The following is a 121,896-nucleotide window of genomic DNA, read 5'->3' on the forward strand; positions in this document are numbered from 1 at the left end:
TTCGCTATTCTCTGTCACTCACTACTGTCTCCACTCACTACTCTCCCCCACTCACTACTCTCTGTCACTCGCTACTGTCTCCCACTCACTACTCTCCCCCACTCACTACTCTCTCCCACTTGCTACTCTCTGTCACTCACTACTGTCTCCCACTCACTACTGTCTCCCATTCGCTATTCTCTGTCACTCACTACTGTCTCCACTCACTACTCTCCCCCACTCACTACTCTCTCCCACTCGCTACTCTCTGTCACTCACTATTGTCTCCCACTCACTACTGTCTCCCACTCGCTACTCTCTGTCACTCAGTACTGTATCCCACTCACTACTCTCTCCCACTCACTACTGTCTCCCACTCACTACTCTGTATCCAATGCCTCCTAACCCCAAGCTATAACCCTTGTATATTCTTTTGATGAGCCTTTGAGACTGACTCTGAAATCTACTTCCACAACCCTCTCGCACAGCGCAGATATGATAACATATAGATCAGATAAGCTACTATACTTTATCTGCATGTTGAAAGGGGTGTTCTGGTGATAACTCCAGTTCCAATTTTGCTCCACCTCAGATATATGTGGCAATGCATGTGAATCAATTCCTTGAAAATGTTGCCCTCAAGACCATCCACTCTATTGTATCCACAAAACTTTGGAAAATGAGGTTTCAAATATTCATTTGATCCCTCCAAGCTGCTTGAGTAAAGGAATGACATTGGAAGGTAAATGTCAGTTGATTCACAGAACATTGGCCTGTAATAGTGGATACAGGAAACAATGCCTGTTACGCTGTGCTTCATGTCTCACTGGACATGTTATTGAAACACAGAAAAGGCATGGCATTAAGTCAGTTGATCCAGTGTGTGCCAACAGAAAAACAGCTTTCCATTCTCCTCCCACTTTCCATCTGTATTAGTAATCCTGTAGGTGAGAGCACATAGAGTTATAGAGATGTACAGCATAGAAACAGATCCTTCAGTTCTACTCATCCATGCTGACCAGACATTCCAACCCAATCCAGTCCCACCTGCCAACACCTAGCCCATATCCCTTCAAACCCTTCCCAGTCATATACTCATTCAGATGTCTTTTAAATGTTGCAATTGTACCAGCCTCCACCACTTCCTCTGGCAGCTCATTCCATACACGTACTACCCTCTGCGTGAAAAAGTTGCCCTTCTTTTATATCTTACCCCTGTCACCCTAAATCTATGCCCTCTAGTTCTGGACTCCCCAACCACAGGGAAAAGACTATGTCCATTTATCCTGTCCATGCCGCTCATGATTTTATAAACCTCTATAAAGTCACCCCTCAGCCTCCGACGCTCCAGGGAAAACAGCCCCAGCCTGTTCAGTCTCTCCCTGTAGCTCAGATCCTCCAACCCTGGCAACATCCTTGTAAATCTTTTCTGAACCCTTTCAAGTTTCACAACATCTTTCAGATAGGAAAGAGACCAGAATTGCAAGCAATATTCCAACAGTGGCCTAACCAATGTCCTGTACAGCCGCAGCATGACCTCCCAACTCCTGTATTCAATACACTGACCATAAAAGAAAGCATACCAAACGCCATCTTCATCAAGTGTATTTCAAGTGGAAATGTGATGTGGATTTCATCCCCTACCATCCTTTTAGGCAGCAATTTCCCGAATGCCAGCTTCTGCAAGGTGTAAAAAAATCGTTGATACATCTTTAATCTTTTAATTGATTGCTTTACACCAGGGTTGGAGGGGGGGGGTGTGCATTACTCGAGGACATAAGCTTACGTGGAGAGGGGAAAGATATAAAAGAGAACTGGGAGGTAACCACTTCACACAGAGGGTGGTGTGTGTAAGGAATGAGCTGCCAGAGGAATAGACAATAGACAATAGACAATAGGTGCAGGAGTAGGCCATTCAGCCCTTCGAGTCTGCACCGCCATTCAATGTGATCATGGCTGATCATTCCTATCCAGGAAGTGGTGAAGGCTGGTAGAATTACAACATTTAAAAGGCATCTGAATGGGTATATGAATTGGAGAGGTTTAAAGGGATATGGGCCAAGTGCTGGTAAATGGGTCTAGATTAATGTAGAACATCTCGTTGACATGGACGAGTTGGACTGAAGTGTCTGTTTCCATGCTGAAAATCTCTATAACTCTATGTCCCGTGGTTACTAATCTGTCTGCTAAGGGAATTGGTCCTTCCTTCACGTTCCTCATAAGATTCTTCAATCATAATGTTTGATAATATCACTGGGTAATGGCTCTCCAACATTAATGGACCTTGATAGCAGCAAACACCTTGGTATTGTTCCCAAATTTTACAGCCAGATTATCATCACTACCACAAGCAAATTTCTCATCAACATCCTCCGTTCTAACTGAAAAAATGCCAACCTAGCCAGTCTCTTCTCAAAAGTAATATTCTCCAGTCCTGGCAACATCCTTGTAACTATCAAATCTAATTTTACTCAGCTGATCACTTTCTTCCGTCAATGTAGTGATCAGAACTGTATTGTTGTCTTATCCATGGCACATAACTGAACAGTGTTATAGGATAGCCTCCGTATTCTTAAATTCCATGCATCTATAATGTAGTGGTTAAATTACAAAAACTTCTTGGTATGAGGGCATTACTGGCTGGGCTGGTATTTATCACCCATCCTGAGTTGCCCTTGTGCAAGTGGTTGTGAGCTGCCTTCTTGAACCACGGCAACCCATGGTATAGGTAGATCAAGGTCATTCAGGGGGAGTTCCAGGATTTTGATCCAGTGAAGAAATGGCAATATATTTCCAAGTCAGGACAATGTCAGCTTGGAAGGATACTTGCATACCCCAGTGTTCCTGGAGTATCTTCTACTTGTGAGTCTCAGTCTCTATAACCTACTACCATCTCAAATATTTTCTCCTTAAATTTGTTTCCAACTTATCAAAACTAATGATAAGGACATATAACAGGAATTTTTTTCATGTGACATCATAGTGGTAAAATTGCAGCTTCATTCCTTCTCAATCCACACAGATTGTAATAGTTGTTCACAAAAAGAATCAATTGGTTGGCATAAGGAATACATTTCTTCAAGGTACTGAATTTGTTTCTTGTCTGAGCTTGATAATTTTGTTGTTATAGGAGAAACTGAGGACTGCAAATGCTGGAGATCAGAGCTGAACATGGGTTGCTGGAAAAGCGCAGCAGGTCAGGCAGCATCCAAGGAGCAGGAGAGTCGACGTTTCGGGCATGAGCCCTTCTTCAGGAATGAGGAAAGTGTGCCAAGCAGGCTGAGATAAAAGGTAGGGAGGAGGGACTTGGGAGAACACTTCTGGGACACCCGGACCAACCAACCCAAGCACCCCGTGGCTCAACACTTCAACTCCCCCTCCCACTCCACCAAGGACATGCAGGTCCTTGGACTCCTCCATTGCCAGACCATAGCAACATGACGGCTGGAGGAAGAGCTGCTCATCTTCTGCCTAGGAACCCTCCAACCACAAGGGATGAACTCAGACTTCTCCAATTTCATTTCCCCTCCCCCTACCTTGTCTCAGTCCCAACCCTCGAACTCCGGCCTATCACCCTCACCTTAATCTCCTTCCACATATTTCCAACACCCCTCCCCCAAGTCCCTCCTCCCTACCTTTCATCTTAGCCTGCTGGAGACGCTTTCCTCATTCCTGAAGAAGGGCTCATGCCCGAAACGTCGACTCTCCTGCTCCTTGGATGCTGCCTGACCTGCTGCGCTTTTCCAGCAACACATTTTCAATTTCGTTGTTATGTTAACCCTGATGTCTTCTTAAGCAGTCCATCGAGATTGAAGACCACTGTGTTCAGGGATGGCTTGAGTTTAAGCCAAGTATGGGGTGAAAGTGAGGACGGCAGATGCTGGAGATTAGAGTTGAGAGTGTGGTGCTGGAAAAGCAGCATCCGAGAAGCAGGAAAATTGACATTTCAGGCAAAAGCTGATCTGCCCAAAACATTGATTGCCCTGCTCCTCAGATGCTGACCTGCTGTACTTTTCTAGCACCACACTCTTGACTTTAATCCAAGTACATTGTATGATGTGCAGGCCTTATCCGACAATGGGAGGTGGCACTTGCAGAGTTGGGTAGACGAGTTGTTTGGAGGTTTATGCATTCTCTCCAATGCCTCAAAACTATCTCATGCTTTTGGTGTCCTCCTGAACAGACCTTCTCCATCTTGGTTGTTCACAAGGTAGGAACTCCCAAGAACCAGTGGAGCTTTTCCATTGCAAGGGTGCTTTGGGATATCCCTAAAGTAATTCCATTGGCCTCTTGGGAATCTCTTGTCACAATTGAATTCCAGTTTCTACGGGGGTCTGGTTCCAGACATGTGAATATCCCATCCAGAAAAGCTGTTGTTGAGTGACTTACATTTCGACACCACGCATTGCAAAGGTAGGGATTAACGAATATGTGGAAGAGCTTCTTTCTTAATGGAAGAGGCTGATAATATGTTACTTTCAGGCCCTGTTTCTTCATTTCAGGAATAAAATCCTGTGGCACCTGACTCTTTAGTTTTGATGTGGAACATCTCTATCACTCCAATACTCTCCCAGATCAGTGAGAGAATTGTTCACCCTCTCCAACGTCAATGCCAATTTTGATGACTGATGTTGTTCATAAAACAGTGCAACACACATCTATTGAGGGAAATATGGAAATTCCAATATTCCCAGCTTTACAAGCTTGTCACAATGATCTTTCAAACAGTAAGTGTGAATCTCATGAGATTGTACAATATTACAGAAAACAGATTGCTATCTGCACATGCAAGAAAATTCCACAATAGCGATGCAGTACTTTCATCAATCTTCCTTGGTACTTCCCCAAAAAAGTTGAATTTAGTAAGGCATGACCACCCCTTAACAAAACCATGCTGACCACCATGATTAATCTTCAAGAAACATCTTCAAGAAACAGTCAGAATTCATATGATTCAAAGGTCCAAAGGTTTATTTGAAATCACAAGTTTTCAAAGGACTGCTCCTTTGTCAGGTGAAGTCCACTTGGTTAAACTTGAAAGGTCTCAGAAACGATTTATAAGGATATTGCCAGGATTGGAGGGTTTGAGTTACAGAGATAGCCTGACTAGGCTAGGGTGTCCAAAACTACTGGGTATACGTTTAAGGTAAGTGTTAAAAGATTTAAAAGGGACCTAAGGGGCAACTTTTCTTGCAGAGGGTGGTGTGTGTATGGAATGAGTTGCCAGAGGAGGTAGTGGAGTGGGCATGTACAATTACAACGTTTAAAAGGCATCTGGATGGCTACATGAATAGGAAAGGCTTAGAGGGAAATGGGCTAAATGCTGGCAATTGGGACTAGATCAGCTTAAGCTTAGGATATCTGGCTGCTGCAGATGAGTTGGACCAAAGGGTCTGTTTTCTGTAAAAATCTACGACTCGAAGTATTTGTAAGGAAACATAGAGATAGAGTTTAATAAATATATAGATAAACTTCTAAGGTAAACTCTAGTTTCTTTATCTTAGAAAAGATAATTGTAAGATAAACTAGAATGTCATGTCCCAGAAATCTGCTTGAAGGTTACACATCAGACTGCTCTGTAGCCTTTCAAACATTTAGAATCGCTTAGTCATTTTTTAACTAAAGTAACATTCAAGTCTGGCCTGAATTAGATGGAGATCAGTGAACCCAAATTAAAACAGACGTTATAGTTTGGGGACAGGATGCTGCTTTTGGGTTGACTTGCCAGTGGTGTGGGGAGGGCGGAGATGAAGACGACATGAAGATGTGTAAAGACGACATGTGGCTTTTACATGACCTCTGCAGATGGTTCAAGCCTGCAGAGCAGCTTGGGGATCATTACTGCTCAGGTTGGGGATCTTAATGTACAGTCTCATTTAAAGTTTGTGTTTGTGCAAAGGCAATGGCTGATCTCGTGGTTTTCTAACTGCACAGGGGTCTGCAAAGTGTCAGTATTTGCAGGAGTGCCCACGTCTTCTCTACTATTTCCATGGGGTTGCGCTGCGCTCCCTCTAGTAGGGACCCTGGAGCCAGGGCTGCAGAACAGACAGAGACCTTGCCTTGCGTGTGACGTCTCCACGCCCACGAGAGGGGTTGCGTCTGACGTATGACGCAGGGCGCAGTGGGAACGGCAATGGCGGCGGATCGCACGAAGGCGGTCGGAGCTGTTCGAACGTCCCGCTCTGCACGGGATGGCTTGGACAAAAGCATCACGCTGCCGCCCGACGAGATCTTCCGCAACCTGGAGAATGCCAAGAGCTTTGCCATCGACATAGGTGGGCAGAGAACTAAGTAAGGCGGCGGTGTTGTGAGTGAGGGGCGGATGAGAAGGGGCAGGGAACTGTTTGGCCTGAGACGATTGGGAGATTAGGGGTGCGACCAATAAGGGGGAAAGATGCGCATGTGCGGCTGTTGCAGCGCCCCCTGGGAGTTGTAGTTCTCAGCGCCAATGCCACTTATTGGTCCACATTTAAAATTACTGATAGTAAAAACTACGACACCCATCAGGCATTGCTGTGACCGCTCTACCGGGACAGAGAGAGCACCAATCTGTACAGGTGTTTTGCACAGCCACTGAAGTCAGATCTGTCACCAGGTTGGCTGCATGCTATATGACCTCTATCTCAAACCTCAGGCTTAATGACCTCTTCCTTGTAGAGCCTGCAGAAACCTAAATATTATCTCCATAATAATAAACGCAAAGAACTGTGTTGGTTGAAAATCTGAAACAAAAACAAAAACAGAGTGCTGGGGAAACACAGCGGGTCTTTAGCAGCATCTATAGAGACAAAACAGTTTATGTTTTGAGTCCAGTGACTCTTCATTTTTTTTTGGCCTGCTTCAGTTCTGAAGAAGTTGGACTCAAGAAATTAACTTTGTTTCTTTCCACAGCTGCTGCTAAACCTCAAATCTCCACAATCTGCAGTACTTTGACTTATTTCAGCAGTAGATTGTTATTGTGGATGTAGGTTTGCTTGCTGAACTGGAAAGTTCGTTTTCAGACTATTTGTCACCATATTAAATGACATCTTCAGTAAGCCTCCAAATGAAGCACTAGTGGTGTAGCCTGCTTTCTGTTTGTATGTTTGCGTTTCCTACGGTTGGTGATGTCATTCCTGTAGTGACATCATTTCCTGTTTTTTCTCTCAGGGTGGTAAATGGGATCCAGGTCAATGTGTTTGTTGATAGAGTTCCAGTTGGAGTGCCATGCTTCTAGGAATCCTTGTGTGTGTCTCTGTCTGGCATGTCCTAGGAGGGGTATGTTGTCCCTGTCAAAGTGGTGTCCTTCCTCATCCATATGTAAGAATACTAATGAGAATGGGTCATGTCATCTTGTGGCTAGTTCATGTATTCTGATGGCTAGTTTTCTGCATGTTTGTCCAATATAATGTTTGTTACAGTTCTTGTAAGGTATTTTGTAAATGATATTAGTTTTGCTTGTTGTCTGTATAGGGTCTTTCAAGTTCATTAGCTGCTGTTTTAGTGTGTTGGTGGGTTTGTGGGCTACCATGATGCCAAGGGGTCTGCCAAGGAAACTCAAACATTTGAATAGAAAGCAGGTTACACCACCAGTGCTTCATTTGGAGGCTCACTGAAGATGTTACCTAGTATGGTGATGAAACATCTGAACATGAACTTTCCAGCTCGGCGAGCAAACCTACATCCAGCACCTCAACCTGAACTACAAATCTTCTCAAAACTTGCTAGTAGATTGTTATTTCGCAGGGATCATGTAATTTTAACCTTTGCAGCCAGATGATGGGTGTGTAACAACAACAATTTGTAATTGATAGAACATGGAACATTACAGCGCAGTACAGGCTCTTCGGCCCTCGATGTTGCGCCGCCCTGTCATACTAATCTGAAGCCCATCCCACCTACACTATTCCATGTACATCCATATGCCTGTCCAATGACGACTTAAATGCACTTAAACTTCGCAAATCTACTACCGTTGCAAGCAAAGCATTCCATACCCTTACTACTCTATAGAATGCTTATCTGTTCATCTCCCACACTTGAGCTCATTGACTTTTGTTTTTGGCTTCTGGTCCAGCAGCGGCTTAATTTTCAAATATTGATATTTGTGTCCAAATCCTTTCCTTATTTTGCTCCCCCTCATTTCTGTCATCTACTCCAGATCCACAACCCTCTGAGATCTTTGTGCTCCTCCAAATTGTATCTTTCAAGTTTCACAAATTTTCTTTGTTTCACCATTTGTACAGTCCAATATATCATGGGAACAAGTCCTTTGTCTCATCAACCCTGTGCCAATTCCCAGTCCTTATTTTGACTTGCTCCTCATTATCCAAGTGCAGTTTCTATCCCTCTGTTCACCACCTATTCATGTGTCTATCAAGATATGCCTTAAATATTGCTAATGTGCTTGCTTCCACCACCTCCACTGGCAGTGCTTTCCAATCACCTCTGTGTGAAAAATCTTCCTCGCATTCTCCCTAAACTTTCCCCCACTCCCTTGAACCTGTGCTGTTTTGTAATTAACCTTTCCACCCTATCTTTGTCATAATTTTGTAGACCTCTAACAGGTCACCACTCAGCCTCTACCTTTCCAGTGAAAACAATCTGAGTTTATCCAAACTCTCCTCATAACTGAAACCCTCCATAGCAGGCAACATTCTGGTAAACCTTTTCTGCACCCTCTTGAAAGCATCCATATCTGTTTGGTAGTGTACTGACCAGAACTGCACATAATGTTCCAAACGTCCTAACTAAAGTTTCATTCAGTTGTAGCATAACTTGCGAACTTTTACATTCTGTGCCTCGGTTGATAAAGGCAGGTGTGCTGTGTATATCTTCTTGACCACCTGTGCTGTCACTTTCAGGGATTTGTGGACCTGACTGCCTGGGTCTCTCTCTATGTCAATGCTCCTAAGGGTTCTGCCATTTATTGTACAATTCGCACCTGAATTTGGTATTCCAAAGCGCATCACCTCATATTTGTAATCTCTCTCTCTTTCTTTAAGACACTCCCTAAACCTAGTTCTGTACAAATATTTCCCTATTTGGCATATTTCCATTTGTTACTCACTATCTAGTTGCCTGTGTGAAGTCCTCTAGAATATTTTACTATGTTAAAGGTACTATATTCATGCAAATTGTTGGACACCCCAAGTTGCTTAAGACCTCAATGCATTTATGTTGGGCTTAATTCATTGAGGGGCAATTTGCACATAGCCATTGTTATTTCTAGATTTCACTTATTGAACAAACAAGTTGAACGCCAATCATTAAAGGAGTTTTTTTCCCCTGCCAATCGCTTTTCTGATTTTAAAAAAAACTGACTTTCTCCAAATATGATTCCCCTGTTGCCACTTACTATTTTGCAAAATTATATGCTAGGTATTGATCAGGGTATTATGTGGCTGGTATTTCCAGCTAACATTCAAGAGGAAAAAATACTTTAGCAGTTTTTTTTCCTCTGTCTTCTCTCTAATTTCAGGATGTCTGATGATGAGCTACTGCTAGTCAGGCTAAAATTACATTACTCAGCACTGGTGAGGAACCAGATAGTGTGTTGTTAAGTTGCTAATGACTTACTTTCACCTGTACTATCAGAGAAGTTGTTTTTCTTTTGTACAAAAAGGGAGTAGCCAGTAAACCTCTTGGGGAAAATTAATTGGATTTCAGTCTGGTTTACTCATTAATTGCCCTTAAGAAATTCAATATTTCCCACTCTCCTGCACAGTACTTCATACTTATTTGAGTAATAGAAATGACAAAGAATATCATGTGTCATCCCACTCAAAATAGTTGAATAGTCTCCCTTATGAAATTATCAAGTCATGTGTGAATTGCCTGTGAGGAGAAAGTGAGGACTGCAGATGCTGGAGATCAGAGCTGAAAATGTGTTGCTGGAAAAGCGCAGCAGGTCAGGCAGCATCCAAGAAACAGGAGAATCGGCGTTTCGGGCATAAAAGGGCTTATGCCCGAAACGTCGAATCTCCTGTTCCTTGGATGCTGCCTGACCTGCTGTGCTTTTCCAGCAACACATTTTCAGCTGTGAATTGCCTGTGCCTACTTAAGAAAATTGACTTTCAAACCATTAAAGGACTTGTCTGCTATGAAAAGGTGAAATATTAACTGAACAGCAATCCATGATATATGCTTCCATTATTAATTTAATGGTAGGACGTACAGATTGCAGTTCACAGTTTTCAGGAATGGAACAAATTGATTCAATAGTACACAGATTTTCCCTTTTTTTAAATATAAGTAGAGAGACATTTGATCTGAGTTCAGCATTTAGAAACTTTTGGTGTCATGAGAAATTTGTGCAAAAACATGATGTTTCAAATCCTTACATTCATTCTGGTTGGCATGAGTGGATGTAAACAGGTAGTAGCCTACCTATAGATGAAAGGAAATGGAGAGCTTTTTATCACATCAGGTACAAAATATTTCATAACTGATTGACCTGCTGTATATTTCTGTCTTTCTGTTTTGATTTGATCTTTAGCAATTTTTGTTTTTTGTTTTGCTTGGTTTCTGTGGTTGAACCATCCTTCTCCGTGACATGCTGGTTGTGGGTTGAAGAGCACACTCCAGCAATTGAGAGCTCATAATTGAGACTAATGTTTCACTGCATTGTTAAGACTGTATTACATTGTCGGTAATGAGGTCCTTTGGTTGAGGTGTCAAACCAAGCTCTCAACTTGTTTTTGTATTGTGAATCATAGCTTAACGTTCTCAAAGTTTTTGAAGATGAGCAGGAGACAATGTCCTAACCTCAACCAAAATCAGATTTATTAATTGTTCAATGTACTGCTATTTGTGATTAATTGTTCAGTGCACTGCTATTTGTGTGAGATCTGAATGTATGCAGAATCATCATGAAATTGGTCCAGATGACTATCATTAAACATCCCAAATTAAGTGTGAAGTGTCTTGAGACATTTGCAAACTATATTAAGGTACTGTACGAATTCAGGTTTGTTTTTTATTTTCTTATGAGAATACGTGCATGGTAGTACATTTATCAATCAAAGAATGAAAAATGTAGCAGTGGGAGGATCAAGTTTGAGCAAGTATTTGTTGTTTCTGTAACCTGTGGCTGATTCTGAGAAGGTGGTGAAGAAGCTGATGAATGGAATGAACTGAATAGCCCTTTCAAAGAACAGAGTGCGCTCCTGCACTGTAATAGGCAAGTAGATGTTTTAACCTTTTAATGTGTATCAAGATGCCAAAATAAGGAAAACTCATAAAAGGGACCCATATTGGTTCAATGTGTAAATTGTCAACATCATATGGTTATGACGAATCTAGATCAAGCATGTCCCAGCTTTGAACCTTAGGCTGAATTATTTAATTTCAATTTCAGCAAAGGTTGAGAGAAGTATTTAGTTTCTATGAGTGGCAAGAAAAATAATATTTTCAGTGCTATGCAGAGGTATCTCCTGGAATGTGTGTAAGCTGTATAGGAATTTTGGCTTAGCTGTGACTGTCAGTGTGTTGCTGGTCAAAGCACAGCAGGTTAGGCAGCATCTCAGGAATAGAGAATTCAACGTTTCGAGCATAAGCCCTTCATCAGGAATAAGAGAGAGAGAGCCAAGCAGGCTCTCTCTCTCTTATTCCTGATGAAGGGCTTATGCTCGAAACGTTGAATTCTCTATTCCTGAGATGCTGCCTAACCTGCTGTGCTTTGACCAGCAACACATTTGCAGCTGTGATCTCCAGCATCTGCAGACCTCATTTTTTACTCGAAGATTTTAACCTGTGACTGTCAGTCCAAACTTTGACTAAAGGGAGTTGTCTTTCAGCTCATACGTGACTGACAGCCACAAGAATGCACTCCTATTTCAGTTTACTCTTGAGCTGCCAATTGTAAGAAAGCTTTACCAATGGAGCTTGGAGGTAGAAATAAAGTACTTGATCATATTAAACCAGGGCAGGAGGTCTGGGCTCCAGAATTATTACAAGGTGAATTGGAGTTGACCTAAATCAAAAGGGGTTTTTACTGAGAGTAAACTGGATTCAAGACCCATCTGTTCTTGTTAAAAATATGAAAAGGTGCATCACAGTGGCAGTGTACGTCAAAACCCATTTACGTTCCTCCTGCCAGGGAGATATGATAACATGTTTGAACAAATTGTTTAAAATAATTTTATTAGAGTCTTGTGGGACTATGATAGTGTTCTCAGGCCAGAAGTTCTGGTTTTAAATCTTGGTCGTCATGGAGTTGTGTCATAACATGTCCAAACATGCTGATTAAAAATATGAAGTAAATAGAACCTTTCTGTTGGTGAGAGATATGGTAAACTAGATAAGACCAACTTAAGAAAATTGGTAAAATAATCAGTTTTTCTGCAAACAGCAGGTTTTGATCTGCATATTTTGCCTGAAAAAAATGATGGAAGCAGATTCAACACTGACTTTTAAAGGGGAATTTAAAACTCAAAAAGGAAACAAAATTGCTTGGCTTTCTGGTTACAGCATAACAGTGAGGTTATTGAGATTCTCCTTAAATTCTCTGCCCAGAGGCAGTCTCAACCCACAACATTGTGATCTCCACCATGAGTATGGCAAGGAGGTCTGTCTCAAATCCACCCCAGGGAATTAATCTGCCTGCTGTTGGCACCAATCTCATCCACATGGTCATTCAGTCAACTGAGCCAACCGCTTGCCCAAGAAATTCAGGTTGCTGTGACATCTCAGCCTTCTACATGCAATTAATAACCTGGAGGAAAGAATAGTATTGAGAGAACCTCAAATTTTCTTTCATCGTTGCATGGCTAACCAGGAATCTCACCTGCTTTAACCACTGGCCATTGGTAGACGTATGAAGAATTTGTAGATTGATACCCAGTACAATGGCCGTATTCTGAATGCACTGTCCATAACTGTTAATCCTGGAGAGGCACCTGACCTGGAGCTTCTCACTCAGAGGCAGGAACTATTAATCAGATAGCATTTTAGAAAATGCTGAACTCATGATGCTTTGGTTTGAATGGTTCCTCTTGGGCTATAACATTCTGTGCTTCTTCACAGTAGTAACTGAGGGACTCAAATGAAAAATGAGCCCAAGTTATGCACTTGAATAAGTTCTGTAAAATACTGATATATTCCAGTAAATGTCAATGTCATATAAAAGTCGCCCCCCCCCCCCCCCCCCCCCCCCATTCTTGGCCCTAATTTTCCATATATCTTGTGTAAAAGTTGACCCTGGTTCTTAACAGATTAACATTTATGAGTCAACATATTATCCTGTACATAAATGTTAAGATGAGGAAATTAATTTTTTTGTGCTCTTATGTGTTTTGATGTATAATTCACCCCAATTTGGCACAAAAGTTTAAGATACATTAGAGTCAGGTGACAACCTCCCTTTGTGTGCAGCTCTGCTGAGCTCAGTTCCCCTGTAGCACTCATGGAATGCACACGTATAGCTAGTTGAGGTTTTGAAATTTCTTCTTTTTGTGTAAAAATGCCCTCCAGAAAAAAGAAAAAATATACAACAATGTTTAAACTGAAAGCCATAGGGTCCTCCAGCACGGAGACAGGCCCTTTGGCCCACACTGGTCCATGCCGACCAAATTGACTGTCCACACTGACATCATTTCCCTGCACTTGGCCCATATCCTTCTAAATCTTTCCTTTCCACGTACTTGTCCAAATGCCTTTTAAATATTGTTAATGTACCTGCCTCAACCACTTCTGCTGGCAACTCATTCCATTTGCATACGGTCCTCTATGTAAAAGAAGTTGCCCCTCAGGTTCCCTTTTATTCTTTTCCATCTAAACTTAAACCGATGCCCTCTAATTTTGATTCCTCAACCCTGGGCAAAAGACTTCAGTGTATTCACCCTATCCATTCCTCTCATGATCTTATATGCCTCTATAAGGTTCCTCCTCAGTCTCTATGCTCTAAAGAAGAATGTTCTAGCTCATCCAACCTCTCCCTATAACTAAGACCATTAGGTCCAGACAGCATCCTTATAAATTTCTTCTGCACTCTTTCCAGTTTAACAACATCATTCCTGTAACATGGTGACCAAAACTGAACACAATCGTCCAACTTTGGCCTCAGCAATGTCCTGTCTAACTACAGCATAACTTCCCAACTTCTATACTCAGTGCCCTGAGTGATGAAGGCTAGTGTGCCAAGTCGTCTTCACTGCCCTGTGTGCCTGTGACTCCACTTTCAGAGAGCCATGCATCTGAACTCCAAGATCTATCTGTTCCACTACACTCCTTAAGGCCCTACCATTCTGCATGAAACTCCTACTTTGATTTGACTTTCCAAAATGCAAGACCTCGCACTTGTCTATATTAAAGTTAATTTGCCATTTCTCGGCCCACTTCCCTAGCTGATCAAGGTCCTGCTGCAATTTCTGATAACCATCTTGACCTCACTGTTCACGATACTGCCTAGTTTAGTGTCACCAGCAAACCTACTCATCTTGCCTTGTACATTCTCAACCAAATCATTGATATAGATAGCAAGGAATAATAGACCCAGCACCTACTCCACTGGGGCACTCCACTAGTCACAACCTTTAGTCTGACAAGCATCCTACCCTCTGCTTCCTACCATCAAGCCAATTTTGTATTCAATTTGCCAGCTCCCCCTGGATTTCATGTGATCTAACCTTCCAAAACAGCTGTCCATGTGGAATCTTATCAAAGGCCTTACTGAAAACCATATAGACTATGTCGATCGCCCTGCCCTTGTCAACCTTCCTGGTTACTTTATCAAAGAACTATAACAAATTTGTGAGGCACTCACAAAGACTACTCCTAACCAAACCCTACCTTTCCAAATGCATGTATATCTTATCCTTCAGAATCATCTTAAGTAACTTAAGATGTTAAGTTTATATCTATAGTTTCCAGGCTTTTCTTTGTTATTGAAGTTGCAGAGAAGACAAGTAACTGTGGAGCAGCAAAGGAATTTTGTGTTTTGGAGAAATTTGTGAGACTGGAGAAAGATATTGAACTAACTTTAGGCAGTGCCGAAACAAAAGTGTGCCAACAGAAATAAACCTAGCAAGTGGCCACAATTGGAGAAAAAAGTTGCTGAGTGGGAACTGAAAAATTGTCAAAATGGAAAATGTGTTAGTCATGAAGCCATCCAAATCCATGCATGAAACTAATTGAAGAAGGATGGAATTTCGGATTTAAGGCAAGTGCTTACTGGTGCACAAGGTTCATGAGAAGGCATGACTTACTACTTTGGTAGAGAACTAAGGTTACACAAAAGCTGCCTATTGAGCTAGAAGATAAGATATTACAATTTCAGCAGTTTATAATTGGAAGTCAGCAGAAGGAATGCTGAAAATGATATGGTATTTTGGACTGTAACATGAATTTCAGCCCACAAAAGTAGTATCCATGTAATAGTCAATCCCATAAATTTAACCTTAAGAAATAATCTAAAAATTTTGACTTTTACATGAGAATACATGTTAGATGAGTCAGCAGGTCCTAGGTTTGAGAAATGGCCTTTTTTGAGTTTGATCTCTGAGTCTGGGCAGGAATGGAGCAACAGGAGTTGAAATGCAGTTGGGATCAATATGTCTGGATTAGGAAGGGGAAATGCATCCTCTGGTCATATTCAGTGATTCGCCTTGAAAGGTACACACAATGAATGAGGGCTGAGTTCGCATGTGAGAATTGCAAAAATCCCATCTATTTGACATGTGAAGAATGGATGCATGGACAAAACTTCAAATTCCAGCTACACTTGGCACCACTTGGTATGGGGTAAGAATTTCCTTTTATTAAAAGAGTGCTATTGCAGCTTGAGTGGCATTGACAGGTCAAGATGTTTGCCTGACTGACTTTGTCACTTAAAATGTCAGAAGTATGTTGGGCACCACCTATCCCTAAAAAAAGTTAATACCTGCTTCTGTACTCTTCTGATTCTCACGGGAATTTTTTTTATCAGTTTGGTGCTTGTTACAACTCTGGGTAAACCCTCCTGCTTAATTTAAGCCAGCAACACAGAAAGGATTTATCCCGTGCAGTAATCTGAAAATTCAAGAGGCCAAGAACAATATAAAGTAAGCAATAACAAATATAATTCTGAAAGTATAACAGAGAATAATTAAGTTACAATAATTAAGTAACAACTCTAACCTATCTTTTACCTTTCCTCTTCTACAATAAAACCCCCCAGATTTACAAAACAAACTTCAAATCTGTTTTTGTCTCCAGGCAACCAGCTACACTAACGGCTGGACCAAAAGGTTTCATTATATCTTTTTTCAGAACACTTGGTGCTGTCAGGTAGTTCTGTTGCTTTTAACTCTGAAAGGTACGCCTACATCTTCATAACAGTGCTAGAGGTGGCAGCTTTTACAGAACCATTTGTGATATGTTATTCTCAATGAAATGGAAAAAATGAGTATTATTTACTTGAAATACTAGTTAAAAATAGAATAATCATGGACATTACTGGCAAAGTGTTTAAAGGATTCTCTGTGAGCTGCGTCCTTTTATTCTGAGCTCATTGGGGCTTTGTGTGAAGGGCCAGATTATTGTATACTTGGTTTACCTGAATGTATCTGTGTACATGCCAATTTAAGTTATAGCGTCATGGACTCATACAGCATAGAAACAGATCCTTCAGTCCAAATTGTCTACTCTGATCAAACTAGTCCAAACCAAACTAGTCCCACTTGCCTGCATTTGGGTCATATCTCTCCAAACCTTTTCTTATTCATGAACTTATTCAAATGTCTTTTAAATGTTGTAATTGTACCTGCATCCACCACTTCCTCTGGCAGTCCATTCCATGTATGAGCCACACTGAGCAAAAAGATTGCTCCTTGTGTCCTTTTTAAATGTTTCTCCTGTCACCTTAACAATATGCCGCCTAATTTTGAATTTCCCTGCCTGAGGGAAAAGACCATTGCTATTTACCTGATCAATGCCCTTCATGATTTTATAAACATCTATAAGGTCACCCCTCAACCTCTCATGCTCCAGTAAAAACAGTCCCAGCCTGTCTTTATTACTTAAACCCTCCATTCCCAGGAACAACCTTGTATTTATTTAATCAACACTTGCCTCTGATGGCTTTCTTCTAGACCAGTTCTCTGCTAACTCCTGATATTCTCCTAACAATTTGTCACTCTGGCAGAAATATTAGAATGCAAGAAATTCAAAGTTAATCATGAGAAACAACAGAATGATAAAATGTATACCATTTGAGCATGGTCTACTTTATAGTTTGTATTTCTTGAGCAGGAACCAGATTGGTCACCTGTCTTTGATAGGAGCTTCTGGTAATCTGGCTACACTTCCATTGTCTGGATGCTTTTCCCACGAATGGGATTGTAGGTAAAACAAAAGTTTTGGGATGTTTTCATCTGTCCCTCCAACACTAAATGAGAGTGCAGAAGTACTAATAAGAATGGCGTCAGCAGCTGCAGCTCCCTGCTTCCACGAGAGGTCTGATAATAAAATAAAAATGATGGGTTGGTATGTAGCTTAATGTTCCTGTTCAGGAGAGATAAGAGTGCCGAACAGTGAAAGTATGAATTTAGCTCTTTCAACCTTGCTAGTCAAGAGCATTTTGAGCCAATAATCCCAGCTAAATTACCAGTGGTTACAAACCTGTCAAAGCATGGGGGTTTGGAGCAGTTTGAGCTGGTAAATTCAGAGCTACAGGATGTTGAGTCATATTGGCACAAATCTGGTTTTCTTGCATGTTGGCACAAAGTTATTGCTTTTAGAGTTGTTTCTCTTTTGCAGTGCCTGAGCTGCCATGTTAAATAATGTAAACAGCCAGAATAATGTCTTTTATTAACAGGTGGATCCTTGACAAAGCTGGCCTACTATTCAACAGTGCAGCACAAAGTTGCTAAAGTGCGATCCTTCGATCATTATGGAAAAGTAAGTATAATGTAACAAAGCAACTTCTGTTTATAAAGTGTCTTTAACAAAACATCCCAACGTTTTTCAATATTTCATAATTCAAAATGGCATTGAACCATACAGTCTATACAATCGGGCAGATGGCAGAAAACATGATCAATAAGGTAGGTATTAAAGGAAGAAAGATTCATATCCTCACTGGTGGAGCAATTTACATCAGGGATGCTTATAAGTCAGATTTAGAGGAGTGCAGAGAAGATTGGGACCTGGAACCATTATAGGACTGCAAGCCCAAAGATGATGCACGAATGGTACTTTGCGTGAGCAACAAATGATCAGCAAAGTTTTGGATAACATAAGTTTACAGAAGGTCGAATGTGAGACTGGCTAGGAATGCATTGAAATTGTCAAGACTAGAGGTAACAAAGACCTATGCAAGAGTTGCATTAGCAGATGAGCTGACAAAGTCACAATGAGGAATGATTTGGAAGTGGAAAGAGGTTGTGTAGATGATGGATGATGAATGGAAAGTTCAGTTCAGACACATAGGATGTCAAGTTTGCGAGCGACCTGATTCAGCTTGAGACAATAAGCAGGTGTGGGTTGGAGTCAGTAACTAGCGAATAGAGTTTGTGGCAAGATCCAAAAACAATGTCTTGGGTCTTCCAAATTTATGGTGAGAAGAAAATCCGGCACTTCTGGGACAGGATGTTGTAAAACACTGAGGCTGTGGAGGGATCGAGGGATGGTGGCAGGGTGGAATTGGGTTTCATCAGCATACATGTGAAACTTGATGAAAATGGTTCACAAGTCAAAGAGAACAATTGTCTTTGCAAGTCCAACTGTAAAGAGCTATTTTTAAAAACAATTGTTCCCATGTGAATGATGACCAGGACAGTTGATTTAGATTATTCATTGGTAAAAAGAATTAACTTTTTAGTCATTACTTTTCAATCCTATTTTAAATTTTTAAATCTAGGCAACTCTAATGATGTGTCATTGGGTTAGGTTTTTATTTATTGAGTTGTATTATATATCTCCTAGAAATCATGGTTTTCCACAGCATTTGTTTCAGATCATGCTCCTGTATTAATGTTTTTCAAAGGTCCCTGATGATGAACCATTGTATGAGATCTCAGTTCAGGAAGAGATCACTGCCCGACTTCATTTTGTTAAATTTGAAAACGCTTATATAGAAACATGTCTGGACTTCATCAAAGCACACCTGGTGAACACAGAGACCAAAGTGATTAAAGCTACAGGAGGTGGTGCTCACAAATTCAAGAATCTCATTGAGAAAAAGCTGGGACTAAAGTAAGTGAAAGCTTAAAACAAGACTCCAAACAAATCTTTCTTGTCTTCTGGGCATAGTGGAAAACTCGACTATGGCACCACAGCATTAGAGATGCTGTCTTTTAGAAGACTTGTTAAACCAAAGCTCAGTTTCTAGTCTCAGGCAAAATTTTAAAAATTCCCAAAGTGCTATCTTGAAGAAGAGAAAAGGAGTTCTCCATGCTGTCTTTACCAATGTTCATTGTTCAGCTGATTTCTGTAAAAGTAGAAAAATGTGGCGGTGGAAAAGCATAGCAGGTCAGGCAGCATCCGAGGAGCAGAAGAATTGACGATTTGGACATGAGCCCTTCATCAGGATTGTGGAGATGGAAAGGGACTGAAAGATAAATAGAGCTTCAACATTCCTAATGAAGGGCTTATGCCCGAAATGTCAACTGTTTGGCTGCTCTGATGCTGCCTGACCTGCTGTGCTTTTCTAGCGCCACATTTTTTGACTCTGACTCTCCAGCATCTGCAGTCCTCACTTTCTCTCAATCTCTGTAACACATAATTTCTGTTCTTCTCATTTCTAGCTGTGGAATCCTCTGTGCAAATTAGCTGCCACATTTCATGCATTCTATCATTGATCACACTTCCAAACAACGTTATTCACTGTAAAACTCTTTTGCAATGTGCTGAAGTCATGAAACGTGCTATATAAATATAAATTCTTTTATTTTCTCCCTGTTTACTATTTGTGATTATACCTGCTACAATTCTATTTTTTTAAATTCTTGAAATAGAACTCAAATGTTTGTTCAGTATTTTCTATTTCAACAGGCCATATGTTTTACTTCTGAGTCTGTCAATTGTGAATTAAGTGGTTTTGGTGCACTGCAAGAGAAGTCTTCTCTGGTTATCCTTTGAGTTATTCACTGTATTGTTATTTGCATTTCTGAAGTAAATGTCCAGACATACCACTAGCCTTCCTTTGTGAGGCAACAGCATTAAAACCTTTCATATTTTGCTAAATCATATGTTAGTAAGTGACCTCTGGATATTGGCTTATGTTAATAGCACTTATTCAGCCTACTGCTGGCTTAGTAGCATATTCAGATTAGATGCAACTCAAAACTATTGAAATGTATTGTGTACTTAAATATTAGTTCCTACCAATTTATTTTTTCCATCATCTAAGATATTGGTTATGAATCTGAGACTATATATTTCTTGTATTTTTATAATCTGTAAGAAAGAAAATTGTATCTGTATATAGTTCCACTTAACTCTCTTCTGAACCCCCTGGTCTACATTTATAGTGAAGATTGTTCAAATAAATTTGTTCAATAATTACACTCTCCAGCCTATTGTGTTGTAGCACCCTAACTTATTGCTAGAGATAATTGCAGTGCAAGGCTTACCATGCCATTGTAAATTCGGCTATTGGAATTTGTGTTAGAAGTAAGAAAGGTAGGCAGTGTGACTTTGAAAAGAACTTTGAACCAGGCTTGGTCTGATTTTTCCCTACCTGTAACCACTTCGCCTGAATGTCATTTTGATCTTAATCTTGTAGGAGATTCGTATATTAAAACTGGCATGTCAAATATGCGTTATTTATGTGTCTTATTTGAGAGTGCTGTGTAAAGAAATGAAGGAAGTGTTCAGAAAAACAAAATTCTGAAATTAGGATGGCAACAATGTATTAGGTAGCGTCATTGTGAATGTATTAAATGTTTGCTTAACAGCAGCAAATTTCAAAATTGATTTATGTATACTTCCATTTTTTAACTAATAACATTTCAGCTTTATTTAATACAAAGAATGTATAGCATATAGTGAGAGTATTTGACCCAACTGAACTATGCCAGTGTTTATGTTCCTCCTCTGACCCTATTTCATTCTTTACTTTCCATAATTTAACCTCATCGATATATCCTTATTTGTTTCACTCTCGGCAACTTATCTACTTTACACGTAAAAATGCATCCATGCTAGATGCTGAGCTACTACATTTGATAATGATTTCCACATTCCAACCACATTCTGGATAAAGGAGTATCTCCTCCATTCCTTATTGGATTTATTAATGGTGCCTAGATTTGGTCTTCCATGTGTGGAACTCTTTTTTTTTGTATGTCTAACTTGAACTCCGTGGTTTTAAAAGGTCTATTAAGTCACCTTTTAAGCTTTTTTTTTGAGAGGAAGAATAATTCTTTCTTTCTTTTTAAACTACACCCTTTCTTTGATTGTGAGGATTGCTAAAGGACATTTGCTGAGATATGATAAATTATTTCACTACCTTCTGTCTTGTCACACACGTATTTAAGACAATCATTTGGAATTTAAGGAGAAGCTGTTTTCAGTTGAAACACCTATTTTAACTCTGAAGTTGGAATACCTGGTATGTCTGCTTGATCTTAGCAATTGCAGTTTTTTAAATTAAAAAAAAGCTTAAATCAAGCAATTCATCCTGAGCAGTCAGCAACAGCCTAAAGAACCGTTAAACTCTTGATCTCATCCAGTAATTATTTAACTATAATTGGACTCTGGTGAGAAGTATAATCTGAAATAAATTTTAGTATCTGAATGATCCACGACAAAGCTTCTGCTGATATAAAACACTGACTTGTTGTAAGTATCCTAGCAAAGAAGTCCTGAGCGTTGGCAGCCAATTTGAAGCTAACAAGTTCTTCATTACTTGGGAGCACAATTAGCAGATGCTTACTGTCATTACTAACGTCCCCAGGATTGCTGAGGGACCGAGCTCACAACTGCGTTGGAGTGGATATCCGGGTGGGTATGGATTGTAGTAGAGCAGATTGGCATCAGAGCTGACCTTCAATGGGCTTCAGGCTTTCCCATAATGAACTTAGTTAGAGCAGTGACAGGAAGGCAGTGGAGTTCCCATCCATCTGCCACCATCCTGCCTGACTAAGTGTCTTCCCCCCCCCCCCCCCCCCCCAAAACCTCCCAGCAGTTTTGTGAAGAAATTACCAAAAAGATTGATGAAGGCAGAGCAGTAGACGTTATCTACATGGACTTAAGTAAAGCATTTGACAAGATTCCACGTGGGAGACTAATCAGTAAAGTTAGATCACATGGATTTCATGGAGAGCTTGCCAGTTGGATGTAAAATCGGCCTGACATGGTTTGCACTGTGCAAGAGAATTCATTGCTGCTTTGATTTTTTTAAAATGCTGTGCTCTTCAGACTGAGGCCAGTACAGTATGTTAGCTTCAGGAGCTTCTTAATTGGTTACTTTTATGATGAGGCAGGCTATATGGCCAGTGCTTAACAGTTGAGATTTTATTTTGATAGTCTATACAATGCTATTGTCTTATTGTTGTGATTCTTTGTACTTTGGCTTTTCAACTGAGTACGGCTAACATTTTCTTTTAATTTATTTGCAGGGTGGATAAGGAAGATGAAATGACTTGCCTAATAAAAGGTTGCAACTTTGTGCTGCGAAATATTCCACATGAAGCCTTTGTGTACGTGAAGCATGCAGATCCTGAATTCCGCTTTCAGACAACACACCCAGATATCTTTCCCTACCTGCTGGTGAACATTGGGTCAGGAGTGTCTATAGTTAGGGTAAGGAGGATTTATTTCAAATAGTTTTATCATTGACTGACTAAGTGCAACATGTCCACATTGGGTCTTGCCTTTTTTAAGGAGTGAAAGGATGCTTTCCAGTAGCTTAATCAATATTATAAAATGATACACCTCTACAATTACCTAATCTCTCTTTTTTCCTCTTAATTACTTTATTTTATCAATTAACCTTCAGAACTGAGCTGGCACAGGTAATTGTGCAGAATTATGGCAGATATTCCTTTGTCTCATAACTTTCTGCCCTGAGCGTGTCAAAGCACTGGGAATGGTTACCTTTGGGAACAAGCAGCATCATAGTGTCTTGCCAAAGTGGTAATTTCTTAAACCCTCAGATAATAGTGTCAGCCAGCTATTTGATAGTAAAGAACACCCAATTCTGCCCTCACCACGATACATGTCCATCAGGCTGGAATCAGAAAGGCTAGATGTGGCATTCAATGAATATGCTGACTAAGATCAGCTAATTTATCCTTTCAAAATACAAATCCTATATAAGAGACTGTTGACCTTTTTCAAAATTAAAACCTGCTTGCATCTGTGATGGAGACAATGGAGGAAGGTTTCCAAATTTTAAGCTTTCTTTGAAATTACAAGTTTACCTAATACTCAAAAAAGACTTATGGTTATGTATTACGTTTTGATATCTCTCAAAGGGGTTAGAAGCCTTGAATTGTGTAACAAACTGTGTGTTTGTTTTAATTCTTCCCATCCACCCAGGTCGAGTCTGAAGACCAATTTGAGAGGATTGGAGGAAGCTCAATAGGAGGTGGTACGTTCTGGGGGCTCGGAGCATTGCTGACAAAAACAAAGGTGGTCATTTTATCCCAATCTCTTCCCTACCTTTTGACTTTATAGATTCTGTGCTCATCACATGCCTATCTGAGATCAGGAGTATGGGTTTGAAACAGTCTTCAAGCATCAGCAATTCAGGCCTGTAGTCAGGTATTTAGAAGTTTGGCATGTCTACTTCCTCCCCATAAGCATAAAGCCAAGTACAAGGCTGATATTTATATTCCACCTTTCATGACGTGTGACTTCCAACAAGCTTTTTGAAGTATCATTTTAATGGATGATGTGCACAGATAGGCTGCCAATCTAGGAATATTCATTGAAAGATGCACATTGTCTAGTAAAGCAGAAATAAGAAGGGATGGAGGCAGAAAAAAGGAAATTTACTGGCCAATTCACTTGTCTATTGTGAGCAAGGTGTTAGAAGTGATAATTAAAGAGATTGAACTGTGCATTTTGAAAAAAGATCAAGGTAATCGGAATGAGTCAGCATGGCTTTGTCAAAGGGAAAAGCATCTAACTATATTTTTGGAGTTGTTTGAAGGAGTAACATGCACTCTGAATAAAGGGGAGATTTTAGATTTTCTGTACTTGGCTTTCCAGAAGGTATTTACAAGGTGCTGAATCAAAGGTTATTGTGGAAAATAAAAGCTCATGTTATTGGGGTAACTTATTAGCATAGATAGCAGATTAACTGGGTGGTATAAAGCAGAATATGAATAAATGGGTTTTTGTCTGATTGACAAGATGAGACAAATGATGTCTTGTTATCTGTGGTGTGGCCTCAACTTATTACAATTTGCACACATGATTTAGATGAGGGTGATGAAGGCATGATAACTAAATTTGCGAATGATGCCAAGGTAGGTAGCAAAATACATTTTAAGGAAGCCATAACCTGGTTGCAGGTGGGTATGGTTGAGTGACTGAACAGAAATCTGACAGATGGAGTATAATGTGAGAAAGTGTGAAATTGTTCACTCTGTCGGGAAAAACTATAAGAACAGAATATAACACAAGTGGAGAACTACTACTGAATTCCGAAGTATGGAGAGATTTGGAAGGATTCGTGTTCTTGTGCAGGAGTCACAAAACTTTAGTATGTAGGTACAATATGTAATCAAGGAGGCCAGTATCATGGTATAATTTACTACGAAACGAATTAAACATAAAAGTAAGGATGTTATGCTTCAATTATACAGGACACTGGTGAGACCGCATCTCTTATACTGTGTGCAGTTTTGGTCTCAATCTAGTAAGCCACCTCTGAACTGCCTCCAATGCAATGGGGGCATAGATGAGGTGAGTAGCCAAGATTTTTTTACCAAGGGTAGCAGAGTCCTAAACTCAATTTCTATTTCTATTTTAAATTGACATTGCCTAAATAGGGAAAGCCTTATTTTTGGCAGCAAATGTAGAAAAAAGCCCCTGACTATCCAACCTCTTTATGCATGTCACAATTTGGTAGACCTATATTGGTCACCTCTCAGCCTCCGGCTTTCCAGTGAAAACAATCTGAGTTTCTCCAATCTTTCCTCACAACTAAAAGCCTCCCGACCAGACAACATCTCGGCACCCCCTCCAAATAATCCACATCCTTCTGGTATTGTGACAACCAGAAATGCAAGCAGTATTCCACATGTGGCCGAACTGAAGTTTTATACAGTTGTTACATAACTTGCCAACTTTAATATTCAGTGCTCTGGCCAATGAAGGCAAGTGTTCTGTCTGCCTTTTCGACCACCTTACCCATTTGTGTTGCTGCTTTCAGGGACCTATGGACTTGAACGCCCGATCACACTGTATTTCAGTGCACCTAAAGGTGCTGCCATTATTATATAATACGCAACTGAATTTGATCATCTAACATATATCACCTCGCATTTGTCCAGATTAATCTCAATCTGCTATTTCTCTGACCAGATCTGCAACCTATCTATATCCTGCTGTATCCTTTGACAGTCTTCCTCATTATTTGCAACTCTGTCAAATTTGGTGTCATCCTCAAACTTACTAATCAGACCAACCATATTTTCCTTCAAATCTTTTATACATATTACAAACAACCAAGGTCCTAGCATTGATCCCTGTGGAACACCACTAATTACTGATCTCCATTCTAACAAGCACTGTTCCACTGCTAAACCCTGTCTTCTATAACCAAGGCAGTTTTGTATCCACCTAGCCAGCTCACCCAGGATTCCATTAAACTCTACCTTTTGTACCTGCCAGGAGGTACCTTATCAAATGCCTTACTCCAGTCCTTGTAGACACCATCCACTACCCTTCCCTCATCAATCATTCTTGTCACCTCCTCAGAAAACCCAATCATGTTGGTGAGACATGACCTGACCAGCACAAACCCATGCTGTCGAATACTAATAAGTCTATTTGCTTCCAAATATGAGTAAATCCTATCTCTCAGTATCTTCCTTAATAGCTTCCCCACTAATGATGTCAGGCTTTCTGGCCTGTAATTACCTGGCTTCTCTCTGTTTCCTTTCCTAAGTAAAGCGACAACATGAGCCATTCCCTAGTCCCGTGGAACCTTGCCTGATGTCAAAGAGGATACAAAGGTATGTGTTAAGGCCTCAGCGGTTTCCTCTCTTTCCTGTCACAGTATCCAGGGATAAATCCTATTTGGCCTTGGGGACTTGTCTACTTAATACATTTCAAGACAACCAACTTTTCCTCCTTCATTATGTTGACCAGCCTGTGATTATTCACACATTTTTCCCTAACCTCAACATCCGTCACGTCCCTCTCTTTGATGAATAGCAATGCAAAGTACTTGTTAAGGATCTTGCCTATTTCCTGTGGCTTCACACTTAACCTCTCTCCTTTACGCTATCCCTAGCTACCCTCTTGCTTGTGATATATTTGTAAAATGCCTTGGAATTCTCCTTAATCCTGCTGGCCAAGGACAATTCCGTGGGCGGCACGGTGGCACAGTGGTTAGCACTGCTGCCTCACAGCGCCTGAGACCCGGGTTCAATTCCCAACTCAGGCGACTGACTGTGTGGAGTTTGCACGTTCTTCCCGTGTCTGCGTGGGTTTCCTCCGGGTGCTCCGGTTTCCTCCCACAGTCCAAAGATGTGCAGGTCAGGTGAATTGGCCATGCTAAATTTGCCCCTAGTGTTAGGTAAGGGGTAAATGTAGGGGTATGGGTGGGTTGCGCTTTGGCGGGTCGGTGTGGACTTGTTGGGCCGAAGGGCCTGTTTCCACACTGTAAGTAATCTAATCTAATCTAATTCATAGCCCCATTTAGCTCTCCTAACTTTTACCCTGTTTGAGCTCCTTCTTACTTTCTCCACGTTTTTCAAGGACTTCGTCAGTTTTTAGTTGCCTAAACCTTAGGCATACTTGCTTTTTTTTCGACTAAGCTGATAATTTTCCGTGTCATCCAAGGTTCATGAATCCTGTCATTCCTGTTCTTCATTTTCACAGGAGCATACCTGTCCTGCATTTTAATTGACTGGTCTTTAAAAGACCCCAGCATGTCAAATGTAGATTTACTTTCAAACAACCACTTCCAATCTGCATTCTCCAATTCTTGCCTAATCTGGTTATTGTTGGCACTCCCTTAGTTTAACATTTTCATCCAAGGTCTGCTCTTGTCCATCTCGGTAAGTATCTGAAAACGTATGGAATTAGAACAAGGACAAATTACAAAGGACAATGCTGTACCTATAATGCCTTGGTACAAGATCACTCCAGGGTGACCTCCCTCAACACAGCTGTGACCTGCTCCCTAACCAGTAATGTAGTTCCCCACATCTTTTGCTTCTCCTCTGCCTCTTCTAAAACATTGATATCCCGGAACTTGAAGCTGCTAATCCTGTCCCTCTTTCAACCACATTTTACTGTACTCATGTGATTACATGTGCCAGTAAACCCAATTCTGTTCAACAGAACATATATGTTTAAGGTGAGTGGGGGAAGATTTAAAAAGGACCTGAGGGACAACATTTTTGCATAGAGTATAGTGCATGTATGGAATGAGCTCCCAGAGGAAGTGGTAGAAGATGTTACAATTACAGAGGGACCTCGATTATCCAAACGAGATGGGTGGGCACAATTTCATACAGATAATTGATTATTCAGTTAATTGATTCAATGCCTCTTCTCTGGGACTCTGAGTTTTCAGAAGTTTCATTTTCCCTCGCTCTGCCTGCCTTGCTCCCTCTCTCTGCCACAGGGTTTGTTTCTGAGCAGACTCACACTTGTGTGTAAGGCACTTGCAGCAGTGCTGTAGACCCCACCCCAAATCAATTCAGTGGGATTGGCACAGTGAGTACTTGCTATGTCTCCGTCCCTCCCCCTGTCCAAACTCCCCAACCCCTCCTGCTCCCCCCCAACATCATCCAACCCCGCCCCCTGTTTGCTCCCCGAACCTCTTCCAACCCTTCCCTTCAGTCCACCACCACCCCAACCTCATCCACCTGGCCCCCCCCATCTGATCCCACCCCACCTTTGCCCCCATTCCCGTCCAACGTTGTCCTTGCCACCTCTTGTCCAACCCCACTCTACCTCCGCCCCCCCACCCCCAACCTTACCACACGACTGACCCTCAAACCTATCCAACCCCGCCCCCTGTCCGCCTTTCATCCGCCTCATCCCCACCCACCATCCACGCCCCCAATAACCTCCCCTCCCCGGAACAGACAGACTGGACACCAACAGTAAGACTGCTGCTGCCTTTGGACAGTGAGTCTTCAAATAGCAAACACACACAACTTTTTACTGCAACTGTTTCATAAGTTCCACCTTTGCCCTGTTCGGGACAATGTTGGAGAGATTATCGGGGGGGGAGGTGGGTGGGGGGGCGGGGCGTGGGGCGGGGGGCGGGGTTCAGAGTATATGCCTGCGTAGAACTTCAGGGAAAGTGTGGGGAGAGAGAGAGAGAGGGGGTGGGCAGTCAGTCATTTGAAGACAGTGCCTGGGCTCCCATTGATGTCCAGGACTGCTCTCAGCAGCAATTCAGTGAGCCGAGTTCATTTTTAATCATTGTAAACAAAAAGTGCAATCAGTGTTGAAAACACCTCTTTGATATAATGTTTCTATCGGCATGTTGAGATCTCTTTCAGATAATCTGATATTTGGATAATTGATATTTGGTTAATTGAGATTTCTCTGTACAACATTTAAAAGACAATTGGGTAGGCATATGAATAGGAAATGTTTAGAGGGACATGGGCCAAATGCAAACAAGCAGGAATAGTTCAGTTGAGGATATCTGGTCAGCATGGATGGAATTGATTGAAAGGTCTGATTCTGTGCTATATGACTTTGACTCAATCCTAAAGTTTGGCCACGGCATTGATGATGGCAATTGTCCTTTTCTGTTGTGGTTTCCAGTTAACATTACTGTCATTCTTTATTAATTGCTTTACTTTTATTCAGAACATTTCCCCGGCCCAAAGTTGCAAACCTAGGGAAAATAAAGATGATGATAAAGTGTAATCCCAGTTTCTCTTGAGCGAATTGATCTTTATTGTATGGTGGAGAAGGGGTGTTATAACTGACCTCTGTTAACTGATCTACAAGAACAGAATTGGCTATTGTTTCTGCTCTTATTTATTATTCATTCAAACCAGTACAGATGGGGGAGGCCAAGAAAAGAGCGATGACACTGTCTGTTCCTGTTAAAACATGGGTACGTGACTGAGGTGTTTGAAGGGAAACTGGCATTTAGGCTTCATGAAGGAATCAATGAAGGAGTACGCTAAGCAAAAGGAACACTCAGATGACATAAATCACAATTTTAAGTTCGATTTTATTTTCTTGAGTTTCTTTCTGTATTCCTAACTGTACGCAGCAATTAGAAACCAAAGGGCTGTAATATGTTTATTATTTATGATTCATTGCATTTTAAGTTATAAAGGCAATTTTCTGCATTATCATGTCTAGACTTATGCCCGAAAGGCTAACCTAATTTGTGTATGGCTTACTTAAACTTTTATTCTCTTCATACAGCGATTTGATGAATTATTGCAACTTGCTTCAAAAGGGCAGCACACAAATGTGGATATGTTAGTTCGTGACATTTACGGTGGGGCATATGAATCCTTTGGGCTGACTGGAGATCTTATTGCCAGTAGCTTTGGAAAATCTGCCACTACTGATAAAGGTAGGTACATTCTGATGAGTTGCCACATCTTGAATCCTGTTTGGCCGGAGGCCGTTTCTTGTAATAACCTTTATAGATAACTATCGTACTAATTATTGCTGCTTTATGATCCTACCCATTAGCGCTACCATTGTACTCTCTCATAAACAACAATAGAATGCAAAATCATATCTCAAGCTTCATTTTACATATATGATGATTGATGTTGGGATTAATGTATTGCCATTACTTTTAAGTTTTAAGTGCATTAAGATGGGAGATGTTAGTGCTGGAATACCTCCTATTTTAGTTCGTTGTTTCATTCAAAGTAAAACATTTCACTCTTTCACTGAACAACGTTTAAAGTCCAAGCGAAGAGACGTGCTCATCTTCTGCACCAGTGTGCCATCATCCGTTACTAGTAACCTTTGTCACCCCTTGGCCAAATTGCTAATTGGACCGAAGGGTCTGTTTCCATGCTATACATCTCTATTACGCTCTGACTCTAATTGAATTAGGTGTGTTGCATCACTGAAATTTTTTTTTTGGGAATTCAAATGCAAGTTTTTCTTATTCATTTTTTGGGCATGACTGGCTGTGCCAGACTTTTATCTGGATAGGCCAACAAGAGGCGAGGTGAGGCCACACTGGATTTGATATTGAATAATGAAGCAGGCTAGGTGTTAGATTTGGGGGTAGGTGAGCACTCTGCTGATAGTGACCACAGTTTGCTTACGTTTACTTTAGTGATCAAAATAAATAGATATATAGTCCAGGGCAACAGTTATAGCTGGGAGAAAGTCGATTGTGATGTGATTAAGCAAGATTTAGGATGGAGAAGGAAACTGCACGGGATGTGCACAATTGAAATGTGGAGCTTGTTCAAGGAACAGAAGGAGGAGGCTTATGTAAAGATGAGATGTGAAGGTTCAGCTAGGGCGCTTGAGAATTACAAGTTAGCTGGGAAGAACCTAAAGAGAGAGCTAAGAAGAGTCAGGAGGGGACACGAGAAGTCTTTGGCAGGTAGGATCAAGGAAAACCCTAAAGCTTTCTATAGGTATGAGAGGAATAAAAAAATGATGAGAGTAACATTAGGGCCAGTCAAAGACAGTAGTGGGAAGTTGTGCGTGAAGTCCAACGAGTTAGGAGAGGCGCTAAATGAATACTTTTCATCAGTATTCACACAAGGAAAAAGACAATGTTGTCCAGGAGAATATTGAGATTCAGGCTATTAAGACGGGATTGAGGTTCATAAGGAGGAGATATTAGCAATTCTGGAAAATGTGAAAATAGTAAGTCCCCTGGGCTGGATGGGATTTATCCTAGGAGTCTCTGGGATGCTAGGGAGGAGATTGCAGAGCCTTTGGCTTTGATCTTTGTCATCATTGTTCTACAGGATTAATGCCAGAAGACTGGAGGATAGCAAATGTCCCCTTGCTCAAGAAGAGGAGTAGAGACAATCCTGGTAATTATAGACCAGTGAGCCTTACTTCGGTTGTGGGTAAAGTGTTGGAAAGGATTACAAGAGATAGGATTTACAGTCTTCTAGAAAGGAATGATTTGATTAGGGATAGTCAAACACAGTTTTGTGAAGGGTAACTTTATTGAGGTTTTTGAGAAGGTGACCAAACAGGTGGATGAGGGTAAAGTGGTTGATATGCTGTATATATGGATTTCAGTAGAGCGTTTGATATGGTTCTCCCCAGCAGGCAGTTGCAGAGAATGTGGAGGCATGGCATTGAGGGTGATTTAGTTGTTTGGATCAGAAATTGGCTAGTTGTAAGAAGACAGGGTGGTGGTTGATGGGAAATGTTCATCCTGGAGTTCACTTATTAAAGAGATACCGCAAGGATTTGTTTTGGGGCCGCTGCGGTTTGTCATTTTTATAACTGACCTGGATGAGGGTGTAGAGGATGGGTTAGTAAATTTGTGGATGACACTAAGGTTGGTAGAGTTGTGGATAATGCTGAAGGGTGTTGCAGGTTACAGAGAGTCATAAATAAGCTGCAGAGCTGGGCTGAGAGGTGGCAAATAGAGTTTAATGCGGAAAAGTGTGAGATGATTCACTTTTTAGAAGGAGTAACAGGAATACAGAGTACTGGGCTAATAGTAAGATTTTTGGTAGTGTGGATGAGCAGAGATGTCTGTGTCCATGTGCATAGACCCAGGTTGATAGAGTTGTTAAGAAGGTGTACAGTGTGTTAGCTTTTATTGGTAAAGACATTGCATTTTGGAGCCATAAGGTCATGCTGCAGCAGTACAAAACTTGGAGTATTACCTACAGTTCTGGTCGCTGCATAATAGGAAGTATGTGGAAACATTGAAAGGGTGCAGAGGCGATTTACCAGGATGTTGTCTTCTGGAGGGAAATTCTTACGATGAAAAGCTGAGGGACTTGAGGATGTTTTCATTAGAGAGAAGAAGGTTGAGAAGTGACTTAATAGAGACATATAAGATGATCAGAGGGTTAGATAGGGTGGACATTGAGAGCCTTTCTCGTCGGATGGTGATGGCTAGCACGAGGGTGCATAGCTTTAAATTGAGGGGTGATAGATATAGGACACATGTCAGAGGTAGTTTATTTACTCAGAGTAGTAGAACGCACTGCCTGCAACAGTAGCAAATTGCCAATGTTAAGGGCATTTAAGTGGTCATTGGATAGACATGGATGAAAGTGGAATAGTGTAGGTTAGATAGGTTCCAGATTGATTTCACTGGTCAGCACAACAGCGAGGGCCAAAGGGCCTGTATTGTTCTGTAATGTTCAATATTCTATGATCTTGATAATGAGCTGCCTTCTTGACCCTCTGTAGTCTTTTGGTGTAAGTAGATGCATATCTCATTTGGGAGGGAGTTCCAGGATGTTGCTCCAGTTAAAATGAAGGAATACTTCCATCTCTATGGCTTGGAGAGGAACTTGCAGATAGTGGAGTTCCCTTGTTTTTACAGATGTTTGTGTTTGTGGCTTTGATGCTGTCTGAAGAGCCTTGGTGAGTGTCTGCAGTGCATCATGTAGGTGGTACACACTATTGATACTGAGCACCAGTAGTGGAGAGAGTGAATGTTTATGGATGTGATGTCAATCCAACAGACTACTTTTTAACTGGATATTGTCAGGCTGCTTGGGTGTTGTTGGGGCTGCACTCATCAAGGCAAATGGAAAGTATTCTATCACAATTCTGACTTATGATTTATAAGTAGACAGGCTTTGGGAGTCATGAAGTGAGTTACTTGCTGCAGGATTCTTAGCTTCTGACCACTGTTGTTGCCACAGTGTTAATATGGCTCAGTTCATTTTCTGGTTAATGGTATATTGATAGTTGGGGATTCAGTGACAATGGTGCCATTGTATATCAAAGGCAATAGTTAGATTCTCTCTTGTTCAAAATTATCCTTGCTTATCATTTGTGTGGCATGAATGTTACTTGCTACTTGTGAGCCTAAATCTGGAAATTGAAGATCTTGTTGCATTTGGACATGGACTGCTTCTGTATCTGAAGAATCATGAATTGTGCTGTAAATTGTGCATACATCAATGAGCATCCTATTTCTGACCTTGTGTTTAAGGGAAGGTCATTGATGAAACAGTTGACGATGGTTGCCCTGAAGAGTTATAAAACTGTTGTGGTACAGTAGTAATGTCTCTGTATCTGAGTCAGAGAAAACCCTGGTTCAAGTCCCGCTTGCTCCAGAGGTGTGTAGTAACACCTGTCAGCAGGTTTAGAAAATATTTATCTTAAGGAGTTCCTGCAGGGATGCCTGGAGCTGTGATGACTAACCTTCAACATTAATATCCATCTTCCTTTAGCTTCGTACAATCCTACAGTACAGAAGAGGCCTTTGGCCCATCAAATCTGTACTGGATCTACACTAGTCTCACTGTCCAACACTACGCTCATAGCCTTGAATGTTGGGAGTATTTACTGCTCATTCATCTAAGTACCTTTTCAAGGTTGAGATTATCCACCTCAATAACCTTCCCACATATTGCATTTTGGAACCCCACCCTCTTTTGGGTGAAAAATACCTTTCCTCAAATCCCTTCTGATCATCCTGTCTTTTGGTGTAAAATTATGCTTCCTGTTGTTGACTCTTTGACTTTCTATTCACCCAGTTCAAAACCTCATAATCTTGTGCACTCCTGGCAGGTCCTCCCCTCAGTCATTAACTCTATTTTTGTTAGGGGTCCTTGATTCTGCACTTGGTCAAATGCTGCCTAGATGTCAAAAGCAGTCACTCTTACCTCACCTCACATCACGTGACTGTATCATTCTGCTTCATGTGGTTAGTAAATAGAGTTAATTGAGATTCTGGAACTTTGCAAGCGGTTAGTGACACCTGGTAATGTGAATCCCACAGTTACCTCTCAGTTTTTCTCTATCTTGATTGTGCTCTCTCACCCTCTACTTTCTTCCCCTTCACCTCCCCACCCCACAAAAAAAAACTTTACAATTCATAGAATGTCTCTATTGTGTTTTTTTTGTATCCAGAGTTCACCAAAGAGGATATGGCCAAGAGTTTACTGCACATGATCAGCAATGACATTGGCCAGTTGGCCTGCTTGTATGCCAAGCTTCACAACCTCAGCCGAGTGTACTTTGGTGGTTTCTTTATCCGCGGCCACCCTGTTACCATGCACACCATTACCTACAGTATCAACTACTTTACAAAGGTAACAATTTAGGGATTGATGGGGGAAGGGGGGTTAGGTGTTTGGCAAGTGAGGTGCTAGAGGGTATGGGGTACTGTGTTCTACTGGATCTATGATGGAGGTATCTAAACGACTAAATGAATCTAGATGACTAAACAGTGTAGTTGTGGGCGGCACGGTGGCACAGTGGTTAGCACTGCTGCCTCACAGCGCCTGTAGACCCGGGTTCAATTCCCGACTCAGGCGACTGACTGTGTGGAGTTTGCACGTTCTCCCAGTGTCTGCGTGGGTTTCCTCCGGGTGCTCCGGTTTCCTCCCACAGTCCAAAGATGTGCGGGTCAGGTGAATTGGCCGAGCTAAATTGCCCGTAGTGTTAGGTAAGGGGTAAATGTAGGGGTATGGGTGGGTTGCGCTTCGGCGGGTCGGTGTGGACTTGTTGGGCCGAAGGGCCTGTTTCCACACTGTAAGTCTAATCTAATCTAAAAAAAAATATGCAATTGATTAGTTTACCATTTATTTTTATCTTGCTTGATTGTTAGGGTGAAGTTCAGGCACTCTTTTTAAGACATGAAGGATACCTTGGTGCCATTGGGGCTTTTCTAAAGGGAGCAGAAGAGGACAGTAAGTGCCTGTTTTCAATGTACTACTCTTTTAGTTGAGGTAAAATCTGGAATTCTATACTCGTCCCTCTGTTGTAGTTAAATCATAAAAACAGGAATAAACAATTCTGTTCCTTGAATTTGTTCTGTCATCCAATTAAATTGGGACTGATTTCTGTTTAAAGTTAATTTACCCAGCTTGCTTTTGTAACTCTTAATACCATTACCTGATGAGACTTTCAACTCTTTCCTAGCCTAAGCAAACTATTAGAGGAGAGATGCAATTTTCTATTCGCTTCATGTGAAGAACTGCTTCTTGGCATCCAACCTGAATGGCCCTGTTCTAATTTAAGGCAATACCACCTTGTCTGAGCTGCTCCTACCAGATGAAATATTTTCCCTCCTATCTTATTGAGAATTGGTTAATTGGCAGAAAGTAAACAGGAATAAATGGATCATTCACTGGGTGGCAAGCTGTTCCAGGTGTTTTCACTAGTATTCACTAGTAGAACATGGATACCGCCGGCTGACCAGCATTTAGTGCTTGTATCTAGTTGCCATTTAGAAGAAGGTACTGAACTGCTTTCTTGAAATGTTGCAGTCCATGTGCTGTAGGGAAACCCACAATGCCCTTAGGAGGGGAATTCCTAGATTTTGACGCAGCAATAGTGAAGAAACAGTAATATATTTCCAAGTTTGAATGGTGAGTGGCTTGGAGGGAAACTTGCAGATGGTAGTGTTCCCATGTATCTGCTGCCCTTGAAATTCGAGATGCAAGTGGTTGTAGGTTTGGCAGGAGCTGTCTAAGGATCTTTGGTAAGTTTCTGTGGTGCATCTTGTAGAAAGTACACACTGTTCCGACTGAGTGTCAGTGGTGGACGGAGTGGATTCCTGTAGATATGCTGCCAGTCAAGTGGGCTGCTTTGTCCTGGATCATGTCAAGCTTCCTGATTGTTGTTGGAGCTGCACTCATCTAGGCAAGTGGGGAATATTCCATCACACTGCTGACTTATGCGTTGTAGATGATGGACAGGCTTTGGGGAGTCAGGAAATGAGTTATTCTCCACAGTATTCCTACCCTTTAACCTTCCCTTGTAGCCATTGAATTTATATGGTGGTCCAGTTGATTTTCAAGTCAGTGGTAACCCCCAGGATGTTTGATCATGGTGGATTCAATGATAGCAACACCACCAAATGGCATGGGATAGTAGTTAGAATGCCTTTTATGGTATTTGTGTCGCTCGATTGTTACTTGCCATTTGTCAGCCCAAACCTGGATAGTGACCAGATCTTGTTGCGTTTGAACATGGATTTGCTTCAGTATCTGAGGAGTCCTGAATGGTGCTGAATATTATGTAGTCATCAATGAACATCCCTACTTCTGAACTTCTGCAACAGTCAGTGCTAGATTTCCAATTTTGCAACCCATATAAATAATTGTGTGCAGGAACCAAAATCTCTAAATTTGCTGATGACTCCAAACTGGGTGGGAATGTAAGTGTTGAAGAAGATGCAAGGCCATTGAAGGAGAAATGAACAGGCTGAATTAATGGGTTTTAATGTGTCAAATTATATATAATGTGAATATGTGTGAGGTTTTTCACTGTAGTAGAAAAGAAACAAAAGGTCGATTTTTTTTAAATGATGAGGGGTTGGAAAATTTGGATGTCCAAAGGGCTCTGGGTGTCATTGTCCATAAGTCAATAAAAGCTAACATGCAGGTAAAACAAATTAGAAAGGCAACTGATATGTTAGCAATCATTTCAAACTGATTTGAGTACAGTCTGTTCTGCTGTAACGCACACTTTTTCAATGCAAATTGGCTATAATGTGATTGAAGAATTTTGTCCATTATTTGTAGAACACAAACTTCCCTTACCCATGATTCTATAACGTGATTCTGGTCTCTTTGGTTTAAATGGTGCTGCTGTTATGCGATTTTCTTATAACGCGGAATTGCACAGGAACAGAACTATCATGTTATATCAGAACAGAGCATACCTAAATAAAGGCATCTTCCTACTATTGTATGGACCCTTGGTGAGACCACATCTGGAGCATTGTATATAGTTTTGGTCTCATTATCTAAGGAAGGATCAAAAAGTGTGGCACTGGAAAAGTGCAGTAGGTCAGACAGCATCTGAGGAGCAGGAGAATCGACATTTCGAGCATAAGCTCTTCATTGGGGTAAACGTCAATTCACCTGCTCCTCAGATGCTGCCTGACCTGCTGTACTTTTCCAGCACCACAGTTTTCAACTCTGATCTCCAGCATTTGCAGTCATCACTTTCTCCTTACAGAAGGAAGGATTTACTTGAATAGAGGGAATTCAATGGAGACTCACCAGATTAGTCCTTAGCTTGGCAGGATTGTGAAGGAAACTAGGTTTGTATTCTCTAGAGTTTTAAAGAATGAGAGGTTGTTTCATTGAAACAAATAAAAATCTTACAGGGTGGGTCAAGTTGGATGTGAGTACAATGTTTCCCCTAGCTGGTGACCCTAGAGTTGGGGTACGTAACCTTAGGTTATGAAGTATGCTGTGTTGAGGAAGAATTTCTTCGCTCTGGATGTTCAGTATTTGGAATTCACAACTCCAGTGGGTTGTGAAGGCTCAGTCATTGAGCATGTTCATTACAACAATCAATAAGTTCATGGATACTACTAATATTAAGGTGCAGAGAAACCTCAATTATCTGAATGGCAATTATCCGAATTTCAGATTATCCGGACAAGATCTCAAGGTCCCGATGCTTGGGTGAACTATGTTATCCGAACATTCGATTATCCGAACAAAATATTCCCCGCCCGTGTTGCTCAGATAATCAAAGTTCCTCTGTACTTAAAGAGAATGCAGAAAAGTGGCATTGATTTAGAAGTTACACCATAATTGCTTGAATGACAGGGCAAGCCTGATGGGCTGAATGGCCTACCTCTGTTTCTATCAGCACCGTGAATTTGTTTGTACATCTATAAGCACCTCATTTGCAGCACCCAATATGTTGCTGTGTTCAAAGGAATACAAGCATGGGTTCGACACATCTTATTATTTAGCTTTGATTTAAAACAAAACGAATTTGTTGATTGGCTGCACATCATTAGTAATATCCTTGCTTTCTGAATCAGCAGTTCATTGGGTCAAACCAGGCAGCAAGACCTTGAACATGTAATTGAACCTGATACTACAGGTTGTAGTGGAAGAGGTTCCTAAAGTGCGTATTAGTTGATAGGAAACCTTTCTCAATTCACTGTCATTCCTCCAAATTTTTCTCCTTTCCCAGAATTTCAACCATTTTGCTCCTAAGTTGCACACTTGCAACCCTCTCATCTTATTTTTCAGATCCAAACCAGTATAGCTGGGGAGAGAACTATGCTGGCAGTTCAGGCTTAATGAACAGTTCTCCTGATGTGCATCCATTACAGCGAACACGAAGTGGAACGGTATGCATATGTAATGAGAATCATGTATTCTTTGAACCAAGTGAGTTATATAAAACCTAGTACATTCAAAACATTTAGCTAGCGCAGTGAACAATTACCAGCATGACCTTGTTAAGTAGTTCCAGTTTAAGTAGACAGTGTTGCTGTAGAAGCAGGGAGTTAAGTTGGCATTTGGTGTTGTTGTCTAGCGTAACAAAACAAATCATGGCTGGCATTTCAAAGTTTGTGCTATTTGTTTCAAACGATTTGCAAAAAACCGTGTTTATAATGTAGCACTTTGTGGGAGAGATATTGAACACAGCTAGTATTGTACAAATGCTAACTGGAGGGTCATCCTGATCCTGGAGAGGTACAGGACCCTCTTTTTACAGGAAAACCTCTACCTTCGAGTTCTGGTTTGTATTGCATTTGGCCGAGACCCTGGATTCTGGCTACCTTTACAGCACAGTAGTAAGGTACAGTGTAAGTGAGCCTTAAAACTTCCATGAATTTGGCTTGGTTATGCGTTCACTAATGCGCAGGCTATTACAGCAGTTTGATTTGTTCTGCAAATCTTTATTTCCCGGAAGTTTTCTTTTTAATCCCACGATGCCATGAAGGGAATGAAAAAGGGCCTGTTCCTGAAACCAGCAGATGACTCTTTAATGTCTGCTCCCTCCCTAACTCCCTCATCTCAGCACCCCTACATATTGCACCATGTTTTGACAATTCACTATTTATTCCAGAAGATTCTGAAGCATCCTTGTTTATAGTGGTTTTTGAAACTTCATGCTAATTTTTAATGTAAACATGTATAGAATGTTTAAAACTCAGATATTAGTCTGTACAAAGGTACTTTCCAGTACTTCTTTTGCATCTCCAAAATCAATTGAGGAAATCTAGCCAATAATTGTCATTGAAATTTGCTTTTGCATAACTGTCTATGCTACTTTGAGCCTGTCTTGTATGAAACCATGGTACTTTCACATCAGATTGTGTTCCAGGTAGCTACTATTTGTTACAGGATATGTCAAGTCACATGGTCTATATATGAGAATATTGTTTTCCTGGCAGAACATTGTCCATGTTTAAGTTTTTTGTTAGGCTATCATTGACCTACACTTGACTGCTGTTAAAGTAGGAAGGCTTTTGTGTTTTGAATTAGGGTGATAAAAAAAACCCGCTAAAGCCTTGAGATATTTTTTAGGTGCAGAGTATTGTCCACTTCATTTCCTGTAATGTCGAACAATAAGATTTAAGATACCTGAATTTCTTGAAGGGTGTGGTGATGTGCAGGGAAGGAGGCATTTCTTCTCTTCAGTGGTTGAGATCTAGCTTGCATTGGGTTGTGGGGGGTATTTTCTTATTTGGCTTATTTTGCACTTTTAAGTTCTAACCTTCATCTTTCATTCCTTCCTGGTTTCTTCCACCTTATGTTACTCCTGCTACAGTTTTCAGTAAGTGACCATTTTCATTTCTTTCCCTTTGCTTTGTTGCAATATCTTTTCAGTGTAATTCTCAGCCTGTTGAAAGAAGGAACAGAAAAGAATTGGCAAATACCTTGAACAGTTGGCATTGCAGCTATGCAGGTTGAGTGGTCATGCACACCATTACCTTGCTTTCCCTTTCTCTCTAGTGCAGGATAGAAAGGAATGCATTTGATTCCAACCACTCCACTGTTTACATATCCTTGGGAGGGTTGAGATAAATCCCAGCAGGATAAATTCCTACGAAACCTGTCCGTATTCCACGCTGTGTTTTTGCATCAGTTTGAATTCCTCTAACAGGCATGCTGAATTTTACCCCATAATTTTTATTTTAATATTTCCAAAAGTGTGAGTTGGAAGTATATTGATAGCACTTGTAAACAAATAATAAAATGGAATACAGTTATTTCAGTGCCTTGTGGTAAAAAGCAAGAAATGGAAAGACTTGCAAGGACAGTGCTGCCATGATTAAAAAGCCTCCAAAGTGTTTGGGTTATGGGCCCACCTATGCTGGCTCGTGTTTATAGTTTTAATTGTGATCGAATCATAGACATATAGCGCAGCAGGATCCATTCTGTCCATTGGGTTTATGGCAACTCTTTAATGAACTTTCCATTAGTTCCATTCCCCTACTATTTCTCTGTTTTCCAGTAAATGTTTCTTGTTGATATATTTATTTGGTTCCCTTTTAAATTTGCTTTTCAGAAGGTACCTTCCAGATCTTAATTTCCTACGTAATTCCTTTTCTCTCACGTTACTCCTGGTTTATGTTGTTACCTTAAATATTTGCCCTCTGCTTGCCAACCGATCTTCTGCTGGAGACAGTTTCCTTTGATTTTCTATATTAGAACTCTTTTAAAATGTTGAATGTCTCCATCAAATGCCCCATCCCTTTTAGCCTTTGCTGATCTAAAGAGAATAACTTGGGTTTCTCTTGTCTCTCCATATAACTGAAGTCTTTAATCCTGAAGTAGTGTTGTATCCTGTAAAAGTTTTCTACATCCTTGCTGAAGTTTTGATATCCTTCCTGAAGTGTGGTGCCCAGAATTAAATCATCATACGGAAAAGCAGAAGTAGGCCATTCAGCTCATTCAGTCTGTTTCTCTGTTCAGTGAGATCTTGGTTATCTGAGAATTTGGCCACTGTATTCAAGTAGGGCTTAGCCAAGGATTCCTTTCCTTTTTAACAACCTCTGAATTTGTTGCACCAGCAAGATGCATCTCCTGTGTTCCTGTACATTGTACCACTTAATTTATACTGATTCTTGCTCTTCATATCAAAATGAAACATGCCACATTTTTCTCTTGGTTAAATTTGACCTGCCATGTGTCTGCAGATTTCACCAGTTGTCTATGACCTTCTGAAGCCTGTTAACTATCCTCATGATTTACAACATGTTTTGCATTATCTGCAAACTTAGTCTACAACTTTTCCACATTTGCATTAATGACCTGAACTTAGATGAAAAAGAACAGTGCTCTTAATACCAATGCCTGTAGCACACCACCACCACACTTCCCTTCAGCCTCTCAAATGATTATTCATCACTGTCTGCATTCTGTCCTTCAGCTATACACACAACTGATGTCCAAAAGTCATAAGCTTCATCAGCCATTCCTCCATGATCCATTAATTGTATTGTTAAATTAAAGAATTCTGTTGAATTAATCAAAGGAATGTCATTTTGTTTTAACAAGTTCATGCTAGGTTTCATTTATTAATACATTATACCAAGCTGCAATGAATTTTGACCTGATAAATGATTAGGTAGCAGAAAACGAAAGAAACTTTGCCAGATAAACATCAACAACCAATGAGAGTTCCAGTAAGTGACAATTTGGCAGCGTGTATGCTAACTCTACCAATATTTGTACATTTTTGAGGTATTACAAAAGATGTCAAATGAGAAATAAGCATGTTACTTCATGCAGTAAATTCAAGGTTTGGTTCTTTGGTAGTTTGACATGTTGGAGATGGACAGACTGGAACGGCAGCTAGTGAATCTTCCACTCCTCCTTGACGCCTCCTCATATGTCCCAGATACAGTTGATCTCACAGAAGATGCAATGGCAAGGGAGTATTGGCTGAGCTGCTTCGAGGATGCTTTAGATGGTGTAAGTATTTTGTTTAAATAGAATTTATATTTGACCCACCTGATCTGTGCTGGCATTTGTTCTTCATGAGTGCCTTGACATTTTACTTCTTCCTTTAACCCAATCAAAGCTATTTCTGGTTCTTTGTATACTTCACCTTAAATGTAGCTGTGCTGTTTGCCTCAACTTCTGGGTGAAGCTGCTGTGTGATCTCCTTTGTAGCTATCTGGAAATATTGATTTATGCCCCCTCCTACCTTTTGGTTTATTTTAAAGAAACTGCACTTCCCTATTTTGCCTGGGATGTTCCTTCCTGTCAGGGTTCATTTCCACAGGTGTTGACTGCTTAGTATAAGCAGAGAGTGTAGTGCTGGAAAAGCACAGCAGGTCAGGCAGCATCAAAGGAGCAGGAGAATCGACCAGTAGGAATGAAGGGCGTATGTCCTGATGAAGGGCTTATGCCCAAAATGTTGAATCTCCTCACCTCCGATGCTGCCTGATGTGCTGTGCTTTTCTAACACCCACACTCGACCCTGATCTGCATCTGCAGACCTCGCTTTCTCCCAGCTTAGTATAAGCAGGCGTTTGCCTTGTGTAATATTCAAAAAGAAGTGTTGGGCTGTTTTATGATGTTTACCAAACTGAAGTATGATCTTAAATTCTGTTGTGATCCATGCTGCACTTGCAAGAAGCTTTCCTGGGTAATAGTCAGTGACAGAAATCCTGACTTTTTCCATTTCCTATGGCATTGGTCATCAGCAAGTCGCACCAACTGAAATCACTTAAATAAGGAATTGAGGCTGGCAATGTCAGTGTAGGTTTCTATTGTTTTGTACACGCACCCACTGAGCCACTCAATTTTAAGTTTTAATGGTAAATTTGGATATTGCTGCTGTTCCTTTGTCAGTTCCCTTGGTGAATAGGACTTGTATCTCCAAGTCATTAGATTACAGGTTTAACTTCCACGTCATCAATTTGAACACATAATCTAGGTTGACTCATTAGTGCAATATTGAGGGTTATCTGCTCTGTCAGAGATACAATCTTTACGATAAAATGTTTAAACCAAAGCGCCTCCATTGGTCCTTAAAAATCTGGTGGCACGTTGCAAATGAATGTAAGTTAGATTTCCTCAGAATTCTGGCTAAACTTTGTTCCTCAATGAAAATCTAAAATCTGGTTATTTGGTCATTTAATCAATTGCTGTTCATGGAAGAATTTGTAATCTATGAATAAAACTTTCTAGTTAATTTGTGGTAAATAAAACTCCATATTCTATCTTCAAAATGGTGACACACACACATTGTAGTCAGTTCCTTGTCCCTCACCATCCTATACACATTGAACTATTGCTTGTCTTTCATACATAATTAAGCATTTGGAAGGTTCTTAGTTTCAGTCCTTGTGTCATATTAGTACATTGTAACTACAGGTGACCATCAATAGCTTAGGCCAGTGCTCCCAAGCTATCATTTGGAGAGAATTTATATTCTTCTTCTATTTTAAATTTGAGCTCAGCATTCTTTCGAAACAAGAGGTCTGAAAGGCTTGGTCCTTTATATGTGGATGGATGTCAAAGACATGCCTGAGGTCTGTCCAATGTTTTGAAAACTTTACAGATCCTTTACCAAGGGCGATGTGGCTACCAATTGTAATCAGTACCTTTGCTGATTCCCAGATTAACTGCTTTATAAATGTTTCATCACTAGTTTTAGTTGAATAAAAATATTTTTATCACTGTTTTATAATGCTTTGTCGCTTTTATATCTGAGCTTTATACTTTTATCTGGTTCATAAGCTAGAGGTTAGGCATTCTAAAATTATTTTGAAATCCAGAAATGGCTAGGACTTGTGTTTGGATTTGAGAGCTTACAGTCACCAGATTTGTTGCAACATGTTTTTGTTTGAGCCACAGTGCAGTTGTCATGCTTTTTATATGCTTTGCCACTTTTATTCTGTAAAATAACATATTGCTGAATAAGCCATTATGAAAGTGATAAATCTTGAACTCCAGATGTACAAAGTTTGAGTACATTTGAAGTTGGATCATTTGGGTTAATGTAACACTTAAATGTAGTAAAATGGCAAGATGCTTCACATGAGAGTTCAATCATGGAAAAAGCTTGAAACCAAGTAACTTGCATACTGGGTTGCTAATCGTTTGTTAAAGTACTAAGTTTAAGGAGCAACTTAAACATGGGTAGAGAGAGTGGCAGATAGGTTTAGAGAGAGACTTTCAGGTCCTGGGGAAGATTTCAGTAACTCCAAAGTAATTTGAAGTAAAATCCAAGGCTCTGTAGAACCAATAAAAGTCATTGCCTTATTTCGACTAGTACTGCCAACTTGAGATTACCTGCTCATTTGTGTCATTCACTACATTCAAGATGGCTGCCATGTTGGTCTATATTTGAAGTGTCTACACATCAAAAGTAATTAATTGATCATGAAGCAATTTGGATATTTGGATTGTATGATAATGCGCAATATAAATTCTTTATTTGTATCTCTCATGCGCTCTCTCACTCTCCTGGTATGTTGTATTATGACGCCTGTATCTAGAGTGTAGTGCTGGAAAAGCACAGCAGGTCAGGCAGCATCCGAGGAGCAGGAGAATCGACATTTTGGGCAGAAGCCCTTCATCGGGAATGAGGCTGCATAGCCTGTTGAAAGCTGTTAAATCACTGATGTCTTCCAGTTCTCATGAGAGGATAATTGACCTGCTTCATTGCCTCCTTTCTTCTGATGCCTTGGGGATCTCCGGTATAGATGCCTTGGGGATCTCAGGTCTGGATGGCGCTGGTCCTCCGCTTATTTGTTGGGTGATGAGAGGAGAGTGAAGTGGATGACCCGAACTGTCCATATTTGAGAACCCCAAGGCATCAATGGGAAAAGACGCAATGGAGCAGGTCAGTTATCCTTTCAAGAGAACTGAAAGAAGTCAGTGATTTAACAGTTTTCAACAGACTATACAGCCTCATTCCTGATGAAGGGCTTCAGCCCAAAACATCAACTCTCCTGCTCCTCGGATACTGCCTGACTGCTGTGTGTTTCCAGCATCCCACTCTCAAATCTGATTTCCAGCATCTGCGGTCCTCACTACCTCCGTATTATGATACCTCTTTACATCAGCTAACAGAATCTGCTTTGGTATGAATCCATGTTTTTCTATTTTTCATTTCAGGTAGTAAAGCGAGCAGTTGCTAGCCAGCCACAATCATTGGATGCTGCAGAGCGAGCAGAGAAATTCCGGCAGAAATACAGGCACAAACTTCAGACGTTGAGGCACCAACCATTGTGAGTTTTGACCAAGTCCAGTTTCTAAGTGGATTCAAAGTAATTCTAGATTGATGTACAAAGTTCACAATTCTGTAATGTTGCTCAGTGTTGAAAAACTCTCCCCTTCCAACGTCTGGGTCATGTTGCTTTAATACATGTAAATGTTTGGCTTTATGACTAATCATCACTAATGATTCACATTGAGCTGGAACCTTCTATCACAAGAAGTAGTTGAGACGATTCCAGATGTATGTAAACAGAAGCAAGTAGTTAAGAGAGAAAGATGCGAAAGGATATTCTGATGAGATTAGAGGAAGTAAGATAGGAGGAAACTTAAGCTGAGAATAAATTTCAGTATAGACCAGACCAGATGGGCCAAATAGCCTGTTTCTGGATGATAAATTCTTTGTAATCCAGTGAATAGTGAGGCAATCTTGCCACTCTCGTGTGTCTATTCTTGGATACTGTTTCCAGTTCTGTTTGCCACAGTGCAAGTAAGATATTTTAGTCATTAAAAAGATACAAAAGAGAGCAGTCAGGATGATGGAAGGAATGAAGGGATTTGATTATGAGGAATGATATGTAAATTGTGCATGTCCCCACTGGCAATGAGAAGGTTGAGAAGTTGATCTGTTTGCTTTCAGGAATAGATAATGCTGGCCATTACCAGTTGCTTCACCGTATCCAGAGCAATAGCACCAGAGGATACAGCCTACACTCGAAAGGCATTAAATTCAGAACTAATCTGCAGAAGCATTATTTCATCAAGTGAATGGTAAATCATTGGTAGTGTTCAGAGGAAAACAGCCGAGGAAGATGGTTGTAAATGATTCAAGTTGCAAATTAGATTGATTTCTTTCAGGAAATAGTATATTTTATCATGTATTGCGTAAACAATTTTTGAGACACAATTTTTGGTGTCTGAACTATGTATGGGTAAAACAGGTAACTTTGGGTCTGTGGCTTTGAAGTCTCTTCTCCAGTGGGGTGTGGCATTCCTTGTCTCATGTCTGAATCTGTTGTAGATTTATTATAGAGATTAATTGCCATGACTGCTTAGCAAGTCCATTAGTTTTATATCACTTGACTATCAGGATGGTAGAGGGCAGACTCAAATGATCTTGTTTTTTTTAGTTAAGCAGTCCAATATTTACTATCATTACGTGGTTATAGAAGTCTCGTGGCCAATCAGGATTGCTATTATTGAAAAGCATAACTCATTGCTGCCAAAGAGATAGAGAAATATTTAAACAAAAACCCTTAAAGTGGGAAATCTTCATTTTCCGGTGACAATTTTATACTTTAAACAAAAATGTATTATTTAAAGAAACCTATTTTTTGATGCATCCAAAGTGGGGAAACCTTCCAATGTATGACAGAAATGGCTGGAGGAGCCTGGGGAATGAATATCAACAGGCTATGTAACATGGAAGGCATTAATGCTAAACCTGACCTATGATTACACACCCTTCGCATTTACACCTTCTACTGGACATAGCAGCAAGGTGCAGTAACCTTGGGCAGCATTATGATTGCTTTTTTAAAAAAAAAATTCTTGTACACCTTTTGGCTATCCTGGTATATCCTGAAAATGTTTCTTCACTTCCGTTTTTCTCTCAGTGCGTACGGATCCCTAACAGTCAGAAGCTTGTTGGACACACGGGAGCACTGTCTGAATGAATTCAACTTTCCAGATCCTTACTCAAAAGTAGGCACACCTGCTTTCCTTACTTTTCCTCAAAAAAAAGTACCAGTAATTTGGTTTAGAAGAAAAAGCTTTCGCCAAATATGTTTGATCCTTGTGTTGCTTTGATCATGGAAAATTGGGGCCTGTGATGTTGAAAGGGTACTTGGGGATTAAACAACTCCTGAAATATTTCAAGTTTATTATGGTGATAAACTGCAACCAGGGGACAATGTTGAGAAAAGTACTCTGACATTATTTGCACTCAGCTCATCAAAGTTAGCCTTTTCTTAAAAGAAGACCACTAAGATAAAAGAACAAACACACTTTTGCATATAAAACAGTGTGCGCTTTTTGATAAATTATAAGTGAAATGTCAGTATTTGGCACAGTGGTTTTCTGTCTCCTTGCCTGTTCCAATCCCTGACAATCCAGCCTTCCGAAGAATAAAACCCAAAAGCTTCTACGTACACAACTTCTATCTTCCCTTCTCCTGGGATTGTGAGCATATCCAACCCTGCAATCCGACTGTTATGTCTCTCAAAATCATGAGAAATAATTTTCAAATTCCTGGATGCATCAAGGTTAAAGTTGACTACAGAATTGGCAATGCAAGGTGCAGTAACACGAAGATAATAAAAACAAACCGAAAGTAAATTAATAATTCAAATTCAAAAGCAGTGGATGTGGAACAATCGCAAATACCATCAAAGGAAAGACCTTGGCTCTGACAAAATGGTTATAAAGGATGGCAGAGATGAATGGTGGATTCTTTTAATCTTCTTGCTTGACTTGGAGATTAACCAGTGCATACAGAATCTGATTAAATTGCTTGATTTTACTTCCCCCCCCCCCCCCCCCCCCTCCCCCAACCCCCCAAATATCCCTTGACAATATTAGAGTTTAACATTGTTACATGTATTTAAAAGAACCTGTCAGATTGAAACTTAAACATTCATTCAATCAGTGTTATTGTCTCTAGAGTCTAAGCAATTGTAGAATCTTGTATAAAACAATAGTGTTAATTGCAGCCTTGTGTGCACCTTTGGCAGATGGAACTTTCATTTTGATGTGTTCTTCAAAAATGTCTTGAAAATTACTCAAGGTGAATAACATTGAAATCAAATGTGTGTTGGGTCCATGGAGGGCCAACTGGTTCCAAGATACTGGTGCCTTATGTTTAATATGTATTAATGTCACCATGTCAGCTGATGAATTGCAGATGTATTGGAACTTGTGGCAGTGTGTGCAAAAAGCATTCTGTTTTGCAACAAGTTAGGCCTTTTATTCAGCAATCAGCTAAGTAGGGCATTGCATCAAACAATCTACGGAGTCTGTTTAATGAGTGTACACACTACAGCAATGACTCTCAATGATATCAAGATTAATTCTGCAGCAACAGGCAGTGAGCAGAAGATAGTTAGATAAAGATGTTAAGTGTAAAATCAATGGATATTGATGGGGAGTTATCCAATCATCCCCATTTTGACTTGGAATATGATGTCTTTTTGAGGCCCTAGTATAACTAACACTTTTATTCAGTCATCTTATATTTTCTTTGACCCAATCTGAATCTTAACTGGAACTAAGATACGTTTCTTCCCTATCAACAGTTGTTGTTTGGATCCAGTTGATGTGGAGACAGCTTCAATTTATTTTTTCCAGGTTTGCGCTTTAAAGGATTCAGCAGGTTTATTTTATCCTGTGGAAGAACACTGTCACCTTAAGTTGGGGTTCAAATTCCACTTAGGTTCTGAATTCAAATTCCACATCAGGTGCTTGACCACCTAACCTGTGCTGACACTTAAGTGCAGAATGGAAAAAGTGACATCTTTAATTGAGTTAAATGGATGCCTTATCTATCCTCCTAGGAAAGTCTTAGAAGTACAGCAGAAGAGTCCTGATCTTGTGCTGGCCAGTACAGTACTATCCCTCAACTAAAATCATTAAAACTGATTATCTTTTCATTTATCTCATTCCTCGTCTGGCCACTATCACATTATTGCTTTGAAACTGTTATATTTCTCTGCCTGCCATTAGTGGTTGCAAATCAAAAGTAACAAATTAGTTGTGAAGAGCTCTTGGGGTCATAAAAGCTGCAATTAAATATAATTTATTTATTTTTTCTATATACTTGCACCCAACCCTGCAGCAGTATTCAGATTTCATTAATGTGGAGAGAAAAACCTGTGTGTAGGAAGACAGTTCTTCCACAATAACTCCTGCATCACATGCACTGGTTTGGATTCATTATTATTGGAAAATTAACTGGATATTGCAATTGTTGTTGTTACCTAGGAGTTAGAAATTAAATGTGATGTAGTTTACTCTTTTATTTTGCTCTTGTTTTATTTATACTTCTATTCAAATTGTTGGGAAAGTTATAGTCCAAATCACAGACTTAGCTCAATTCCTATCTTTGTTATAGAGTCATAGAGTCAAAGAGATGTACAGCATGGAAACAGACCCTTCGGTCCAACCCGTCCATGCCAATCAGATATCCCAACCCAATCTAGTCCCATCTGCCAGCACCCAGCTCAAATCCCTCCAAACTTTTCATATACCCATCCAAATGCCTTTTAAATGTTGCAATTGTACCACTTCCTCCACCACTTCCTCTGGCAGCTCATTCCATACACGTATCACCCTCTGTGTGAAAAAGTTGCCCCTTAGGTCTCTTTTATATCTTTCCCCTCTCACCCTAAACCTATGCACTCTAGTTCTGGACTCCCTGACCCCAGGGAAAAGAGTTTGTCTATTTATCCTATCCATGCCCCTCATAATTTTGTAAACCTCTATAAGGTCACCCCTCAGCTTCCGACACTCCAGGCAAAACAGCCCCAGCCTGTTCAGTCTCTCCCTATAGCTCAAATCCCCCAGCCCTGGCAACATCCTTGTAAATCTTTTCTGAACCCTTTCAAGTTTCACAGCATCTTTCCGATAGAAAGGAGACCAGAATTGCACGCAATATTCCAACAGTGGCCTAACCAATGTCCTGTACAACTGCAACATGACCTCCCAACTCCTGTACTCAATACTCTGACCAATAAAGGAAAGCATACCAAATGCCTTCCTCATTATCCTATCTACCTGCGACTCCACTTTCAAGGAGCTGTGAACATGCACTCCAAGGTCTCTTTGATCAGCAACACTCCTCGTGACCTTACCATTAAGTGTAGAAGTCCTGCTAAGATTTGCTTTCCCAAAGTGCAGCACCTTGTATTTATCTGAATTAAACTCCATCTGCCATTTCTCAGCCCATTGGCTCATCTGTTCACGAACCTGTTGTAATCTGAGGTAACCTGCTTCACTGTCCACTACACCTCCAATTTTGGTGTCATCTGTAAATTTACTAATGTACCTCTTCTGCTCACATCCAAATCATTTATGTAAATGACAAAAAGTAGAGGACCCAGCACTGACCCTTGTGGCACTCCACTGGTCCAGGCCTCTAGTCTGAAAAACAACCCTCCACCATCACCCTCAGTCTTCTACCTTTTGAGCCAGTTCTGTATCGAAATGGCTAGTTCTCCCTCTATTCTGTGAGATCTAACCTTGCTAACCAGTCTCCCAGGAGAACCTTGTCGAATGCCTTACTGAAGTCCATATCGATCACATCTTCTACTCTGCCCTCATCAATCTTCTTTGTTACTACTTCAAAAAACTCAATCAAGTTTGTGAGACACGATTTCCCACGCACAAAGCCATGTTGACTATCCAAATCAGTCCTTGCTTTTCCAAATACATGTACATCCTGTCCCTCAAGATTCCCTCCAACAACTTGCCACCACTGACGTCAGGCTCACTGATCTATAGTTCCCTGGCTTGTCCTTACCACCTTTCTTAAACAGTGGCACCACGTTAACTAACCTCCAGTCTTCTGGCGCCTCACCTGTGACTATCGATGATACAAATATCTCAGCAAGAGGCCCAGCAATCACTTTTCTAGCTTCCCACAGAGTTCTTGGGTACCCCTGATCAGGCCCTTGGGATTTATCCACCTTTGTGTTTCAAGAACATCCAGCACTTCCTCCTCTGTAATATGGATATTTTGCAAGGTGTCACCATCTATTTCCATACATTCTACATCTTTCATGTCCTTCTCCACAGTAAGCAATGATGCAAAATACTCGGTTAGTATCTCCCCATCTCCTGCAGCCCCACACAAAGGCTGCCTTGCTGATCTTTGAGGGGCCCTATTCTCTCCAAAGCTAGCCTTTTATCCTTAATGTAGTTGTAAAATTTGCATTCTCTTTAATTCTGTTTGCCAAAGCTATCTCATGTCCCCTTTTTGGCCTCTGAAGTATACTCTTACTGCCTTTATAATCTTCTAAGGATTCACTCGATCTATCCTGTCTATACCTTACATATGCTTCCTTCTTTTCCTTAACCAAACCCTCAATTTCTTTAGTCATCCAGCATTCCCTATACCTACCAGCCTTTCCTTTCACCCTAACAGGAATATACTTTCCCTGGATTCTTGTTATCTCATTCCCGAAGGCTTCCCATTTTCCAGCTGTCCCTTTACCTGCAAACAGCTGCCCCCAATCAGCTTTTGAAAGTTCTTGCCTAATACCGTCAAAATTGGCCTTTGTCCAATTTAGAACTTCAACTTTTAGATCTGGTCTATCCTTTTCCATCACTATTTTAAATCTAATGGAATTATGGTCGCTGGCCCCAAAGTGCTCCCCCACTGACACCTCAGTCACCTGCCCTGCCTTATTTCCCAAGAGTAGGTCAAGTTGTGCACCTTCTCTTGTAGGTACATCCACACACTGAATCAGAAAATTGTATTGTACACACTTAACAAATTCCCCTCCTCCTAAACCCTTAACACTATGGCAGTCCCAGTCTATGTTTGGAAAGTTAAAATCCCCTACCATAACCATTCTTACAGATAACGGAGATCTTACAAGTTTGTTTCTCAATTTCCCTCTGACTGTTCGGGGGTCTGTAGTATAATCCCAATAAAGTGATCATCCCTTTCTTATTTCTTAGTTCCACCCAAATAACTTCCCTGGATATATTTCCAGGAATATCCTCCCTCAGCACAGCTGTAATGCTATCCCTTATCAAAAACACCATTCCCCTCCTCTCTCGCCTCCCTTTCTATCCTTCCTGTAGCATTTGTATCCTGGAACATTAAGCTGCCAGTCCTGTCCATCCCTGAGCCATGCTTCTGTAATTGCTATGATATCCCGGTCTCATGTTCCTAACCATGCCCTGAGTTCACCTGCCTTCCCCGTTAGGCCCCTTGCATTGAAATGAATGCAGTTTAATTTATTAGTCTTACCTTGTCCCTGTCTGCCCTGACTGTTTGACTCTCTTCTGTTCTCAACTACCAGTCTCAGATTGGTCTCATTCCTCACTAACTCCTTGCATCCCACCCCCCACTTTACTAGTTTAAATCCTCCCGAGCAGCTCTAGCAAATTTCCCTGCCAGTATATTAGTCCCCTTCCAATTTAGGTGCAGTCTGTCCTTCTTGTACAGGTCACTTCTACCCCAAAAGAGATTCCAATGATTCAAAAATGTGAATCCTTCTCCCATACACCAGTTCCTCAGCTATACGTTTGTCTGCTCTATTCACCTATTCCTGCCCTCACTAGCTTGTAGCACTGGGAATATTCCAGATATTACTACTTTTGAGGATCTCATCTTTAAATTCCTACCTAACTCTCTCTAATCACCCTTCAAAATCGCAACCTTTTCCCTTCCTATGTAGTTGGTTCCAATGTGGACAATGACCTCTTGCTGGTCCCTTTCCCCCTTGAGAACATTCTGCACCCTGTCTGAGACATCCGTGATCCTGGCACCAGGGAAGCAACGCACCATTCTGATTTTTCGCTGCTGGCCATAGAAACGTCTGTCTGTACCTCTGACTAGAGAATCCCCTAACACAATTGATCTCTTGGAACCTGACGTACCTCTCATTACATTAGAGCCAGTCTCAATACCAGAAACTTGGCTGTTCGTGCTACGTTCTCCTGAGAATCCATCACCACTTACATTTTCCAAAACAGCATACTTTTTTGAAATGGGTATAGCCACAGAACACACCCGCACTAGGTGCCTAGCTCTCTTACCTTTCCTGGAGTTAACCCATCTCTGTGACTGTGTTTGAGACTCCCCCAGCACCCCCCCCCCCCTTCCTATAACTGCCACCCATCACCTAAATTCCTTCTTGCTTCTAACTGTCTGTCCAACTGATCCATTCGATCTGATAAGATTTGCAACCAACAGCATTTATTGCAGATATAATCCGCAGTAACCCTTAAACTCTCTTTAAACTCCCACATCTGACAAGAAGCATATATCACTCTATGAAAGTCCATTTTTGCGCCTTAACAGTCTACAGACCCAGAAAATAACACCGTCTTAATTCCTCTACAAAACACTGCACCAGGTTTGATTAATAGTTACGGCATATATTTTATGTTTAATTAAGAGACATATCTCAAAAATACATAATCAAGAAAGAACCCACTCTACGCACTACTGCAGACTTTCTGTAGACCACTTAAAACAATTAACTTACCTGATTCTGTGCTGTGAACTTCGCCCACACAATTCCTCCAAGATCAGTTATGAATTTCACTGTTTGTTAATTTTCCCAGACACACTCCGATGCCCAGTGATACATGAATTCAGACATCAAAGGCAATACTGTGCAGGTTCACTCTGGTGTGAGTTTCTCTCTCGCTCTCTCACCTGCACTGACCTCACCATGTGCTTCCTTTGTCTGTTCTTCTCCCTTTTAAAACTGCTGTTGTTTTGATTTTTTTTCCAAAGTTCCAAAACAATGCAACAGCATATAAAACAGTAATTGCTGCTCCTGGAATTCGAGGAAATCATCTCCAGCACCTAAAATACCTCCAAAAAGGAGCAGCTGTTCCAGCTAGAAATTTTTCCATTTGAAATCCTGAAGGATACAATAAAGCGCATGCTAATTCCTGTCAAAGGGTATTCTAATTTAGTCAACGGAAATGCATGTTACTTGTTATTGTATCTGGTAAACAGATGTGGGTACAGATGTGCTTTGGAGTATTCCAAGTGAGAATTCATTAATGTTTAGTGGTTCTTGGCACAAAACATGAGCAACATCTGGCGCAGCCCTGATATATGTCCCACTTCTGGTGTTGACTGTAACTTGTTTGTGATTATCAAATTGGCCTGTTTGCGGTCCATATATCTTTTCCAGTGTTGGCTGATCTTGAGCATTTTATGTCTCTGCTGGTGTTTCTTAATGTTTGATTGCAGTTATGTTCACTTACTGTTTTGCAGGTGAAACAGAGGGAGAATGACATAGCATTGAAACATTTTCAGAAGGTTGTGCAGGCGTTGGAGTCACTTAGCATGGAGGAGCGGCAGTTTGCACTAGTGAAAGGTCTCTTGGCAGGAAATGTCTTTGACTGGGGAGCCAAAGCTGTTTCAGAGTAAGTTGGAAAGAGAGCATTGTTGCACTCTGTCATACTTTAATTAATTTGCAAAATTTTGAAGAATAGAGGAAGATTTGTTTCTTAAAGTGCTGTCTTGTGCCCAAGTTTTGAATACATTTTTGTCCATAATTACCTCGATGCTGGTTGGTTCAGATTTCACCTGTACTACCTAAGTTCCAGCTGGGGTCATCCGACTTCTTGGAGAGCAAGAGGTTTCAGTGAGTTAGTTTTCTACTGACATGATACAGGCTGTTCTTTTACTCGCAATTATTTTGTTTCCATTTTTTGAGATCTTAGACGTTTGTTGCTGTTCAGCATTTGCTTGTAGGCATTCTTAATGTTTTAATGTCAGACTATCGATGTTCTGCAGTCTTTTTGACTGTGGGGTGAAAGGAGGCATCAATTCTGACATAATTTGTCATCTATCCTGTGACTTTCGCAGCAGGGGTAATGTCACAGCAATCAGCAGCAGGAACCCTGGCCCATGGGATTTGATTTCTGTTGCAGTCCTGGGAACTGTTGGTAAATTAAGCACCAACAAAGAACAGAAGCTGGCTCCCTGTCAGATAAGATGCTGTTCGTACATACAAATACAAGTTCTGATGATAGAAAAGCACTGCCTTGCCATATTCCAGGAACAACATTTGGATATTCTCTTGAAAAACATTTTCTGGTTACAATGTACCTGTTTGTGGTAAATCATGTTTTTCCCCCCCACATTTAGTGTCCTTGAAACAAATTCAGCATTTGGCTTTGAAGAAGCAAAAAAGCGCTTACAAGGTAAGGAGCCATTTGACATTGTACGAAATTAAAGTTTTTCAAATCTGCAAATGAGATTGGTATCCTTTGTGCCGGGGAATTGACTTTAGATATTAGGGGAATCTCTGAATTAATTGAAATCTAAATTAAATTATTTAAATTACTTACTAATTTAGTAATCTTCACTTTAGCATACCTGCCTCCCCAAATGCTCCAGAAATGGCTGCATCACTCTGCAGTACAATTCCTTGGGTAATGTTTGCTCACCAGCATACTCATTTCAAGTAGTAATTCTTCAACGTTTTGGGGGATTTCAAGAGTGGCCTGGCAGCATCACTACTGACAGGCTGGTTAGGTCCAAAAGGATATTGCTGCCAGACTATGTCTGCAGCAGATGGTGAGGGAAGCAACCAGTGGGAGAAACATGCTTCACCTCTTCCTCGCCTCATCCAATCTGCCTGCTACAGATGCAACTGTTTATGACAGTATTGGTAAGAGTGACCACGCCCAGTCCTTATGGACACAAAGTCATAGCTTCACACTAATAATATCTTGCATCGTATGTGGCATTATCACTGTGCTAAATGCGACAGACTTCAACAGATCTAGCAACTCAAGACTGGGATCCATGTGGACCATCAGCACCAGTAGAATCAAATTCTGACACATGGCCTATTGTGTCTCCCATGGGTATTACCATCAAGGGAGGAGATCAACCCTGGTTCAATAAAGAGCACTGGAAGCCATACCAAATTAGGAGCTTACAAATTAGCTTTCAGTCTGGTGAAGCTACAAAACAGGAATATTTGCATGCCAAAGAGCATAAGCAGAGAGACTGAACTAAACAATCCAACAACCAACAGATTAGGTCAAAGCTGTGCAGTCCTGCCATATCCAGTTGTGAATAGTGGTGGACAGTCAAACAACTTTACAGAGGAGGCAGCTCCACAAATAACACCATCTTTGATGGGAGAACCCAGCATATCACTGCACAACATGAGGCTGAAACATTCACAATAAACTTCAGCCAGATCCATCTTGACCTTCTCCAGAGGTCCACAGCATCACAGTTGCCAATCCTCAGCTAATTCAATTCATTGAACCTGATATCTAGGAATGGTTGGAGGCCGTGGATACTGCCTTGTCAATATTCTGGCAATAGCATTGGTGCCCCAGAACTTGTTGAGCCCGGAGCCAAGCTGTTTCAATATAGCTACAATATTGGCATCTACCCAACAATGTGGAAAATTGCCCAGGTACGTCCTGCAAGCAAAAAGCAAAACAATTACTACCATGTCAATTAGTCATCAGTAAAGTGATGGAAGGTGTCGTCAGTAGTGCTATCAAGTAGCATCTGCTCAGCAATAACCTCACTGACTCCCAGTTTGGGTTCCACCAGGGCCACTCAGCTTCTGACCATATTATAATCTCGGTTCAAACATGGCCAAAAGAGCTGATTTTTCAGAGGTGAGAGTGACAGCCCTTGACGTCAAGGTCACATATGATCAAGTGTACCATCCAGGAGTCTGAGCAAAACTGGAGTCAATGGGCATTAGAGGAAAACTCTCGGCTGGTTGGAGTCATATCTGGCACATAGAAAATATAGTTGTGTCCCTCATCTCAGTCCAGGATGTCTCTGCAGGTGTTCCTCAGGGCCGGGTTCTAGACCCAACCACCTTAGCTGCTTCATCAATGAGCTTCCCTCCATCGTAGGTTCAAAAGTGGGGATGTTTGCCGTAGATTTCAGTGTTTGCCACCATTTGCAACTCCTCATTCTGAAGCAGTCTATGTCCAAATGCAACAAGACTTGGACATGTGGCATTACCATCACTGAATCCCCCAATATCAACATTCTGGGAGGTCTTATTGATCAGAAACCGAACTGGACTTGCCATGTAAGTAAAAGAGCATGTTTGAGGCTAGGGATACTGCAGCAAGTAACTCATCTCCTGACTCCCCAAAGCCTGTCTGCCATCCAAAGTACAAATCAGGAGTATGATGGAATACTCTTCACTTCCCTGGATGTGCAGCTCCAAGAACACTCAAGAACTCTGACACCATTCAGTGCAAACCAGTTGCTTGATTAGCACTGTATCCATAAACATTGAGTCACTTCACCAGTTCAGTTGCAGCAGTGTTTGCTATCTACAAGACACACTGCCTGAATTCACCGAAGGTCCTCCAAACTTCCAAACCCATGATCACTTCCATCTCGAAGGACAAGGACAGCAAATATGTGGGTACACCACCATCTGCATCTCATGCTACACGCCATTAGGAGTATATCACCATTCCTTTGCTGGGTCAAAATCCTGGAATTCCCTCCCAAATGGCATTGTGAATCTACTTACAGCAAATGGACTGCAGTAGCTCACCACCACCTTCTCAAGCGCAGCTAGCAACAGGCAATAACTGCAGGCCCAGCCAGCGATATCCATGTGCCACAGGTGAATTTGAAACAGAATTGGCAAGGAGGGGTCTAGATAGAGATGGAAAAGAAGGATTCTATCCTCAGCTAGTTCAATTAACCTCTCCACGACAAAGTTAAATCATCTCGATGCCCCACTCACCCACCCAAATCCCTTCAGAAAAATGTACAGACTGTAAGTACGGTGTGCATCTTTGCCAAGATAAATCAGGTTAATCTTTCTGGTGGAGCTCTTGATTCCTGCCAAAGTATCTCCTTGTATGAGGATTACCACTTTCTTTTTGTCCTTGAGACTGATGTTAGAGATTGTCATTGTCATTGTTGCCACAATATTTGGCCTGATGCTGAAGTTTCCCTTTAATAAACAGTGGGAGTCCATTTGTGAAGAATTTGATTTAATTAACTAACAGAGGTGTATATTTCTGTATTTCACAGCACGCCCTTGGTTGGTGGATGCATACAATGACTGGTTAGAGCGTCTTAAGGTAGGAATTTTAGAAATACTTCAATCATTTGTATTCCATAATCAAGATACCATGGGTTAAATATTGATATAATAATGATACCTGGAAGTTTATAATGATAAAGGGAGTTAAATTAGTATACAGAATCTAAATAATTCTTTGCAGTTGATCTGGCTAGTTCTAAATTTGTAAAATAACATAGGGAGGCACAAGAGTTGGAAAGCTCTCATTTACTGTGTTAAATATCTATCCAATTCTTAAATTTGCAAACACAGGCTGCCTTCCCTATGTATCCATATGATTTGTTCCATTTATTCATCTTTATTAAACTTCTATCCCATCAGTAAATGCAAAGCTTGACCATTATGTAGAAAATGTGCATGCATTACATTTTTAATCAAGCATGCTGTGGTACATTTCCAAGAAGACCCTACATTTATACCCATATTCAAACAAAACCACTAACACTTGGCACCATTAGTGAATCCTCCATAAATGGCTCATATTTATTTCAGCTGAGTTGTTGCCCTTAATTGTATTCTGTAGTATACAAAAGTGGAAAATGTTGCCTGACTTGTGTGTCGATGTTACAAATATTTGTAATTCATGTAAAAGGTTTGCTTATGCAGAATTGAAATTAGCATTTAGGAAAGTGAAAAAGTTTCTTCAAAATAAATTGCAGGAATGTTCATGGAAGCTGACTTGATGGATTCTCCTGCTTGCTGAATGATTTACATCAAGAAGAGTTTGGACAGCAATTTACATTCCCTCAAAGTAATTTTCTATGATTTGGTTCCAGGTCTTCACAAAAGCATTTTGCTTCTTAAACAAAGACTTGAGTTGTGTTTTTATAGCTTTCAATGTCCTGGGTTATATTCTTATCCATCCCTCAGGAGGCCAAAAAGCTTCCATTAACAACTAATGTGCCAGACATGAGATTTATTGCCTAAAACATTATCACAAAATTTACAGAATGGGTAGTTCAGCTCAACTGATTTATGCAGCGTTCATGCTTCACCCAAGCCTCTTCCCACTCGTTTAGAGTCCTAGAGTGATAGTGATGTACAGCATGGATACAGACCTTTCAGTCTAACTTGCCCATGCTGACCAGATATCCAAAACAAATCTAGTCCCATTTGGCCCGTATCCCTCGAAACCCTTCATGTTCATATACCCATCCTTTTAAATGTTGTAAGTCATTTAATAATTACAGTACAATCACTTACAATACTTATGTATTTATAAAACTTGCCCATACATGCATAAATTAAGGAAAATGATGTTATAAAGGCCTTTTGGCCCTTAATCTTGTCCTTTGGTTTATCAGTTCGTCTGGTCTAGCATACTGTTGAACTACATATTGAATACTGCTGTTTTTTTCACTTGCACTCCTTTACTAGTTAGATTGTTTCAGGCATAAATTGCAGTATGAATAGACAAAGCTATTTTCAAATTTGCATCCTCTAATTATGATCAGCTAGACTAGTTGTGACTAACCTTCTGGATTTGTCTTATCAATGCTGTTTAATGCATTGAGTACCTCCATGCAATCTTCCATTTTAGCCAATTGCTCCCTCAAGTATAAAATTCTAGCTTTTCTGTCTTTTCCACTTAGCACATCTATATTACACTTTCAATCAAGCTTGATCTACTCTGCAGCCTCGATAAAGCGTGCTGGCCATAGCATGCCAACCAAAATGCACTGTCTTGACACCTGAATCATCTATACATATAAAACTATACCTTCACTCCTCTTTCCTGAATAAATAACTTTCTCGCATATTCTCTCTTGTGGGGTGAGCCATAATTTCACACTCCCAAAGGTATCTTATTATTATCTTGCCTCAACATATGGTTCCAAGTTCAAATGTTTTATTCCAATTTTTTTCTAGCATTTTGGAAAAGGCACATTCTTTTCCTCAACAGTTTTTGTCACCGTTTTATGTCCATTCAATTCCCTAGCTCCCAATGCCTCATCTTCACCATGGACATCCAGTTCGTGTCCATGGCCATCTGCCATGGCGAAGGATTCCAAGCACTCCCACTGACCCAACCAGTACCCATCCACCGACACACTCATTCGATTGACGGAACTGGTCCTCAGCTTCAACAACTTCTCCTTCGAATCCTTCCACTTCTTTCAGACCAAAAGTGTAGCCCAGCGCACCCGCATGGGCCCCAGCTATGCCTGCCTCTTTGTCGGATACGTGAGACAGTCCATCTTCTGCAGTTATACTGGCACCATTCCCCACCTTTTCCTCCGCTACATAGATGACTGTATCAGCACCACCACGAGCTCCCACGAGGAGGTTGAACAGTTCATCAACTTCACAAACACCTTCTACCATGACCTCAAATACACCTTATCCGTCTCGGATACCACCCTCCCCTTCCTGGACCACTCCGACGACCAAATCAACGGACGTTTACTTCAAACCCACCAACTTCCACAGCTACCTTGTCTACCCCCTCCAAAAAAAAACGCTATCCCTTACTCACAATTCCTCTGCTGTATCTGCTCCCAGGAGGAGCAACTCCACTACAAGACATCCCAGATTTCATCGACCACAATTTCCCCTCTCATGTGGTCAACAATGCCTTCCACTGCATCTCCTCCACTTCCCGCACCTCTGGCCTTTAACCCCACCCCACCAACCTCAACAAGGATAGAACCCCCCACCCGCCCAGTCCCTCACCTTCCACCCCACTAATCTCCCGATACAGCTTCGACATTTCCACCACCTGCAGACACCAACCCCCTTCCCAACCACCACCACCACCACCAGAGATATATTTCCATCCCCATTCCTATCAGCATTCCCTTCACAACTTCCTCGTTAGGTCCAACCCACTCTCCACTCCCGGCACCTTCCTTTTCCACTGCAAGAGGTGTAAAACCTGTGCCCACACCTCCCCCATCACCCAAGGCCCCAAAACATCCTTCCACATCCGGCGGAGATTTTCCTGCACATCTAAACACCTGTGTCTGTTGCTCTCAATGTGGTCTCCTCTACCTTGGGGAGACAGAGTGCCAACTTGTGGTACGTTTCCAGGAACATCTTTAGGACACACTCACCAAACAACCCCATCGCCATATGACCGACCAGTTCAACTACCCCTCCCACGTCTCCAAAGACATGCAAGTCCTGGGCCGCTTCCACGACCAAATACTGGCCATCTGATGCCTGGAGGAAGAACATGTCGTCTTCTGCCTTGGGACCCTCCAACTTCACAGCATTAACGTCAATTTCACCAGTTTCTTCATATTCTCCCCCACCCCCCCATCCCAAATCCAACTTGGCACCGCCCTTTTGAATGTCCTACCTGTCCATCTTCTTTCCCACCTATCCACTCCACCCTCCCTGCCTACCTGTCACCATCATCCCCTGACTACATCTTCCTATTGCCTTCCCAGCTACCTTACTCCCAGCCCCAACCCCACCCTTCTGTTTAGCTCTCAGCCCCCTTCCCTCCCCACGCACATTCCTGATGAAGAGCTGATGCATAACTGAAGTTCCTCACTACCTGGAACCATTCTTTTCTACAACCTGTCTAATATCATCGAAGTCAACATTAATGCAGTGCCCAGAATTGGGTGCAATGCTGCAATTGAAGCCAAATTGGTGTTCAGTGTTTTATAAAAGTATTTCATAACAGCATTGCTTTTACACTTTATGCCTCAATTTAAACACCAAAGGTCCTTACGTGTCTTATTAATCACTTTCTCAGTGCTAACGTCTCCAGGTCTCTCTGTTCTTGCACCTCTTTTAAAATTGTACCCTTTATTTCAATTTGCCGCTCTGTCGTCTTCCTATCAAACTTTGCACTTGTTATTACGAAATATCATCATCCAACTGTCTGCCCATTCAACCAGTCTGTTTCTGAGCCCTCTGAATCTATAGGACAAAGTGGGGACTGCAGATGCTGGAGATCAGAGTCAAAAAGTGTGGCAGTGGAAAAGCACAGCATGTCAGGCAGCATCCGAGGAGCAAGAGAATCAATGTGTTGGGCATAAGCCCTTCATCAAGAATGTGGGGGAGGAGGAGTGGGGGCTGAGAGATAAATAGGAGGGTGGGACCAGGGCTGTGGGTAATGTAGTTGAGAAAGCGATAGGTAGATGCATATGGGTGGCGATGGACAGGTAGGACATATCAAGAGGGTGGTGCCGAGTTGGAGGATTGGATCTGGCGTGTCAGATTTCACATTTCACAATACTTCATTTGCATATTTTAAAATTGTGTCTGGTACCTCAGGTTCAAGGTCATTGATATATATCAGGTGGTGCTTTAGTTTATCACCACCCTGAAGAGCATGCAGTCTTCCCCAATCTGGAAAATAACCATTCACCATTACTGAGTACCCTTCCAAATGGGTCATGAAGAATAATTTAATGTCGTATTAAACTGTTGAGTACTGGGTCAAATAAGTGACCAAATGAAGTTCTTCAATATATTAAAATGTGCAGACAACTTGATTTTGACACCAGTAAAATATGATGGCTGAAAGCAATTATCTCTTCCAAATTGTCATCTTTTAACTGAGGATGTTGGAACTACTCAGCAGTTCAGGCAGTTTGTGCAGGAAGAAAGAGTTAACATTTCTCATCTGTGGTCTTCATTCAAAACTATTCAGATGCAACGTCATTGACCTGGAATGATAACTTTGTTTTCCTCTTCACAGATGCTATCTGACTTGCTGAGTAATTAAAGTATTTTCTGTTTGTTTATGTAAATGATTTTCAGAATATAGAAAGCATGATTAGTAAGTTTGTGGACGATATCAAAATTGATGGCACAGTGGACAGTGAAGAAGGTTTTACAAGTTAAGAGTTATCTTGACCAAATGGGTCAATGAGCTGAAAAATGCAGATGGAGTTCAATCTGGATAAATGCGAAGTATTGCGTTTTAGTACAACAAAAAAGGGTCACGGTTATATGATTAATCGTAGGGCCTTGGGTAATGTCGTAGAACAGAGGTACCTAAGGAGAAGTTTGCGTCACAGACAGGGTGGTTAAAAAGGCATTAGGCATGCTTGCCTTCATTACTCAGACCTTTGAGTATAAGAGTTGGAAGTTATGTTGAAGTTGTACAGAACATTGTGAGACCTCTTCTGGTCACCCAGTTATAGGAAAGATACTATTAAGTTGGAGAGGGTTCAAAAGAGATTTACCAGGATATTGCCCAGTATAGCAGTTTTGAGTTATAAAGAAAGGCTGGGACATTTTCCACTGGAGCATAGGAGGTTGAGAGGAGACCTTAGAAGCTTATAAAATAATGAGGGGTGTAGATACAGTGAATGATAGTTGTCTTTTCCCTAGTGTATGGGAGGAGAGAGATTTAAAAAGACATGAAGCATGATTTATTTTACACAGAGGGAAGTTCACATGTGGAATGAATTTCTAGAGGACGTCGTGGGAACAATTCCAATGTTTAAAAGATGTTTGGATGAATGCATGATTAGGAAAGGTTTGGAAGGATATGTGCTCAGAGTAGGCAGGTGGGGCTAATTTAGTTTGGGATTATATTTGGCATGGAGTGGTTGGACCGAAGGGTCTGTTTCCATGCTATATGACTTGACGACTGCAGCATTTTGCTTTTTGTGTCCTGATTTGGCATTGTGTATATGAGCCCTCATGAGCTATGGATCCGAGAGTAAGCAGCAGGAATTCTGATCTTATTGCAGACATTTTTAAGTGTTTAATTTTTATGTAGTTACTTCAACTTCTTGAAAGTGAGTTACAAATTGGTATCTAATTAATTATCTGAATGGTTTATAGGTAAAATGTATATGTAGGATGGCTATAGGACAATTAAGATACTTGAAGAATTAATTCTTCATAAATCCCAAGAGCAAGACATGGGCAGGGGAGGAGAATTGGTATTGTCAGCGAGTTTTGAGAATTGCAGTATGGTCATATGATCTCACTAATCTGGCATTCATGATGTAGAGGTGCCAGTGTTGGACTGGGGTGGGCAAAGTTTAAAAAAAAATCACACAACACCAGATTAAAATCCAGCAGGTTTATTTGGAAGCACTAGCTTTCGAAAGAGCAGCACTCCAAAAGCTAGTGCTTCCAAATAAACCTATTGGACTATAACCTGGTGTTGGGAAATTTTTAAGTTAATCTGGCATTGACTGTCAAAAATGTCATTAATTTCTGTTGTGAGTACTGCTAATTTATTGAATTTTCATTTATCATTGGTTAACAAGAAATTTTATTTCTAGTTCTAATGGCAATCTGAATATAACAATTGATTAGAGATTTAAAAAAAATAAGAAACACTGATCAAATACCAAACTTTACTGGCTTTCTCTTGCAGGGTCCTCCTCACAAATGTGCCTTATTTTTCGTAGATAATAGTGGAATAGACATAATTCTTGGAGTCTTCCCATTTGTCAGGGAGCTGCTCTCGAAAGGCACAGAGGTAACATATTATACATTGCTACTTATGGTTGAGAAATAGTGAACAAAAGACCTAACAATCTCAATTAGACACATACATGTGTATGCACGTGTTAACATATACAGAGCCAAACTGTGTTAAGGTTTGAGGTATTAAATGGAGGGTGGGGCAGTCACTTCTTGGACCACGCAACAGCGTGGAGATGCTAGAGGTGGGGCAAACCCACTTTTTATTCCTTGATTTTATGCTTATTCTCTTCCTTGGGTTGCTGCACTGGCTGAAAGTGGTAAATTTGTTCTTATTTGATACTAGCCATGGGTGTTCAGTGCCTCAGCTGTATTGAGTTAGTTGAATGAATTCAGGATGGCAGTGGGAGGTTACAGGTGTTGACTTGTAAAGCACTGGGATAATTAGGAGGCAGATTAGTTTCCCCTAATCGTTAGCAGATGACAATAGCTCTAAAGTGTGCTGGATAAGGACAGGATATGACTTGGCTCTCGATGTCTACCAGAATTGAGTATCTGACACTAATTCTGTAGATTTGTTTCTGACAAGAGGTCATGCAGGAAAAGCTCCAGAGGGCAGCAAATATTTGACCGCATTTTTAGGGAACTTGTGTTATACGGTCAAGAAATGGGGGAAAAAAAGGACTTATTTTCTGTTAGCCAAATTGGGCCTCATTCTCCCTCCTTGGACTTCGAGTTGTTGCAAACGGTCGAATTTAATTTTTATTTTATTAGTTCCCCTTTGTCACCAACTTTGTCATTGGCTTACAATGACGTACCCCCATCCCTAGCATCCTCACACAATTGCTTGGTCCAAGGAGTAAAATGCCCCACCTTCCAATTAGTATCTCAAATATTAACACCAATTGTGTCTGGCTATGCATATGTGTGTTAGTGTGCATGTACGCAGGCACATAAATGCATTGAATTGGGATTGTTGGGCATTAGGCTGTGTCTCTACCTTGTTTGCTGAATCAAAGCTTCGCGATGTGGCGTCAGTAAAGTGTGACACGAAAGTAAGTGTGTTAATCAAAAGAGGTTTGCAAAATAAGTATCATTTTAACATTCTCTGGCTGTGCCTCCTCTACCTTCAATCCATCTTTGTTTGTAAATACTAGCTTTCCTAGTGTGTAACAGACTTTTATCTAGCTGTAAGCCAGCTATAGTAATCATGCAACATTTTGATAGGAATGAATTACATTCAAAATACATACTCCTTTTGTGATACTTTTAGCTTCACTTGTTATGTTATCCGTTACCATGACCTCTATCCCCTCCCCAGCTCCTGTTCTGTTCTTTCCAGTTTGGCAGTTAGACAGACCATTGTTCTGCCATTCATTAACCTGCACTCTCAGCACCCTTTTTATCCCAGCACTTCAACTCCCAATTACTGAGATCATAAGGCATAGGAGCAGAAATTAGGCCATTCAGCCAATTGAGTCTGCTCTGCCAATAAATCATGGCTGAAAAGTTTCTCAATCCCATTCTCCCTTGATGCTCAAGAGCCTATCTATCTCAGTCTTAAGTATACGCAATGATTTGGTCTCCACAGACTTCTGTGGCAATGAATTCCATAGATTCACCACTGTCTGGCTGAACAAGTTTCCCTTTATCTCCATTCTAAAAGGTCTCCCCTTTACTCTAAGGCTTTCCTACCAATGGAAGCATCTTCCCAACATCTATCTGTCCAGGTCATTCAGTATTCGGCAAGATTCAATTAGATTCTCCACCCCCTTCCTAAACTCCATACAGACCAACAGTCCTCAAACATCTCTTATATATTAAGCGTTTCATTCCTGGGACCATTCTTGTGAATCTCCCCTGAACACACACTCAGGCCAGTACATCTTTCCTGAAATATGGGGCCCAAAACTGTGCACAATACTCAAAATGCAATTTGACCAGAGCATTAGAGAGCCTCAGAAATACTTCCCTACTTTTATTTTCAACTCTCTCAATTGCATTTGCCTTCCTAACTACTGACTCATTCTGCAAGTTTACCTTGAGAGAATCCTGGACTAGAACCCCCAAGTCTCTTTGCACTTAAGACTTCTGAATTTTCTCCTCATTTAGAAACTAGTCCATGCCTCTATTCTTCCTAACTAAGTGTATGACTTCACACTTCCCCCATTATGCTTCATCTGCCACTTCTTTGCCCACTCTCCTACCCTGTCCAAATCCTTCTACAGCTTCCCTGCCCCCCTCACTATCTTTGTATTGTCTGTGAACTTAGCTAGAATGTCCTCAGTTCCTTCATCTAGATCAATAATGTATGAAGTGAATTGCATAAAGGCTGCTCCTTCACATTTCATTTCAGCTCTGATGAAGAGACATCTACACTCGAAACATTAGCTTGCTCTATCTCCGGATACTGCCTGACCTGCTGGGATTTCCAGCATCGTTTGTTTTTAGTACAGATTCCAGCATTTACAGTAATTTGCTCCTTCCTTTTGTGATATGTTGGCCATCTTTTAAGTTGGAGGTGCTGTGTCAAACACCTTACTCTAGGATTACCTGTTGCTATTATACTTTGTTGTGATTGCTGTTTTGCTGCTTATTACCTTTCGAGGCTGTCTGATCTCATTCCCTTCTCCATTCCAAATGCCAAGTGTAGTCAAAAACCTTTTTACGGGCAGTTTCCAGTCAGCAGCTGTATATTTGGGGTAACACTCCACAGTTGCTGGATCATCACTGTAAATATTTGATGTCATAGCAGAAGCTTTTGAGTCTTGCTTTGCTTACATGGCTTTTACAAGACATGTCTAAACTCTATTTCAGTAGATCTGTCTGTGATTTCACTCCAAGCTTGCCTGACACAATTGTCTTCAAATGCAGGTCATTTTAGCCAGTAACTCAGGACCAGCATTAAATGATGTTACCTGCAGTGAGTTGGCAATAGTTACAGAGAGGATTGCAGCGATGGATTCAGTCATCAGGTGCGCAGTGTAAAAGAATTGCATTCACTAGTCCTGCCTTTACTTTCAATACAATTCCGAATGTTACTTCTGGCTGGAGGAGTACTAATTTTAAAAAAGAGACTTTATCTTTTCATTTTATTTTATAACATTTGGAGGAATTTGCTGTGTTATTAAGCTAAAGTGGGACTAATTAAGATGTCTCTCTCAAAGAGCTGATCCAGGCATGGTGGGCCAAATGGCCTCTTTCAAAGGCATTTGATTATGTGTATCCAGGGATGGAGAGAAGCTGGTAAGCACGGTTTGTTGGTCACATTGTCTAAAGTGTGAAGATTCCAATAAATTGGTTGGTCGACCTTTGCTTAGAAAATGAGGACAAGACTAGGCGCCATCTCCACCACTGAATTGCCCCTTGAGGCGAATTTCATCCAGGCTTGCACCTGGTTAAGTCCAGGTTCCAGATGGATCTAGAATTGTACCCCAGTAAATGGACAGGAGCAGAACTAAACAAAAATTTGCTTTCAGTCATTGTGAGATTTAAACAGTAAGGTGGAACCTCTGCCATGCTTTACCAGTGTATGATAAAGCACTAGCATACTTGATAAAAAAGGCTTTTTACACTATTCCTTCAGATTTTTGCTGAAGTTAAGTGAGGGCATCCCTGCAGTAATGTGATATCTGTGACTTTAGGGTATTTATTGCTGTTATGGACTATCCTTGGCCCTTTAACAAATTGCTGTGTGGCTGTTGTAATGTTTGAGCTGGCAACTGTGGTTAACTGTGTTCCTATTCCTTCTTGCAGGAAAGCTTTAGAGGAAGATAAATTGTTATTGGTTCAGAGTGGCTCAAGTTCGCCTTGTCTAGATCTGAGGTAATTTTCTTTTTTTTAATATATTAAATAAACCTTGTTTAATTGATAATTGTTTGTCTTTCCCAGTGTCTTTCAAATGCCTCCTTAATCATACTACCTAATAAGGGTTCAGTCACCACTGCAACCCCCACCCCAAAAATAAATTCAGTGCCTGTTTGTTTTTACGGAAGTGAGCTGCTTTGTCAATATTAAATTATAATTGTGCTGTGAAACGATAGGCGATGGACCTTGTTCTGTGTCTTTGATTCTTGCTCTGGTACAGTTCCTAGTGCCATCTTTTCCTCATTACTGTGCCAATGCGGGCCTTGTTTCCTCTCTCTCTAACGTTCAAACTTGTGCTTTTCTTCTCCTACTTTCTCAGTTGCTTGGTCCTGCTTCTCTCTTTTATCTCCGTGTGTGTCCCACACACACAATTGAATGCATAATTAGGAACTGAACACAGGCTTATTTATTTTTACTTCATAATAATCCAGAACTGCCATTCCAGTTGTAGGATCAAAACTGCTGTAGCAGTTGAGGTCAGCTGTCTGGCAAGAATTCAGGGACGTTCTGGTCTGTGAGACTAAGTTGCCTGTAGCAACTGAATCATTGGGGAGTTGTTACCCTTTTTAAAATGTTCTACTGTTCTGCTTATGCCCATTTGTGCTGCGTAAATTTTTGTCACTTTTGCCAATAACTATTGGGAGGGGTACAAGAGGGAACTGTTTTTGTTTGTGTCCTCTCCTTAATAGTTCTGCAGTCTTTTCCCAAGGGAAAAGGGTCCAACACACACTCAACTTGATGGAGTCAGTCGTGAGTTTATATCTGACCCATAACTTGAGTGAATTTTAAAAATAATATTTTAGAAATTTGCATTTTTGATTTTCATACAAGTCCAGTTGAGTGAAACTAATACTTTTTTGCCCGAGACTTTGATTTAAAAACGTAACATTAGAGTGGAATGCTGCAGGGCATGGATCTGTCTCTCATATTTAGTGATGTATGTGATTATAATAAAACACATTGGTTTTAAGAGCAATTTGTTTTTGCATCATTGTTCTCCAAGCTAAGAGGATGATGAAATTTGTATTCTGAGCAGTAGAGTTAAAGGATATATATATGTGGTAATAAAATGAGGTCTGCAGATGCTGGAGATCACAGCTGAAAATGTGTTGCTGGTTAAAGCACAGCAGGTTAGGCAGCATCCAAGGAATATATGTGGTACTCAGATGCTGTAAGAAAACATTTCCGTAGTATTACATGTTTTCAGGATATTGCACTGTGCTTCACCTAATATTTTTGTTACGCAGATTAATCCTGCAAATACCAATTTTTGCACAGCAAAGGTTCACAGTCGGCTGTTGAGAGAATTGAGCAGTAATTCTGTTTTTGTGTTAGCAACTGAGCAAAGAATGTTGGTCTAGGTATGGGGAGAACACCCTGTGACTTTTCAAAGGCCAAATGGGATCTTTATTCTCCAACTAAACAGACAGAGTTTCTATTTAACTTGCAGTTCTGTATTGATGTATCAAAGCCCAGGAATGGATATTTAATTACAACTTTCTCAGTTTAGAAAGAGCATTAGCAACTGAGTTGCACTGATAGTAAACAGCTGGCAAAATTATGCCAAGTATTGTATTCGGGTGCAGTTAGCACAACACAAAAAAGTAAAAGCGCACTCTGGAGATGATACAGATAAAAGCAACTTGACTCTTCACCCAATATCCACCCAAAGCAAGGTATAAACGGGCGCAGGCTTTGAAAGATGAGAGAAACAAGGAAGCTTAAATTCTCTGATGTGGAAATCTTGTTGATTTAAGTCGACACCTGACTGAGGTCATCAGCTTTGTAGCACCATTAGATGCAAATTTTAATTGGTGTAAAATACTGCTTTAAAGAGAAATCCAGAAGACCTTATTTAGTTTACTCTGTTGTTTGAAGTATTATGTGAAATGGTGTCATGGAGGGAGTTCAGAGTGCTGATGATGCCACAATGGGATTACCATCTAATGAAGGAGCAGCGCTTTGAAAGCTAGTGCTTCCAAATAAACCTGTTGGACCATAACCTGGTGTGTTATTTTTAACAATGGGATTGAACATTAACGGGATGTGAAGTCACATTGTTTCATTATAACATGAGCATAGATGGGTTTGATGGAATTACCCTCCATTTCTGCTGCATTTTGATTTGGAAATTCTGGATAATGGAGAACGAGCCTTTACCCAGCTGACATCCCGAACTGTTGTCACTTTCACCCAAAGATTAGAATTATTCTAAATATTAATACTGATCTCTTATATGTCTCTTTCTCTCAGTCGACTGGACAAAGGGTTGGCAACAGTGGTCTGGGAGAGGAAGACTGACCTGGTGATAATTGAAGGCATGGGTCGAGCTATTCATACAAACTATTACGCTGCGTTACGTTGTGAAAGCCTCAAACTTGCCGTCATCAAGAATGCCTGGCTGGCAGAACGACTTGGTGGGAGAATTTTCAGCGTCGTTTTTAAATATGAGATGCCACCAAAGTGATTGGGAGGACTTGATGAAGAAGGACTTCACATTGCACTGGCACTGAGATGTCCCCTGTGGAATGTAATTGTATTTTTTTTCCTGTGACTATATAATTGAATTTGCAAAAAATGTCAATATGGATCAGCAAAGCTTTTGTGTCAGAAGCAATAATATATATTATATATGTACAGCAACCATATCCTTGTTTTAAACAAACAATTATTGTATAGACACAGTATTTGTGGAAACGAACAATTATTTTGCTTTTGGTCACTCAAGACAATCAGGTGAAATGTTATCTCTTTCGCTGTCTGTTCCCTTTGAAGAAATCTACTTAAAGGTAGTATGTCTGCAGATGCTGGTGTTTCCTTTTAGGTGCCAATAAAGTGTAATGGTGCATGAGTGATATTTTAACACTGCACCCCCTTGGTGGTAGTACAATTGCAAATGTGCTTCAGACCTTGAATCATGTTTGAAAAGAGCAATTGAAGCTATATTGGTAGGTAAAGGTTTTTGTCAGTATCACACTCTGGGTACAGTTGGGTGGATGTTGTTCTGTCACGGTAGCACAGTATTGGAGTGTAAATCTATCACTGCACCACTAGGGGTGCAGTACTGGTGAGTACGGGTCTGTTATTCTATAACCAGTGAACTACTGTTGAAACGTCATCACTGTGGTAAACTAGGAAAACATATCAACCAATTTACACACAACAAGCTCCAATAAATTACAATGAGATAATGACCAGATGGCATGTTTATTCAGTGTTGAGAGATCAATGTTGATCAGACCACAGAACACTCTCCTCTGCTTCTTGGAGGTAACACCATGAAATCTTTCATTTCCATCTAAGATAGCAAATAGTCTTCAATTTGATGTCTCATCCAAAAGGAAGCATTTTAGACAGTGCAGAACTCTTACAGTACTACACTGGGAGTATCAACTAGGATATTGTGAAAATGTCTTTGGTGTTTGTCTTGAACCCAAACCTGCTGGCTTGGAGGTACCAGATCAAGACAGGTACAATCTATTTGTGATTTGAAACAGGCGACTTAAATCTCTGAAGACAGAGACTCAAAGCTTTAAAACGAAAACTTGTATTGAACTGAAATGTCAGTTGAGCCCAGCACCTGTTTTTTTGCAAAGTGACCATTGACCTGGAGGTTTCAGTTTTGTTTGAAGTTTTCTTGATTTAAGATGCTAGCAATGTACTGTTCTGAAAGGCTTGTCAGGTTTCAAGTATTACATTTATATGTTGTCCAGTTTTACATTTCAAAGTAAGCAGTACTCTGCAAGAATTTTGTCAATTTTTGGAAACTTGTGGCAATTGGAAATGATGCAGAGTAAATTCAGTCAAATGTTTCCAGGTCTTTTGGGTGATGGGGTGGAGGAGCTAATACTAAGAGCTAACAGGGAGGGATAGGAGCTGTGAAGGTTCTAAAGAGTCCTGTTTGATGCCGTTGCTGAGTGGTTATGGTCTTGTAAATAGTCATGCTTTATTTCTGTTGGCAGGTGATATGATTTGAAGAGATCAAATTTAAAATGATCTAGGTTACAGGAGCATACTGATTCTTGGTGTCTCAGCTTACATACAAATCATGACTATACAGAAATAACACCTGGAAGCTGGTCTGTTCTTGTTTCCCCATGCCTCTGAGTTTGTTTGGTCAAGAACGATGGAGAGCATAAATAAAAATTGAAGGGTGTAACATGCTATTTTTCTGAACTGCAGTGACCAAAATGAGTTCTGTCTCCACCACCCAATTGAACACTTAAGATCCTTTTTTGTCAATCAGTTATATTAGTCACCACAACTGACTTTTGCCCTTTTAGGAATTGGCATTCACTAAGAGCCTCATTTGGTGTATCCATTTCTGAGGAATGTTCAGCCTGCTCTATTTCTGCCTCCACGGTTTTAAAATCTGCTAACTTAACTGGAAGTAGAAATTTTGAGCAGTATTTGCTCCCAAAATGTATTCTAATCGAAATTGTTTATGGCTAGTTGTTGCATATCTCATTTGGCAGAATGATTTTATCTTTGTGATTGAAGTATAACGGAATCATCTTTGCCAACTCTTCAGAAGGTCAATCTAGTTAGTTCTATATTACTGGATTTTCCCTGCAGCCCAGAATGGTTTTCAAATATTTTTCTAATTCCATTTTGAAAGTTACTAATGAATCTGCTCTGCCATTCTTTAGGCATTGCACAAGCAGTGTCAGCTAGACAGAGCTTGGGAGCACAGGGTGAAAAGAAGTGAAACCACTTCATATGTTCTATTGCAAATACGGGAACTTCTGTGATAACAGCGGTGTGTTAGTAATCGTGTAAGCTTGAAGCACCTCCCAGTACTATTGATTTAATATCCAAGACATGATTGTGGAATAGCTGAAAAATATGTTGCTGGAAAAGGACAGCAAGTCAGGCAGCATTCAAGGAGCAGGAGAATCGATGTTTCGGGCATAAGCCCTTCTTCAGGAATCCGGATTGTGGAATAGGTTTGCAATATTAATTCTCTCACTATTGCTATTTTAAAAATCTTTCCAGAGAACTCAAAATGGCTGCCTTACAATGCCCATGTACTTGTAGCATCCCAGTAATTGACTGCTCCTCATGAATATGCCTAGAGAATTCCTTTCACCACAGTGTTTGGCCTTGGAAAATACTGCAGAGTGCTTGATCCTGTTCTTGTTTGACATTTATGCACCCCAATATTTTCCTAATGGGGGTTGTCATGTGGCAGTCATAAGTAGGAATCATAGCTGGTTTTCTTGGACTTGTATCCCTGGGGAAGCTGTGATCAACTGTTTGACTTGTATTGCTATCCTAACTGACATCAATTCATTAAACAGATCAAACTCTGGCTTTTCCTGATTTCTGTAGCTGTGAGATAACTGGCACAATCAGACCACAAGGAGTTTTGATTTTAAGTGGAAAAATTAATTTAATGAGATTCTAATCATGCTTTTTAAATTGAGAACCAGCATTTTGACTCACTAAGATAATCACATGATATTCTTGTTGTCTGCAGTTAGTGACAACACCACCACTGGTCAAAATGAGACGTCAATAAAATACCCCTGTCGGTCCTACCTGGAGGCTGCACTGTCTAGGGATTGATGTTATGCACATTATTAATTATTTAATTATCCTCTACTTAGCCAGCAAAACAGTCCTGCTGTCCTTGGGACACTTATTTCCTGTAGTTTCAAACATGAGTTTAGAAACTTGTGAAATCCAATTGCAAAACCTGATCCACACTAACTCATCGGTTGGCACACTGGTGTCAATATTCATTGTTTCTAACAATCCCTGCAATTCTTTTTGTTTTGCATGACCTGCTTGCTCTAATGTACGATGAGTGTTTTCGCAGGGCCCCTGTTACAGTTTACACTGATTAGATTAGATTAGATTACTTACAGTGTGGAAACAGGCCCTTCGGCCCAACAAGTCCACACCGACCAGCCGAAGAGCAACCCACCCATACCCCTTCATTTTACCCCTTACCTAACACTACGGGCAATTTAGCATGGCCAATTCACCTGACCTGCACATCTTTGGACTGTGGGAGGAAACCGGAGCACCCGGAGGAAACCCACGCAGACACGCGGAGAATGTGCAAACTCCACACAGTCAGTTGCCTGAGTCGGGAATTGAACCCGGGTCTCAGGCGCTGTGAGGCAGCAGTGCTAACCACTGTGCCACCGTTTACTGAAAGGTTGGTGCATGCATGCAGCTCAGAGAAACACTGGCCCCACTTTGATTGCTTTGTATCTTCTTTGTTGTGCCAGGCAACTGTCTTCAGGATGTGGTGTGAGTTTGAGTTAAGTCTTTAACAAGCTAGTAAAAGGTGCATTGGCAGCACTCCTTCAAATTAAACAGTGACAGTAGGATAGGTCAAGCTGGTACTAGGTAACATTAGAATGAACATCAAGAAGTTCTTCACACTAAAAATGGTTAGTGGGTACGGTAAGGAGTACATAAATCATTGAAGCAGCTGCCAGGTTCCAAGAGTTGGGGCAAGGGAACCTTTCTGGCTGGATGAATAAAGATGGGCTTAAAGATCTTTCTCGTTGTTTTGAAGGGCTATTTAGAGAAAAGAAAAGCGTTATAGTTATACAAGGATCTGCCAAAGTGCTTTAAAAGAAATCAACTAAACAACTGCCAATTTTCTTTCAGTACGGTCCCATAAACAGCAACTGATTGAGTGACTGGTAGAGTTGGAGAAAGGAATCTTGAGTGGGAATTAGGAGAACTCCCTTCTGAGTAGTGCCAGGGGATATATAACTAACACTTGAGCAGGCAGGGCCTTAGATTAATACCTGATGCTGAACTACCTCCAGTAGTGCAGTATTTCACTGTCAAAGTCCATAAAGAGTTTCAAACTAATAACCTGAGTCAAGGATGAGAGCTACCGATTGAGCAAAAGCAGGCACTTACGATGAAAAGTTGAAATGCATTTTTATTTAAACTGTTTTTCTAATCAACCTCTAGAATAAATGGGTCTGGAATTTAGGCCTTGCAGTCCAGGAGTATTAACACTATCAGTGCGCCAGAAGATGATATTAAATAATTTGATTGTAATCATTCATGAATTTAATTTATATTTGATTAGTGAGTTAAAAGTCCCAGCCTAGCCATATAGATATAAATTTCACTTTATGCGTAAATGGCTTGAATCTGTTTTATACACAGTTTAACTTTGACACATCATTAAAAATTTAATCAGTGTTATGTAGCTCATGAAGCTATGGTTCGGAACAAGTTTTACTGAGCAGTTCATCTTGAGTAAGAAAATGCAGTCATTTCACTACCTTTGTTCCACCCTCTTCCCATTTTGAAAATCTTCTTTTATGTTGGAGTGTAGATTTACAGAAAAAAAAGCAGAAAAATTTGTAAAGGAATCACTTCTTGTGGTGGCATGGAGAGAGGTGGCACTTGTAAATTTAGAATGTTAATTGAAAGTTTGATGGCTTCTCCAAATTTCAGCTGAGCAACTAGAACAGAGATTGCTGAAATAAATTCAGCAAGTCTCACAGCATCTGTGGAGAGAAATCCAAGTTAACGTTTCGGGTCACTCAACCTGAAATGTTAACTCTGATTTTTGTCCACAGATGTTTCCAGATCTAATGAATTTTTCCAGCAATTTCCGTTCTTGTTTTCTGATTTACAGCATCTGCAGTTCTTCTGGTTTTTATTCAGTGCTGAGCAACCTGCAGCCATTCACAGCTGCTGATTAAGCCATGCCCCCTGGATGTGTAACAGTGCATCTCAAGTCCTATTGTGCTGGCAGTTAAAAATGATTAAAACCACCTAGAAGGTGTGCAAGTTGATGGGGGGGGGGGGGGGGGGGGGGGGGAACGTGCCAAAGACAGGAATTCTACCGTACACTTTGATGTTTTGCATTGTTTTATGAGGAAGGAGAATGATCTGGCAGTGAAATATGCAGCATTATTGCTCCACAATGCTTTCCAGATCCTCTGTTTATAAGTTGCATCATGTATTGTAATTAAGTCATTTTGTTGATGAGCTGATGAGTTAATTTGCAAGGAATGAGTAAATAATGTGAAAACGCTGTGCATTTAAATTTTCAGAGGGATGAATTTGGATATCTTGCAACAGTAATGTTGACAGGGTGACAGATAACATACAGCAATATGCAGTTAACCTCTAAAGTCTCTGACTGAATCTCATACTCAGGTCACATTTCCAATCTCAGGCTAGTGCTGTCAAATAGGTTAGAATCTGGTTTGGAATGATGAATTCCTATTTAAAGTAGAGGATTTTGTACAGTTTGACTGTAATACAAGGCAAAAATAAAAATGGTCAAAGCTATCTTGGATTGACCTGGGTCACACTGCTCAAACAGCATGACATGATGTGGGAGACCACTTCAACTAAGGGAATGGATTTAAAAAGGGAAAAATCTTTGCTGTATTTTATGTGCTCAATTACATAAAACCATGTCAATAGATTAAATATAGATTATTTTGGAAGGAGTATTTTGTTCTGTGATTTTTGACTAATCTTAATTTGAAAAGTATGCCAAATGTGTAGATGATCTGTATTTTTATCTGGTTCTTTACTTCCAGGAGATCTCTCAGTTTTGAATGAAGTGGTAAGTATATATATTGTGATGCATAAGTTATCATTGTACTGTAGACATAGCTAGGAATTGGTTTGAAATTTCATGTTCGCTTTAGTACAGTTTATTATTTGTCTTATCTATCCTAAACTTGCTCTCACTTCAAACTCTTGGCTACTGAGGGAAGAGTAGTTGTCTTTTTGTGCTGGTTTCTATCCTGCTAACCCTGGAAATGAACAACCATTTTAAGTTAAGGTTATAAACCTTCTTATTATAAATATATAATTTTTTAAAGTAAGAACGTCAGTCTTGAGAGTAAAGTTACAAGTAAAATGGTCATGAGTTAAATGTTAACCTTAACAAAAAAAAGTACTTAATACAAGTGTATGTATACAATATTTTATTAAGATAACAGTCTAAATCAACACTGACATGACATGAAGCTTTTACTGAATATTGCGTAAATAATAGATAAAGTAGCGTGACAAATAAAGCCATGCAAGTTTTAAAATAAATCAAAAAGTTCTTTAAATTGCAGGGTGCTGGAGAATAAAGTACTGTCCTATTTTAAGCATTGTGTTCCCCAGGTCAGGCACAAAATATAAATGTTGAGGATTGTGCAGTCAAATAAAACAATGTGCTTACACCTAACCTCAAATTTCCCTTGTTGAACTAGTACTTCCAATATTTGAGAGCAACCCTTTTTTTGGCCATTCAGATTGCTTTTGTCTTTTTGTGCAAAGTTAGTGTAAGCTTTGTACTATAGACTTATCCAAGAACTGAATTAAAATTGCCCCTCACGTTGTACAGTCAGGCTAAGGTTTCGAAAACCAACACCAGTAGAGATGATAAATTCTTGGAATTGGCTGGCCCACTGGGATAGTCAGACTTCAGATCTTGTGGAGTATGACTCAATCCCGCCTGGTCTGTTTGCAATTAATTGGTTTGAAAACATTTCCTACTTCTGACATGTACTGTTGCAGTTTATTTCTGCATTGTCTAACATCATTTCCAAAGCCTGTTTTTACAATGCATTTTAACTTTTTAATTACCAATTTCTAGTTACATAAAATAAGTAAGTCTTTTTCAAAGTTGGTTGTTTAGGTATGTGCTACAGTTTTCTAGGTTAGCAGTTGTTTGATTCAACTTATGACTTGCATTAGGAGAAGGATTGAAGTGGGTTAGCTTGGATCATCAGAGTGAACAGACATCTTCATTAAGTCAGGCCTTGGTCTTTTTACTGGCATCACTTCTCTCTTTAAACCGAAGGCTAACTTCTTCAGTGAAGATGCTGCAACAGGATTTCTGTAAATAAATAAAGAACAAAAGAGAAACATGCATGGAATCATTGATTATGATTGAGTCAACTCTGATAAAGCCTTTTCTGATTTTGTCAACCACATCACATCAAGTCAGAGACCACCACCTGCTTTAACTTCAGACTATGAACCACTTATCATTTACTGCATGACTTTAAAGTATTGCTACTTACAACAGTTATTGTTGTGGTATCTCAAAGTGGGATTGCCATTTTAAGAAGGTGACTTTTTCAGATGTGAATCCAGTCTAAAATTAAGATCAGAACTTTCACCTCACGTAAAATTCCTTTTTTTGATGGGCAATGACATTTACCACCCTTTTACAACGTGTTAGAATTTTGGTTGACCCCTGGAGAATGATAATCTTGGAAGAATTGTCAGTTCAGTTGTAAGAAAGGACCAGTGAGGCCCCTCCCCCCCCCCCCCCACACACACACACACACAAGCCATACTGTGGATGAAAGTCATCATGAAACCTTATTTTTCAAAGTGAAACTGAATGATTAAGAATACAGACCTGGAGAATTAATTCGTTGAAGTCATTCTCACCATCCATAGCAGAGGCATCTGTCTATGATCACTGCACAGTCATTGTGGAGACCATTGTGTTGTGTAGCCTACCACCATGCAGACTTCAAACTGATCTAGCAACTCAAAATTGGGCATCCACGAGTGCTGTGGACCATCAACAGCAGAAGTTAATTGATCCATAATCTCAAGGCTCTGTATATCCTGAGTCTATCATTTCCACCCGGGTAGATTAACCCCGATTCATAGGAGACTGCAAAAGGGTTTGCTGAGCAGTACCAGGCAAACCTAAAAATGAGATATCAACCTAGTGCAGCGACAGCACGGGACTAATTGCATGCCAACATTTGAAGCAGCAAATGCTTATGATGACTTCATATTTAATAATTTTTATGGACTTGATTTTGAAAGATTTTGGATTTGCTTGCTTCTTGCAGTTACGTTTCTGATGAATGCTTGTTTACTAATGATCCCTGTCCGGTTTAGAATTCTCAGGTTGCTGTGCTTTGTTTTGAATTTACTTGAGTAGTTAATGACCAGTCTGCTGAATCTCAGTTATACTGTTTCTGAAAAATCTTTGTCATCAATCCTGATTGTTTTCCTGAAGATTGGCTTTTCAATACTGTGTTCCCCAAGGAACTGTGTCTATCAAAATCCCAAAACAATTGCCTTAATTTGATGAACCTCATTTATATGTGCCAGAATGTCAAGCCAATAATATCTGAACATCTCAAACCTTATCCTTTGTGCTTTCTGGAACTCTAAGAGTTAATGATCAAAAGAGTTTTAAAAAAATTTTTCAGTGAGAAAAATTTAATTTCTTTCTCCACCCCCCCCTCCTTTTTCCATTGTGTGTACTTTACATAAGAAATAAGTTATTGGTCCCTCACGCCTGCTCAACTCATCGGCATGATCTTGAGAACTCTGATTTCAAAAATCTATCTACCTCCTCTTTAGATACTTTGTGAATTCCTACAGTGGGGAAGCAGGCCACTTGATTCAACAAGTCACACCAACCCACCCAGACCCTTACTATCTCTATAACTGCAGTGGCTAATACACCTAGCCTACAATTCTTTGGACTGTAGGTGGAAACCCCCATGCAGACATGGGGAGAATGTGCGGAGTTTGCACAATCACCCAAGGGTGGATTCAATCCCAGGTCACTGGTGCTGTGAGGCAGCAATGCTAACCACTGTGCCATCTCATTTTCAGTGATCTAGCTTCTCTATCTCTCTGGGGTAGAGATTTCCATACATTCACTAACCTTTGAGAAAAGAAATTCATTCGCATCCCATTTTTAAAGTCAGTGTCCCCTTATTCTGTAAATAGGTCCCTTTGTTTGGATTCCCCCATTAGTGGAAATATCTTCTCAAAATCTATCTTGTCAAGTCCTCTCAGAATTTTGTATGAGATCACCCTTCAAGCTTCGAAAAGCTAATGAACAAAGGCCTAGCCTGGTAGCTGTTCTTGATAAGCTAACCCCTTCATCCAGGAATCAGCTTGATGCATCTTTTTAAAACTCCAATGCAAGGACCAAAATAATACACAGTACTCTGTGTGTGGCATCAGACTTCAGTTCATCAACTCTGAGCAGATGTTCCTTGAGCAACTTGCTGATGATGTAGTCTTGTTGGTTACACCAGTGTTCACTTATTCTCACGTAGTACAGCTGCAACATTGAGTTGCATGACGTACTGTGAGAAATGATCTGATCAAGGTAGTGATTATCCCACAGGTTGGCTTTGATGTGTTCCATTTTGGCATCAAGTTTGTAACAAAGACATGACTCAGGTCCTAGTTATGAAGTTCCAATAAAGCAAATCTAAAAACATACATTGAGCAGTGAAAATAAGTTTGTCAGATGAGCACATGGGCAAAACATTTCTATTGATATGCAAATTATGTATGTCTTGGCAAATGTGAAGGAAGCATTCAAGTATGTGGGAAACTTGCTCAAAACTGGTTGTTACAATTCACCAAACCACTTGGCTAGTGACAAAGGTTTTCTTTTCCAAAAAATACAGCATTAAATTTATATTGGAATATGTAGAATAGTGGAACAAGAGAAAAACAGTGTACTCCTATCTTCAAAACAAAAACCCTCAACTCAGTTCAAGGACATCGCTATCTTTAGCTGCTTCATCAACAACCTTCACCTGATCATGTGGTCAGAAGTGGGGATGGCTGCATGATGTTCAGTATAATTTGTGAATTTTCAGTAACTGAAGAAGTTCATATTCATAAGCTGCAATAGCAGGACAGTTGGAGAAAGACAAATGGCCATAACACAGGGCTAAATAATCCCATAAACAACAGATCAGATCTGACCACATCACTGCCACTTCCAATCATCAAAGTCAGTGAACAGTTAAACCACAAATAGGAATTATGTTCCACAAATATCCCAATCTTCAACAATGGAGCAATCATGCACATTGGTGCAAAAAACAAGGCCAAACCATTTACATCCATCTTCAGGCATACATGCTGGGTAGATAAAACATTACAGTGCATTACCGACCCTTCGGTCCTTGATGTTGCACCGACCTGTCATACCAATCTGAAGCCCATCTAATCTACACTATTCCATGTACGTCCATATGCTTGTCCAATGACGACTTAAATATACTTAAAGTTGGCAAATCTACTACCATTGCAGGCAAAGCATTCCATACCCTTACTACTCTCTGAGTAAAGACACTACCTCTGACATCTGTCCTATACCTATCACCCCTCAATTTAAAGCTATGCCCCCTCGTGCTCGCCGTCACCATACTTGGAAAAAGGCTCTCCCTGTCCACCCTATATAACCCTCTGATTATCTTATATGTCTTTATTAAGTCACCTCTCAATCTTCTTCTCTCCAACAAAAACAACCTCAAGTCCCTCAGCCTTTCCTCATAAGACCTTCCCTCCATACCAGGCAACATCTTAGTAAATCTCCTCTGCACCTTTTCCAAAGCTTCCACATCCTTATAATGTGGTGACCAGAACTGTACACAATACTCCAAGTGCGGCTGCACCAGAGTTGTGAACAGCTACAGCATTACCTCATGATTCCAGAACTCGATCCTTCTATTAATAAAAGCTAAAACACTGTATGCCTTCTTAACAACCCTGTCAACCTGGGTGGCAACTTTCATGGATCTGTGTACCTGGACACCGAGATCTCTTTGCTCATCTACACTGCCAAGAATCTTACTATTAGCCCAGTACTTTGCATTCCAGTTACTCCGACCAAAGTGAATCACCTCACACTTGTCTGCATTAAATTCCATTTGCCACCTTTCAGTCCAGCTCTGCAGCTAATCTATGTCTCTCTGTAACCTACAACATTCTTTGTCACTATCCACAACTCCACCGACCTTAGTGTCATCTGCAAATTTACTAACTCACCTTTCTACGCCCTCACCCAGGTCGTTTATAAAAATGATGAACAGCAGTGGACCCAACACCGACCTTTGCAATACACCATGAGTAACTGGACTGGACTCCAGGATGAACATTTCCCATCCACCACCACCCTCTGTCTTCTTTCAGCAAGCCAATTACTGATCCAAACTGCTATATCTCCCACAATCCCATTCCTCTGCATTTTGTACAATAGCCTACTGTGGGGAACCTTATCGAAAGCCTTGCTGAAATCCATCAACTGGTTTACTGTCATCTATCTGTTTGGTCACCTTCTCAAAGAACTCAATGAGGATTGTGAGGCACGACCTACCCTTCACAAAACCGTGCTGACTATCCCTAATCAAATTATTCATTTGTAGATGATTATAAATCCTATCTCTTATAACCTTTTCCAGCATTTTACCAACAACTGAAGTAAAGCTCACTGGTGTATAATTTCCAGGATTGTCTCTACTCCCCTTCTTGAACAGGGAAACCACATTTGCTATCCTCCAGTCTTCTGGCACTATTCCTGTAGACAATGATGATTTAAAGGCTTGGCAGTATCTTCCTTGGCTTCCCAGAGGATCCTGGGATAAATCTCATCTGGCCCAGGGGAATTATCTATTTTCACACTCTGCAGGATTTCTAATACCTCTTCCTTGTGAACCTCAATCCCACCTAGTCTAGTAGCCTATATCTCAGTCTTCACCTCGACAGCATTGTCATTTTCTAGAGTGAATGCTGTCAAAAAATATTCATTTAGTGCTTCCCCTATCTCCTCTGACTCCACACACAACTTCCTACTACTATCCTTGATCGGTCCTAATCTTACTCTGTATTTCTTTTATTCCTTAAATAGCTGTAGAAAGCCTGAGGGTTAACCCTGATCCTCTCCGCTGACAACTTCTCATGTCTCTTCCGGCTCTTCTGGTCTCTCTTTTTAGGTCTTTCCTAGCTAACCCTCAAGCATCCTAACTGAGCCTTCACATCTCATCCTGACATAAGCCGCCTTCTTCCTCTTGACCAGAGATTCCACTTCCTTCGTAAACCATTGCTCCTGTGCTCTACAGCTTCCTCCCTGCCTGACAGGTACATACTTATCTAGGACACTCAGGAACTTTTCCTTGAATAAGCTCCATATTTCTAATGTGCCCATCCCCTGCAGTCTCCTTCCCCATCCTTTGCTTCCTAAGATGATCTGGTTTGACTTCCTCTTGAGGGTTCCAGTATCTTGCATATCCCCCTACAGCCTATTTGGTCCACTCCATGTTCAAGAAATGCTGAAGGCACTGGATGCTGTAGAAGTTATGGTCTCTGACAACATTCTGGCAACAATACAGAAGATGTTCTCCAGAATTTGCCACAGTTGTAGTTTAGTTGTTTCAGTATAACTGCATCTACTTCTTAATTCTGAATTCTTTGAAGAGTTGACAAGTAGGTTAGACCAGGGAAACCCAGTGGATGTGGTCTAACTAGACTTGCAAAAGGCCTTTGATAAGGTGTCACATGGGAGGCTGCTGAGCAAGGTGAGGGCCCATGGTGTTCGAGGTGAGCTACTGGTATGGATTGAGGATTGGCTGTCTGACAGAAGGCAATCTGGGAGTTGGGATAAAAGGTTCTTTTTCGGAATGGCAGCCGGTGACAAGCGGTGTCCCATAGGGTTCAGCTGTTCACATTATATATTAATGATCTGGATGAAGGGACTGGGGGCATTCTAGCGAAGTTTGCCGATGATACAAAGTTAGGTGGACAGGCAGGTAGTACTGAGGAAGTGGGGAGGCTACAGAAGGATCTAGACAGGTTGGGAGAGTGGTCCAGGAAATGGCTGATGGAATTCAATGTGAGCAAATGCGAGGTCTTGCACTTTGGAAAAAAGAATACAAGCATAGACTACTTTCTAAACAATGAGAAAATTTGTAAAGCCAAAGTACAAAGGGATCTGGGAGTGCTAGTCAAGGATTCTCTAAAGGTAAACATGCAGGTTGAGTCCATGATTAAGAAAACAAATGCATTGTTGTCATTTATCTCAAGAGGGTTGGAATATAAAAGCACCGTTGTGCTACTGAGACTTTATAAAGCTCGGGTTAGGCCCCATTTGGAGTACTGTGTCCAGTTTTGGTCCCCACACCTCAGGAAGGACATACTGGCACTGGAGCGTGTCCACCGGAGATTCACACGGATGATCCCTGGAATGGTAGGTCTAACATACGAGGAACAGCTGAGGATCCTGGGATTGTATTCATTGGAGTTTAGAAGATTAAGGGGAGATCTAATAGAAACTTACAAGATAATACATGGCTTGGAAAGGGTGGACGCTAGGAAATTGTTTCCATTAGGCGAGGAGACTAGGACCTGTGGACACAGCCTTAGAATTAGAGGGAGTAAATTCAGAACAGAAATGCGGAGACATTTCTTCAGCCAGAGAGTGGTGGGCCTGTGGAATTCATTGCCACAGAGTGCAGTGGAGGCCGGGACGCTTAAATGTCTTCACGGTAGAGATTGATAAATTCTTGATGTCACAAGGAATTAAGGGCTACGGGGGGAATGCGGGTAAGTGGAGTTGAAATGCCCATCAGCCACGATTGAATGGTGGAGTGGACTCGATGGGCTGAATGGCCTTCCTTCCACTCCTATGTCTTATGGTCTTATGGTTATACTCAATAATGTGGAGAACTGCCTAGATTTGTCCTGTCCACAAGAATAAGGACGAATTCATAAGGTAAGCTATAGGAGCAGAATTAGGTCAGTCAGCCAATTAAGTTTGTTCCACCATTTGGTCAGGACTGATATATTTATTTCTCACCTCTGTTTTTCTGCCTTCTCCCTGTCACCCTTGATGCCTTACCAACCAAGAACCTATCTATCTCTATCATAAACATATTTGATGATTTGGCCTTCTCAGCCTTCCACAGGTTCGCTATCCTCTGGCTGAAGAAATTCCTACTCATCTCAGTTTTAAAGGGTTACCTATTCATTCTGAAACAGTGCCTTCGGTTCCTAGTCTCTCCTATGAGGAGAAACATTTTCTCCATATCCAGACTCTTAAGGCCTCTCAGTATTCTGTCAGTTTCAATGTGATCCCCCTCATCCTTCTAAATTCCATTGAATACCAACCCAGAGTCCTCAACCACTCCTCATATGACACAACCTTCATCCTTGAAATTATTCTTGCAAACCTCCTCTGGATCCCCTCCAATGCCAGCACATTCTTCTTGGGTGCAGGGTCCAAAACTGCTCACAATATTCCAAATATAGTCTGATTCAGTCTCAGTATTACGTTTCTGCTCTTGTATTCTAATCTTCTTGAAATTAATGCTAACGTTGCATTTGTGTTCCTACTTACCAGTTGAACTGCATCTTAATATTAAGAGAACTACAACTTCTAAGTCTCTTTATGCTTCAGGTTTCCAAAGCCTTCCCCATTTAGAAAATAGTCTATGTTCTATTCTTCCTACCAAAGAGCATAACCTCATACTTTCCCACATTGTATTCCATCTGCCACTTCGCCCACTCTCCTAGCCTCTCCAAATCCTTCTACAGTCTCCCTGCTTTCTCAGCACTATCTGGTCCCTTCACCTATCTATGTTTAATCTAACCTTTCCAATTACCACCATATCTGTCTAGTCTTGGTTTTAAGCAAAGTGATTGAAGGGGTTATCAATAGTGCTATGAAGTAGCATTTGGAAAGGAATATGGTGTTCACCGATACTCAGTTTGTGTTCCACCAGGACCATTCAGCTCCTGACATCATTACAGCCTTGGTCTAAACATTGACCAAAGAGCTGACCTCTACAAGTGAGGTAAGAATGACTGAAATGAGAATGACTACCCTTGACATTAAGGACATATTAACTGAGTGCAGCATCAAGGAGCCCAAGCAAAACTATAGGCAATGGGAATAGAAGGGGAACATTCCATTGTTTGAAGTTATACTTAGCACAAAGGAAGGTGCCTGTGATTATACGCTGCATTACCAGGCTAGCATCCAGGCTTGGGCTGATAAGTGGCAAATAACATTTGTGCCAAACAAGTGACAAGGAATAACCAGTGCCAAAACGGAGAAGTTAACCATTGTCTAAAACATTCACTGGCATTACTGTTACCAAATCCCCACTATCAATATCCTGGAGGTTACCATTGACCAGCTATAGCCATACTGTGGCTCAAAGAGCAGATCAGACATGAGGAAGCCTGCAGTCTACTTGTCTCCCCAAAGATTGTTGACCATGTACTGCACAAATCTGGAGTGTGATGGAATATTGTCCACTTGTTTGCATATTGCAGCTCCATCTACACTCAAGAAGCTCAACACTATCCAATATAAAGCCCCACTTGATTGACACTCTACCCACCATCTTTACCATTTTCTCCTTTCACCACTAATGCAGAGTGGTAGCAGTGAGTACCATCTATAAGAGGCATTGCAGTCATATACCAAGCCTCTTTTGACAATATCTTCCTAATACTTTACCTCTGCATCCTAAAAGACTAGGCCATCAGATGCATGAGAATATCACCTATGCAAGGCACAAACACCATTCTGACTTGGAACTATATTGCCTTCCCTTCACTGCTGCTGGGTCAAAATCCTGGAACATAAATCCTATCTGCATCCCAAAGACTGTACAATTCAAGAAGGAAGCTCACTATAACATGCTTCAGGGCAATTAGGGAGGGGCAATAGGCAATTGCTGGCCTAAGCAGTAATGCCTATATTCCATGAAGAATTAAAAAAATACAAATTCCATAATGTGACAGTTTATGTAGGCCTTATGAATTGACACCACATACATGCATCCTATGCGCTCTTCAAATTCATGCATGTATATTCGAAGGGTTTTGGCTTCAAATTTGGTGTGGCCACAAATGGGGGGAGGAGGGTAGGAAAGTGTGGGTGAATGGTAAAGACACTGTTTGTCTTGACTCTCTCCTTCACAGCCCCCCCACTTATTTAACAGGCTGGTTCACTCCATTGAGTAATACCAAGTTATGATCTCTGTACCACAAAACAGTTTTCCTTGTGTGCTCGCCAATTCCTAAGTAAGTTAGTCAATGGGTTTGGATACCTGAACCATGAGGCAATGCATTGCTATTGTCAGTCCAGTTGTTATCTTCCTGTATTTATATTATGGATAATAGATTGCATGGGAGAAAATGGTGCACAGGTGTGAGTGTGAGTATCCATGTAAGGTTGGGATGTATGTACAATGTATACTTATCAGAATGTGTGAAAAGCTGGGAACGTGTAAGGTTGTGCAACATGTGCAGTGTGCATAAGGAACTGTGTGCATATTTTTTTTAGATTAGATTACTTACAGTGTGGAAACAGGCCCTTCAGCCCAACAAGTCCACACCAACCCTCCGAACAGCAACCCACCCAGACCCATTCCCCTACATTTACCCCTCCACCTAACACTATGGGCAATTTAGCATGACCAAATCAATTTAATAGACAGTGCCCTACTGTTTTGCCCCATCTACTTTCCTGCAGCTGGCTGAACCACCATGGGAAAAGATGTTGGGATTTTGCCTTTGCTGTGTGGTGTAATAAAATTAAGAAGAGGAGGAGAAAATGTCTTTGGGATTTGAAAGGAGGAATTACTGGAATACATACATCTTGATCAGCCTTTTTTCTTGATTTCACAGCCAATTCGATGCAAGCAACAACTAAGGCCAACGACAATCCAATTCCTAGAAACAGGAAGGTGCCTCCAATCTGCTTTACTTCCAGTGGACTCCATCCTGCTGAGTGTTCAGAATGACATGAAGACTTCCACCATTTTGCTTGCAGCTGCTGAAGTTGTCCAGATTCCTCAAGCTCCAAAAGGGTCTGAGATAAATAGTCTCTAAGTGGGTCATCTTGAGATAAAAATCAAGACAAAGCATGATATATTTCTGAAGCACAATTGATAATTAAACAGTGCATCTGTGAGAAGACAATATTCATTTGATGTGGGGAAGGAGATTGGAATGTTGAGTAGGTGTGAAGTTATATAAAGCATCACCTGTCACCAGGACATTCCAAAGCATATCAAAGTCAACTCAAATTCTTTGAATTCCAGTCAGAATGTAAAATTTCTCAAGAAACACATCCATCTATCTTAAATGAGCCAACTGATTTAGCAAAAAAGGTTGCAACTCACCGAGGCGAGTGGCAATTCCATATCCCCTAATAGCTGCAAAGTTGGAGATCCTCATCAAGTTGCAGTGCTCTGCAACAGCCAGGTCTATTGTTGAGGATTCACCAATCAGGGCGTAGTTGGAGTTGAGCACTCGTTGTATCCCTTCTTTCATTGTATGAACTAAGACAGAATCACCTTTATTGTTCATTCTCTCATAGATTTTATGGTAGGTTTCAATCTTTGAGAGCTGCAATAATATTGAAGATATTTGTTTTAATAAGAGTAACATTCGTTAATAGAAGGATAAGTAGAAATTAGATAAATGCTAATCACTCAGCAGCTTAGATTTCTACATGCATCATTTGTTCTGCAGTCATCCCTTTAACTTTTCATCATATGCCACTCTCCACCGTAATGCAAATCTTTCTTATCCTTTTTCCACTAGCTTTGCATCTGTTTATAAACCTTTAAATCACTAACTCTTCTCAGCTCTGATAAAAGATCATCAATCTCAATTGTTAGCTCCCTGTTTTCTATCTCAACTGATGCTGCCTGACCTACTTTCTATTTTTCAACATTTCCTGCTTTCTTTTCAGATTTGCACCAGCCACAACATTGTGAAAGGACTCAAGGCTTTGGGTGACTTGATTCATCTTCATCTGTTGACTACATTGATGGATTTCACTGTCGCCTTATTATACTCTAGATATTTTCTGATCAACCTGTTTAGAGATGTTATTACACACCTCTAGAGTAGGTGGGACTTGAACCTGGGTCTCTTGGTCCTGAGATAGGGATTCTATTATGGTGACACAAGAGCTGTCACCTTAGACTTTATTAGTATTTAGCTACGCTAATCTCACTCCCAATTAGCTAAGCATTCTTTACTGATGGGTGCTGTGCTGCTCTTCACTGATTAGTTATCAAGACTTTTCAAATCATGAACTTTTTGCACTTTAAGGGTGTTTAACATTTTGCCCTTCTATGTGGGCATCACTGGCAAGACCAGTATTTGTTGCCCATCCTTAGTTACTTTGAGGAGATGGGAGGTGAACCTCCTTAAGCTTTTGAGTGACTTCCTTGGCCAAGAGTTAAACATATAGAGTTACATGTCAACATTTCATAATTTATTTCCATAAAATAAATTAGTGAACCACTGTTTCTTTTATGATGGTCTGACAGACTCTTGCTTACTTTTACTGGGAGAAAATTAGAACTGCAGATGCTGGAGATCAGAGTCGAGAGTATGGTGCTGGAAAAGCACAGCAGGTCAGGCAACATCCGAGGAACAGAAAATCGATGGTTTGGGCATAAGCCCATCATCAGGAAGGGTGTTTACTGGCGCTTTTACTGATAGGAGTTTCAGGAATTGTTATGATTTTATTTTTAGAAATTGAATTCAAATTCTCAAGCTACCATTATGGGACTTGCACACACATTGTACAAATTATTAGTCTAAGCACTTCGATTTTTTTTTGTCCTTAGTGTAACCAGTATGTTGCCAGATCCATGCTTATTCACATCCAAGCACATACCTTGAAGAATGAGAACGTTGAACCGCCATATACTGTGCCATAGTCAATTTCGTTTTGTTTTGCAAGGTCAGCAAAGGAATTGATCAGTGGCGCCTGTGCCTCTGAATTCAATGAGGCTGCAAAATATGTAGCGTATGCTACCAGGAAAATGATGCTGAACAGCCACCAGGTTGCCCCAATGATACGTGTGGACAGAGATCTGGGATGTGGCCCCACACCTAGTGAAATATAATAAGGATATTGTTTTTACAGAACTTACAGTGCAAAAACAGGCCATTCAGCCCAACTCGACCCTCCTGGTGCTTATAGCCCACATGATTTTTTTTGTACCCTACATTGACTCATACAATCAGTACATTTGTCTATTCCTTCACCCCCCCACCCCCACACACACACACACACATCTTGCTTGCCTCGTTTTCTCTTAGAAACATCTATGCTATTCTGCTCGCCTAACTTACAATATGATATTGGGTTCCACATTTTTTCCATGAAAACATTTCTCCTAAATTCTTTATAAGATTTATTAGTGACAACACGTATTCTAGTTTTGGATTCCCACCAGTCAAAATATCTTCTTTATCTCTATGTTACCAAAATTCATTGTCATGAAGATTTTTTAGTTCACTCCTCATTCGTTTTCCTAGAGAAAAGAGCCACAGACTGTTCAGTCCTTTCAGTCAGTATTGGCCCCTCTATTCTGCTATCTCCCCTGTAAGTCTTGTGCCTTATTATCATTGTTGTGTTGTGAAGACCAGAGTAATGCACAGCACTCCTATCTCCCATTTCTGAACTCTGCTTTTAAAGAGAGTGGAAAGAGTACTTTCTAAACAATGAAAAACTAGAAACAGTGGAGCTCTGAAGAAATCCTGAATACAGATTGTTAAAAAGCTCTGGATAGGTACAGAAAATAATCAAGAAAGTAATTGAAATTTAGGACTTTGCACCCAGAAAGCTAGAACAGAGGATAGATGTAGATAATATCTATCATGTTTCCACTAGTGGAGACCTTCAATCTTGTAGGCATAGCTAAAGAATAAGGAGATATTCAGGGGAGTGCTGAGCTGAATTAATGGGGAACCAAGAGAGAAAATGCTGAAAAATCTCAGCAGTTCTGGCAGCATCTGTAAGGAGAGAAAAGAGCTGACGTTTCGAGTCTAACTGACCCTTTGTCAAATTAATGGGGAGTTGAGGGCTGGGGCAAAACAGCTGTGATCTTACAGAATGGTGGGGCAGACTGAAGGGGCTGAATGGTCTATTCCTGCTCTTATTTCTCACGTTCTTACAAAGGGTAATCAGTTGTGCTGCAGCTATAATAGTTAGATAGCTCTTGGAGCACTGTGAGCACCATATCTGTGGATGGCTATATTAATATTGAAGGGACAGCAACATAGATTGACACATTGATTCCTAGACTCCAAATATTACATTACAAGAAGAGATTGTACAAACTGAGGTCGTATTCCTGGACGTTGAAAGATTGCAGTTGTCATTTAATTGATAGTTTCAAAATACTAAGTGGAACTCAGAGGGATGTTAAAGGAAAATTAGTTCTTGCAACTGAGGAGTATAGGAATAGTGGATGTAACCTAAGTTAGAAACAGAAGTGAAGTTAAGAAACACCTGAAGGATATTTAAATTTAAAATTTGATCCCTTCCATACACCGTTATAGAAGTTGGATCAGTTGTTACTTTTAAATCTGAGATTGCTGGAATTTTGTGAGCCAAAGGTAATACAGAATATAGAGCAGGTTCTAATAAACTATGATCTTATTGAATGACTGGACAGGTTTGCAGTGTTAAGTAGTCAAATCTTGTTCCTACATTCCTTTGATGACTCAGTCAAGAGTCAATAACAGCACTGGCATCTCTAAATGGGCAAGTTTCCTGTTCAATCTCAAGTGCGGGTGCTTGAGTATTAAATCTAGACTTACATTCAGTGAAGTACCAACAAAGTGCTACACTATTGTATGAGCACTGCTGAGTGAATGCTGCCCTATTGGATGGACAGCAATGAGGGAGTGTTATATCATTGGAGGACAGTAAACAGTGAGCTCTGTACTCTTGAAGATCACTATTACCATTGAAGAACAGTTTCACCTATATCTATATCTACAGTATTCTGACTGACTCTTCTAGGACCTTGAAGCAGGAGCCAATGAAACTCCAGAGACCTGTGGCACGGAAGTTGAAGGGATTTTAGGTTCTTTTTCAGTCTTATGTCAATCGCCAAAGAAAGCATCCTATCCAGATTCATCACAGCTTGGTATGGCAACTGCTCTGCCCAAGTCTGCAACCAATTACAGAGTGTTGTGAATGCAGCTCAGTCCATTATGAAATCCAACCTTCCAACCATTGACTCCGTCTGCACTTCCCGCTGCCTCGGGAAAGCAGCCAACATAATCAAAGATCTCACCCACCCTGGTTATACTCTCTTCCATTGGTTAGAAAATACAAAAGTTTGAAAATACTTAACAAATTTAAGAACAGCTTCATCCCCACTGTTGTCAGACTTATGACCAGACTTCTCATATTAGAATTGATTTTTTTCTGCATCTTCTCTATAGCTGTAACACTATATTTTGCATTATTTCTATTACCCTGCTGTACTTAAGTATAATTTGTCTGATTAGCACACAAAACAGCACTTTTCACTGTGTCTCAATATATTTGACAATAATAAATCAAAATCGAAAAACAGAGCTGAACTGGAAGATTAGCACTAACCACCTTAACAAATCATGGAAAATATGACAATCCAGAGGACAGAACCTGGGCTCATTCAAACGCACTGTCAGCTGCTGACTCTGTGCTTAGAGACACTTTACCTTGTAGAGAGAGAGCTCCGGCTCCAAACCAGAAACTGTCAAGCAGTGAGAAATGAGTATCTTCAACTTCGGGCTCCCTCCACTCATTGGGACTCAGTCTGCAAAATGATGATTGCATCAAATATTGCACATTGTTGTATTAGCATCTAGTAATTCTCTGCAACAACAATATTTTACCCCATCCAATTTTTCTAACCATAAACTTTAAAAGTGCAATATTTACTTGAGCCGCGCTGTCTCATGTCCTGGAAGTGTTTGAGGAAACAGATAGAGGGACCGTGAACCTTATGCTTTTCAGTCAAGTTGCACTGAGTATTTTGGAGAGTTTCTTGTCCTGTTTTACCAAACTCATGTCATTAATTAGCTATCATTCTCCTATCGCACTCTTATATCCAATTTCTGCCCTATCTTATCACATGTCATTCCCAAAAAAACTCACCACTCAGAAAACTCAGAATCCATTACAGCTATGCCATCTTTAAAAGGTCGCTGTGCACCCAGACTCAGGCTCCTGCACTGATGGCTAGGCCCTCCATCTCCAGCCTGCCAACTCCCCTGTGACCCTTGGAACTTGAGGCAAAGGAGGGCTGACTTGCCCTGGCAAGAAGATCCATAACATGCCTAGCCCATCTAGATAGGTGTCCCCTGGGTCACCCTACCGCCCCTCCAGGGCTAATGGAGTCAACAGCTGAGCAGGCTCCTTTCACCCCAGCAGGAGTCCAGGCAGGCTACTAAGATGGAGTATCATAGTATCCCAATAGTGTGCAAGCAGGCCATTCAGCCTATCGAATCCACACTGACCCTCCAAAAAGCATCCCACTCAATCTACATACCACTGGACACGATGGGCAATTTAACACAGTCAATCCAGCCAACTCTCACATTTTTGGATTGAGGGAGGAACCAGAGCACCCAGATGAAACCCACACAGACACGGGGAGAATGAGCAAACTCCACACAGACAGTCGCCTGAGGCTGGAATTGAATCTGGGTCCATGGTACTGTGAGGCAATAGAGCTAACCACTGAGCCACCATGCTGTAGGAGGGAGGGAAAGAAGAAAACATACTTTGATGTCATGGATGAAAGTGGCTTTCTTGTAAGTCACCTTCAGTTTATGTTCTTGATTTTAACTTACCTGTGTTGAGAGTCTCCCTGTGTTTGTACTAAAGGTGTTGTCACACCACCCAGCAATATTTCTTGGGCACAGGTGAGACTCCATGGTCTGTGCTGAGAGCCTACTGTGCCATCTGAAAGCGTGGGGAGCAATCCATATACATGATATTGGGTCATGCTGAAAACCTTTAGCCATCCTTTTACAACATCCCTTGCGTTCAGCGCTCCCTCTGTGTGCAAGGTGTGCTGACAATGGATTGTCCAACAGTTGGTTGTGTCAGGGAGGTGTATCACACAGACAGGATCCATGATGTACGATGGCCACAGAGTAGGCGACCTGCTTTCCTGTGTGCCAGTGAACAAAACCCAAAAGAAAGGTATTTCCTACAGCTCCTTCCCTCACAGGTCACTTACCCAGCCACCTCTGAGTGTGCTCACAGCTGTCTACTTCCTGAAGAAGGGCTTATGTCCGAAACATCGATTCTCCTGTTCCTTTGATGCTGCCGATTCCTGAAGAAGGGCTTATGTCCGAAACGTCAATTCTCCTGTTCCTTTGATGCTGCCTGACCTGATGCGCTTTTCCAGCAACACATTTTTAAGCTACTTCCCCATTGCACCCTTCCCTGGAGCCTGCAGTCCCCAGTCCAGAAAGCGAACCTGCCAGGGCTTGGTTCTGCAGCAATGAAAACACTCAACCACTGCCCCCGATCTAATGACAATGATTCACCCCCTCAACACACTGACTGGACTGCCCTGGACTGGAAGTACCTTTGACTGATGCCTGTGCATCTTCCTTACTGCAATAACCTTGCCCCCTCAGACTTGCCACCATGGAGCCAACAGACTGACCGTTACCCATTTCCAATACACCACCACACCACCCACAACCCCCGACCAGTGAATCCCCAACTGGATGCCACATGGAGCAGGAGTGACATTGATGCAGCACATTGCCGTGCTATAAGATGTGCAGCCACAGCAGTATGAATTGCTTAGCAGCAAGGAAAGCTACCTGTTGTTGTGTCTGTACAAATTACATGGCAAGGGAAGGCAAGGCCGAGCACGTAGGTAGCCACAGTGTGAGTGTGCACACAGAGAGCAAGTGAGCAGCACTGGGATATAGCCCCGCCCAATCTGTGAGTTCGTGCCAGGCCCTGTGCACACAGAGTCCTTGTTGCAGCCACTCAATGCTAATTCCCATTACATCCTGCAATATGAGTCTATTCTTCCAGTGGATTGGAGAAGTGCCCGGACAGTCATCTGGGATTGGCAGATGGCAGATGGCAGATGGCAGATGGCAGATGCAGTGTCCCAGGGTGAGGGGCGGATGTGCCTGATGACCATGGATCATGCCCATGTGCTATTGTTTGTTTGTGGGTAACATGGGTATTGTTCAGAGCAAGCGGGAAGCTGAACTCATCAGGTACATGCTTTGGTTTCCTTGTTGAGTTTTCCTGACCTCCAGCTTGTTGGCAAGTTCAGTAAATCAGGAGGCTGAATATTAATGAGGTACGTTGTGACCTGAACAGGACCTTCAACAAACATCAATCCTGTCAATTTGGTATCTGGCTGCTTCCTAGCAAGAATCTCACCATACTGTCGGTGAAAAACCATGGTGTGGAGGTGCCGGTGTTGGAGTGGGGTGGACAAAGTCAGAAGTCGCACAACATCAGATTATCGCCCAACAGGTTTATTTGAACTCATAAGCCTTTGGAGCGCTGGTCCTTTGTCAGGTGAAATCTTGTGAAGAAACAGCGTTCTGAAAGTTTGTGATTTCAAACACACCTGTTGGACTATAACCTGGTGGTAAGTGATTTCTGACATTGTGAAAAGCTATAACGATGGAGTGAGATGAACTTGACATCGTGAATAGCCCCACCCACTGTCACCTGACTATGCCAAACCATACACCATAGCCCACATTGTTCTGATCCCTTAGAGATTTGGCCCAGGGAGTTTAACTCTGCACAGTTACAAATACCTGCTGTACCTACCAAATTCCAGCAAGTGGCACAATTGAGCTGCTGGAAGCTCCTGTTCTAAATAGTTCCACCAGAGGGGATCAGTGATAATGCAGTCCTGTCGCATTGTTTGAAGTTATGGTAATGCTTGAAATAACTCCACAGAGGCCAGTATCCTGTCACCAAGTCATGCTTTATTTACATGTGGCAAGTCCTTGACACTAAAAATCCAGCTCCCTCAGAGCCAGGTCTCAGAGTCAGCAGGATGTCTGACACTCTTGTTCTTAGTGAACAGAACCTCTGACATTCCTGTTCTTTTCCCACACACTACCACCTAATAGCGGTCATGCTTATTTTTCCCCAGCACCCATGTCATGTTACACTCCTGTTCTTATATTTCAGCCAGGGCTCCCTGATTGGACCAGACTAATAGCCCTAATCAGGGAACTCATATTCTATGCGGTCCACCCTGCTGACCTCATTACAATCACTACATCCCTTCCTCTCTGAGTCTGAGGACATAGGCTGGTTCTGTTTTGTTGTCGCTCCTCCTGGCTTTGACACTGGCTGAGGTTCCTCCAACTCTGCCTCTGACACGGGTGGTGTGTAACACACAGTAGCTCCGCCTCTCACACCCAGAGCATCTTGGAAAGAAATCATCCTCCTCTTCAAGTGGCAAAGATGTCAAGGTAGTGACATCCACTGTGTCCATCTTAGCTTCCGAGGACGCTTGACGGAGATGGAGAACCCATTGGTTCTGAAACAGTCAGCAAGGCAGTCGAGGAGTTGGACTCATTTTACTCCCACCCAGTTTGTGAGTTTGCAGCTTTCATATGGTCCACACTGACCTGAACTTCATCCATTACTGGACCTGACCTCGCTTTGACCATGTCTCTTACCTATACAGGGCCATTCCCATAGTTCCTCCGCCATACTTCATCCCCTGAAGTAAACCGTATCTCTCGCTTGGATGATGGATGGTATGGAGCTGTCCTTATATGTTGAAGACCATTTGAAATTAGGAAAGACTCAAATTCCCGGCTGGTAAATGATGGCCCATTATCTGTGACCAACACTTCTGGGAGTCCGCGTATTGCAAAAGATGCACTCACGTTTTCCTTCATCATCCCTGTATTTGAAGAATGAATTCCCTGCACATCCAAACCACTTTGAGTGGGTATCGACAATGCCTAAGAACATTGAACCCATGAAGGCACCTGCATAGTCGACACGTAACTGAATCCAGGGCTTACCCAGTTATTGCCATGAATGTGTGGGACTGTTGTCCTTGATGCCCCTCAGGGCAGTGCCCCCCCAATGCAGCTATGTCTGCATCCAATCCTGGCCACCAGATTTAATGTCTCACCAACATGACACTGGTAGAGTTCAGGTAAAAAGTGAGGTCTGCAGATGCTGGAGATCACAGCTGAAAATGTGTTGCTGGTTAAAGCACAGCAGGTTAGGCAGCATCCAAGGAACACGAAACTCGACGTTTCGGGCATAAGCCCTTCATCAGGAATTCAGACAGTATCTGGTGGAGACCTTTGCTCAGGACAATTACACTTGCTGCCTGTAATAATATCTTTGAGTAAAAAGTGAGGTCTGCAGATGCTGGAGATCAGAGCTGAAAATGTGTTGCTGGTTAAAGCACAGCAGGTTAGGCAGCATCCAAGGAACAGGAGGTTTGACGTTTCGGGCATTCCTGAAGAAGTGCTCTGGCCCGAAACGTCGAATTTCCTGTTCCTTGGATGCTGCCTAACCTGCTGTGCTTTAACCAGCAACACATTTTCAGCCTGTAATAATATGCCTTTCTCTGCTGTGATGTGATATCTCTGGGTTCCAAAAAGAGTTTCAATTCTGATTGTCATGGTTTCCCCCATCACCACCAGTTGTTTCAGTTTTGCCTTGAACAGATATTGTCAGTTGCAACTGGAAGTATGTCCAAAATATTTAAAACAATTATGATTCTTTCAGTGGCAGTACTAGTGGTGTATCTGTCAGCAGAAGATGTCTGAATGCACCGCATTTACTACTTGGCTTCTTGATCAGTGGTGCTGGAAGAGCACAGCATCAGGCAGCGAAATCGACGTTTCGGGCAAAAGCCCTTCATCAGGAATAAAGGCAGAGAGCCTGAAGCGTGGAGAGATAAGCTAGAGGAGGGTGGGGGTGGGGAGAAAGTAGCCTAGAGTACAATAGGTAAGTGGGGGAGGGGATGAAGGTGATAGGTCAGGGAGGAGAGGGTGGAGTGGATAGGTGGAAAAAGAGCTAGGCAGGCCGGACAAGTCCGGACAAGTCATGGGGACAGTGCTGAACTGGAAGTCTGGAACTCGAGTGAGGTGGGGGAAGGGGAAATTAGGAAACTATTGAAGTCCACATTGATGCCCTGGGGTTGAAGTGTTCTGCGGCAGAAGATGAGGCGTTCTTACTCCAGGTGTCTGGTGGTGAGGGAGCGGTGGTGAAGGAGGCCCAGGACCTCCATGTCCTTGGCAGAGTGGGAGGAGGAGTTGAAATGTTGGGCCACAGGGCGGTGTGGTTGATTGGTGGAGGTGACCCGGAGATGTTCCCTAAAGCGCTCTGCTAGGAGGCGCCCAGTTCATTTCACCCTCTCCTCCCTGACCTATCACCTTCATCCCCTCCCCCACTCACCTATTGTACTCTATGCTACTTTCTCCCCACCCCCACCCTCCTCTAGCTTATCTCTCCACGCTTCAGGCTCACTGCCTTTATTCCTGATGAAGGGCTTTTCCCCGAAACGTCGATTTCACTGCACTTTGGATGCTGCCTGAACTGCTGTGCTCTTCCAGCACCACTAATCTAGAATCTGGTTTCCAGCATCTGCAGTCATTGTTTTTACCGACTTGGCTTCCTGGACAGGGTTCCAATTTGTAATTGTACCAGTTAGTATTAGAGCCCACCGCTAAATTCAGCCTGAAGCTATGGGCAGCACTGCCTTGCTCTCTTTGAGTAAACCTAACAGGGGTTTGTGGTCCATTATTGTTACAAATTTCTATTTGTAAAGATATTGGTGGAACTTCCTGGGAGGCATCGCACATCAATATCAGATCTTGTTTGGGATCATAGTGTGCCAACACCTTCCACAATGATAGCTGTTTCTTACATGACCATTTCTACAGCTGACCCTTTTTTAAAAGAGTTGATGCCAGGATGTAGGCCAGGTTATATATAAACTTTCCATAGTAATGTACCCACCCGGGTCACCTTCGATCACCCTCACTATCTTCCAAAATATGTGTCCAGTTTTGTCAGCTTTGTCATCCAAGTAGGTCACTTGAGGTGCCTGGAACACACATTGTTTTACCTTCTAGGGTATGCACTCACCTGAGAGAAATGCCTAAGGACTATGTCCAAGTTCTCTAAGAGCTCCTTATTGGTCTTGCCTATTATTAGCACATCATCTAGAGAAATGGTGATCCGGGATGGAGCTTGTAAAATGTTCTCCATCATCCACTGAAAAATTGCACAGGCTGATGATACCCCAATGGCAGTCTTGTTTATTGGTACAAACCCTTATGAGTATTAATTGTAACATATTTCTGGGAATCCTCATCTAACTGCAATTGCAGGGACACATGGGTTGTGCCCAGCTTCATGATGGTCAGTGCCCCTCCAGCCAGCTTTGAGTGTAAGTCCTCTGTGTGAGGGATTGGATATTTATCCAGCTGTGAAAATCAGTTTACTGTTTGTTTAAAATCCCCACTAAGGTGAACCAAACTGTAGGGCTTCACAATTGGTACGACTGGAGCTGCCCATTCTGCAAACTGGACTTCTGTTTCCAGCCTTCTGATTTCTGGCTCTATATTTGTCTAAATGGCACTGAGTGGGTCTTGCAGAATCCTGGAATTGTTTCTTGGTCAACATGCAAGCTGACCTTGACTCCTTTGATAATCCCTAGATCTTCCTGAAAAATGTCTGGCTATTGAACTAGGACTGCACTCAGGCAGCCATTTTCTAATCGAAAAATGTTGAGCCAGTTGAGGTGAATCTTTTGCAAATAATGTCGCCCCGTCAAAGTTGGGCCCAAGCCTTTTACTACAAGTAGTGGTAACTGAACCAGCTGCTTCTTATAAGACTCATAGAGTCATTGAACTGTACAGCAGGGAAACAGACCCTTCCATCCAATTCATCCATTCTGACCAGATATCCTGAATTAATCCAGTCTCATTTGCCAGCATTTGGCCTGTATCTCTTGAAACCCTTGCTATTCATATACCCATCCAGATTCCTTTTAAATGTTGTAATTGTATCAGCCTCCACTCATTCCATGCATGCAACGCCCTCAGTGTGAAAAAGTTGTCCTTTTCAAATCTTGCCCTTCTCACTTTAAACCTATATTGTCTAGTTTTGGACTCCCCATCATGGGGAAAAGGCATTGTCTATTTATCCTATCCATGCCCCTCATGGTTTTATAAACCTCTACAAGGTAACCCCTCAGCCTCCAAAACTCCAGGGAAAACAGCCCCAGCTTATTCAGCCTCTCCCTATACCTCAAACCCTTCAAACTTGGCAACATCCTTGTAAATCTTTTATGAATCCTTTCAAGTTTCACAACATCCTTCCTATACCAAGGAGTCCAGAATTGCATGCAGTACTCTAAAAGTGGCCAAACCAATGCCCTGTTCAGTCACAACATGATTTCCCATCTGCTTTACTCAATGCACTGACCAGTAAAGACAAGCATACCAAACACTACCCTGACCACCTGGGGCTCCGATTTCAAAGAACTATGAACCTGCACTCCAAGGTCTCTTTGTTCAGCAACACTCCCAGGACCTTACCATTAAGTGTATAAGTCCTGTCCTGATTTGCCTTTCCAAAATTCAACACCTCACATATTCTAAGTTAAACTCCACCTGCCACTCCTCGGACCATTGGCCCATCTGATCAAGAGTCGAAGGGTGTAGTGCTGGAAAAGATCAGGCAGTAACCGATGAGCAAGAGCATAAGCTCTTCATCACGAGAAGGTGGCCCAAGGGGGCTGGGAGATAAATGGGTTGAGGATAGGGCTGGGGGGGAAGGTAGCTGGGAATGCAACACGTAGATGAAGGTGGGGTGAAGGTGCTAGAACGGAGAGGAAGGTGGGGTAGATAGGTGGGAAAGAAGATGGACAGGTAGGACAGTTCAAGAGGGCAGTGCCAATTTGAAAGGTTGGATCTGGAATGAGTGGGGGGAGGGGAAATGAGGAAACTAGTGAAATCCACATTGATCCCATGTGGTTGGAGGGTCCCAAGGCAGAAGATGAGGCATCTACTTATCGCAATCTCAGCTACTTTCCCCCAGCCCCACACCCCTCCCATTTAGCTCTCAGCCTCCTTGTATCACCCTGTCATTCCTGATGAAGGTCTTATGCTTGAAACACTGATTCTCTTATTCCTCGGATACTGCCTGACCGGCTGTGCTTTTCCAGCACCACACTCTTTGATTCTGATCTCCAGCACCCACAGAGCTCACTTTTTTCAATCTGATCCAGATCCCATGGTACTCTAAGGTAATCTCCAGAACCCAAGTTGAACCTTTAATCTGTAAAAGGTTCACTGGTACATGTTATCAGTCTAGCTGAGGTTTTGTCCAAACTTGAGGGTTGGAGTCCACAAAAAAATTGTTAAAGACTGGTACCACGATCACTGAAATGGCCACACTGATATCAGCCTCCATTAGAACCAGGTAACCATTTAACCAGATGTTTATTTTGATTGGTTCTGATTTGGCTGTTGCTAACTGTTCCAAACCTGGTGCATGTGGACTTTCCAGGGTGTGCACTCTCCTGAATACCGGCCTATGAGTTCTTTTAATTAATTTAGATCTAATGGGACTCTTTATCGAGGCAGCATGCCAGCAGCTGCTACGATGCTTTACCGGCCTGAATCCTGAAGAAATTTTAACTGTTTGGCCAAGGCTTCGCTTTGTTTTGGGGTTTTGCTGTGAGCTGAGCTAGAGTCCTTCTGTTCAGGGTATGTCCTGAGTGAGGCTATGCAACCGCTTTCCCTCACTTGGGCGTTCCCCAATCTCAGTTGGTCCACTTCCATCGGAATACCCTGCAGCTCATGTACTCCACTTGCCACATTTTCCGTTGATATAGCCAGTTGTAGCACCTGTTTGAAATCCAGTTTGCCTTCAGCACTAGGCACTTTTGCAGAATCATATCATTTGCCTCACATATCAAATAGTGTCTCAGCATCTTGTTAAGGGTTAAACCAAAGTCACGTACCTTTGCCAGTCGTCTTAACCTAGACAAAAATCACTACACATATTCCCCTGGTTCTCGAATTGCTGAGGATGAGCACCTCACCAAGACCTTCCCCAGAGCTCCACTTCTCACTAAATAACCACCAAACCTCAAACAGATCATTGTCCACAGCAAACTGTCCGGCTTTCAAGACAACACCGTACACCCCTGTCACAGTAGATGCTGCAAGACATGTCAGAGTGTCGACACGGATACCGCCATTTCGCTTAGGCCACCTCCCACCGTGTACGTGGCAGGCACTCATGTGACTCAGCCAAGCAGATGCTATGGCAACAGATGAATGGACACTACACAACAATCAACAGACAGGAGAGTTCCCTCCCAGTCGGAGAACATTTAAGTGGTCCTGGACATTCAGCCTCGGACCTTCAGGTGACCATCCTCCAAGGTAGACTTCGGGACAGGCAACAACACAGAGTGGCCGAGCAAAGGCTGATAGCCAAGTTCAGTATCCATGGGGATGGCCTTAACCAGGACCCTGGGTTCATGTTGCACTACAGATGACCCCACTGCACCACACACACACACACACACACACACACACACACACACCTCCTACAGACCCTTACACTCACACAGATCCTGTCTCATCCTCTCTGTCATTTGCTCACACATACACTCTCACACTCACATGCAAACACGCATCCTCTCACACACTTATACCCCATTACACTCACACATACACACGTACATACACTGTCTCATAGACACTTATAACCCAAACCCAATGTCAAGCTAAGGAGATTTTCTTACTTTCCAGTTTTCACAATTCTTCATTTTTCTCCCTCTGTCCTTATCTCCTTCATTTCCTTCTTACTTTTTTTCTGTCTGTCATCAGCAACCTGATCATGCGTTCCACTGCAATTGGGTCAGAACTCAATCCAATAAACATTGAAAGAATACCTTGCTGCAAGATACAGGCAGAAACAGGTCAAGGTGTAGGCGATGAGCAGACTGAGCCAGGTGTTAGCCGTGAATGGGCTCAGGAACTGGAAAAGACTGGCACCCTGGCTGTTGGAGTCTTTACGTATCAGGATGCTAATTCCCACAGACATGAACGGACGGGTAAAGCTGAACGCCTTCTCACGTTCCATGGTGATGGTCAATGGAGCGATGGCCATGTCTGCCTCCTGAGAAGAATCAGGAGGTGAAAATTACTCATTTACCCTTCTCTCCAACAACAGCAGGCTTAGAGTTACACAAGAATGTTAAAACAACAAGTGAGGTGCACTGTTCTTTACCAACGTGACCTTGAACATTGTCCATTTCATTCCTTATGCTTTGTGCTAGGCTGAGAACTATTTTACAATAAACAGCACTTCCTTAAGCAACAAAGTTTAATCAGGAAAAGATCAGGAGCTGGGCCACTTCCTGACATTACCCTTCATTCAGCCAAGGGTATTGGTAAAAAGTTAGGAGCAGTGAGCAGGTTCATGCAAACTTAACTGTCTCTCCTTCACAATCTGAGGCACGTAAGCCCCTCACTGAAGGGAAGTTCCCTGTTATTTTCACTCTGATCTCACTGTTGTAGTAGATGCAGAGAGCAGATAGGATGCATTTACCTTGCAGTCAGGAATCTGACACATCATACTGACCAGACTGAAGACCTATGTGCAGGAGGCATGTGTAATAGACTTCATGACAATTATAACCATTCTATTATTGACTTTCAATCACAACAGTCTACTAGCACCCAACCCACAAATAAGGAAAGTCAAACTTATTTATTCGCTTAGTAGCATCCAGTAACATAAGTGATTATTCTGGAAGGATAGTCCTAGACTCAAGATTTATTCAAGAAGACCGCCCATCACCACCTCAGGCAAAGAAGAACAGTCAATGATTATCACCCAACAATGGAACTTTTAAAATAAACTTACTTTTTCCATCAATTCTCCCAGCATTCCTGTCCATTTTCCATTTTCCAGTTTGCTTCCGTAGAAACCATCCTTTACAAGTTTGATTTCATAATGGAACTTTAACTTTTCCGCGAAGATTTGAAGCAAGTCAATACAGAATCCTTCGAAACCTCCTGAAGGGTTGGCCATAATGAATGGACTTTGCTTTTGAATAAAAACGTCAAGAAAACTCCATTAACATGATCACTGAACCAATCACACCAATGAAGTATGCTATGTAATGCAAGTCTTTCCTTTCTTGTCTGCATGAATAGCATCTAATCATTATAATTTGACTGAGTGTTTTAAATCTTTTTATTAGTCTCATGCAAGCTCATCCATTCTGGTTACCTAAGTGCTATGCTCAGGGCTTTGTACATATTTCTCACCACACAAATCAACATTAAATGTGCTTTGGAAGATAATCTTAATAAGATTTGTCTAGTAGGAAGAATATATTTTGCGAAATAGAATATTAGGCACTGAAGATTAACCTGAAGAGACCTGAAAATATGCTGTCAGAATAAACCAGAGGAAGAGGCAGAGGTTTTACTTAAAAGAGCAAAACTTGCATTTCCATAGCACCTTAATTTGGAGATGCCATGTTGGACTGGGGTGTACAAAGTTAAAAATCACACAACACCAGGTTATAGTCCAACAGGTTTAATTGGAAGCACACTAGCTTTCAGAGTGACGCTCCTTCATCAGGTGATCACTTGACGAAGGAGCGTCGCTCCGAAAGCTAGTGTGCTTCCAATTAAACCTGTTGGACTATAACCTGGTGTTGTGTGATTTTTAACTAGATAACTTAAGGCTGTCCCAAGACACTTGGCAGCCAGTTAAGTGCTTCGAAATGTAATGGCAGTTATACTGTAAGGAAGCATCTCATTCAATTTTCACTAATCAACACCCACCAACAACAAAAACAACCAGAAAGTTCTGGAGCAATTCAACCAGTCTGGCAACATCTGTGGGATGAGAAATAAAATTAACGTAACAAGGCCAATATGACTTCTTCAGAACTGAAAATGATAGGTTTAGTTGTTTTAATGAACCTTTTTGGACACGTTATGGTATATCTTCTGTAGAGGTAAGACCTGAAGCTGGACCTTCTGACACAGGGGTAAGGATACTAGCATTGCCCCACAAGAATCCTTAAAAGGTTTCCTTTACACCGGTGTCAAAAAAAGGAGAGTGGAACTTTGGTGAAAATATCCAGGGCAAATGTTAGAGGAGAGATGGTAATGGTAGGTATGAATAGTTGACAATAGATCATTTTTGCTGGGAGAAAATCCATATAAACATGACACTAGATGGAGGGGAATAGGAAAGGGTATGATAGAAATGGAGGACAATGTTCAAGGTCTGAAGTTGTTGCATTCAATATTGAATCTTAAAGACTGCAAAGTGCCAAAGTGGAAAATGAGATGATGTTCCTTCAAGTTGCATTGGGCTTCGCTCTAGGATGGTAACGTTAATGTGAGACCAAGTTGGTGTATTGAAATGGCAAGTGGCTGGAAGCTTGGGGTCAAAATCAGAAGTAATAAGATCATCTACTCTATCAACGTCAGCTGAGGGATAAATGTTGACAAAGACTATTATAGATGTGAGAACTTTTATGGTCGCTTGGGGAACCTTGGATTTACAACTCATCTGCAAGTTACCACCTCAAATAGTGCAAGAATATTTGGCACTGCAGTTTAAGTGACAGCCTTGATTATTCATTCATTGTCAACCTGTTATAACATTTCCCTCGAGAAAGTGGGACTTGACCTGGGTCTCCTGATTCAGGCATAAGGGCAGTATCACTGCACCTATAAGAATCCTCAGTTCATAATTTCGATTGTTTTTCCTTTTTTTATATCTGGAATTGCCATCACTTACAAGCAAATAGCTTTTCCCACCACCAGGTCACTTGTGGCAATAGCTCATTGTCTTAAAACTACAGAATAAAATCTACTGACAGCCCCAAGTACCTTGCACTAATGAGTTAACTGAGTTATTTTATAGAGAAACAGAGCGCTAGCTCTGGACTAGTGTAGCTGATGCCAGTGTTCCTGCAGAACTTTTGGCACTGATCTGAAGGACTTGAGTTTGTGTTATCTGAATAATCCAAGTTTGAGGCAGAATGTCATAATGCAGTAATGCACTGTGAGGACACCAGTCCATGATTGCCTCTCATTATTAGATTAGATTACTTACAGTGTGGAAACAGGCCCTTCGGCCCAACAAGTCCACACCCACCCACCGAAGCGCAACCCACCCATACCCCTACATTTACCCCTTACCTAACACTACGGGCAATTTAGCATGGCCAATTCACCTGACCCGCACATCTTTGGACTGTGGGAGGAAATCGGAGCACCCGGAGGAAACCCACACAGACACGGGGAGAATGTGCAAACTCCACACAGTCAGTCGCCTGAGTCGGGAATTGAACCCGGGGTCTCAGGCGCTGTGAGGCAGCAGTGCTAACCACTGTGCCGCCATTATTGATGGGATTAAAGTTTCAATTCTCTGTTAAAAATCACACAACGCCAGGTTATAGTCCAACAGATTTATTTGGACACACTAGCTTTCAGAGCGCTGCTCCTCCATCAGGTGGTTGTGAGGAGAAGCACTCTGAAAGCTAGTGTGTCCAAACAAACCAATTGGACTATAACCTGGTGTGTGATTTTTAACTTTGTACATCTCAGTCCAACACCGGCACCTCCAAATCATCTCTCTGTTTGTCTCCTGACGTATCTTTGGGTCTGTTTTGCCCAAATTTCTGTTGAAAGTTCTCCTCATTTAACATTCCATTTCCCCATATCTGTCTACCTTCTGACCTGTACACTCTATACTATGGATTTAAGAGCATGTTGGTGCTGTTAGATTATGACAATTAAGGGCTGGTAATCTTGCAATGGAGTTGAACCCAGATATTGAAGGCTAGTTTCTAAGCTATCTTGATGCTCGGTCTTTGATACTGACTGTAGTTTTGCTCTTCTGAAACATAACTGCTATGGAAAAGGATGATGTATAAATCTGGTGGGAAAAGTTCCTGTTTGGTGCTGGAAATTTAATGCATTGTTGTGATATTGTGATTGTGCTACCCCTGTAACAAAAGGAAACATTACCAGAATGGTAGTGACTCTCAGTGTCTGATTTGAAAGCTGTCTCTTTTCTCTGATCTGCACCAGCTGAAAGATAAGAAAAAAAACCCACGTTATTGGCCAGATTAGCAAGGAGGATCATTCTCTGAATGATCTTGAAGAACATGTCAATATTGCTCGTTTTTTCTGGGCACGTGGACAGATGGGAGCATTTAGCCACGGGAGATTTAATTTTGATGAGTTTGAGTCTCAATCATTGAAGTTCTCAACATTGGGAGTTCTTCCTTTATTGGTTGAAGGAGAACATGGCTGAAAATGTGTTGCTGGTTAAAGCACAGCAGGTTAGGCAGCATCCAAGGAACAGGAAATTCGACGGAGCCCTATTTCCCTGAACTTGTTGTTCGGCTATGTGGGAAATGAAGAATTCTTCTTCTCTGGCACTCCCTTCTCAACGAGATTGTTAAAGCTAAAAATCACACAACACCAGGTTATAGTCCAACAGGTTCATTTGGAAGTACTGGCTTTTGGAGCGCTGCTCCTTCATCAGCTATCTATTGGGTTATAAACCTGTTGGACTATAACCTGGTGTAGTGTGATTTTTAACTTTGTCCACCCCAGTCCAACACCAGCTCCTCCACATCAATGCGATTGTGATCAACCTTAGATTTTCCCCAAATTGTTCCTCAAATGAGATGTCCTAGAACTGGGTATGATATTCTACTTGTGGCCCTGTTAATATGTTGTGTAAGTTTAGCATTGCTAAGTTGTTATTTCGTTTATACCTTAAATGCACAAGATCTGTTCACCCATCAAATACATGCACTCACTGACCTGCATCGAAATACAGTCCACGAGCACCTTGATCTAGCATTCTCAATCTTGTTTTCAAATCCCTTCGTGATTTTATTCCTCTCCCTCTCTCTATAAGCTCCTGCAAGAATATAATGGAATGGCTACAAGGCATTCTGAAGGGGGAAGTTGAGCAGTCAGAGACCATGGTCCACATTCAGATCGAGGGCATAAAAAAAATGAAGACTGCACCCAGATGTTTGGGAGCTAACTAGGGAACTACAAAGCAGGACTTCAAAGGTAGTACGCTCCAGATACTCACAATGGTAAGTATACAAATAAAGGATAGAGCTGATGAATGCATGGCTGGAAAGATGGTTCAGGAGGGAGGGCTTTAGCTTCCGGAGGCATTTAAAATATTTCTGGGAGAGGTGAGTCTCTACATGGTGAAAGGATTATATCTTACATCTAAACAAGAATGGGAGCCAACATCCTGGTGGGGAGATTTACTCATTTTGTTCAGGTGGATTTAGACTAGACTGGCTGGAGGATGGGACCCTGACAGGTAGTTCAGAGGGGAGAGAAGCTGAAATGGAATTAGGAGTTAAAATTCATGTAAGTGCGATTGGAAGACAGTAAGAAGCGGGTTTAACAGGGCCAGATGGGATACATTTTAATGCAAAGAGACTGAACAGTAAGATAGACAAGCTGAGGGGCACAGACAGGCATGTGGGAGTATGATATCCCAGATATCAATGAGACTTGGCTGCTAGCTGGGCAGGTTTATCAGCTCAATGCTGTTGGTTATAAAGTGTTCGGGGAGGCAGAGAGGAGCATGGAAAAGGAGGGGTGTTATAATATTAGTCAAGGAACCAATTATAACAGTGAGGAGGGATAGATCTTGGAGGGATCGTTAAATGAGACCATATGAGTGAAAGCAAAAAAAAACCACTAAAGAAGTAAGTGCACTGTTGAGTGCATTCTATAGATTTACAAATAGCTCAGAGAGAGATGAGAATTGAGTACTTAATGAAATTTAATAAAAGTGTAAGAATAATAAGATAGCACCAGTAGGGGATTTTAACCACTTAACTATTAACTGGGATAGTTTGAGGATGCAAGGTAGAGAGGGAATGCAATTCTTAAATTGCATCCAGGAGATAATTTTTTCGGCAGTCTGTAGAAAGTCCCACAAGGAAGGGGTTGTTATATGCTTAATATTCATAAAGGAGCTTGGGCAGGTGAATAGTGTGTTAGTGGGGAAACATTGTGGAGGTAGTGATTGTTAGAATTGGAATATTTATAGAAAAGGCTAAGGATTGACCTGGATTAAATATTTTAAACTGGGGAAAGGCTAATTTTGCCAAGATAAGATACAGTTTGGCCCAAGTGGATTGGGTGCAGTTACTTGCAGATAAAACTGTGCCAGATCAGACTTTCAAAGAGGGAATAGTGAGAATAGAGGGCAAATATGTTCCCATAAAGACAAAGGGTAGAGTCAAGAGACGCAAAGGTTAGGATTAAGAGAAAAAATGAAGCTACTGGCAGACACTGAGGGCTTAATACATCAGGAGAGTATAAATAGTGCAGGGGGACCTTAAAAAGGAAATTCAAGAGTGTGCAAGAGAAAGCATTGACAGCTGGAATAAACGAAAACCCAAAGGTTCTTTAAGAATGCATAAAGACCAAGGGAAAGAGTAGGGACTGTCGAGGTAATCTGTGTGGGCACAGTCTTTAATTGTTCTTGACAAGGGAAAGGTTGATGCATGTGTCACAATCAAGGTGGGGGAGTTGGGAAGAATTCAACAGAGAGAGGGAAAGAAGTATGAGTAGATTTAACAGCTTGAAAAGTGAGGGGGATAACAACGAACTGAACAGCTGGACAAAGCAGAGGTAAATGGAATTCAACCTGGAAAAGTGTGAGGTGATGCACTTTGGGTAGGCTAACAAGGGATAACAGGAGAACTTTATTATCCTGGAACATACTGAAGATCAGAGAGAACTTGGTATGAATGTCCATAGATCTCTGAAGGTAGCAGGGAAAGTGGATAAAATGGTTGCAAAGACATTTGGGATACTTGTCTCTATTAATTGAGGGATAGAATACATGAGCAGGGAGGTTATGTCAGAAGCATAAAAATTGCTGGTCGGACCACAGGTGGTGTACTATGTTCAGTTCTGGTCACTACATGATTGCACTAGAGAGGTTGCAAAGGAGACTTACCAGGATGCTGCCTGGGCTGGAGGGTCTGAGGAATTATGAAAGATTGGATTGGCAGCAATTGTTTTGCTTGGAGTAACAAAGGTTGAGAGAGGCCTGATAGAGGTTATAAGATTATGAGGGACACAGAGTCATAGAGATGTACAGTACGGAAACAGGCCCTTCGGTCCAACTCATCCATGTCAACCAGATATCCCAACCCAATTTAGCCCCACCTGCCAGCACCCTGCCCATGTCCCTCCAAACCCTTTCTATTCATATACCAATCCGGATGACTTATAAATGTTGCAACTGTACTAGCCTCCACCACTTCCTCTGGCAGCTCATTACATACATGTACCACCCGCTGTGTAAAAATGTTGCCCCTTAGGTCTCTTTTATATCTTTCCCCTCTCATCCTAAAGCTATGCCCTCTAGTTCTGGACTCCCCGGCCCCAGGGAAAACACTTTGTCTATTTATCCTATCCATACCCCTCATGATTTTGTAAACCTCTATAAGGCCACTCCTCAGCCTCCGATGCTCCAGGGAAAACTGCTCCAGCCTGTTCAGCCTCTCCCTAATAGTTCAAATCCTCTAACCCTGGCAACATCCTTGTAAATCTTTTCTGAACTCTTTCAAGTTTCACAACATCTTTCCAATAGGAAGGAGACCAGAATTGCATGCAATATTACAACAAGTGGCCTAATCAATGTCCTGTACAGCCGCAACATGACCTCCCAACTGCTGTACTCAATACTCTGACCAATAAAGGAAAGCATACCAAACACCTTCTTCATTATCCTATCTACCTGCGGCTCCACTTTCAAGGAGCTGTGAACGTGCACTCCAAGGTCTCTTTGTTCAGCAACACTCCCTAGGACCTTACCATTAAGTGTATTAGTCCTGCTAAGATTTGCTTTCCCAAAATGCAGCACCTCGCATTTATCTGAATTAAACTCCATCTGTCACTTCTCAGCCCATTGGCCCATCTGGTCAAGATCCTGTTGTAATCTGAGATAACCTTCTTCGCTGTCCACTACACCTCCAATTTGGGTATCATCTGCAAACTTACTAACTATACCTCTTATGCTCACATCCAAATCATTTATATAAATGTCAAAAATAAGTGGACCCAGCACCGATCCTTGTGGCACTCCAGTGGTCACAAACCAACCCTCCACCACCACCCTCTGTCTTCTACCTTTGAGCCAATTCCTTATCCAAATGACCAGTCTACCTGTGTATGAGATCTAACCTTGCTAGCCAGTCTCTCATGGGGAACCTTGTCAAATGTCTTACTGAAGTCCATATAGATCACATCCACCGTTCTTCCCCCATCAATCCTCTTTGTTACTTCTTCAAAAATCTCAATCAAGCTAACGAGACACGATTTCCCATGCACAAAGCCATGTTGACTATCCCGAATCAGTCCTTGCCTTTCCAAATACATGTGCATCTTGTCCCTCAGGATTCCCTCCAGCAACTTGCCCACCACTGAGGTCAGGCTCACCGGTCTACAGTTCCCTGGCTTGTCCTTACCACCCTTCTTAAACAGTGGCACCAGTCTTCCGGCACCTCACTGTGACTATCGATGATACAAATATCTCAGCAAGAGGCCCAGCAATCACTTCTCTAGCCTCCCACAGAGTTCTTGGGTACACGTGATCAGGTCCTAGGGATTTATCCACCTTTATGTATTTCAAAATATCCAGCACTTTCTCCTCTGCAATATGGACAATTGTCAAGATATCACCATCTATTTCCCTACATTCTATATCTTCCATGTCCTTTTCTATAGTAAATATTGATGCAAAATACTTGTTTAGTATCTCTCCCATTTTCTGTGGCTCCACACAAAGGCTGCCTTCCTGATCTTTGGGGGGCCCTATTCTCTCCCTAATTACCCTTTTGTCTTTAACATATTTGTAAAAACCCTTTGGATTCTTCTCAACTGTATTTGCCAAAGATATCTCATGTCCCCTTTTTACCCTCCTGATTTTCCTCTTAAGTATACACCTACTGCCTTTATACTCTTCTAAGGATTCACTTGGTCTATCCTGTCTATACCTGACATATGCTTCCTTCTTTTTCTTAACCAAACCCTCAATTTCTTTAGTCATCCAGCATTCCCTATACCTACCATCCTTCCCTTTCACGCTGACAGGAATGTACTTTCTCTGGATTCTTGTTATCTCATTTCTGAAGGCTTCCCATTTTCCAGCTGTCCCTTTACCTGCAAATATCTGCCCCCAATCAGCTTTTGAAAGTTCTTGCCTAATACCGTCAAAATTAACCTTTCTCCAATTTAGAACTTCAACTTTTATATCTGGTCTATCCTTTTCCATCACTATTTTACAACTAATAGAATTATGGTCGCTGGCCCCAAAGTGCTCCCCCACTGACACCTCAGTTACCTGCCCTGCCTTATTGCCCTGAGTAGGTCAAGTTTTGTACCTTCTCTAGTTGATACATTCACAGATTGAATCAGAACATTTTCTTGTACACACTTAACAAATTCCTTCCATCTAAAACCTTAACATCCAGTCTATGTTTGGAAAGTTAAAATCCCCTACCATAACCACCCTATTATTCTTACAGATAACTGAGATCTCCTTACAAATTTGTTTCTCAATTTCCCACTGACTATTAAGGGGTCTATAATACAATCCCAATAAGGTGATCATCCCTTTCTTATTTCTCAGTTCCAGCCTCAGCACAGCTGTAATGCTATCACTTATCAAAAACGCCACTCACCCTCCTCTCTTGCCTCCCTTTCTATCCTTCCTGTAGCATTTGTATCCTGGAACATTCAGCTGCCAGTCCTGCCCATCCCTGAGCCATGTTTCAGTAATTGCTATGATATCTCAGTCCTATGTTCCTAACCATGCCCTGAGGCCATCTGCCTTCCCTGTTAGGCCTCTTGCAATGAAATAAATGCAGTTTAATTTATCAGTCCTACCTTGTTCCCTGCTTTGTCCCTGCCTGCCCTGACTATTTGACTCACTTCTGTTCTCAACTGTACCAGGCTCAGATTGATCTTTTTCTTCACTATCTCCCTGGGTGCCACCCGCTCCACTTTACTAGTTTAAATCCTCCCCTGCAGCTCTCGCAAATCTCTCTGCCAGCATAGTAGTCCCCTTCCAAATTAGGTGCAATCCATCCTCCTTGTACAGGTCACTTCTACCCCAATAGTTAGGCTGAATAGGAAGACAATGTTTCCGTTAGTAAAGGGGTCACAAAGCAGGAGGCATAGATTTAAGGAAAGTGGTTGAAATCTAAGTGGGGAATTGAGGAGAATTGTATTCATTGAGAGTCTGGAACTCACCAGCTGAAAGAGTGGTTGAGGCAAAGCCTCTTGTGATATTTATGTTTTCACTGTGTTGCTATAGCCTCCAAAGCTATGTGCCAAAATGGAAAACAGAATTAGTGTTACTTGGACCTTAGTTGACCAATGCAGGCAAAAAAGACTGTATGGCTTCCTGCTGTGCTGTAAATCCTTCTGAGTTGATGAGACTTGCTGCTGTTGTCCTTTTATCCTTTTACCCTACAGTGGTACACGCCATGTACTCTCCTTGTTCAGCTTCTCCAAACTTATCATCTAGCATTTCTCCACATTGAATTTCACATTTCTATCTATCTGCAAATCTGACTATGTGCTCCTGGGATCACTTACAGTTCAATCTCCAGTTAACTACATTTCATTTTATGAGTCATCTACAGTTATTGATAATATGCCAAGTCCAAGTCATTTATAAGTAGTTACATAAATAGGGAATATATCTTCCTAGAGAAAGTGTTTATTTATGTAAAGAATCTATAGAAGATAAGCTATTTGTACACAGAGAATACTTCTACAATGAACATTATATAGTGGTAATGATAACATTGTAAATATGATGAATATTTATCTATGTAGGAATATTTATATGTATCAGAAATATCTATAGGAAATAATTACATTAGAAAATTATATTGGCAGTATGTAGCAAATAACTCTATATATTCAAATGCGTATGATATTATCAGAAATATTAAACATGCTATATCCCCACAGGCTTTGTGTGTGTTGCAAGAATATTCTGACCTCTTGAAGGTTGTCCTGACTCTCCATAGCACCTGTGAACAGAAAAGGGACCCAAACTTAGACTGGCATCAAAGTGACAAAAATGCCCAAAGCATTATTTAAAATTTAAAATTGAAGTACCTAATTTGATAGACATCACGCACAAAAAGCCATCATTTACCTTCCTCGGCTGAAAATCAGGTCAAGCTGCAGTTCTATGAAAATCCATTGCTCTCTAATACCTCATCCCAGTTGCTTCTTTTCATTTATGTGGCTAAAGGCAGGCAATGCAAATTAACGGTAGGATTATAGGGGCATAGCTATCAAGTTTAATCTCACTAGCTGCCACTGAGGAGTGATGCAGTGTTGGGGTGAGAGGAGCAGCAGACATAGGGAACTGTGAGAAGGTTAGCTTTGAAACCTCCAGAGTTTACAACATATAAGACAGAGATTGTTGGGAAATAAACAGCGACATCTTGAAAAATGTTCATATTACAAAGGAGGAGTGATGAACTTCTTAAAATGCGTAAAGGTGGATAAGTCCCCAGGACCTGATCAGGTGTACTCTAGAACTCTGTGGGAAGCTGGGGAAGTTATTGCTGGACCCTTTGCTGAGATATTTGTATCATCGATGGTCACAGGCGAGGTGCTGGGAGACTGGAGGTTGGCTAACATGGTGCCATTATTTAAGAAAGGTGGCAAGGAAAAGCCAGGAAACATAGACCGGTGAACGTGTCATTGGTGATGGGCAAGTTGTTGGAGGGAATCCTAAGGGTATTTGGAAAGGCAAGGACTGATTAGGGATAGTAACATGGCTTTGTGTGTGGGAAATCATATCTCACAAACTTGATTGAGTTTTTTGAAGAAGTTACACAGAGGGCAGAGTGGTGAATGTGATCAATATGGACTTCAGTAAGGCATTTGACCTCTTGGTAGACTGATTAGCAAGGTTAGATCACACAGAACAGAGGGAGAATTAGCCATTTGGATACAGAACTGGCTCAAAGGTGGAAGACAGAGGGTGGTGGAGAGTTGCTTTTCAAACTAGAGGCCTGTCACCAGCGGGGTGTTGGTTACTGCTTTTCATCATTTATGTAAATGATTTGGATGTGAATATAGGAAATATGGTGAGTAAGTTTGCAGATGACATGAAAATTGGAGGGATAGCCAACAGCAAAGGTTACCTCAGAGTACAATGGGATCTTGATCACATGGGCCAGTGGGCTGAGGAGTGGCAGATTGAGCCTATTTAGATAAACGTGAGGCGCTGTATTTTGGAAAGGAAAATCAAGGCAGGACTTATATACTTAACGGTAATGTCTTGGGGAGTGTTGATGAACAAGGTGACCTTTTAGTGCCGGTTCATAGTTCGTTGAAAGTGGAGTCCCAGGTAGATAGGATAGTGAAGAAGGCATGTGGTATGCTTGCCTTTAATGGTATGCACACTGAGTATAGGAGTTGGGAGGTCATGTAAAGAACATTGAATAGGCCACTTTTGGAATACTGTGTGCAATTCTGGTCTCCCTGCTATAGAAAGGATGTTGTGAAAGTTGAAAGATTTATAAGGATTTTGCTAGATTTGACAGGTTTGAGTTCTAGGGAGAGGGTGAATAGGCTGGGGTTATTTTCCCTGGAGCGTTGGAGGCTGGGGGGTGACAGAGATTTATTAAATCATGAGGGCCATAGATAGGGTAAATAGACAAGGTCTGTTCCCAAAGGTGGAGCAGTCCAAAACTAGACGGCATGGATCTAAGGTGAGGGGGGAAACATTTAAAAGGGATCGAAGGAGCAACTCTGCCTTGCAGAGAGTGGTGTGTATATGGACTGAGCTGCCAGAGGAAGTGGTGGAGGTTGGTACAACTGCAACATTTAAAAGGCATCTGGATGGGTATATGAATGGGAAGGGTTTAGAGAGATCTGGACCAATTGCTGGCAAATGGGTCTAGATTTATTTAGGATATCTGGTCAGCATGGATGAGTTGGATGGAAGGGTTTGTTTCTTTGCTGTATATCTCAATGTTGGCACAGGCAGTAAAATATAGCAGAAGCACACTAGATTCTTTTCTTCTTTGACTTCAACAGGCAGCGTTGGTTAACAACTCGCAGTTAATTTTTCTAATCTTGACACTCTTGCTACTCCCACAACATAATTCACAGCTCAAGGGGCAGTGAGCTCAATTGTAGGGCTCTGTTGCTTTGCTAAACTGAAATCAGTGCATGCTGGGAATTAAATTTGTAACCTGTTGATCCTTATGACTGAGCGATCAGATTCGTTTTAATGGAAAACTAAAAGAAATGTCAGGTTCCAGTTGATAAAATCACAAGGTTGGTGGCTTTGAAACTTAGAACACATAGGAGTGCATTTGGCCCATCATGTCTAGACCAACCTTTGGAAAACATCATCCAAATAATCTGGAATAATCTTATTTATTTCTCCTTCTCATCCAGTTCCATTTTGAAAGTTACAGTTGTATATGCTTCCAACATGTTTTCAGGCAGTACATTTGTGATCATGACAACTCGCTGCATAAAAAAACATTTATCACGATATCCCTACCTGGACCCTTTGTACATGACCTTAAATCTGTGTACCTTGATTGCAAAGGAACATGTGGAAATGGTAAAAAGACTCATTGGTACATCCAACTTGCCCCTACAGCCATGAGGCCCTATTCATTATGATGATCCGCACACCCACATAAAGCCATGTCAGTGGCCAAGAGAAGGTAGATTAGCCTCATAATCTGGGCTGATGCTGTGTGAACACTGGGTTGAATCCATCATGGCAGCCAGTAGAATTTGAATTAAATTAATAAATCTTGAATTAAAGCTAGACTTTATAATGATTGCAATTAAACTGTTTTCATTGTTTGTAATATATATATCTGGTTCAGTAATATCCTTGAGAAAAGAATATCAGTCAGCCTCATCCGGTTTGCATATGGATTCCAGACCTACAGCAATGTTGACTATTGCATTGCCTAGTTAGCTACTCAGTTGTATCATTCCCCAGGGCCTGGTGGTTTCTGGCTGAGATTGCAAACTACGTTGTGGCCATTTTTGCTGCTTTGTTAGATAAAAATGTTCAGTTTTACATTTCACCTCCCCCATCCCCCCTACCGCTAATTTTCAAGTTTCTTTTAATTTATTCTATCAAATTCCCCTACAAGATTTTCTATAATCCTATTTTGAACTATAACTTCTGTGAATGTGCTAGAAAGGAAGATGCATCTCATTATTTTACATTAAAGAGGAATGTTCCCCATATACCGACAACTTTTACTGACCGAGGAATGTCCCTGAGCTCTCTACATCTCCTCCACTAGAAGGTGAATGAGATACTATCAGCCTTGCGACTCTGTGGGAGACTGGAAAACTTGTCCAAAATGCTTTCTTGTGTGTTTTTGTTTTGTTCGAGGAGTCCCCTGTGGCACTCTACACACACTCGAGCTCTCCCTCTCTCGTTCTGTTCCTCTTCCACTTCTGAATCCTTGACAATAAAACTGATAAAACGACCCAGAATAAACAAGAGGGGCCTTTCAGTCCATTCCAAAAAGGAAGCTTACAATTGCATGAAGAGCAGAGAGGAAGCCAACATGCTGGGGCTCTGAAAATAATCATTAAAAACAAACACTTGTTTAAAATAAAGAATCCCAGCTCTCAATTGCCTCACCACTGCCTGTCTCTGAATATGAGACCAGGATCTCACTGAGGCATCTATACTTTCATTAATTTCGCTCAAGGAGATAGACTGAAAGATCAAGAGCGGCCAAGGGGGTGGGGGGATGGGGGTGGGGTGGGGGCAGGCGGGGAAATGGCTGCCTCCGGTTTGGTCACATAGAAAATGTAAGTTTGCCCAGTGACAAAAGCCCAAGCTCAGACTGATGATGAACATGACAATTATTTAGTGGGACAAGCTGCAAATGTAAGGTGAAAACAAAACCAAACTGACTCTGCTACATTCTTTAAAACAAATTTTCCGACTTGGTCTTCCTCCTTTCCGAAAGGCACTAATTTTTCCCTTGGGAATGCCGCTTAAGGGTTAATGGTTGCCTGCTGAGATGCTGTCAGCACCCTTTGCATGGGAAGCCTATTCTGCTCAGGAAGCATCACAGCTGAACGACTGAAAACAAGAAAATGCTGGAAATCACAGCAGGTCAGGCAGCATCCGGTTGGAGAGAGAGCAAGCTAATGTTTTGAGTCCAGATTACTCTTTATCATCACAGTTAAATAATCTCCAAACCTTGCATGACAGCCAATTTGCACACAAGGTCTGGAAAGATCAATAAAGTCCCAATTCACTAGGCCCCTTGGGCACAAAGAACAATTGAGGGCACCTTAAAGAAGGAACTTGCATTTATATTGTGCCTTTGGTAACTTCAAAGCACTTACAACAAATTGAGTATTTTTGAAGTGGTCTCTTTTGAATTGTGAGAAATTTAGTCGTCAAATTGTACACAACAAGCTCCCACAGATATCAAAGTGATAGTGACCAGATATTCTGTTTTCAGTTGATTTTGTTTGGAGGATGGTGGTTGATTATGCTGTCTTTGAGTCAGAATGCTGAGTTTTTGTGTTCTACACCAAAGACCTTGTGCATAAATCCCAGACAGTCCCTTTTGTGCAATGCTGATGGGGTGTTTCACTGCCAGAAGAAGTGTCTCTCAGCTGAGAAGTTAAGCTGAGACCCTATCTGCCTTGGCAAGTTGATATTTAAAGATCTGAAAGCTCTATTTTGTGGAAATGTGAACTTCTTCCTGCTGTTCTGACCTAGCATGGATTATCTGGTCATAACTGATTGTTTTTGGTGGGTTTGATGTTGCATTTTCAATATTTCAACAGTGAGTGCACCAGAAATATTTTATTCATGGTGTTCTGAGATTTTCAAAGGCGTTGTAAAAATGCAAGTGCTTCTATTTCAAAGAATTTACCACTCTTTCATAAAATCCCTACAGGCCATTTGACCCATGAGTCCACATAGACCTTCTGAAGAGCATCCCACCCAGACCCATCACCCCCATTCCAAAATGCTTCCCATGCCTAACCTGCTCATCTTTGGACTGTGGGAGGAAAACCCATACAGAATGTGCAAGTGCAACACAGACAGTTTCCTGAGGCTGGAATTGACCTCGGATCTCTGGCATTGTGAGGCAGCAGTGCTAACCATTGCTGCCAGTTTATGAACTGAATTTGGCAGATTTGATTTCAGTTTGAAATTTGCAACATTTCACATTCATACCTGTCCGTGCGGTGGTCAAAGACAGCAGCACTGTCACAGACAGCAATAACTTCATACCGTTCTCCATCGTGGTCAACCTGGAATGAGATAAATACAACGGGAAAAGATGCTCTGATCCAAGAGAGTAGAGTGAGCAGCTCTGTTTCAGGTGAAAAGTCCCTCCTGTTTACATTCAGACTGACATGAAGAAATGGTGTAAGCTTGACAAATGCTGTACCCACTGCCAATCATCATTGTTGAAAGCATCCGATTCATTCCCAAATAGTGGAGGAGAATTTCAAACCCTTCAGCAGTAAAATAGGGTTTGATTTATAAATGTCTGGACAGTTCAGGCTCTGCGATTACATCAACTGGGAAAGTCATTTCTGAAAATGACATAGGTTGTTCTGGATCAAGTTGCTCGATATAGATTCTCTGCCACAAGAACAGCAGGGTCTAGGATATAATGATGGAATTGTTACATCACTAGATCAGGTATTCTGTGTCCTCGTTTGTCAACACTCTTTAGGGAAAGAAACCTGCACTCTTTACCTAGAGTCATAGGATCCCTACAGTGCAGATACAGACCGTTCAGCCCATCGAGTCTGCACCAACCCTCCAAACTGCATCCCACCAGGAGCCACAGCCCACCCTATATCCATAACCCCACATTTACCATGGCTAATCTACTTAGCATGCACATCTCTGCTGCTGTAGGGCAATTTAGCATGGCCAATTCACCTAACCTGCACATCTTTGGACGGTGGGAGGAAATCTATGGGAGCAAGGTGTTCTCCTGGTATGTTTGAAATAATAATCCCTTGATAACTGTCACTAAAGCAAATGATCATAGAGACATAGAGTTAGACAGCATGGAAAGGCCCTTCAGTCCAACTTGTTTGTGCAGACCAGATATCCCAATCTGACCTAGTCCTAGTTGTCACTGTTTGGCCCATATCCCTCCAAACCCTAAAGATTCATAGAATCTTGCAACATAGGAGGAGGCCAGGCCAGCCACCTGTCAAACATGTATTGGCTCTTTGACAAATCTATCCCATTAATTCCATTCTTCTTTCAGGCAGTGAATTGGTCCATGAAGAATTTTCTCTTCAACTCCCCCTGTGGAACCTTGCTGTACTTAATTTGATTTCTGTATTTCTCTGCGTGACAATACGCAAGGCACATCATTGGCTGCAAAAAGCACTGGTATGCCCTGAGCTCTTGAAAGGCGATATTTAAGTGCAAATTCTTCCTTTACTGTGTTTATTGATAGTGCCCCCTTGTCCCAATTTCTGCTGCATCAAAGTGTTGGCAATATCAATTCCACTACTTCCCAATATCCAGGGTTTTGTGGATTTGTGATTTCAACTTTCTCAGATGTGAGCTTATCCCAAATCAGGTGCTGATTTTGAGAGGAAACCACTAATCCTAAGTTCAAATAGGAGCCAATTTTAACCTGACCCTCCAGCTGGGAAAATCATGGCACTGGGGAGGCATGTGAAACGCACCCCTGTCCAGAATGAAAATTAAAACCGAGAGGATGTCAAAATCAGCACGGCACCTAATCGTGTAGTTAGGTTAGTTTTGCCCATGGTGAACATTTGCCTTTTCACCTCATTCCCTCCGAAGCTGCATTAGATACCAAGTGTATTGTGTGGACCAGGAGTGGCAAGATGAGACTAAATGCTTCCACTTTGCAACATGTAACTTTGGATACATTATCCTGCTGCAATTCAGCACTATTAACTGCACTTATGATCTTGTGGTAAAGTAAATTAAGTCATCAGAGTCCCAGAGGGCTCTTTAGAGCGACATGACTGGTACTGGTTGAATTTGAGACACCATAACTCAGACAAGGAGAGAGATTGAGAAGGAAGGATTTTTATGTTAACATTAGCCAGTGTGAGGATTGAACCCGCACCGTTGGGGTCTGTATCACAAACCAGCCATCCAATCCAGAATTACACAGATCATATTAGAAAATTGCTGCTGCAGTTAATAAACATGTGATTAACAGCTTTAAAAACAGAAGAGAGCTGAAGATCTCAATTATTTTGAGAGCTCTAGAGATCCAGATGTTAATGCTTCAGAATGCAAGTTAGGAGCCAGAGCCCCTCACTGCAAAACTAGTTCACCAATTCTCAGTGAGAGCCGAGAGGCACTAAAATAGAAGAGGGGAAAAAGGCTTAGATTGTGGACTTTGGTCTCTCGCAATCCTCCTGTACTCCAGCATAATAATTAAAACCAGGAGAGAGAGAGGGGAGGGGGAGAGGGGGAGAATCTCTTTATTATGTGACCTAAACTTTAAAAAAGAAACAAAAAAAATCCTGCTCAGCTCCTATAGATCCCTCAAGATCATTCACAATAATTAGCAACAATAACTTACGATATGATGTCAAAAAGAAAGAACTGTAGAGTTCCTCATTTCAGTCAACACATTTCATACAAGCATCATCACTGAGACTTACTTTCCACTCCTTTCTCTCTCGGTGTAGGCAGTTCAAGTTATGCTTAGTTAGGTTCAAGTCAGACAAAAATGAAGAGTGTTTGGAGCTGAGGGAGGGTCTAGAATGACTAGGAGGAGCCAGTTGAGGAACCCTTAGCAACTGAAAGGTTGTTGACACTTGGAGCCTTGAATACTAAATTCGTTTGAGAGCTGTTTGTAGATATTTAACCAAACTCTGGAAAGCTAAACTGACGAATACTATGTACCGAATTTCGTGTTTTCCCTTTTGCTAAGGCTAGTACATGACCAGCCTGCTACATTCTCTGAGACAGAAACAAAGTAGATTGCAGTGATGAGTGTCTGTGCAATTACTACATGCATTCTCCCCTTGTCACTGAGCAGCAAGATTTATTGGAAAACAGAGGGACACTGACAACGTTAGAAACT

General features: G+C 41.4%; 2 protein-coding genes across 3 annotated transcripts; one reads left to right on the plus strand and one right to left on the minus strand.

Annotated features, from left to right (window-relative positions):
* Positions 1-6,108: 6,108 nt before the first annotated feature.
* On the plus strand, positions 6,109-75,919 carry pank4 (pantothenate kinase 4 (inactive)). 2 transcript variants are annotated; one of them, XM_060851977.1, is made up of 19 exons: positions 6,109-6,254; positions 17,753-17,835; positions 18,923-19,131; positions 22,500-22,683; positions 23,422-23,514; positions 29,470-29,623; positions 34,093-34,274; positions 34,793-34,874; positions 38,190-38,290; positions 41,715-41,870; positions 45,030-45,142; positions 46,745-46,832; positions 54,091-54,242; positions 54,970-55,025; positions 57,868-57,917; positions 64,218-64,322; positions 67,142-67,242; positions 68,024-68,092; positions 70,388-75,919. In XM_060851977.1, the coding sequence occupies exons 1-19, from the start codon at positions 6,113-6,115 to the stop codon at positions 70,599-70,601; spliced, it is 2,334 nt and encodes a 777-aa protein (XP_060707960.1). In that variant the 5' UTR covers positions 6,109-6,112; the 3' UTR covers positions 70,602-75,919. The 2 variants fall into 2 exon arrangements, with proteins under 2 accessions (XP_060707960.1, XP_060707961.1); XM_060851978.1 differs by lacking the exon at positions 67,142-67,242 and having other exon boundaries at positions 70,388-70,471.
* A 1,133-nt stretch (positions 75,920-77,052) lies between these two features.
* Positions 77,053-121,556, minus strand: LOC132833628 (probable glutamate receptor). Its single transcript, XM_060852038.1, has 11 exons — positions 121,472-121,556; positions 119,025-119,101; positions 113,807-113,838; positions 106,757-106,819; positions 103,620-103,802; positions 102,643-102,869; positions 92,399-92,496; positions 89,571-89,788; positions 88,057-88,282; positions 87,528-87,772; positions 77,053-77,972 (listed from the first exon to the last, which is right to left on the minus strand). Exons 2-11 carry the CDS (start codon positions 119,089-119,091, stop codon positions 77,889-77,891), a joined length of 1,443 nt encoding a protein of 480 aa, XP_060708021.1. The 5' UTR covers positions 119,092-119,101; positions 121,472-121,556; the 3' UTR covers positions 77,053-77,888.
* Between the last annotated feature and the right edge of the window lie 340 nt (positions 121,557-121,896).

This window comes from Hemiscyllium ocellatum, chromosome 37 (genome assembly GCF_020745735.1).
Source record: "Hemiscyllium ocellatum isolate sHemOce1 chromosome 37, sHemOce1.pat.X.cur, whole genome shotgun sequence".
NCBI classification, from domain to species: Eukaryota; Metazoa; Chordata; class Chondrichthyes; order Orectolobiformes; family Hemiscylliidae; genus Hemiscyllium; species Hemiscyllium ocellatum.

Bases quoted from the DNA above. Each gene is read 5' to 3' on its own strand.
- pank4 (XM_060851977.1), top strand. From the start codon at position 6,113: ATGGCGGCGGATCGCACGAAGGCGGTCGGAGCTGTTCGAACGTCCCGC. The intron at 19,132-22,499 runs GTAAGTGAAAGC...ATTTATTTGCAG, and splicing joins GAGAAAAAGCTGGGACTAAA to GGTGGATAAGGAAGATGAAA. The intron at 67,243-68,023 runs GTGCGCAGTGTA...TCCTTCTTGCAG, and splicing joins GCGATGGATTCAGTCATCAG to GAAAGCTTTAGAGGAAGATA.
- LOC132833628 (XM_060852038.1), bottom strand. From the start codon at position 119,091: ATGGAGAACGGTATGAAGTTATTGCTGTCTGTGACAGTGCTGCTGTCT. The intron at 89,789-92,398 runs GTAAAGTGTCTC...ATATTTCACTAG, and splicing joins CGGAGCTCTCTCTCTACAAG to GTGTGGGGCCACATCCCAGA. The intron at 77,973-87,527 runs GTATGTATTCCA...ATTTATTTACAG, and splicing joins GAAAAAAGGCTGATCAAGAT to AAATCCTGTTGCAGCATCTT.